Source organism: Chrysoperla carnea, chromosome 4, assembly GCF_905475395.1.
Source record: "Chrysoperla carnea chromosome 4, inChrCarn1.1, whole genome shotgun sequence".
NCBI lineage: Eukaryota > Metazoa > Arthropoda > Insecta > Neuroptera > Chrysopidae > Chrysoperla > Chrysoperla carnea.
The window spans coordinates 59,578,770-59,686,994 of NC_058340.1; the positions used below are offsets into that span (position 1 = coordinate 59,578,770).

The 108,225-nt window shown below is 28.2% G+C and overlaps 3 protein-coding genes and 1 long non-coding RNA gene across 4 annotated transcripts; 2 read left to right on the forward strand and 2 right to left on the reverse strand.

Annotated features, from left to right (window-relative positions):
• The first annotated feature begins 36,146 nt into the window (after positions 1-36,146).
• Positions 36,147-62,114, forward strand: LOC123298825 (paired box protein Pax-6-like). The gene is made up of 6 exons (XM_044880921.1): positions 36,147-36,321; positions 41,986-42,206; positions 58,213-58,531; positions 60,880-61,161; positions 61,543-61,873; positions 62,012-62,114. Exons 1-6 carry the CDS (start codon positions 36,147-36,149, stop codon positions 62,112-62,114), a joined length of 1,431 nt encoding a protein of 476 aa, XP_044736856.1.
• Positions 62,115-72,461: 10,347 nt separating this feature from the next.
• Positions 72,462-73,220, reverse strand: LOC123297936. The gene is made up of 2 exons (XR_006535254.1): positions 73,044-73,220; positions 72,462-72,538 (listed from the first exon to the last, which is right to left on the reverse strand). It is a non-coding gene; the product is annotated as an uncharacterized LOC123297936 (long non-coding RNA).
• Positions 73,221-75,694: 2,474 nt separating this feature from the next.
• LOC123297935 (LHFPL tetraspan subfamily member 3 protein) lies at positions 75,695-103,629 on the reverse strand. Its single transcript, XM_044879772.1, has 3 exons — positions 103,189-103,629; positions 81,095-81,352; positions 75,695-76,174 (listed from the first exon to the last, which is right to left on the reverse strand). The coding sequence occupies exons 1-3, from the start codon at positions 103,589-103,591 to the stop codon at positions 75,960-75,962; spliced, it is 876 nt and encodes a 291-aa protein (XP_044735707.1). The 5' UTR covers positions 103,592-103,629; the 3' UTR covers positions 75,695-75,959.
• Positions 103,630-106,491: 2,862 nt separating this feature from the next.
• On the forward strand, positions 106,492-107,574 carry LOC123298035 (pre-mRNA-splicing factor 38). The gene has a single exon (XM_044879905.1). The coding sequence runs from the start codon at positions 106,665-106,667 to the stop codon at positions 107,553-107,555; it is 891 nt and encodes a 296-aa protein (XP_044735840.1). The 5' UTR covers positions 106,492-106,664; the 3' UTR covers positions 107,556-107,574.
• Positions 107,575-108,225: the final 651 nt, after the last annotated feature.

Genomic DNA, 108,225 nt, shown 5'->3' on the forward strand with positions numbered 1-108,225 from the left:
GTTCAAATTTGATGGCAAAATGATGATTTCATATGCCTTCAATTAATACTTAATTTATACTGTTCTAAGTATCTATCAAATTGTGACGTGAACCAATCATCTTCGACCAGGTGACTAGCGCTTGACCTATAAGCAAGGTCCTTATAGATCAATGATAATCGAGCATTTTAAATTTACAAATCAACAAGTGAAAACAAACAATTAACTGAGTTAATTGCTGAAATGCCATGTAGAGACAGTGTTGATTGAGTTTCGCTCATCAAAACTTTACTGTACATTTCCTAAATGTGATTTTTTTCAACACATTTTTTATTGGAGTTTCATTGAATAAAATTTAATGGAACTTTTAATTGTATTCTTAGCCTTTATACATTACTCATCGAACATTTAATAAAAATACATTGTGGATAAACTGAACGAACGCATTTAATATGAAATAAATCTCAACACCCCGATCAGAGTGTGTGTAAGCTATAATTACCGTAACAATGCTACCGTTCAAATTATCTGATAATCTGAAAACAACATAAACAAAAGGTATATTATACAGGTAGCAGCATACATTCATATACATATTATACATTCGACTTGGGCTTAGTTTGTTTGTTCATTAGCTGTTGTTGTTCGTTTAGTGTTATGTGGAGAGTAATATAACTTTGATACATGAAAAGGAAAATATGGTTTAAAAACTCTTATATATAAAGCACCTGTCCATCGGTGGAAGACAAGAAAAGTGTCTGAATAATATTTATTTTAATGAGAGAAAACGAACGAACTATTCGAGAAAATAATGCCACTTTGCCACTGAGTGAATTTTTAATACCCCACCCGAGAAAAACTTCACTGTTTGAGTTGTGTTTAGGCAGTTTTGGCATGCATGAATTTTTAATCGAAGTTCTACAGAAAAAACGACAAAATTTGAGTCAAATTTACTAAAGTTATTTTACTTCAAAATGGTTTTACAGTGAAACCTCGATATAACAAATCAAATAGGAACAAGTAAATATTCATTAAATCAAGTAATTCGTTAAACTAAGGTTTGTTATATTGACGTTAGTTTACTTTAAAATTTATTATAAAGAGGTAATTAACGATATTTTGCTTTTCTACGATTTATAAGGAATATCTTTCACGTTCCTGAGTCATTGCAGTCTTAAATCTTTAACAATAGTGACGAGAAGTAGTATTTACATTACATTCCATCAAACAAAAATGATTAATTATTTTACACATGAGATATTTACACTTATTTTTTGTAGTTGAAAATATTTTCACTTTTTCTTTGGTAGTTGAAAAATAGTTATAAAGAATGTTGATCGAAAAATTTATCGCAATTTAAGGCAGATTTTACATTGATACTTATGCACGATTCAAGGAAATTACGAAGAATTTGTTGAATCGAGAAAGTCATTAAATTGAGGTACGTTATATTAACGTTGCACTGCATCTAGATTTCTTTCAAGAAAAGCAAAAGTAATATTATTCAAGAAAAATGTTAATAATAATTTTTCTTGAAGCCCTTAACAGAATGGAGCAATACGAGGGAAATTTTTCAAAATTCTAAAAAATGCTGATATTTAAACTTCAAAATATTGAAAACTATTAAAGTAAAGTAAAGCTCAATTTTTAACGAAAGTATTATAAGCCCATTCCACTTAAGCGACGAATTGTACAAAAAATTATAAATTCGTCATTAGAGGGGTGGGTAATAAGCATATAATGTCACAAAACTTGATTACCATAGAAAACATTACTTAAACATTCTTTTATGAATAATAATAATAGCTAGTATTCAAAGTTTCGTATATAAAGCTACAATACCCAACATATTTATAATGGAAATTTGTGACTACTAATTTTTTTGTTGAGCATTAATAAAAATTTGCATAATTTATTTATAAGCTTTTAAATTTGTACATATTATATAATACACACACAAAAATTGTATATAATTACTATGAAAAAGAACAATTAGTGAATATAATATACCTTACCATATGTGTGTGTGACCACAATCACATACCTAATAATTGTGTGGTGTGCCAACAGAGTATACTTTAATTTAAAAAAATTGCAACCTTTTCATGCACACTTAAATTCGTTAACTTCCACTTATAGTTTGAGTAACAAGTTCAAATTGGTGAAATATATCAATAATATTCTTAACAAGTGAAATTTACAAAATTTAAAAAACCCCTGACAAATGGGATTTATTTCTTGTAAATCGATTTTTGGAAACTTAGATTTAAAATGTTCTCAATCAAGTCGGTTGGACCGTTTAAGGGTTACGATGTCACTAAGAAACACACGGACGCACAGATAAAAACTTCAAACACTCCTTCTTTAATCAATCAATATCAAAGTGATGGTCAAGAACATCAGATGAGATGAAAAGGATACTTAGAGAGCTATCATTTTTTGGGACAATTTTTTGGAAATATTTTAATTGAAATTGAAATATTTGAGTTGACTTTGTACTTTTGAATTATTGTTTTGAATTACCTAATTATTTTACCATTTCACTTTTCAAAATGAAATGAGGCATGTTTATTTGACCATTCATTTCCATAGTAATTATCTATATGTTAAAATTATATGTCATGCCTTTTCCAAACTGAATCGATTTTGAAGATCATCGCCAATTTTTTAGTTTTTTCGGGTTCGAAACTCTAAGCTCACACATGAAGTATAGCTAACAGAACACTCTCCGTTAAATTACCTTTCAAATTAAACCAAAAAAATTCAAATCGGTTCATCCACTTAGGCGCTGAGATGCCCCAGACAGATACACATACATAACGGTTAAACTTATAAGACCCCTTTTTTTTAGTTCGGGGGTTAAAAATACATTGGATTTGGAATGATGTCTAAAACAATGTGCCAGAAAAATAAAGGTATTTCATTTCTCGCCAATATTTCATAAGATATTAATATTTAAGAAAATTTTTAAAAATTCTCTCGGGTGTCTATTTCATTTATTTATAACTTTAATTTAACGCTAAATATAGGTCTTATTGCGTCATTTTTATATTGTGATAATATCATCAAAAACGAGTATCACACACTAAATAATTTTTTTCAGGTATTAAATATTAATTGAAAACTTTTTTTTCATCTTTAATTGATCATAACTTTATCAATTTTTTATGTTTTTTATGTACTTTTTTAATGCATCTTACACATCTTTGTAAACATTATTCTGAATTCAACAAGCTATTGCACGTATTAAGACCATTATTTCAATATTTCACCAATTTGAACTTGTTAACCAGACTAAAAAAGTTTTTGAAATTGTACGTCAAGGGTTCTTAAATTTTATAAACTTGTATAATTACGATTTCAATGGGATAGGTGACAAATTCTTAAGCAGAGTGTACATGGATATTATATTAGTTGTAATGTAATATTATACACTTCAATATATTAGAATTAAGCATACAGTTTTTTTTTTTTTTTTTGGGCGATCAAATTTACATAATATTATTATAATATCCATATGGTTTTTATTTTGTTTTAGTATACATTATATATGTAAATGCAATGAGTATGTCGCATGCTAGACGACAGTTCAGATTTAGCACCGTATAGTTTTTTTTTTAGTTGTTCCATTCAGTAATCATAATAACTACTAATAATTTCTTATACTTTAATAAATATGTTAGCTGTGTGTGTGGAGATCAGAGAAGGAGAGAAAAATCTGTAAACATTTAAAATATTTAGGTATCAAAAAAACCATAAAGTTATGGTTTTGATTGCTTATATTATAATTATGATCACATTAGGTCAATAGTTCAATATACTTAGAAAAAAAGAAATACATGAATAAATTGATTTATTCAATTATTTTATCCTGATAAATACGGATTTCCAACTCCATCAACGAAATTAACAAAAAATGGACATTGCTTTGAATTATTGTTTTTTAATGGTGGGAGCGCATGGAATTATTGTATTATAAGATTATTAGAAATATATATCGTCAGCTCATGATAAAACCTCCATATATCAAATGTTAAAAAATACAAAGTTTACTGATAGAATACGAGGAATCTAAGCAAAAATTCAACGAAGAAATGTTTATGAAGGATACAGGGTTTTCATTCATCCGTTACTTAAACGTTACGATGTTTTCAATGTATTATTATTAAATAAAAATGTTATATTTATACCATGTATATATGTAATATATATGAAGGTGCACTTAGTCCCAAACGCTTGTAAATATTGATGCTACGAACAAAATTTTGGTATAGGTGTTCATAAAATCACCTAATAAGTTCACTTCCGGCAGTCCGTCTGTCTGTCTGTCTGTTCGTCTGTCATCACGATAACTCAAAAACGAAAAGAAATATTAAGTTGAAAATTTTAAATTCGAAATCTATTTGAAGACATTGTAAAAATTTTCCAAGAGACATACATTTTTTGTATTGGAAATAATATCCGTCATATTTTCGAAAGACCACCTTATATGCTTAAAATGAACTTGGATTGCCTTAAGCATAATTATGATTTATAATTTAATTATCTGTTATCTTTTAAAAAATAATATATATTTATTTATGGATAAATAAAAACTGACGGTTTGTATAATAATTGTGTGTATAAGTACCAAATGAATCATTACCTATTCATGACTATAAATTAATTTTTAATAATTGAAAATTTGATAACGGTGTATAGATATTAAAATAATTAAAATAATCATAATGGCGCCTTTTGCCGACGTTTTAAGTAGTAAAACATTTAAATATTATATGAGCTAAAAAAGTGAAATATCAAATATAGTATCTTTGATTTGTAGACTATAATTTTTTTAAGACGTTTAAATTTTTTTAAACCAACTAAACCGACTGATACTTTTGACTATCTCTGTATGCTAATTCTATATTTGAAGACTTATGCATATTATCGGATTATGGGTATTACGGGTATAACCAACAAACCAAGGAAGTCAATTGTAGAATATTATTTTTAAAACTATGGCTAGTCAAGTTCCAAAAAATTTTATTCGATTTGATAGCATTTTTTAAATATCGTATTGATTAGACATTTTGAAATTGTGATGACGAGATCATTAAACAACGAAATTAACGAAAAAGGTGATGTTTTAAATTTAAAGTGTCTTCGTACCCGTCGGTATTATCATAGCTTCCGAATAAATAAAATGGAGAAATGCTAAAATTAGAATGTTTTGTTAAAATATTTCCTCATATGTTAAAATCCATAAAGTTATTGAAGCTACCGCCAAAGATACAGAGATATATAAACATAAACATATATTATACGAAAACTTGAAAAGCATTCTCTTTCCTTCTTGGCCTGCGGAGTAAAAAGATTTAAATGAGTAACTAAATTCATTTTATGTGTTGAAATACGCGGTTTTGTTGAAATCAGGCTCGACTAAAGTTTTTTTGTTAACTTAAATTTCTTTCTACTAAAGTTGTAAAGGATCTTCATACTCTTCACACAATGAGGAACAATATCATATCAGTATGTTTACCAAATCTTAAATAAAAAAAACAGTTTGTTTTAATTTAAAATTATTTAAAAAACCCAAAAACTAACTAACAATGATTATAATCAGTAGATACTATAACTATATACCTTTAAAACATATACATATATCTTTTGACCTGTATAAATATATTTTCATTAAAAGCGTAATGTTTATGATTATATTATATAAATATAATATGAAATTTATTAAATATTCATCTAACTAACTTAACCATTATAATGGAACAAACAGATTGAATGAACGACATTGGCACAGCATGATATCATATTAATTTAAAAAAAAAAAAGTTAAATAATATTATGTATATGGGGCTACCTGAGATCAGATTTTTACTTCCCTGTACAATAAATAAAGGAAGTATTGTTTGTAATCATGTTTCTACGATTTGTGATACGTACATACTTTTCTACGAATGCATGTATTTATGATAAGTATAGTGGCGTAAGAGTGAACAGATTCGTACTCTTGCACAATCAGCGTGGACAAGAGTCGGGTTTGCAAGAGCGCATATAAAGACCGTGTCGCTAAAAAACGTCACATTTTCACTGACTAAGGCATGCACGGTAAGGAATTTTTTTGTGAATATCAATATGTCAGAATCGGTATGAACGCCATACTGTATCACCACTGCGGGAATAGTTACATTAGCAATAGTTATGGGGTATGAGTCAATGCCATACTGGTTGGCGATACCCACAATACTTCTGGTGGATAGCCCTATTCAATACTGTAAAATTACTTATGGTAAGATAGATACTATAGTATCTGTCTCTATACCATATCAGCATTTTAGTTCACGCCATGCATTTCTTACCATGTACATAGACTGTGCATTTTTCGTGCCAACAGCTTTTACAAGAAAACTCGTACAAGTCAGTCTTCTGCGATGGTTTCCAGATGGTATCTGGATAGCCAATAAGAAGTGTCTTGGTTTCTAAGCCTTCATCACTGCTTCTTCTTCAAGCAACCTTGTTGTTTTTAGCATTCCACTCGTTTACATGATTCTGATTCAACAACTTCACCAATTCCATCAATTAAAGTTCTACATTAAACCACTCTAACTACAAATTCTTCTTCATCAAAATATAAAAAGAAAAATTAAAAAAATCTTTAATATTACATCACAACGGTCGAAGACACTTTTCCACGGCATCGTAAAATTTTCAACTTTCAAATTATGATCGAAAAGTCGTTTTTCACTAGCTCTGCGTTCATTTCGACTAATTTATATACATATACAAGGAAGTTATATGGTTCTCATATCAGTTTTTTGTTTTTTTAGTTAAATTTGACTTGGCTACCAAATATTTTTTATGTTTCCTAATAATCATAGATTATTATCTTTCGTAATACCAATGACAATTTTTTTTAAAGGTATTCAGATTTAGTAATAGTTTATTATTTTACAAAATATAAATTATTAATATTCTTCAAGTAGTTCTATAATTACAAAATATAATTGTATTAATATGAACAATAACCGTAAAAATAAATCGAGACCCAATATTTGTTCATTTGGTATTTAATTAACTTCGATAAACTTTAGTAGATAGTTTTTGTTTGTCATAACTATGACAAACCACCTATTTGTTTGACCTATGTTATTCATTTAAGAATTCGACCTTATTTTTTACATCCTAAGCACACACAGATATCTTTACTCGTTTTTGAGTTCTCGTGTTGACAGCCGGACGATCAGTCATTTAAACGAACAACCGAAAACGAATTTTATGAACACCTATACTAAAATTTTGCTCGTAGCATCAATATTTTTAAGCGTTACATTCTTGGAACTAAACTTAGTATACCTTGATATACTTGATACTCATATGGTATAAAAACTAAATTATTTCAGTCGACTGACCTAGAGACAAGTTGGATAAATTTCCACTGTGACGCTTTCAGTTAAAAAAAAAATTTTAAAGCAGATAACATGAACTTTATAATTAAGATTATTTATAAAAAAAAATTAATAAATCTCTATTAATAATTTCTTCATAATCTTTTCAATGAATTTGTTCACCCAATATAAAAAAACATACGACACAAAAACTAAAATAATAAGGGTTTTTATTTAAAAAAAAAATGTATTATTTATTAGATTTTCATTTTTTAATAAAATCACGGTCTCATAACACAAAACATGCACACCACGAATCAAAGTCGTGTCGTAATAACAATTAAATGCAAATGAATCGCGATCGAATAAAAATGTATAATGAGTGGGCCTCACCATGGTTTCAGTTTTCATATTTTTTTTTTTTGTGATGATAAATGGGTTTGAAAATGAGTGGACACTTACATACATACATGTAAGTATTTGTATGTATGTATATATGTTGTATATATTTCGATCGGCGTCACCTAAGGCTCGTTGCACGGTCATTTGTGTTGACCACAATTTGCATCATAAAGTAGTTTCAGATAAGCTAATGATCGACCGTCACGCTCTTTACATTTCGGGCTTACACAAAATCATTGACTTCGTCAACATACATACATATATTTTTTTAACATACATTTTTTTTTTTTATAATATGCTATAAAAAGTAATCTCCATGTAATGTGAAGAATATGTATCGCCGTTAGTTCTTGTTTTACATATTTTTATTACATTAATAAAATAATGAATAATTTACTTAGTACGTAATTTAAAACAATAAAAATTTATTTTGTTTTTTGTGAATATTATATTTATTAAAATGTCATGTGATTGTATTTTCGTATTTATATGTTGAATTAAATTTTAAGAAATGTCCTTGGCAGTTCCAATGACACTTATACTACTTGTATCATTTAGACTAAAGACGTATTCTTGTTTTTTTATATGAAAAAACACTTCTGATGACTTATTTTCAGAAAATAGCTGTTAATGCGATTAACAGAAAATAGCTGTTATAATCGATCGAAAAATTAAATACTGTATCCTCAAAAGCTATAAATATTCAACTTCAATATGATCAGTACTTTTCCCTATTCCCTATTCAGTATCCAATCACCAATACGTAGTATAAAACAAAGTCGTTTCCGTTGGTCTGTCTCTAATCCCTATGTTTGCTTATATCTTTAAAACTACGCAACGGGTTTTGATGCGGTTTTTAGTAGATAGAGTGCTTCAAGAGAAAGGTTTATATGTATAATAATACTTCAATTTGTTCATAATCTTACGTATAGTTTTAAGGTGTAAGTTCAAAGAAGAATTGAGTAACTTCTGTTAAGTCTGTTGTTCGAACATAAGTCGTAGTAGACTAAATGAAAGAAGAGGACGTTCAGCAAGAAAGGAAGAATTGCCAACAGTGAGGCTTGCCTCAGCTAGCTTCGGGATAGATTTATAGCTGAGATAGAAAGAGAAACCTCCGTTGAGCGTGAGGTTCACCGCAGCCAGGATAGGGATACACATCGAATACAAAGAGCCAGAGAATCGGCTTAGATTTGAGCGTTGAGTGTTTTTCACATGACCAATTATATGTCGCTCTTTCAAGATTAACCTCTAGAAAAACCATGCTTGTATTGTCTAATGACAAAAGTATCTGTATCTGTGAGTGTTGTACATAAAGGCAATCGTATATATACCGTATGCACTTTAAGTAAATCTATAAATATACAAGTCTTTACTACATGGAATATTGGAGGGTAAATGAAGCAAAACGAAAAATCAGAACTGATAAATTTAAATTTTAATTTGTTTTTTTTCTTCTCTTATACCATTTCTATAACTTTTCTCTGTTATTTCTATCCCTTATAGGAGACTGATTTCCGTCGAGGTATATTGTTTGGGAATTGACATGAACGTCTCGTTAATTTGAAATAACCGATTCACTACTTTTGGGAAAGAAGTTATAATTTCCTGCTTTTCTGAGGATTTAAACGATGTTTTTATTGGTCCATGATCTGAATTCTGAAATAGATTAACTTTATTAGACATGAATAAATAGGTAATTAAAGAAAGTTTTCAAAGAGTTCTTTAAATTATTCCAAGAAAGCCAATTTGATAAATTTACAAGACACTCTTACTTTCTATAGTGTGCGTAAAAATAAAACAATTAAACGAATCAATTTTTTGTTTCAGATATTTCATCCAAGATGCCTCACACTGGTAAGTCGAAGCTATTATTTAGAAATTCATTCAAGATTCGTCGATGATTGAGTGGTATGTATTTATAATAAAAATTGAAATATAAAAAAATTTTTTCTCATTCATCATAATGTAGAAACACTTTCCATTATTCAATTTTAAACGTGAAATATCAGCTATATCAAATTACTGAAAGTGATAATAATATGCTTTTAACCAAACAGGAAAAAATCAACATACAAAAAAACACCTTCCGACATATTTCATTAACACTAAATAGTATTTATTCAATCACTCTTTGTATGTTAAATACTTTCATATATGTATGTAAAATAATAAAATATTTATTATTCATACAAATAAAATTCTTCAGATTGATAATGTATACAAAAAATGATAAACGTTATCTATAATTTCTTAATAGATGCAGAAGTGCTACTCAAAATATTTTTGGAGGGCTTAGATCACTTATGGGAATAATCTTTAAAAAGATTATAGAATTAATGTTCCCATCAATGAAGCAACCCTAAACATAAATTATTGTCGTGGTTTCTGAGTTTATTTAAAAGTTACCTATGACGGTTTTGCCTTGAAAAATTGAGTAATTTTTAATACGCTTTTATTAGCTTGGCATCAATGTATCTATGTAACGGAATCTTTGAACGTGATTTGCTCTCACGCGTAAAATGTAGGATTGAAACCTCGAACACTTATCAAGTACCCGTGACAATACAATAATTTAATAAGTTAATTTTCCTGATCAGGATCTTCACGATAAACGATTTCCATATCTGAAAATATGTACATTTATTTGCGCTTCCACCATATGTTTACTGAATTTTGGATAAATAAATTTTTTTTTCAAAACTAAAAAAAAAAAAAATTACTTAAATTCACAATTGGGCACATTTTTCATTTCTTAATTATTGGCTTATTATCATTAATTTGATTTCAATAGACCTTTTCATCATGTCATATGCGCAAGTGCAGAATTTATTTTTTCGTACTGACAGCAATAAGTAGGACTAAGATAGAAGATATTTGTTATGCATTTTATCACATTGGTTATAAATCATTTAGTACGAAACAAATGTGAATCGTGATTTTAAAATGAAAAGCCCTATTAACTATTGCCATTTTAAATATTTTTTTGGAACTACTATATTCATTATTCATATTATGCCGTTTATTTATAAATAATTAATTTTATGTTTGTTTTCATACTTTGACAAACAATCTATGCGAAAGGTTCGCTTTTTCCTAAGCGCTGGAGCTTAAGTAAGAGTATTCTTTAAGCTATGATCAAAGAAAATATTTTTAATTTGGAGGAAAAATGTCAAATGTTGTATGCTAATTTGTTTTGGAACTTTTTTCATATAGCATAATATCAGAAAATGCATTTTTAGAAGTAAGAAAACTAGCAAAAAATAACTATTTAATTAAATATTTAAAAAATACTTCTTTACGCTCCAAAATTACATCATTTTCATGTATTTTGTTGAAGATAAGTTTAAGATAAATGAATATAAAAAGAACAAACTTAATTCTTTTATTTATCCATAAAAAAACAATTCCGTAAAATAATATGTCAGCCAACATCACGGTAGCTGTTTTCTTTTACAGTTTTGTATCTCATGAATATAAATGAATTCAACACTTCGAGTGGTTGATAGTTGACGCTACCATACTACTTTAAATGTTACATATTAAATGCTATATATAACATTCTAAAGTTATATTTTTTGAAATACAATTTCATCTGATAAATAAATGTATCAAGAAACAATTAAATATATCAAGTCAATGTTATAATAACATTGTTTTAAAGTAGTTTAACATATAATTTACTAAATGTAGTAAACTCTTGATTTCAGCATGATACCATTATATTCACTCATCTCAATCAAAAATATGATTTATTTTAAATATTTATCATTGTAGGTTATTTTCTCGAGCTCATATTGTGACATCAATATCTCTAAATCAATCAAGCTTAAAATATACATTTAATTGTTCGACAAGTTCGATAAGTTACCTGCATATTTCAAATAAGGCAAGAGAGTAAAACATAGATCTCGTAAACTTTAAAGAGGAAAAATTATCCAAGCATGACTGATAATAAAACTAATGACAAGTTATGCTATATTTGGACAAATTGTTCGAATGTAATTGTTTTATAATCATCCATTTATATAGAGTGCTCGCAAAAACCGAATAGTTTAATTAATACAATAAAAATCCCTTTTGTGGATAAAAATTTTGATTATGAAAGCAATAATGTTTTAAGAAATTTTTATTAACTCGCTTCTTCATTACCTAATATATCTGTTTCGCGGCTAACAGCTTGCATTTGCTAATCAAGTTATTTTTCGATCAGAAAATCACCGTGCAGGTTATGTAAATCGAATAAAAATACTGAATAGTAAGATAAAAAACTTTGCAAAGCGTTGCAAAGTCAAATTGCATTTTTCTTCCTATCACTTGTATCAATTACATTATTTAGTTTTCAATTAAAAATTTCAGTGAAAATCGTTTATTACACTACTAGTTGAAATTACTGCATTGTGCGACCGGATCCCTGAGGCGAAGCCGATGGTTATTTAAACTTTTTTTTTCATTAGGAACTTCATCTTCATCAGCTTTAAAACTATTTATATTATTTCTCAAGGCAGTTTGTATATTTTTATAGATCTAATCTGCTCTCAAATATGTTGTATTTGTGGAATCAAAAATACTTTTCAATAGTTTTTATTGACTGAGTTTCAAATATAATAGGTGACATTTAAATAAATAAGTAAATAAATAAATAAATTACTTGCCTTACAAAATTTATTTGGAGTTAAGTTAAAAATCGAAAAACTGATACTTTGTTATAATTAGGTTTAGGATTGTTTCAAATGGTGAAGCAGCACAGTAATATATCAAACACATCAAAACAAAGTTAGATAAAATGATTGACAAAAAAATTTTACATTTTAAATTTAAAATGTTAAACATTCGATACAGTTTTTTTTTTTAAGGGTACCGTACCAAATGTAAAGCGTTTGAAATACAATTTTCTTCTCACAGCTGTATTTTTAAAAGACTCTTCTTGGGCATTGGCTTAAGACTAAAGTTTTAAACGCCACACCGGCTTTCTAGTGCCGAAAATGTATACAACAGATGATCAATCATTTTCTCTGTCTCATTTCGTTAACTGTCATACGTTAGAATTCAGTTGTAATACCCTTTTTTGAGGTTGATAGCCAATATATTGAGAGACAATAAAACTTTTTTGGAATAGAGATCAACGGGATGTTTCATTCGTTGCTTTCCATTTAGTTACTGTATTTCGAAGCAGTGGCTAGAACCAAGCGTATCAAATATTCTATACTATCATAAATTTACATCACCAATAAATTAAATAAATTCGAATGCTTTTCGTTAAATTAAACTCATACTTTACAAACTACAGCTTATTAACTCACCAGAATTATATATTATTTCTTGCGTGTTTTGTGTTCCGCGATATAATACAAGTTGTAAATATTTTCCTTTTTATGTTTTATGATATTTAATCTGTTTTATTTGATACAATACGCACACAAGATTTGAATCAAATGATACGAAAGTCGAATTTTGAATTAAATAAATAGAATTTTAATGTGTGTAAGTAGTGAGTGTATGTGTTTTTTTTTTAAGTTTTTTTTCTGTCAAAACAAAAAGTCAATACTACCAACCTCTCTGCTGTAAACCTGTAAAACAATTTATAGGTAGAAAGATACATTATTCATGGTTGGCAGTCGATACATAATATTAGCGGTGTAAAATTTTACCTTTGAATTGTGTTAACGTTTTTTTTTTTTTCAAAAATTGTATTTCATTTCATCTTATATTTCATATGATAAGTGTAGATGTGTAGAGTTGGTTGTTTATTTTATTTATATTTATAAAAATGTTATCAGCGTTTCAATCAAAACTGAATCGACTTTCATGATTGTTTTTTAAAATTTACTTTTTAAGTTGTGCATCGTTTTATTATTATTGTTTTAGACTTCTATTATACAAAAGTATAAAACAACTATAAGTTTCCGTTAAATCGAGACATTTTTTTTATATTAATCTTTTATATGGATTAAATATCAGTCAGTGTATATTAAATTTTAAATTCTCAAAAGTTGTACTTACATTTTGAGATATATATAAAAAAAAATATCAATTGTTCGATGAAATTTTGATTTTATGGTTGTATATTTTAATTCTGCTCCTTGATTTTAAGATATTACAAGTTTCAAACTCCTGATTTAAAAACGTTTTTTGCTGATTTGTGTGCGACGCTTATTACATGCCCTGTAGTGGGAAATACAATAACGTCATAGTTCATTGAATTATGAAAAAAATAATAAATTACTTTTGCGAGCACGATTTCAGAAAAGTATATTTCGTTCTTTAAATTGTTCTTTTTTAATTAAAGTGAATCGAAAAAAATACACTTGCACCGAGAACTCTTGGATTCATGCCAAGCGCCTTATCCAGTTTGGCCATACGATTTTTTTTTTTGTCAACATTAACTCACTTTAATTATTATTTATGTTTTGTTCACTAGTTTGCATACAATTTTAAACGTCAAAACCTTTTGGTTACACAATTGATATTTATTTGTGATACAGTGGCGTACACTATAAAGGCAAATAACTTTCCTATGTAATATTAATTAATTGATCTATTGAAAAACAGCTAAAAAAATTCTTAATAAATTAAAGATATCAATTAAAAAAATCACTACGTAACACTCTTTGCCTATAAGAAAATAAATATAAATTATAACAGTGATTTTAAAATATTTGGTTTATCAACATATCTTGTAGCACGATACACTCTTTGTGAAAGTAACAACTCACCAAATTATTCAGAGTCAGCAATGGCCCTATACTATACTTTTACTTGGCAAATGTGATTTTATTAATGATAAACAACCAACTTTACGGAACACTGACGATACAAGTAGTATTTGAATTTGAATGATTTTTTCTAACATAACGAACTGTAAGTCTTGTTTAGATCAGCTATGAATCTGCAACGCAAACTTTTACACTTTGTGTGACGTAATTATTAATATTCGTGAAAAAAAAAACATGTTTCCATTATTTCATGGAACGAAAACCTCTATATTTACAAATATTTTTACAGGAACATAACGACGAAATAAATAATAAAATTATTATAATTATGAATACCATTGTAGTATAAGTGAGTACCTTTACACGCAAATAGTGTTATTTTTGTTTATAGTCATATTCTCAACGAAAATATAGACCTATGTGCTAGATCGCAAGGTGAAACGGGGAAAATCGGGTATAAATCCGTTTCATGACCCCTGGAACACAATAAAGAACTTGCATTTTTTTTTTGTCACAAATTCATATATAAATGCAATAATTCATTCAACTGAAGTATGTTTAAGTAACTTTTTTTAAAATTAATAATTCCATTTTTTTTTATTAATTATTAATAAAAAAAATAGTAATATTTTTTAATTTAAAAAAACGGTAGTGGCGTATTTACACCCGCTGAAGCAGTGAGCCAATTGTTTACTTAATTGCTCTATCAAACAGAAACAGTAAAAATAAATTGAATGACACGGTAAACCGAAAGCGGCAACAATAATAACATGCATTTGTAAGTGCAGATAGATTGCGTCTTACAGAACAGGCGGGGCGAGGTTGAGGTCTGTTTGACCTCAACCTCGCGTTCTGAGGATCTGTTTGAGATGTAATCAAGTGATCTGTTTGAGATGAAAATAAAAAGCATATAATTTTTACAAGTATCTTAACGAGGGAAAAGATAACCTTAGTGATACATCTCTGCTGCTCATGATTATTTTTTTTAAAAAAAACATTATAAATTTGCTAACCCACATCAAACTGAAAGAACAAATAAATTATTATTATTTTTAAAAATCTTATACACCTAGATGTGTGTAGTTAAACTGTGTTGATTGTTTGCTTATGAATATTCATATACTGGTAGATTTATGTAATATTAAATATTTAATGATTTAGTTTTACGAAAACAGATGTTTCATCATCAAAAATTAATATTAAGAGAATTAGTTGAAATATCCAAAAAATCTTCTTTTTTAAAATTTCGGCAATATCTTATGGTTCTTCTTCTTTGATGATATATTAGGTTGATTTTATAATATACCAAGTAACGAAAGGAATATAGTTCCTACCGGGTGCCCCACGTCACTTCACGTTTTGTTTAGAAACATTTCTTCTTTGTTACTTAAGGATTAAATGGGAGGAGAAGAGGGAATCAGAGAAACTCCTGTATTCTGAAAATGTAGACTTCTGTACTCGTGGAATATATTATATTTGCCTTCAAGTTATATTTACTTAAACAAATAGCAGAATAAAGAAGATTCACGAATTTTCACAATTAATTATTATCTATAGTTAGCGATAAAAATCTTTCACAAAAGAAGACAACTCGACATTATTATTCTAGGCCTATTTCCTAGAATTCTTTCAACGTCGACAATATACATATTTTATGTTCTTATATATAACATTCCTTATATATGATTTCCAGAACTTGGAACAAATTCTACAATTAGTTTCAATATATTTATTACTAAAAATACCATAACCATTTTTTATGGTCAATTTCACATACATATGATCATTTATAGAGATTCAAATTAGTAGGTAAACAAATTTGTATTCTAAAATTAAAAATTAATTAAAATATTTTATTGCTGATAACAAATTAGGAAAAAAGGATAATGAAAAAACTTTATATAATGAAAAAAGTGAAATTGTGTTTATCGACCTCCTCAAAATGAAAAAACTATTCATTATGCAATTTTTTATTGCAACAAGTTTTTGCTTAGTTTTAAATATTTTATATTTTGTGATTATATACATTTTTCCCAGCTTTTCCACCAAATTTCTATTGGTATTCATATTAAACTATTCATATAAAACCCTCTTAAGAAATAAAAACCTTGTCAACCATAAATGTCAACTTTTTATGTTCATCTTTTATGAAATTGTCCAGAAAGTTTATGAATACTGTAAAACGTTTTCATACTAAATGACAATTTTCAGTTCTATGACCATGCACAATTATTTTTATAAATTTATATAAATTTTAATGTTTTTTAAATACCGATGAATAAATATAAATACAAATATTATGTCCATATTTGTGAACATGGTGATTCTTAAATGTAAGAACACGTAACATGATAGTATTGATGCTAAAACGAGAATATACCCTGTATTGTACCACTCATATGTCGATATGCTAAAATTATTTCATAAACGCGGTTGTTCTTGAAACTTTTAGTAATTTTCGAATCCCAAGTTAACTAAAATTATCTAAATCGACAACATATTCGACAAGACAGAAAAACCCCATATCATAAAATTATGATTGAAATTAATTTTCTGGCGAACCAAGCAAAAGGCACGAATAGTTTTACACAGTATACAAAATTATATAATAAGATTCGTAAACGCGTTTAGTATGCTGTTGATGTTTTTCTAACGAGTAATAACTATTTTGTGCCGAAAATGATTATTTTTGAAAAAGCGTGGATTCAAACGTCAAAATATAAATTTTTCCTAGCCTACAGGTAGGTAATTCAAAATGAATTAGATTTAAATTTATAAATTAAAAAAAAAAAAAATTTCGAAAAAAATTTCGTAATTATTCGCTAAGAAATAAAAAAAATCTACGAGAATGATAATTATTTTAATAATAATAACTTCGCGCATGTATATTAGCCATATATTAGCCACAATTGGACACAAAATTTTAATTACAAACAAATTATATCATCTATTTGAGGGCTTGGAGTTCGTATAAACTAAATCCAGACTAAAATCAGACAGATGAAGCAAGAGTTCATACATAAGTCTCAAATTAAAAAAATAAGCTATAGAAAATATATGTTTCTATTTAAAACAGACTTGACTTCGTTTGATTAATGTTAAAAATATAATATCCTTCTAATGGGTTGCCTGAAAAAATATGGTCAAGACTACTTTTAATAAAACTATCGAAAAATTGTAAATGTCATTTTTTATCGATATTTCACGGACATTCATATACCACCGTAATTGCAATAAACGATTCGAGATAATCAAATGTAGTAAGATAAACAAATCAGTAAAAAATTGCCAAAAAATTTTACTCTTGGCATTTTTAATAAAAGTAGTCGTGATCCCTTTTTAAGGCAACCCATACAAGGATATTTGTTTTTACATTTTACATTTCATGAGTAGATTCAGATGGATGAAAAGAGAGTCGACCCTAACTAGTATCGTAGACCATTAATTTTCTTCAAAAATAAGGAAATTCGTATTTTGAATGTATTGCTTTTTGAATTTTCATTCCGATTTCGAAATATTGCGGTGGAAACTTTTTTTAAAATCATTCTGTACATAAATATACCTATAACTATTTATTAAAATGATGTAAAAATGTCTATTATGTGCGGGTTTGTTATAACATCATCTGCAGTAACAACACAACACAACAAACAGGACTTCCCGTGTCACTTACATTTAGCTTAATAATCATTCATTCATTTTTTAAAAGTTTTATACTCTAATCATTCGTCTTATTCGTTATTGTGCATACTCATTAAAACGCTTATTTTATTTATTTTTATTAATTTCATAATTATTATCGAAGTTGAGAGAGTCGTATCGATTTAGAATCCGGTCGAAATATTTATAAGTCAATTACTATGTATCGTTTTATTGTACTTTTTGAAACTATGTTCCTTGTCGCACGTTATCGTTCTGATTTGTTTGCTGGTTGGAAGGCAAAACAAAAAAAAAGTGCAAAAAAAAAACGTTAACAAAAACCGACATGTAGGTTATCTAGCAGACTAAAACTTTTCAATCGGTTTAGCTTGCCATGAATTTTTAGAAAATGCAAAAATACTTTAATGACTGTGAATTTGTATTTTATGTCAAAATTTTAGGTTTAATCATTTAAAAAATGATTAAACCAGAAGTTAAAGATAACAGAGATAATTCAAAGTAATTACAATGAAATTTTCATGTTATGTCATAATAAATATCCTGATCAAACCAAAAGTAATGTACGCACATATTGGGTTGACTACTAAATCAGAAGTATGTTTTTTATAAACTGATACTACAATTAACTCATACAGTAAGAGCTAAAATTACATACAGTAAAACCAATAAAATAAAATTCTTTAAATAATCAAACAAGTATTTGACATGTTGGCAGGAAAATCTTAATATATATATTTCTTGTGTTCGTGTGTATGTGACTGAACTCCTCCTAGACGGCTGGACCGATTTTGATGAAATTTTTTGTGTGAGTTCAAGGGGATTCGAGGATGGTTTAGATTTACAATTTGGTCCAGTACAACTGTTTTTGAGGGCTCCGTACCAAAAAAATGAAATTTCATTAAATGGTGGGAGCGCATATAAATCATATCACATTATGTATACTATGTGTACTATGTATTTTTAATAGTATTCAGGTATTGTCAATAGGCATTTATTAGAGCCATATGCGAGCGCAGCGAGCTCTACTATCAAAGGTCAGGCCAAAGGTCGAAGGTCAGGCCACTCCAATAAATAGGAGTTAAATTGGGGTTTAGCGGGATGGGTTTAGCGGACAGGCTAAACGTAGTATAGGTATTCATGAATTGGAGTTACGTTTTTACGGGACAACGTCCGTCGGGGCCGCTAGTATCTTATAAATAAAAAAATTAAGCGCTACATTTATAATGTACCAAACTACGAAAGAAGTGTAGTGTCTATGGGGTCTCCCGCGACACTTCTCGTTCTGTTTATGTAATTGATATATGAAAACAGTATTGGCTGGAAATGTTTGAGAAAAATGGTTATCAAAGAATGAGCTGGAAAAATAGACTAATTTTTTTTTTGATACTTAATTGATAAATTTTTATACATACAAGTTCGCATCAAAATAGAAGCGGGGTTTTAAAAACAATTATCACACAATCATAACCGTCTTAAATATGCAAGAACACATAATAGTATTTCGTCTCGTATCTTGTGAAAAACACGAAATTTTAATAAAGAACCACAGAAAAACACCCTTATTTTTTATTTGAGGTCGTGTTAGAGACGTAAACTTCTTTTATTTGATTCTACTCATCAAACTCTAGATGTTATCAAAAGTTTCCCTTGTTTTCAAAAATCTTACAAGTCCAGGAAGACGATTTTATCATATCCTAATTTACCCCTTAAAATAACTATAGCCTACCAACTTTGAATTACTTCACTGTTTTACTTACTTATTCATAGTAATTATAATAATTATGACACAAGATGTAAAATAATAAATTATAAATAAATTTTTTTTAATGTTCATTTAGTTTACAAGCTGGTTTTATACTTTTTAATACTATTGATTACAAGCAGATAACATATAGTTTGTTTTTTAATGTTTTTAAAATTTGATATCTGAACATTAAAAAATGGGTACTTAATAATAAATTATTTTAATTAAAATTAATAATCAACAATAATTTGAGAAAATACAAACAAAAATATGTACTGACAGCGTATATGTTTTAGATTTAAATACAAGTTGGGTCATTTTAATCGTCACATCCAAAAAATCTCTTTAAATACACCAGATTCAGAAAACTATGAATTCAATCCTCTGGATTAGTTAATAGGTAACTCAAGGACATACACGATACGAGATAGAAGAATACTTTATATTAGTAAATTGTTCTTAAATAACATAATCAGTTTAGGTCGCTTATTCAACGAATATATTAGGTTTTCGAAAAATATCTATTTTTAATGAGGAACACCGTTCTAAATTTAAAATGTCTTATTCAAGAACATACATGTATAATGATGTGAAACTCGGGTAGACATGGTAGCAGGGAAATAGGCGCCTATCTCGGTGAGGTCTAGTCCTCGGTCGTTGCATACTTTGAACTACGCATCGGACTATCTTTTGTTTTCAATTTTTATCTTTTATTTTCATTCACTTATACAGCCTGATGTGCAGTACAAAGTACGCAACGACCGACGACTAGACTTCGCCCGGATTGGATACATAATTTTTTCCATGGGCTCTAATGGCTCGACATAGAAGTTTCACGTCCTTATTATTATATGTTCTTGTCTTATCTCTTATCGTTTATAAACTGGCTACAAGACGTCACTCTTCTAATCTCTCTTTCAACAATTTTTATTAAAACCACTCCTTCTGTAGTTGGTGTATTTTAGAAAATATATGAAATATCGCTTGAAATGACTCACCTTATACAATACATTTTAAAAGTATAATAACTTTATGTTTAATTAATGTTTTATTAATTTATGTACTTAATACTACTCTCATATTAAACGTGTTCTTTCTTTTTTTTGGTACATTCTCGTCTAACAATAATAAATTTAAATACTAGGTGTATAACTGGTACCCATGTTTAACGCCTCTGTTCACTCCGGTAGAGAGAAGTCAACTATATAGCGAAAATATTAAGCTATACACTTTAAGATCCTACATAGAAGGGTAAGCTACATCTACACAAAAAAAAAAAAATTATTCAATTGCAATAAACGAATTGAAATAAAAGATATAGTTACTTGCAACAAGAATGAGCTTGCTATACCAGGCTAAGAACATATTTTCTTGTAACTATTACTTTTTTCAGTGTGTACACTGTACAGTCTGAAAAAATTGACTTGAATATTAAATAAAATAAATCATTAGAAGATTATGTGTTCATGTAATTTTGTACCAAAGAACTTCAATAATGAACAAAAAAGAAGGATAATTTTGAAATAAATACATCTATCAATAATCGGTCCCGCTAAGAAAAATTGCATTTTCAAGAATTTCAATAAAAATTTTATAATGAATTTAAAATATTTCAGGTACGAATATTAATTTGTTTTATTTTTTAAATTATATCTGGTAGCCCCTAAGATTTTTTCTTTGGGGCTGAACCTTACTAAAAAATAAAAAAATAATTAAATAACTTCGATGTTTATGTGACAGTTTATAGAATTATATTTTACAGGAACAGTAAGTATTCTATGAAAATTCTGATCAAAAAAAATTATTTAATAAAAGCAAAAATGTTTTAAATTATAAATCTTTTAGAGTATAATTATTTTGGAGGAGTATATATAAGAGTAAATTGAAATTATAGTATAATTATTATTATTATTTATTTATTTATTTAAAGTCTAGAGTATAATTATTATTAGAAAGTTGAAAAATATTGAAACAGGAATATTTAAACTTAAGTTCTTAATGCAAATGATTTTTTTAGAATACAACATTTTTGTAGAATATACGAATTGAAACATAAAATTTCATTTTTTGAATAAATCAAACTATAATTCATAAATTCTGCCATTGAACCTACGAGCACAAAACTGGAAGCTGTTTGTTCCTCCTAACAAACAATACTTTTATCAGAATATACGAATTAACATTTCATTTTTTATGTAAAAAACTAAACCTTGAATAACAATTTGCTGAAATTATTGACCACATAAAAACCATAATACAATAAACTATTATAATCATGTACCAAAAAAATAACCAATAAAACAACCAAATTATTTAGTTCGGGTCATTCAAACATAATTTATAGTTACGCAAGTAACAATTTCCAAGTGAGAGACATGGACGACACATTCATGCACAAAATTACATACTAAAATCATTATAATATTAAAGTTCACTTATTTCAAAAAAAAAGTATCATAATAATTGTATCTCATGCAATATCAAAAGTATTTAACACTATAATTATAACAAATATATAATACATTTTTATTTTTTTTATTATAAATAAAAACTTATATCCGTTTGAGTCCTAATTCACGGGATCAATTTTCCTAAAAAACAAAAATCTTTAAATAGATTGAAATAACGTATGTATAAGAGTTGTTGTATATCCAAAAAATATTATTAAACAAAACACGCAAATCCTTGTATACACTTGCATGCAATCATTTTCTTATTGCAGTCATGTGCCTTCGCTTTGCTTCATTTAACTCATCCAATATTATTTTGACAAATAGTTGACCGTCACTCTTTTTGAAAAAAATAAAAAATTACTGTCGAAATAATACCTTCGTAACACATAATAATCGTAATTATAATATACATAATTATTTTTCAAAATATTATTTTTTTTGAAGTCCATTTGTCCATGTTAGTTACTTTTTTTTTTCTTAATATTTTTGTAAATAATGTGCGTCGTTGTTCTTGCTTTGATAAATATCTTAAGGCCATCGAACCAAAATTATAATTAAATATGTGGTTAGTAGTGCATTTGTTCAGAAATGAATTTGTGAATATTCAAAAGTTAGTATTGTGTTTATATTGTACTTTTTTTTGTCAATGTTAATAGTCCATAGTTATTCACTAAATTAATAGTCCCCCGTAAGTATCAGTAATAGCTAACTATACTTTTGGAGAAAAAGAATTTTATTTTTCAACGCCAAATTTTTTCTACTATTATTCTTCATTTCATTGATTTTCATAACAAGTATTAAGATCATTTTTCACCATAACTTTTCAAAAATAAAGTGTGAAAACATATTTTCTAGTGTCTTTTTTCCAAATTTTCCAAAAAATGCAGCACCATTTTATGATTATGATAATAGTTACAAAAAATGATTGTATAATAATGTTTACATCTGTAAACAAATAATTTGACAATAATGCATAAATTATAAAATCACTTTTTAACATTCGAATTCGAAAGGCGTGCTTAATTCTTAGTTTCGTATGACGGGCTTACGTATAACATATAAAATCTATTTATATAGAAAAAGCTCGATTAAATTTAAACATATTTACTATTTTTTGGATGAATACAATTTGGATTATATCTACCCTGATTTCCAAGACCAATTACCTCTTAAATTGTACAAATAACAATTTTAATGTAAATACACCTTGCTGGTGTATTTTGCATTTTTAATTAAACGGGGAGTCATACTAAAAAAACGTATATTTTACGAATTTTAAATAGCTGTGGTTTCCTTAAAGCTCCTTACTTTTTTAAACCATGTATTTTTGTAGTATGACCCCGTCAACCCTCTTACAATAATTTGAAGAAGCTAAAACATTTTTCATCCTCGATAATAGAGTGGCAAGGTACTCGGGTACCTTCACTTCATTACTAAATCATTAATAAACAGAATTAGATTATTTACAATACGTCAACTGTATGAAGGTTTATTTTGTCAACCACATAAGGGTTAATAAAATGTATAATTTGTTAAAAATTAAAATTTCTATGTTCTAGAACTATAATATATGTTTTCCAACGCTTCCAAAAAATTTAGAATATCTACATCGTATTAAGATATCAGTATCAAAACTTTTACGATTAACCGACACTGTTGTTAAAATTATGTGAAAGATGAATTGCAAGATTTGCATAAAATTAAGCCCAGACAATTTGGGATGCAACTTGGTTAGGTACAGTTCTATTTAGATAGATCTCAATGATATAGAACCCATCATATATAAATTTGCGTTATCTAATAACCTCCATAAACAGAAAATTGCACCACCGCTTGACCTCACGAGTTACAAAATTAATTAACATAAAGTTAAAATTCTATCTTTCAATTGGCATTTTATAAAATCCTAATAAAAAATAATATAATATGAACTTTCAGACTAAAACAACATCTAAAATTAAAAAATATTTGAATAAACCATCATACGAAAACATTTGACTTTATTTTTGATGACAAATGTACTTTTCAAAAAAAAGTCGTTGTTATTTGGGGTGTTCATCTTCAAGTGTAATCAAATAAGAATACAATTACATCAACCACTTTCAAAGAATACACAACTGTCTTAATGATCAACAACAAAAATTGCCCTTAGAGACTTCTACACAAAATAAATATTACAAAAAAATAGTTCCATAATTTAGTATAGCGATAAGTATCAAAACTACAAGAATAAAAAAAGGACTCCTGAAGTCAGTCATCGTATCGCTGTAGAGTCAAAATATAAGGTATGGTCATTTTATTTTATTTTACATGTGTCATTCTAATTCTTTAGTTTGTTATACTAATGGATCATACATTATACCTAGTATGGTCAAACTTTTTGCCAGATATATAGTTTCCGGGCCAGGCCATACTATCGGGGATCCGGAGTCCGAAAAAAATACGTTCGGACTCTAATCTAGATACAACATGCATCAATTGTTAGGATTCCTTTAAAATACATTCCTACCCTACTGCGGTAATTCTCATTAACGTTTACTTCTAAATATTAACGATTTAACTTTTTTATTTGAATTTTCGTAAATTGGATCATTTACACCACCGATAACAAGCAAAATTTACAAAATTTAAAAAACTCCCGATAAATTTTTTGAATACGGAACCCTAAGCTCGTACTTGAAATGTATCTAAAAAATCTCTCCATTAAATTAGCTTTCAAACGAAACAAAAAAATCGAAATCGGTTCATCCATTTAGGCGCTACGATGCCACAGACAGGCACTGAGATAGACACACATAGCGATCAAACTTATAACACCCCTTTTTTTGGTTCGGGGGTTAAAAAATACAATACTTGATAAATTGATGATATGCAACAAAATTGATAAATATGGCCTGAATTTTTATATATTTTATAGAGCGAGATTACAGAAAAGTGAGAAAAGTCTTTATAAAGAATAATTTCAGCACTTTTTAAAATACGTTCTTAATTTCGTTTCGTGCAGATCAGAGAACCGGTCCATATTTCGGGATAGTGATTGCTCTATTTCCAATGGAGCAAGAATTTGTTTAAAATATTTTTATATATATAATATAAAAACTAAAAAAGCTAAGAAACAAAGTCGGTGGAAATAAGAAAGTCTCGATGTTTACTTCTAAAATAGAATATGCGAATATATGAAAAACAACCATAAAACTAGGAAATTTGTTGCAAGAAGTTTTTCTGGATAATATAAATTAGTGAAAATCCTAAAAAAAAATTTAGATGACAGCCAGAAATTTCTACAAGCAGCATTCTAATTTCAATTTCAACCAATTTTTCCGATTATTCATTTTTGGAATATATCTGGTAAAGAAAGATAAAATTTGGTAAAACGATTGAATGGAAGGAGGAATTGAGATTGAAGAAAATCCTAGAGTGGTATTTTTCTAAAATTTAAAATTTATGTGGGTATTCTGGTCTAAAAGCGTCAATTGTAGGCCCTTTTCAAACTAAAATTATAAGAAAATTAAAAATACTTACGTAGCCATTTCTTAAGGGTCTTACTAATGAAAAAAACAAATTTCTAGACTAGAATACTGCCTTGAAGAAAATGGGTCTTGTTTCCACAAATTTCGTCCAGCATGTCGTGTTATCTCGATTCGTTGATGTCAAAATTGTTGCCCACGTTATAATATATGTAATATTAGCACGTATGGGTACATAAACTCTATTGTAACATGTGAATGTGTCGCGTGCCTCAGGATGTTTGTGTGAGATTCAGGTATAATAAGTTATAAGATGACACCGGACGAATTCATGCATCATTATTATATTTACAAAAGCTGTGTGTGTAGATGATATCCATTTTATTATGTTCGTACCATTCATTGTTTTTTTTAAGATCATAAAGGGTAATCACCATTTATCATTATTTTTTTCGTTTGCAAAGAGGTAGGTAAATTCACTTTGATGGTTTTAGGAAATAAAAAATTGGTTTTTTTCTAAAATTTGAAGTAACGTACAAAAGAACTCAAACTTTATCATGTTTAAACATAAACCGTCTTTTTAAGGCAGTTCACTCGTGAAATGAAATAAAGTAGTTATAAAACAACTGGAGCAAGAGCTGGCTGCAAAAAACCTGGCCTATCGAGTTACCGGATGAAGTATTTCTTAAATGATACTACTCACTGTAACTATTAAAAAAATCATTTAGTGCCAGGGCAAATATGGTGCATAACCTTGCTATACTTTTTCTAAGGTACATTTTTTGGACATAAACTGTACCAATCGAGTAACCGCTTGAAACTGATTTTAAAATGTAGTTTCGAGTGAGTAGAAAATAATTATGAACAACTGCCTCGATCAATCTGGTGCTAACCCCATGGCACGACACATTTTTTAATTTTTTTCTGGTTGTGTTACCGTACCTATCAAGTAACCGCTTCAAACTGTAATTAAATTGAAGTTTAAACATTTCTTATTAAGAAAATATATTAGTGCCACTTCTATTTTGGTGACAAATGCCCGGCACGATACTTTATATTCCTTCAAGTCCCATACTATTGCTCATATAATCTATAACAGATACATTGTTGAATAAATGAATAAACATCAAGTATCAACATAAAATACAATGAAAGTTCTCTCATATATTTTACTATAAAATTAATTATAAAACTTAAATATCAAAACTTGTCAAAAGCTGTCCAATCTTGATGCGAACATTGTGCGCGAATATAGACGAAATTGATAATTTAAGAAGTATGGAAATATTGCAAGAATATACTTGTAAAATTTATGGAATAAGTTGTAACAATGTAAATGATGCGAGATTATTAATGTTTCAAAATCGATTTACGTCAACGTCTGTAGCAGAATATTTTATGAAAAATGTAAAAAGATTTGATTCAACTCAACTTCCACCATGTTGGAAGTCACTGAAACAAAAAATTTTACGAACTATCTATGTAACTTCAATGTGGCAGAATGCTACTGAAGCTAACTGCATCAATTTCTCACCAGAACAATGCAGATGGACAGTAAATGACAATAAAATTGAACCGCTTTGGTTCGAAGGTGATCCAACACCTCTCTTAGTTGAAGACATTGTTATGGTAGAACTTGATGAAGTAGAGCTTAATGAAATTGATAATTGTGACGATGATTCTTAAAGGTGACCATGATGATAATTATGATAAAAGTGACGATGATCATGACGATAGTGATGATGATGATCATGATGACATTTAATAATAATTCTATATATATAGTTCAATGTATATTTTTAGATATTTAAGTTTTATACCATGTATATATGAAATATACATAGTATATTAAGTTTCGTCCCAAGTTTGTAACGCTTAAAAATATTGATGCTACGAACAAAATTTTGGTATAGGTGTTCATAGAATCACCTAATTAATCCATTTCCGGTTGTCCGTCCGTCCGTCTGTGGACACGATAACTCAAAAACGAAAAAAGATATCGATCTGAAATTTTTACAGCGTACTCAGGACGTAAAAAGACAGGTCAAGTTCGTAAATGAGCATCATAGGTCAATTGGGTCTTGTAAACCGTTAGAGATAGAACAAAAGTTTAAATGTAAAAAATGTTGCTTATAAAAAAATAAAAAATTTTTGTTTGAAACATTTTTTTGTAAACATCACTGTTTACCCACGAGGGCGTTAATTAGATGCAAATTTTATAGTATGTATTAATATAGGAATATCAAAGTGAATATCTTTTGTTATTTACGTGACGTCAAAAAAACAAACGACTGCGCATCAACACTTGCGCATTATATGAGAATATCAATTAAATATGTCAGATATGTATGTATGTAAAATGTGACAGAGTTATCAACACTGCCTATACATGGTATTTCAACAATTAACTCAGTCAATTGTTTGTTTTCACTTGTTTTAATTAATTTTATAGTAAAATATATGAGAGAACTTTCATTGTATTTTATGTTGATACTTTATAAAATACTCGTATAAATAAAAAAAATCACTTAAAAATTACTGTAATTGTTATCCATCAGATGTTTATTCATTTATTCAACAATGTATCTGTTATAGATTATATGAGCAATAGTATGGGACTTGAAGGAATATAAAGTATCGTGCCGGGCATTTGTCACCAAAATAGAAGTGGCACTAATATATTTTCTTAATAAGAAATGTTTAAACTTCAATTTAATTACAGTTTGAAGCGGTTACTTGATAGGTACGGTAACACAACCAGAAAAAAATTAAAAAATGTGTCGTGCCATGGGGTTAGCACCAGATTGATCGAGGCAGTTGTTCATAATTATTTTCTACTCACTCGAAACTACATTTTAAAATCAGTTTCAAGCGGTTACTCGATTGGTACAGTTTATGTCCAAAAAATGTACCTTAGAAAAAGTATAGCAAGGTTATGCACCATATTTGCCCTGGCACTAAATGATTTTTTTAATAGTTACAGTGAGTAGTATCATTTAAGAAATACTTCATCCGGTAACTCGATAGGCCAGGTTTTTTGCAGCGAGCTCTTGGACCAAACGGAAAATATTGAAACATTAATTTATGATGAATTTTTTAGTAAAGAAAACGGCTTTTGCCTGATTTGTTGAAAAGAAAAGCAAAAGAAAAAAAATAAATAAATAATTATATAATAAAATTATTATATAGAGAATTTTTAGGTAAACAATTTAAAATGATGAAATTTTTTAAAGAAAAATCTGATATATTTATTTATTTCCATTTTTAATAATTTTAAAATAGTACTTGCTATAAACAATCTTTCCATAGATAATTACACCAAATATTATACACTTACACTTGGCCAGAGAAGATATAGTAAATATATCCTTGAACAATATAGGTCTTCTAGAATTTATATCATGTCCGTCGGATAAAAGACTTTTGTAATATTCTCTGTATGATATAACCACTGAATTTATCGCAGCGTCCGATGTGGGAGATATGAGCAAAAAATATTAATATTATAGAAAATTTATTTATTAGTTACTGTTCATTTATAACCGATATGTAAAGGTCATAAAAATTTAAAAAATGCGAATTTATTTTAGTTGCGTTAAAAATTACATAAATCAAGAAAGAAGTGAAGTATTAGTTGGTTTCATACATAAGATTTCTTTTAACCCTAGCCACATAGTACGTACAAACATCTAGGGGTTTCACCTCCGAAAAAATATACAAGAACATAAAATTACGAAAATTAAAATTCAGTACCAAATATTTTGTCCTTAGCATTAAAAACAGTTTCCATTGTAAAAAAATCATAATATTTAATAAGTATTTTAAAAAACAATCAATTGTAGTTAATCGATAAATATTAGTTTTCAATAATTGGTAACTATTTGTTTCTGTAATGTAAAATCCACTTCTATAATAAAAGCATTTCCATTTGTTTTTTCTTTCTCAAGATATGAGCGTTTTTAAATCGAATAAGATAACAATCGTAGTCATTCAAAAACATGTGCAAATCTTCAATCAGGTTTTTACTCTGAGAAAAATATGAAAGTTAGTACCTTTTTCATATATAGTTTAATACTCTCTTAATTCATAACATAACTAATTTTGTAGCTTGAATATTTTTAGAGACATTTACAACAAAAGTTTATCTGAACAAAAAAGGCCCAAAATTTTTATGTACCACCTATCCCCAGATGTAAGCTTTTTATATTTGATTTTACTCATCAAACAGTATATGCTTCCACGAAGTTTCTTAAAGTTTGTTAAAAGTTTTTTTTTATTTTGTGATTTTTAGTGAATCTGAAGTACACTTACTAGTTTGTCACTAAGAAAAGAATCATCGAAATCGGTTGGCATGATACTGAGTTATTCGCCCTCTTATTGTGCTTAATGCCCTCTTAATGCAAATCTAAGACTTTCATGGTTTTTTCATGGATGCCGTTGTCAGAACTAGATGAAAATGAAATGGAACCACACGAGAAGCATCAGCTTTCAAATAGATAAAGAATCATCAAAATCGGTTCACCCAGTCGAAAGTTGATAACCTCTTCCTTTTTTGTTTGAAGCCGGTCAAAAAAAGAATATTCACACTAACATTGTAAAACCTAGTACTACTTGATGGTAAATTGTAAAAACTTAACATTTAAAGTAAAAATGAATATATGACCATGAAACAACCAGATTTGTTTATCAAACCATATTTATTATGTGCGGCGTCAAAAAAACTTCTGACATATATTTTAAAACTCAAATATATGAAGGAACAAATAATTACTTTTGACATAAATTCAAATCAAACATACAATTACACTAAATTAATGTTTATAAAGTTTAAATAATTTATCATATATAAAAACATAACGTAGATATTATAACAACATATTATTTATAAAGTCATTAATATCAACACATTTTACAGAAAAATGTAATGAAAGAAATATTTAAAAAAAATTAACATTCAGATATATAAAAATACAAATAAATATACATAATTGTTAACAAATAATTAATTGTGTAAGTTAATTATTTTTTATTACATTTATACAACAAATGGAATGCCTACTAACATTTGTAATGTATATAAAAATAATCATATTTAGTGTTAATAAAATCAACAAGAAAAAAAATGTGATGTGGAAAACTCACGTAACTTCTGTATAGACGTAGACTTATAAAATAAGCTATATAAAAATAATATAAATAATGGACCCAAAATTTTAAGATTATATCTCGTAGAACAATAAACGTCTTGAGTTGGATTTTAAAATCTATTTAAATTTAATTCTAAGCTCTGGCAAATAGTAGTAATTTATTTTTCTCTTCCTTTTACTTCCACAACATTATTTAAAACTATCATACGCAAAAGTTATTTCAATTTCTTGGTTTATCACTAATAAATCTGTAGGAATTAAATTTTACACGCATACACAATATACATTTTTAATTATTTTTATTGTTTGAAAGCAGAAGGAATCAGTAAATAAATAAATAATAAACTAGAAAACACGCTTTTGTAACTAGGTGAGCTAGAGATAAATAAATTCATTAATTTCAAAAAAATCATTTTCTCGTAAAAAGCGTGGGGCGCTAAATTTTACTTATTTCAAATACTTTTTAGACAGGTATTGGTAAAAGTAAAGCCATTATAAAATATTTTAAAAAGTATCCCAAGTTTTTTTACGATAAAATGATTTTTTTTTTGAAATTAAAGAAATTATTTTTTATCTTTTAGTTCAGCTAGTAACAAAGGCATGTTTGTTAGTATATTTAAACTATTATTTATTTTGTGGTTTTTAGTTTTTTAGACAATTTTATCAAAAATTCAGTATTTATTTAAAAAAATACAGTATAAATATGGTGGAAGCGCAAATAAATGTATGTATTTTTATATGGATTTCGTTAATCCTGAAAATCTTGATCAGCATTATCCAATAAACTATTACATTGTTATATTGTCAACTGTCCTTCATAAGTATGCCAAATTTCGAGTTAATTCGACGCTTTGAAGGGGGTCAAAATCATGTTCCAAGTTTCCGTTACATACTTCCGTACTAACATACTAACATACTTATGAAGCTAATTAAAGCGTGTTAAAATACAAAAATTTGTACAATATTGAGAAAATATACCCGGATCATTCAACAAAAGTGAAACGGATTTATGTTATCCTGCTAGCCGAGAACTGAATAAGCTTAATGTTTTTTGACAATATAAAAGAAGCGGCTAAAATATCGCAAAATATAGGTAATGTTGATACGCATTGAGACACATTGATAAACAAAGAATAATTTAAAATTATGGAAGTTTACAGTGGTTGCTGAAAAGCAAAATAAAACGAAGCGAAATATGTATTAATTATTTTACTAACATCAAAATTGAATTCTGTACATTACAAAATACATCGCACTCAATATATAGAGGTAAAAAACTTACATTATGTAAAAAATATTTACATAATCAAAATTGATGGGACTTAACAGATAAAATAATTACAACTGTAATTGAGCTAATATATCTAGTTAAATAATACGTGTAAAGACCGACCCAGAGGGGCTTTATTACAAACATGTTCATTGTACACACACAGGGAGATATGAATATTATGTACAGGTTAATAGCAGGTGCAACTTTCATTACTTACATTGGGATCAAGCGGGCTCAGCCGACTGATTCACAAATAATTGAAATAAACATACCTACAACAAAAAACTACTGCCTACTGCAGCTACAATCAGTTAAGCTTCAAATTATGAAGAAATGAACTGAGAAAAAGTAATTAGCGACTGTTTTATTTTTATTTTAGCACACGTTCTTCATATTTTTGATGTTTCATTTTTTATGTTTATAAAAAAAATTTCCTTTATTTTATTATCACGAAATGTGTATGAGGTGGGATTTTTTATATTATCTCTCAAGTTAGGCGTTTTAATGAGTAATGTTTTATTGTGTATGCATTGAAATTTTTATTTTTACTTCTATATCCAAAATCTATGTTCGTTTTCAATCCCCGAACTAAAAAAAAGGGGTGTTATAAGTTTGACCGCTATGTGTGTGTGTGTCTGTGTGTTTGTCTGTCTGTGGCATCTTAGCGCCTAAACCGATGAACCGATTTTAATTTTCTTGGTTTCATTTGAAAGGTTATTTAACGGAAAGTGTCCTTAGTTATGTTTCATATGCGGGCTTAGAGTTTTGTACCCGAAAAAAACTAAAAAAGGATGATGATCTTCAAATTCAGTTTGTGATACAGTCAATCTAGACGAAAAAAAGGCCGGACCTGGAAAAAATTTCAATGGTGGATCTGAGGTTATAGATCGTTAGGGGGGCATGTAAATAACTTTAAAAAAAATTAAGAGAATTTTTCGTTCCGCTGTTCTTGAGAAAATCCAAAAAAAATTTTGGAATGCGTTTTTCTCGGAATCTATTGGTTTAAGGGAAAATTTTTCAAATAAAAAATGTAGAGGACATTGTCAGCTACATTTTATGTCGGAGCAACGTCGTACGAGTTAAATTACAAAAAGTAGGTGGCACTAAAGTATTAAAAAAAGGGTTTTTCACGATTTTCATTAAGATGATGAAAATGATTTTTTTGTAAAAGTGTAAATGAAAAATTTTTTTGTAAAACTTACCATTTTTGAAATACAGCTTGCTGAAGAGTACACATCGGACATTTTATGCCGTGCTGTGTTTGAGATTGTTGTAGAATTTAAAATTGAATTGATTGTTCGAAAATACTTTCAACTGCAGTAAATTTGTTATTATAAAACTTGGCGTGTAAGACAAATAAATATATATTCAAAAAATAATCTTGCTTTAGCCTGAAGCTCTCGACGTCGCTCGTCGCAATTTTAAACCGCCGCGCTTCTTTTCTTTATCTTTAATAAAGAAAAGGAACTCTTTTTTCTTTTATTCATATAAATTTCAGGTAATGAAAATCGAACACCCCACTGATTTCTTAGATTCAATCTTACATTCTTTAGTATCTTTTAAGCTAAAATTCAATAAAAGCATCTTTTTTTAGTTTTTTAAACAATAGTTTGCTATAAAGTCTATTATCATTCAAAATTCAATACACGGAGGTGTTGTATATTTTGTAACCATGGTCTGGTGTGTTTTTAAGCGACCATGTTAATTGATTTTTATTTTATGTTAATTGTATTTTATTATGAAAAAAAATTTTATGTCAAAAACTATTATTGGTTATGGTTATTCTGTGCTTCCGAACCAAGAGCAATTTTTGTTTTTTTTGGTCTGTATGAAAAAAAAACTCGAGAAGAGTCTTTCATGCTACTACGTATTTATACGAATTCAAGTTTTATTAAATCAACTCATGCGTAACATCATTATTGACTTATATTCATATTTCAGTCAACAGTGGTATTGAATACTTTTATAAAGAATTGTCGTTAAGGTTTGTTTAATTCCAAATACTATCAATTGAAATACATTTTCAAGGAACTAGTTCTTCACTTTACGAACTTTTGAATAACAAACACGCTACTTCGAGTGTTGGACAAAATAATTTTTCTATGTGGCATTCATTATTCTTCTTATTAGGAATTTGAATTAAAAGTTTTCCGACTCTGTCAAAAATAAATTCAAGCCTCACACGAGCCTGAATTACTCCTTTTAATGAAATAATGTAACGTGTTGAAAAATCAATTCTTCCCGAACTCTTTTCGTCTCACATTGGGTCAGTTATTTTTTATTACTAGCCACTTTGCTTCTATAATAAGAAAATGATTACGCAACAAATTTTTATTGCCAGAGTTCATCACCCAGACAATTGATTTAGAAAATTATTGAAAATTTTTCTGCAAGCAAAATTCTTTAAAATGAATATTTCAGTGACTTTTGTTGTAACAATGGATAATGTTTGGTTGTAACTCCTTAGCACTATAAAAAAATTAAAATTTTCTTATTTATTACTTTTTAAGAAGCTTTACTTTTGAACTTACCTATAGAAAAGCGTTGGCGCCAATTCAAAACAGATCAGACAAAATCTATTAGTAGCTTTGTTTTATAACGTTTAAACTTTAAAGTCGATTCCAAAAATTTATTTACAGTTTAAGATATTTACCTACAATCTAAAGAATATGAAAATAAAGAATTTTATTTATTGCTTATAAATTTTACTTTCACGGTAAGAAAAGAATAATTGTATTGTATAGTTAAAAATTTCCTGCGGTTTTAGTGTACATCGTAATAAAAATCTCATCATGACTTTTATAGTAAGAAGAATACTAAAAAAAAGAACGAGTAACATCCATGTACAGGTGTTGCATTATCAAATACATAAACCCTAAAAATTATTTACATAATTTATACTTCAAAGTAAAAATCAAATTCGAACACGAAAAGCAAAAATGGATTTACTATGTACTGAAGAGGAAGTAAAATTTTGTGATCAATTTACCGCCGCATTATTTCCAATTATAATTGATCACACTGCCGCTGCCTGAATTCGAACCCACAACCTCCGAGGCAGTAGTCTAACGGGTCAAGTCCATTGTAACTTAGCTAGTACGGCTACTTAGCCGGTTTTATGGACGCTGAGCTGCTGAAAATGGTAATGGAAGCATCGATCTTGAATTTTATAAGACATATCAAATGTATAGGTTATAGAAGGAATGAAAACAAAGACCTTATCGTAAATAGCAACGTATTTTTTTTATGTGTTGTTTCATGAAGAAGATACTGGGGTCATGAAACAACTGTCGCAAATAAATAATTTTTGTGAAAAATTCAAAAATTATTTATTATTTTATATTAGAATTCATTGCAAACGTTAAGCATTTTTTTCCTTTTTGTAATTAAATAAACAACTGAAACCTCTTAGGTTAAGCCCCATTTGCCATTGGTAAATCTAGCTCTTTTCATTTGGGAGATATTTCTGAGTTGCCTCTCTTTTTTTCTGAATTTCTGTGCTCATATTCTTAATATCTTTACTATGATTAACGAAATAAATTTCGATTTTTGCCCCAATTTCCTAGATCAGTTTTTTGTATTTTTAAAATACGTATTTTCGACTATCAAGTAGTTATTATCAGTAAGAATTAGCTAGTGATTACTCTTATTATGAATGTTACTCTTTGCTAATTTGGTGGTGGACTGTACAAAAATCGAAATTTATTTCAATATATCCTAGAGTTCTCATTTATTATCTTCGATAATATTTATATGATTAACGAATGTTTTAAGTTAGATCTAAGTCTTTTCAATTGGGAGATTTTTGGTAGATATTTGGGAGACATTGCCTCTAAGTTTCTACGTACATAGAGGTATAAAAGTATAATAGAAGAGTCAATGTCGTTTTAATGACATTAAATTTGATGATGATCATCGTCATTGTAATAATGCGAAGAAACCTTGTCGACCTTGAAAATGGTACTGAAAGAAGAACTATGTCAACAGCACGTGCCATCTACACACATACTTCATATAATATCACGTTACCTTCTGGCTCTGGTAATGGATGGCTGTTGGCTATGGCTATACTGAAAATTATTTTAATGAATTATTTGTATATCAGTAAAAAATTCAGTAGTTAATAATATCGTAATTGAACTGCATACTGTCAAGTAGTTGTCCCATTCAGTTGAATGCAAGTTATACATTTTGTATTGCAACATTTTAGTTGTTACATGACAATTTAACATGATTTTGTAATTTTTATAATATTCTCCACAAAGACTTTTACTTTTTTCTGATCATTATTTATTAATAAGTAAATTGCTTTAGGGTTACTTCTGTTTATTTATAAATTACTATTATTTCTTCAATTGTAGATATATGCATACAGATACAAGTTTATAAATATATTTTTTGGTGATATTTTTTCTAGATTCTATCCATATAATTATAATGTTACTTTGAAAAAAAAATCTATTTTACATGCAATTTTTGGAATAATTTGGGGTATAATTTTAAATTTCGACCATCTTCAAATAAAAATGCCATAAACAAGTTTTTAGAATCTAAGACGTGCACACATCTTCATGTTTTACTAAAAAAATTGTATTTTAAGGATATCATTACTTATAATTTTCTAAAAGTGTAGCAATGTATATGCAAAAAATTGTATTCCTTTCGCAGTTTTTTACATTGCAAGTGTAGCGCTTACTTTTTTTTATTTACAAGATATTTTTCTGAAAATTTATGGTATTAGATAATTTTTGAAGTCAAATACTTGTTTGATTCTTTAAAGAATGTAATTTTATAGCTAATTTTAGTTTTTACTGTATGAATTAATTGTAATATAAGTTTTGAAAAGGCATACTTTTGATTAACATTATATTTGGTTTGATCAGGAAATTTATTAAGACATAACATAAGAATTTCATGGTCCTCACTTTAAAGCTCTTAAAATATACTGGATATAAAAGAGAAAAAAATATTTTTCTAACTTTACTTTTCTTGAATCATTAAAACAGAACATACAAATAAATCGAATAACTCTGTCTAAAACTTACAAATCGTTTTGTTAATGTCCAAATAAATATCAAAACGACTGTTGTAAATATATTAATTTATCATGTATTAGTTAATATTTCTTACAAATGAACAACTGCTGCCTTTAAAAATGATTAATAATTTGCAAATTTATATATACATGTTCGCATTGTCTGTATATTTCTAAATACACATTCAGGTTTAACATAAATTTAAGAGGTGTTAAAGATAATTATTACTTGTTGAAATCATTTTTAATCATACTTTTTTTATCATATTAATATAAAAGATATTACCGACCTAAAATCTAGATAATATAGTATTTTATTATTAATTTGTGATGTTGTAGGCACGTGTTATATTTATAATTAAGAACTGTCAAAATTTAAAACAATATATTAATTTTTTATTTTATTTATAAATTTTAATAAACGATTTACTAAATTATTGTTATTTAAAAAAAGGATTGGATGTGTTAAAAAGAGATTTAAGAATATTATATTATGATAGAATAAATTAACAACAGATGCACACTTTTAGTATTCATCGACTTCTTTTTATCAAATCTAAAAGTTTGCCTTTATATAATTAGTTTTTTTGATTCAATGATGATTACGGTGTTTAAAAGAATCTAGCATAAGAAATAATGAAAGGGTTGGGCTGGACATAAGTCACAAAACACGCGAATATATCAGAAAATTGTGTATGCCATATTTTTAAATCTACATTAAAGTGGTGAAAGATTTTTGTGTGATAATCTATCTTTCTCGACAATCAAAATATCTTTCATCAAATGGCTTTTCAATTCTTTTTTCATAATCGGAGAAAAAAGAACTAGGTACATGAAATATAATCGGTAGAAGTATTTATATTGAAATCAATACTTTAAAAATTCTTAATTTGAGCTTGTAATTGTATCAAATAAAATAAAATTCTTAACTAATTCTTCCAGTTAAATATTGCAGTTACCCAGTTACCCATGCAGTTATAAATATTGCAGTTACCCCGCCTCGATGGGTAACTGCAATTTTAAAAGCAAAGACCCTTGCATTATAAACTTAACTTCATTTGCCAACACTTAAGTAGTGTTTCAATTGATCTATTTTAATGTATTCAAAAACTTTCATCCTTGTACTTCAAAGAATATTATAAAAAAAGATTTAGCGAAATCGGTTTAGCTGCTCTCGTGATTTGCGCTTAGCAACACATTCAGCGATTCATTTTTATATTATAGATATCATGGTTAATTACTTTACAAATATTTTATTTGGTTACTACCTATTGAATTTTTTTAAATTAATATTTTAAAATTAGAGCAGACAATGGTGATTTGGAAGTTTGTATTAAATATGTTAATTGCTCGGCAGTTCCAAGATTTTTATAATCATTCTACATTCAATGCAGTTTATTAAGAAATTGTATTTTAAAAGGTTCAGTACACACTTGACCAAATTTAATTTTTAATACTTTGTACTGATTTATATTCGTATATTTATTTTTTATTTTTAAAAGTAAAATTAAAAGCATAAATGGTAAAAAATAAACGTTTTCCGTCGAAAATATTAGATAATGAAACATTTCAAAGTTGTCCGTATGTGACCTCACATCATCAGAAACATCATAAACTATCAAACATTCTGCGCAGGTAGTAATAAACTTTTAGCAACCACTTATGTTTGGTTTGTGGCTTCATAGCTCTTACACTGATGAACCGATTTTAATTTTTTTTTCATTTGAAAGTAAATTTAATCGAAAGCTATGTTTCTGCTCAGCCGTTTAAAGACCATCTTGCTATAGGATGCGGAATCCTAAAGACGAACTTGATACATATTGCTAAAGACAATGACCGATCAAATTACTTTTCAATAAAAAAAATCAAAACTGTTTAGGAGCTACGATACCACAGTCAGGCACACAGATTCACAGATTGGCTGGAAACAAACAAATGAAGCTTTCATTTAAGCCCACATCTGTGATATAAGCCTATATCTCATATAAGAGTACTTCTAGTATTTTTAAAGTATAAGGTTATTTGTTTGTTTGTTATGATTTCTCGCAAAAACTACTGAATGCATTTGAATGAAACTTTACAATAATGTAGCCCATACATCAGAATATCACATGAGCTATAATTTGTAAAGATGATATATCGCTATATTAGCTTTATACGGTTAACACATTATTTTATAAGCTAAAATATATGTTTAACAATTGTCCATACCCTTTATCATTATATAGCATTATATAGTATGGTGGACGTTAATCGGCAATCGCGATTCTTTTGTATGAACAAAAGACAAAAGACAAATCCATACAACGCTGTTATCCGTAATAATCTTTTGATACGGAATCATTAAAAGAAATTTTTATAGGGACATTATTATTTATAATTGAAATCATAAATAGAAATTAGTGATCTTCTTAAATATGAGCATATGACAATTTAATGAATTACAAAGCCATTAGCAACATATAGAAATATTTTTATTATAAATTGTGTACAATGTAAAAGCTACTCCAGTTATATAATAATATCGGCCGGTAATAGAGGTATTATTGTCGGTATTATAACAGGAATGTTGTAATCTTTATTAAATAATTTTTTTCTAAATATTTTTTTCCCTATATATATAACACACGCAATAAACATATAACAATTTTGTGTTTAGATTAAATGATTAAGTTTTTAAAACAGCATGTAAAACAAAAACGAAATATATGCGGCTGTCAGAATATGAAGAATGAAAACAATGTTTAACAAATAATTTTTAAATAGTGAATTTCTTTCGCTATGTTTTGTGAAGAGCAATTATAGACCGGATGCTCATCGACAGAAAAAAAAAAAATGGTCACATCGCAATCGCCTATAACCGTTTGACTACTGACTGGGAGATTGCAGGTTCGAATCCAGAAGGCGACAGTCTGTTCAATTATAATTAATGGTCCGGTAAATTGATCACATTGTCGTCGCTTGGATAAGAACGAAGTAACCGACTCCACCCATATCTTAAAAAATGTAATTGTATATTCGTATGTAATTTAAAATAAATAAAGATTAAAAATAATCATGTGGGTGGCCTCTGTTATAGATGGATGTCTAAAAGACGCAGGTTAAACCCCATTATTATTATTACTATTATCCTATGCAAAAGTAATCATGGTTCGCCATATTTTTACTTTTATTCTTCCAAACCCACATCGTCTCATTTATCCTAAGCAGGTTCGAAGGTATTTCTCATAATTGCCAACAATTTTATTCCTTAATTTTCTTTTAAAGAAGAATTTGAGCAAGTCAAGCTCATTGCTTCGAAGAACTAGAAAACAGGTGTATTTTGCTTTATATTGCAAATTGCAAATTGGTTACATAAAAAACAAGAGGTTATATGCATTTTATGTAAGAAATATAATGAAATAAAAATGCAAGTTAGTAGATATTTTGTTTTATTTCTCGGAACAGTTCGAATGAATGGAATTAGTTGCTGTGATATTCCCAAACTCTCACCAAATGAATACCGCAAAGTAGTGAACGTCGTCTTATTGTGGCTCTGACCGTACCTTTTAGAGACAACAACATTTGACAAATTTACGAAAAGTTGATCGTTCAGCCAACTTATTCCAAAATTTCACCAAAATATTCCAAATTTACATAAAATAAGTAAATAATGTATCAATCGTTGGCATGCACATACAAACCATTTTTTTGTCAATAAGCCGCCGGTCTGTTATAGAAAGAAAAAAATATGTACAACTTGTTAGTTACCTGCCAACTACTCTTTTTTGCGTTTTCATGACTTATGTACTACAGGTATTTTTATAAATTAAATCTTTTTTAGTTCTAATTTGCTGTCATATTCCTTTCTTTTTTATGATTTTATATATCAATCAAATTTCTTGTTAATATTATTTTGATCATCAGTTTTAAGTTATTATTTTCCGAAATATCAAATAAATTCGAAGAGGCACCGTTCTTTTTGTTGTGTTTTTGTTTTTTCTTGTGCTTATTCTGCAGGTTTTTTGTTAATAAAACGAAAATATTGCATACCAGAGCCTAATTAGTCCCGTGCTGTATAGTCTCGACATAAAATTGCATTTTTATAAGACGGTTGAGATAAAGGCAGTCAAAAAGTCAGATATATTTACAATAATATTTGGACATTTTTATTCTGGTGTTGGAGCACCACACTAAAATTTCTTAAACGTTTCTACATTTGTATAAAACTACGAGAATTTTACTATAAAATCAATTTCCTATCTTTTTTTTTAATTATTTATATATGTTATTTTGATTTCTTTTTAATTTTATCATGTTTCCTAAATGGCACCAATACAGACTTGCTGAAAACGAACATTTAAATTTCAAAATGTGGCTTTTTGATGCACTTTAAATTAATTAACAGATAAAATTAATCATAATTGTTTATAAATATTTTGCTCAAGAATAAATAGACAGATTCATACTCAAATGTTTAATAAAACAATTTTTAATTAAATCAGATTGATGTACTGGTATGGCTTTTAAAAGTACGATCATGGCTACTTTCCCCAACATTAATAAATTCTGAACTTTCCTAGTCAGAGATTAAAAGTGCATGTTATTTTTGAATCATCCTTGATCTATTTATCTCACAAAAATTTATCATTTTTCGAATTCTAAATGATTAATTTACTTAACAAGCTGAAATCATTTTTTAAAAATGTAATAAATTACAATATATTCAAATCAGTTTTTTTTTTTGCTTACAGGCCAAGCCGGTGTAAACCAACTTGGTGGTGTCTTTGTCAATGGTCGACCACTTCCAGACTGTGTTCGACGCCGTATTGTTGAATTAGCATTAATGGGTGTACGACCGTGTGATATATCACGTCAATTACTTGTATCACATGGTTGTGTTTCAAAAATTTTAACACGATTTTATGAGACTGGATCAATTCGACCAGGGTCAATTGGCGGCAGTAAAACAAAGGTAATAAATAATATCAATTTACACATTTTATTTTAAGTGTCTATGCATTTTTTTAAATATTATTTATATCTTGCTATATTAAAACTGCAAAATGATGTTGAAATGAACAAATCTGATTTAGAAATTTCAGTCGATTTAATAACCTAATATGAGTCATATAGTATATTTCAAATTATAAATTATCGTCACCAAATACAGTTATATTATTGTATCAAAAATACAATCAAAAAATACTTAGTTGATTTGTGGCAGTTTAGCCACTTTTTCACTTGGATTAAATGGTTAAAGACCCACTAGATACACTGATATCCTTTTGTCAGAGTTTGTTTAAAGTTCCAGTCCAAAAACTTTTGTCTAGATCTCAGAAAATGATTTTCTGCAAGTTTGTTACTTTTTATGTTAATGTTTAATCAGATCCCTCAACATATAGCAAATTTTATCAAGTAACGCCTTCGATCAAGAGTGTGACCAGGCGGACTTGACGTATCGGCATACTTTTTGATATAATAATTTGTTAATGAAATTTTCAAAATTTAAAAAATAATACTAATTTTCGTGAGACATATCTAAAAACACTCTCCATTAAATTTCCTTTAAAAAAAAAATCGGTTTATCCGTTTAGGAGCTACGATGCCAGACATACATGTAAACTTATAACACTCCCTTTTTCATGGTTCGAAGATAAAAAAAGAGAAAAAATTCTTGGATCGAAAAAAAAATTTCTTCTGGCAAGTAAAATTTCGTCGCGCAAGAAATTCTATTCATGTCTCAAGCAAATTTTCTATTTCCTACTAATAGTATTGAGCCAAGAAAACCATTTGTTCTTCTCTAATAGCTATACATTTTCTTACGCACCCCCCTGTATTTATATGTAGTAAGAGCGACCGCAACTGACTGGAGTCTAGGCTTAAGCAATTTGCAGCTTTTATTTTAATTTGAATGCAACACTGTTATAGAAGTGCTAATTTATATCTTGATACAAAAGTGCAAAATATCTGTTTAAAGAGCTATTTTCTGTTGATGGATTATTATTTTTATAAAAATAAATTGACAGCTGATTCTAATAAAAAATTTGGTTATTAACGACAACGCGGAGGTGGAATATTATATTATGAATATATAAAAGGTGGAGTAGGTATTATTTTTTGTTGATGGTGTATAATTTAAGATGTTATAAAAATTAATGTGTGAAAATTAACGTATATATGATAAGTATATGTTTGTAGTGTGCGCATCTATATCTAATAATCAAATCAACTAACCAAAAAAGAATATAAGACGATTAAGTGTGAATGAAATGAATCATTAAAACGATTCATATCGTCACACAATTTGTTTATGTTAAAATATATACAAGGTGTCCAGAATTGTAAACACTATTACTAAGTATCGAGATGGTTTCAAAACATATATAATACATGTTGTATATTATACTTCAAAGAAGCAACACTTTTATTATATACACTTGCCATAAAAAATTGTTTCTTTAAATAACATTAAATATTTGCAAAATTTCAAACAGTTGTAGGTATTTCCGCATAAAATGGCCTAATCTACTCCTAATCTAAAACTCATTCGAAAGTTTGTACTTTGTAGTTTTGAAATACAGGGTTAAACTTTTTTTTATCGTCATTACTACCGATTTGTTCCAAGATTTAATAGGATGAGAAAAGTTATCTTAAATTTTCTAAGAATTTAAAAGCCAACACTGGATGCAAAAATTATATGTATTCGAAGGCTTATTCAATTTCATTACTTGATTTCAAAACTTACAACATTAATTTTTAATCAGATGAAAAAGTACCCAATTTTAGGCAGTGCGTAACTTTGCCAAAAATGGTTCCAATACCATTTTTTTCTATTGTGAGATGGGGGGAGTAATATGTAACAATCTGGTGATTCTTATTTCCTGTTGATCGTCTGGAAGATCAATAAGATCCATGGATACCATCTCAGATATATTACTTTGGTTAGACTAACAACCCATTACTCTCAGAAAGTAGATTTCATGACGCCAATCAACTTTTTCAACTGCAACCTCTTACAAACTCTTATTATCATATTATCATACGAAGCTTGCAGTAATCACTTTTAGATAAGGCCTTATATTGCGACCTGTACGTGTTTTACTATAGATACTTTCATAAATAATATTGACTCATAAAACGTATCATGTTTTTTGGTATCAAAAAAGTTACCGAAAATTGATTGAAATCCTGTAGATTTGACGCAAGACTATTTATTAAATATATTTTATATTTTGACTTGAAAATAATTGTTATTTTACTCATTAAAACAAATAGTACCTATTTCACACTAATATGTTGTGAAAACTGGAATAAATCTAAGTATAATAAAGGTTTAATCTACGTAGGTGTATTCGGTAGATGTTTGAAGACGTAATAATTTTGACCTCCATGTAATGTACAGTAGATGGACATCATGGATATCATTTTGTTTTAACTTTCTTATTGATTTATGAAGATATTTCAAGAAAATAATAAAGCTAGAACATCAAAGTTCATACTAAGAATACATCTACTATCAAAGAAGGAAAACACCCCACTCTTTTACGCAAAAGAAATTTTCTAACGTAGTTCATTTGTTTTTGTTTTTCATTGGAGGGTATACATAATATGTACACCAAAAAAACAAATCACGGATATTCCTTTAAGACTATCCTAATTTTCAATGTTAATTGTTATATTTGAAAATAATTGTATGTCATTTTTGTACGGTTAACGCTTATACGCAAAATAAAATTCTTCAGTGAATACATTGGATTCGATGACATCAATGCCATTGTTTGGGTTTGCTTAGTTTCACTTCAAGTCTCGGTAAAGTTCGCGTTTTGTCTGTATGTTTACTAACCAAACTATGAAAGTCGGAACGAAAATCACATCAAATACGGTAAGTGGCTCGAACAGAGCACACAAGAAGAAAAAAATAATTTTTAAGATATTGTTAGGCCCTGGACAGCGTTATCCTTAAAAACGTGGCTATAGCACACTAAATCAATCAAATTATTATTATTAAGTAATGATATTTTAAATAACCTAATTTAAAATATTTATTCATTAAGCTAGTTACTTATGTTAGCAATCAAAATAATTGAATTGAGGTCTAAGTTTTAATCCAACGACATGGTTTTAATTATATTTTCTTGTCAGCAAAATTAACATTTAATATTTCCATTTTTACGTCAGAATATGTAATATACTGACCTAGAAATTTTGTATTTAAAGACATTGGAAATTAATTAGATTATACAGTGATTATACAACTTGAACATCAATTCGATTATACTGTGATTATTATAAACTAAGTTTTAAAAACTATTAACTTCAAACATCAAGTCAAACAATAAAGTGATATTATCAAACAATAAAAAAGTCGTATTCATTAATAAGGATTCATAAGGTCTCTCCTTACTAAATAAAAGACCTTTGGTGGCAGCATCTTCCCCTGGACCAACCAGGTACACGACAATATATCAAATACAACTTGTTTAAGACTAGCACCTACTTTTTTGCAAAATATTTTTAGTGAGTAACTTGATGTAAGATGTCTAATGGCAACGATTACTGCACTATATAGTAATCAACTTAACCAGTGTTCATTATATTTAGTTCACACTTAGACTGTCTACATAGAGGTTGTGATGAAGTTTTACTAAATTTTTTTCAGTTCAATTTGTTAAGCTCATAAAATTTATACAACCATCAGCGTTGGCATTGATGTTTTAATTAGATATTTTAAAATAAATTTAAATAAAATTAAATGTTATGTGTTATTATTTCATGACGAATTGAAGAAACTTACAATAAATCACACTATTAATCGGTCAAGAAAAACCAATTTACTATTACCATTGCCATTTTTAAAAAAAGATGGTCATAAAAATGTCAATATATAATCATGAATCATATTTTTGTTCAAATTTGCATATTATATTGTGTATGATATGCTCATAATTTATGTGAAAATTCAAAATTGGCATGAAATTAAAATAATATAATCAAGAATTAGGTAAAGAACAATGAAACTTAAAAGAAAGTAGTTATGAAATATTCGGTATTGTTTCTTTTGAAATAGAATGGTCTAATTGTTAAATATTGAATTATATGATACTACCAAAAGTAGCTGTTTGCATTATTCTGCATAGTAAATTTGTATGTTTTTAAATTAAAAAATTTACAGAAATAAAAAAAAAAAAATATTCTTATTGTGGTACTAAAACGCGCAGGCACAAATATTTATGTTTGTGATTCTAGTTTTTTGGTACATATGTCTCCTCAAAAATTTTCCTTATTCTCGTTCATACAATAAAATATATCAAGAAAGTATTGGTATATAAATAACTAGCTGTTACCCGCCCGCTTTGCTGGGCAACATCCCCACTTCCACCCCTCCCTCCACATTTCCTTGCGTTGGATAACAGTTTTGTAATGTACACGTCATGCTCTTTTATTTGATACCCCACTTAGGTATATTTGTAAATATTCGATATTTCCTTCCCACTTTCTCGCTACACCTTTCTACCCTCCGCAGGTTAAAAAAATTTTTTAATGTAATTTAAAACATTCTGACCAAGTTTTGAACTATTAAAAGCCATAATTGAAAAATATGAATTTTTTATTCATGTACACCCCCGCAACCCCCCCTTGTGGGTGGAATTTCGTAAAATCCGTTCTTAGCTGACCTCTACTTGGCAAAAGGAATATTCCTCCCAAATTTCAAGTCTCTAGGTCTTATAGTTCCAGAGATATCGTGATGAGTGACTATCTATCTATCTATCTATATCTATAGAAAGTCTCCTATATATTTATAGATTAATCAGTGATCCAATAAAAAAAATCATTTATAGAACTATTTTACTTGAGGCAGCACGAGCGCCATGACAAGTTCAGACTTGGGGAAGAATTTCATGAACGTAGACGAAAAATAATAATACAATTTTTCAATATCTGCCTTTTCAATTTTCGATATTTTGAAAATTACTCCAGATATCGAAAATTTTTTGTCATATTATAAATTTTTTGTTTTCAATAATATATTAAGATTTTCCACCAACTAGTTTTGGAGAAATCTATTAAAACATTATGCATCTACCGTTTCCCCATAAAACCAATGTTTAAATATGCCTATACTTTTGAAGTCATTTATTTATTTAAATAATCGGGAACCCCCTCCCCCCTAAAATTTTCAGAATTTATTTAGACTTAGTTCAACTTCATATAAAAAAAAAATCAAACCTTTTATCCAAAATTTTTGCTCGTATATCCTTAAAGTTGTTTGCGTGCTATGGGCTTAGTGTTAGAAAATGCTAAATTTTTGTATACTTCTTAAAAATATTATAATACCATTACCATTAAAATTTGAAGTACCTATTCTATTAGTGCTTCTTTTATCTAAAATTCGATCTCAATTATAAGAGAAAACTAACAATTAAATGGACGGTGAATTTTATCGACTAATAATAAATAATATGCTGTAAGGTGAACGCTTAAACACTCATCAACTGAGAACATCAAAATCAAGGGAAATGGTGTTAAGTAAATACTATATTAAAATTGATTCTTTTGAGTTCTGAGTTCAAGAAAACTTTCAACCCTTCCGTAAATTATTCTAATTACGCCGCCCTAGCATGTTATTACTTTTTACACTTTGTGATAATTTCAAATCATAATGTATAATATAATATTACATGTAATTAATTTCTGTAAAAAATATGTAATCCATCAAATATTTATTATGGATATATCAAATCACCACTTAAAAATAATAGTTAATATGCAAACCTAATTTCTATACGGGATTTAATCATAAAATGTGAATATTTGATTACTTTGCACTTGAAATTTGTGAACTAATCAGTTTTCACAATATTATTATGTACTTAAAATATTGTTGGTACTCTTTATTAAACAGTATATTAATCATATGTTTTCATATACTTTTTTATTTTATATGGTGCTTATTATATTTTATAGATAAATTCGAACACTTCATATATTAAAATGTGGACAAAGTGACAAACCTTAAACTTAACTGTAATACAGTTGAATTCAATTTTTGCACAAAAAATATTAATTTTTTTTTTAATGAGGAACAACGCTCTAATTTAAAATTTTCTTCTATCTGTAACGAAGTTGGAAGTACATTTAACTGATTTATTATTAGTGGTTGTTTACTATACACATGTATACGATTTTTATTTACTGTCGAAGTCTCTCGATTATAATTGACGTTTTATATAAGATACAAATGGCGTAAACTATATATAGACAAATATCTTGTCGAGTTAATCTGAATTAAAGAGAATTGGCAAAAAATATAATCGCACCAGGAGTCGATTCCGGACCTCTTAGATTCAGTCCAAGCGTAAACAAAATACATCCTTCGTTTATAATGAACTATCTATACTAATGAATATTATTAATTCATGTAGAAATTTGTTTATTAAATATTAATGTAAACAAAATGATTGATAATAAAAAGTAATTACCAATTTATAGAAATATTATACAGTAGCTATTGCATTTTTTTGTAATGTTTATCAATTATTATCAGTTATTTAATATGTAGGTGTACTCTTAAATTTATTTAAAATTTAATATTTCTACTAAACGTTGCATACTGTAACCACCAATATGTCTTTGCGCTTAAAGAAAACAAATCTTAATAAACTGTTTTATAGAGAGTAGGTCTATTTTTTTTTTTACGATTCCGTCAACATCATTTAACTACACATGATTTTGTTACCAACAAAGTTTTGACACCTTAAAAGTGCCTAATATTTGAGATGCTGAATACATTGACGCTTAAAAAATAAAATTAATCTGTTAAAAATTAATAATTTCATATACAATTTTTTATATAAAAAATGTTTCAGATTCATCCATAATGAAGCCAATTTCATGCGAATTTTCTGGAAGATAATTCATATTGATTTTGCAAAAGTTTTCAAATAGTTTATTGAAAATTGCCATAGCCAAAATTTACAATGTACATCATGGTCAAAGCTGAAATTTACAAAGTTTGCTCTTGTTTATCGTTGTTGTTATTTAACAAATAACAAATTTTATTATTGAAATATTTTCTGTAACTTTGGTGACCCTAATACTTGTACAAATATAAAGGTTAGGTACTACTAAATAATAACATGATGAGTTTATCATAGGATCAAATCTGTCCCCTATAATATATCCGGTCACTTGTTTCTGACACGGAGTAATATTTACATAAATAACACGCAATGTAATGAAATATTTATTGAATAATTATTATGAATATTAATTAGCGATACTAAAGCAAAAATAGTTTTAAAGATTAGTAAATTATAAAAACTTTAGTTTTTTCTATGTCTAACAATTTAGTTTTGGTGTTCTGGGTGGTATATACTACGCAAATTAACATGCGTCCTTTTACGAAGAGTGGGACGGGCGTGTTTTTAAACTAGATTAATAAATTAAAGTTAATAATTTTTGATAAAATTGGGGTAGAACTTATTTAATGATTTCGTAAAAATATTTCTCAAGTTTTGTGATAAGATACCTATTCCTAAAAAAGTGCATGTCTCGTTTGCACTACATTTCCGTCGCTCTTGAAAGTGGCAGATTTGGTGGTGATGACACACTATGCAAAATTTCAAATCGATAATCCTTTAAATAACGAAAATATTTTGAAATGCTGCTCCTAATCGCTAAGACCAATGCCTTCATCCACAATTGGCTCTTGATACAGCACAAACCTACTGTCTTAGAAACTATGCAGTAAAATATTAGTTTAAATGTTAGGAATGGTTTGTATGATAATTTATAAACCTAAATATTCCTTTGTTTGAAGTTTTTTTACAAAAAAAATTATTTTTGAAACAATAATCCACACGAGCTACTTTGAATTATATATTGAGCTATTTATAATTTTATTTTTTATCTAAATTCATGCATCAAAAACAATTGAATTACTGTATGGTATTTCATATAATTTTTTTTTTTTTAAATCAACACAGATCAGTATTGTCCACAATTTCTACAACGACTTTAATCGGATCACTTATCGATTAGAACTAAATATTAATGAAGTAGTGCTTAATATTTATACCTAAATTTTTGCAAAACAAATATGTGAATATTATACAATAATTATGTATGTCAATTTTCAGCGTATCTTCGTGATGCATGATATTTTCCAGTAATCCAAATATCTGATAAGAAATATTTCTTTTAAAAAATATTATAAATTCTTTCTGGTTTATAATGAAGTTATTAAAAACACATTTAATTTTTAGTGTAAACGTATCGATTTGTAATTAAGTTCGGTAATATATATACTATAAAGGAATTATGACTACCTACCTTTAATTATAAAGGCATTAAAAATTAAGAGAGTGTATGCATCATTTTTAGAGGATACATAAGTTATAGAACTTAAATCATTAATAAAAGAAGTTGTTAAATAAAAGATGTAAAATTCATTTTTACTGTTTATTAGGATTATACTATAATAAAGGAACTTTACTTAAATCTTAGGAAACTGGCTATACTGTGATTTTTCCCCCATTCCTGCAATTAATTCTGGATTCAATGCACAAAATACCTCGTTGAATTTTTGAATCCATCAAACATGCCAGTATAATAAATTTGGTGGAAGCGTTATATATAAAATTGGATCAAATTGGGTTTATACACTTTTAATCTGAAATAAAAGCAAAACGGTATGAGATACCAATATGATTCTTTTTTTAGTTTTAGACATTGGATCAAGGAATTTTTATTTAATAATTTCAATTTCAAAAAAAAACTAAGAACTGTTTTCTTTACTAAAAATACGGTTCATTTGCACTTCTAGATCAATAACCACACCAAACTGCCAATTTTTGTGGATGCAAATATCAACTGCAATCTTAACTCCAAATCGAAAAATGGACGATTTATATTTTCATGAATTAATGGATCTGCTTGAACTGTGTTAGCATATGTTTATGAATCGAACATTCTCAAAATTTAATTTTGTCTGTTATGGAGTATTAAAAGTATGCAATTCTACTGTAACAATAAAGCTATAGGATATATATTTATATAATCATAAATTCGTAATTCGAGAAAAAATGGAAGAAATTCTTAAAAGTTCTACAGTAGAAAGCTGTCCTTACAAATAACCTTTAAAAATTACGTAAAGAATATCACAAAAAAAATAATTACTGAATGTCCCTTTCTAGCTTAAAGAGGTGGTAGGGCTTTTGTGCTGTAGTTTTCTTTACCTAAACAAACCAACAACAAATGGGCAGGTTTTGAATAGGTCTCGAATATAATTATTAATTCTAGCTACCAAATAAGTTTCAATACGTACCCATAATCGGTACGAAAAAGTATTTTAAAATAAAACATATTGTCAGTTCCCATAACAAAACAATTTTCGTTTAGTGTGTAGCATGACTATGAAAAATTTCCGCTAGTATCTACATAGTGTACATGATGAGCAACGCCTACTAGCGCCATCATCGTCATTATCTATAAGCGTTCATCAGAAAATGGCCGACACATAACAAACATTGCACATAACTCGATATTTAAAGTATTAAAAAAAATGTCATATTTACATTTAGTTGACGTTATTAACATCAACTATGTATTGGGTGTATCAGGGTGTCTATCTATTCACAAATTATATCAGTGCTAGGTTTTATGTCCCCAATTTTTGTTTTACAGATTTTGAGCTAGCGCCAAAATATATCGGAATTTTTAAATAACTTGTGCATTAATTATTAATTTTCGATCAAAATTTTAGAATAACTGTACTATAATATAAAACAATGAAATAAAATTTGAAACCAACCAAACGTAGGTTTTGTTTCATCAAGTATTAGGCTTCAATTTCTTTAATTTTAGTACCATCAAACAATTCAAAACCACCGAAATTGGCAATGATTTAAAAAAATTAAATTTCATGTAATAATTTTTACTATAGAAAAAAAATCCAAAAAGGTCCATTTCAAAAGTCTTAAAATTTTTTAAAAACCGCTACAATACATTTAGTATAAGGCCCTTTACTTTTGTTTAAAGTGTTGATGTTTCTTTAAATATTTGCTAAATGTATTTTAACATTGTGTAATAATCAAAGTTTTATTTTTATTTAAAAATCAACGAAATTTGGTACTTTCTTTACAACATTAAAGCTACTCAAGCAACATACAAACAATATTAGTATAATTTGTTAGTTAAGATATCAAATAACTATAAGAATAAAGTAAAATTTTCCTATCTCTGTAAGGATTTAATTTAATTCATGTTAAAATGTGGCATATATTAATTATAACTTTAACTCCTTATATTAATAATTTCATAAATAAAAAATACAATAATTTTCTATTTCTGACTCAAAAAACTGATTTTTTATCAAGAATATTATTGATAAAAACTGAACTTTTTAAGACGTTAACGGGAAAGCCTGTTAGATGGGTGTCCTGAAGCACTTGATAGTTTAAATAGAATATATTCATAGACATACATTTAGTACTAGTTTTTTATTGCAAAATATCGTTAAAATGTTATCAATTTCAAATCAATTCTACATTTAATATATTACAATTTTACTTTATGTGACTTAAAATGTTATCCTAGATCATTAAAAATTGTTTTAAATTTATTACATTTTATTTCTTTTTATGTTTTCCAATTTAATTACCTTTTGAAACTATCATAGCTCAAGAATTTGTTGTATATTATCGTGGTTTTAGCTTATTCTATTATACCGAAAGTAATGTTTCTGGAAAATAAAAAAACTTTTAAAATCAGTAGTCAACAGTGAATAACAGTTATTTATTTTAATGAAAAATTTAAATTCTATAATTTTTATTTAAAACATTTTTTTTCACTTGCTTCAGTTGAGGTACTCTAAATTTTCGCCTATCTTCCACCATAATGTTGAGAACAGCTGGAAGTTTTGCGTAAAGTTTTTAATTCTAATTTTTAAATTAATTTAGGGTCTTCTTATCCTAATCCAAGCTAACCTTCGATTGGAATAGCAACGTAGAATTTCAAAATCTTATTTATCATTATAAACAAATTTTGTATAAATTAGATTGAATCTCTTGAGAATGAACGCAAGTTCGAAAAATTTTGAGATCAAATAAAAAAACTTGTAGTCATACACCAAAAATAAAATTATTTTTTATTATTTTAATTATTTATTATGATATAGTATGTACTGCCAAAAACCTAATATAAATTCAATTAATCTCATTTATCATTCTTTAAAAGTATCAATACTTAAACTTTAACTGGAATATTCCAACCAGATCAAATAAAGCTTCCATCTATCCTCATTCAAAATGAATGAAACATTTTGAACTGAAATTGAAGCCTTTAATAGGTTGTTAAAATATAAAGTCATGACAATGAAAAGTACTAATAATACTAAAAAATGCTTTGATTTGCTAAAGGGAGATGACCAACCTTTGAACGCAATCATTGATTGCTTATAACTTCTTCGTTTTTTAATCAATTTTAATTTCACTTTCAAATTTTGTCATAGTATCAAGTCTAGTTTTAATGGGTTATAATGGAAAATTCGACATTAGGCTTATCCTCTATTTTAGAACGAAAATTAAAAAAGATGTTTGTAATACAAGCGTGAGTTGGATATAATAACCATGTCTATGACCATAAAGTCACGTTAATAATAAGGGTGTCAAATTTTTCACGAATTCAACTTTATCATCTATTGCATAAATATAAAACAATATACATTGTCTATATATAATAACGCCCATTAAATAAAAAAAAAAATAGTATGTTTCTTTATTAAACAAACATTACTATTGCGCCAACACCAACACTTGTATTTCACACGTAAACTAATGTTTAACCTCTATATTATTCACCACAACGTGTGCATACATTAATACCTCCAGCTCTACCACCCATTTCTAAACATGAACATGATAGAATATTATGGTACAGAAAAAAGTTTTAAACACCTATTATATAATATTTGTTTAAAAAAAAGTATATAAATAAATAAAAAATTCTGGGCAACTTATGAATTAATGACTCGTTTTTTATTGCGTATTTTCAAACTACGTTATAGTAGCAGATATTCTACTGTCTTTTTTTTACGTTTGAACTCATCCCCATAAGATTAGCATCAACAAACAGTAATAAGGTATATTATAGTAATTTCTACCCGACATACTTAAGAATGATATATTAGTTTCGATGTATAATTTAAAGTTCTAATTACGTAGTAGTGCATTCAAGTCTCTCAATAGTTAACCATAATAAAGCAGATAAAAATTAAGAGCTTTGTTCGTTTAAGCATGTATGAGCATTACAACAGTCATTGATTTAAAAGCTCAAAATTTTTTTATAAGTAGACTACTTTTACTCAATGCAAATTTTTATGAAAAATATCATTGAAAATCGATACAAAATACATTTTTTTGATAATTTTCAATTGGAACGAATGAAAACAAATTAAAAATAAAAAATAAAAAAACTTTTTAATAGATATTAAACATATTAGCAATAACATAGAAAAGAAAAAAATACGAGTGTCTCCATTCATATAAAGGATGTATGAGCAGGGTAGATTTAAGGTTGAAATTATTTTTATTTTATTTTCAACTTTGATGATGAATTTTAGTATATCTTTATGAATGTGTACGAAAAATAAAAATAAATTTTTCAATACCTTGGTTTACTAAATATCGAAAGCTGAATAATTAAACAATATTTTCAATTTTCGATATTTTGAAAAATACGCCAGATATCGAAAAATTTTATTATTACTTTTCATCTTATATCGTCAAGTTATAACATAATTCACAATCAAAATATCAGTTTTTTAAATTTGTGCCCCCACTACCGTGCTCATACATCTTTAAGGCAATTTTAAATAAGCCTTGAGTTTTGATTGAGTTTTTGTATGAAGTTGGACTAAGCCTACACCAATTCTCAAAAGTTTAGGGTGGGGTACATAAGCTCAAAGCAAAGACTCACTTGGGCTTTTTTCCTCCACTTATTATTTATGCCAAGTTACTGCAGCTCGTCTTTATCTTTCTGTACTTCTTTGTTAAACTTAAAACAAGTCCCTATTTTTTCGCTGGACGCTGAATCCGATGTCAAAAAAACTCCTGAGAGTACCTGAGGACCTCGGCAACTTGATTTCAAAAGCAGACCTTTAAAAAAAATTTATTTTCAAATCATTATTTATACTATGTTATTTGTGCAAAAAATGTACGAAAATGCATTTTTTAAAACACAAACGAGCGAAATTATCTGCCGATAATCTGCAATGTTTATAAAGTTTATAAATATCTTCTAACATCTAGTTAACAAAACCGCATCTCGCTCCATCTTACTTTAGAAATTTTAGAGATAAAAAACTAAATTTCCTCGTCTAACAATGAGAAAACGCTAAAGAGTAATCAATTTTAAATTTCGCGGGTTAAAAACTTACATCATTAATAAATAGTAAAATATAAAAGTACGAGATCGTTTAGATCACCCCTTCTCGTTGACCATATACACAGGTCGAATCGAACTAAATGTTTAATGGTAGTTTATAGCTTGTAGTGGTGTATAGTAACACAACCAACTTGAGATTGTTACAATTGATAAGATAATATTTTTCCCGTTAATAGTGGCCGTGATGGATTTGTAATATTAGATATTATTACTTGATGCCTAATATATTTACTTAACCATCACTAATATTACTAACGATTCTAACATAACACGCAATTACATTTTGAAAAAAAAGAAATTATTATTATTATTTATTAATTTTTTTATTTTGTCTTTTTCCTTCTTTTTTTTTTGTCATTTTTATTTATTATGTTCAGTATATTAGGGTCAAAATTATATGTACTTTTTTTTGAATTTGATTCTTATCGCTCTGTAAGTATTTTCAATGCACACATTTTTTAATGTGTTATTGTCATCTATAAAATATGTATAATTGCTTCTGTTTTGTGGATAACATTATACATACATATACAGTGTGTCGCATTTAAGATGAAGACACCCTCATATATTCGTCATTTAAACGAGCAATTCTTATATATATATATCTATAAATATATATCAGCAATCTCGGAAATGGCTCCAATGATTTTCATGAAAATTGGTATGCAAGAGGTTTTTGGGGAGAATAATCGCTCTAGCTAGGTTTCATTTTTAGAAAATTTCGTTTTATCCGTGTTTTCAGGAAAAACTGAACCAAACTGTGTATATCGTAATTAACAAAACAAAGTACTTAACCGCGACATTCAAATTGGTATTTGTGTGGAGAAATTTTAAACGGTTCTTATTTGTGTGGAGACATTAGTTATAAAATTTGTATCTTTTTAATTCAAAAAATATAGAGCAAATCGATCATCCAGGTACTTCGTTACTTCAAGGAAGGTGGGTTTGAAATTTTGCATAGTAATATAGGGTTTTGGATCACATTTTTCAAATAGGGCCTATTCCTAATATTTTGCCTAGCATCATAGGTGGTTAGAGCTATTGAAATAAACTATGAGAAACGTTGCTAATATATTTTTTACACCTATATACCGATTTTCATGAAAAAATTCGCATTTTTAATTATTTCATTATTTTGGTCTTTACTCAAAATTATTTCAAGTTTATCAAAATATTTAAATTGAAAAATAAGCTTTTATAACTAGTGTGCAATGGAATGTAAAAACTGGACAAATTGATAATTTAATAGTGTTATGTATTCAAATATTTCAATAAATTTGAGTCAAGAACAAAATATGAAAAAATTAAAAATGCAAATTTTATCATGAAAATTGGTATACGGGTTTTTTTCGATATCTCTAACCATGCCTGACGCTAGAAAAAATAGTAAGAATCAGCTCTATTTGTTAATTTGTAGTAGACTGAGAATAAAGTTCTGATTCCGGTTAGGTATCTTAAAAAAGGTGACTCACCACCTTGTATGACTGCGCAAAATTGTAAACCGATATTCCTATAAATAACGAAAATATGAGGGTGGTTTCATTTTAAATGCGACACACTGTATATCATGTCATATAAAATCTATATGATTCTGGTTATTATATTTTACTGTCAGCTTCTTGGACATCATATTTTAAACGTTTTTATTAGGTTGGATTGAATGTCTGAAACTCCTACAATCCACTCTCAGATCTTATCATGATTTGCACCGTTTTATTACTACAATAATGCAAAAGTGCAAATCGAACCTTATGTTGAGTTGAAATTCCAGCATGTCATTTGTTGCAAGTAAGGCGATTGTTCATAGGTAACTTATGCAATTATTAAATACATGTCAATTCTAATTCTAAGCCTTGTTTCATGCCAATGTGACTACAGGACAGAGATACAAGGCTTTTAGTCAACATAAGACGCTTGATTAGAGTCTGCAGAGTAGGAGATGGTAGGTAGAGGCCAGCGTTGTAGTCGTAAAATTATAGCAGAAGGTATACGGTATTGAACCGTAAAATTTAGAAGATATGCGCTACAAATATACAGGGATTAATTTGCTCAATTTTCAATAAGTAGGTGGTAAACGCTAGCTTATCAAATTAAATCACAAGGTTATCGTATTAAACCACTGTATACGCTTCATTACCATACTGTACCTCCATTTCCGTACACAAGCAAGATGGTTAGGTTAGGTTAGAGTGGCTATCCTGGAGTGGGACACACTTAGACCATAGGGTCCGTTGTGAAACCGTAAATGGGTTGGCCCGCCCTCGGTCACTACTCTATGAACCATTTGGAGCTGTTCAAGAACAGAAGGAGAGCTTTGACGTAGCCTGACTTTAGGTCGGAGAGGTCGTCAAAGAGAGGCTGGCACCACTGTGACAGCTCCTGCAGTAGACAAGCAAGATACTTTCTACCTTCTTTTTTTCTAGGAGATAAATAATCAAAATTAATTACCTTAAACTTATAACCTTTCCCCTCATAAAGTAAAAAAATCAAGAAAAACTAATAACTAAAACAATAAATTTTCGTTTTGTTTACAGCAAGTTGCAACACCAACAGTTGTCAAGAAAATATTACGTTTCAAACAAGAGAATCCCGGTATGTTTGCATGGGAGATACGTGATCAATTATTAGCACAAAGAATATGTGATCCAAATAGTATACCATCCGTTAGTTCTGTTAATCGAATTTTAAGAAATAGTGGTGCATGGACTGAAGCTGATCTAATGCCGAGCAATCATCATTCACAATCATCAAATCATAATGGATTGCCAACATCACATCATTCGCATCATCATCACCACCATTTAAATAATTCATCACTTACAAATGGACATCATATTCACACATCTATGGCAGGTAAATTTAGATTTTTTAAATTTATATTGCTTATTTTAAGTAGCGGACTTGTATAAGGACACTCTTTCATCCAGGACAGAACACCCAGTACCCACACCAAACCTGCATGAAATTATATTAATCGCAAACCCCTTTGAAAAGTGTTATGAAATTGACAATTATTGGTCATTATGTTCGATTCAAAAAGCTCAATACTGAAGTAAAACATGCGTGTCTCCTACTATTATTACTCATGTTGGGCCACTCGTGTTCGTATATCACGCTGCCTCTTCTTCGAATATTTCTAAAGTTATAGATTTTAAAATAAGTCATTCACGCACAAAAATAGTATAAATAATATTCAGAGTCAAAATCAAATAGATAACTGTTCGATCAATTAGATTTTTATCGTTATTTAATAGATACATACATAAAAACTTTATAGCAAAACTATTCGAGGCGGGATAGATCCCTAACCAAAAAAAAAAAAAACTAGGAAATTAAGCAAGACTTAACGAGAGTTCATTTAAATAACATCGAATTCGTATTCAACAACAAAAAATATCTACTAGATGGCAATTTTAAGCCAAAATAAGCATTTCAAAAGAACTTGAACTACATATGCTCTCCGCTGAGATCCTACGCCTTTTTCTGAGTAGGTTAAGTTTGCTGAATGTTCCTTGGAGTTCTAGAAACCCTTCACAAAAAGTTTCCTTAAAATTGGTACTATTTGCCCACTTTTCCTATGCATTCCGGCTAAAGTATTTGACTACTAATAATTAAGATCAAAAATATTTCAAAGTAGTCATTGGTGGAAGATGCGCACACTTTATCTGTTACAAATGTCTATATTGTTTTTAAAACAACATATTAACATCAATTTATGTCTTTTCGTAACTAATTAACTCGTGGGTGCCTCACAAGGTGTATTAATTTGGAAACAAACAAAATTTTTTTGTATAAATAATAAATTATTCTGTTGCAAAAATATTTGTATTATAAATTAATTTATCGCTCCGTATAAAAATAAAATGTCAAAACCTTTTTTGTGTTTTTATTTACGAAATAGATATTTTTTATCTGTTTATCTAATTCTAACAAAACGGGTCATTCATTAGTTTTTTGGAGGGTTAAAATATATTATCTTTTGTTAATGAAATACTGTTTTGGCTACTTAACATTCTATTTAAAAAAAAAATTGTTGTAACTGATTACAAAGGGCTTTGTTATTCTTGTTTTTCAATAATTTTTTTTTTTCCAAAGACAAAATTAAATGAAAATTTTAATTAGAAAATCCAGCATAAAATTGAGACTCGAACTTTTTTATAAGAAAAACTTTATACTAATTTTAAATAGAAAATGAAGAAAAGTTTTTTTCCTTTCTCGTCGTATATTCTGAAGTAGTTTTTCTCGAAAGTCAATACTGAAAGCACAGAAAGAAAGACATACAAAATATACAAAAACCACATACCTATTACCATTTATAATATTAGCCTTCAAAACCCCTCCAAAGTATTTACAAAGTATTTAGAAAATGCGTTGCTTCGTAATTTTTCCTTTAGGGTGCTATACAGCCCTAAAGTTGCAAATTTGAAACCATATTGAATGCATGGAATGGATTTTCTAAATTCTTAAATCAAATACATACTTGTTTTATTCTTTCAAAAATTTAATTTTAGCTACTTTTACTTTTTCTGTATTAATTAATTGTAATGTACGTTTAAAAAATACATCCTTCTGATTTAGTAGTCAACCCAATATATGCGTACCTACATTTGGTTTGATCAGGATATTTATTATGACAACATAAAATTTTCTTGTACTAACTTTAAATTATCTCTATTATCTTTAACTTCTGATACCTCGCTTCCACTGATAACCAACTGATGATAACTCACTTCCACATTTTGTAAAATGAAAAAAATTTTGCTAAAATAAAAAATACAAATTGACAAATTGTAAAAATATTTTTGCATATTCTCAAAATTCATGGTTTTGGTATCGTTTTTTGCGGCAGTTTTTTGGGTTTTGTTACTCAACCAGCAAACAAATCCGGACGATAACGTGCGATAAGTAATATAGTTCTAGAAATACTTCAAAATTGCAACTGAAGATCCTTTTAGAGAAAACCTGCCTGTAAAATGTAGATAGACTAATATCTTTTAATTACACAATTAATATTTACATGACCTCTCAAATTGCAATATATTATCCCGTTCATATTTTAATAAACCGTTTTCTAATTTATTAATCCTGTCATCTTGTAAACAATAAATTTATTATTTTTATGGTTCATAATAAAACAAACACAGGTAACACAATCAATTTTATAAAATATTAACCATAACTTTGTTTTCTTTGTTCAACAGATTCGACCGCATATCCAATAAAGCCTTTATCTACATCGTTAACCAGTGGTGTAACAAGGATGAATACATTGTTTCCGGCACATATATCACCAATGCAGATACCACCAGTAACAACCATATCAGAACCATCACCTGCACATAGTTTTACAAGTAGTCGTATTGCTGCGTTACAACATCAATTACATATTGCTACATCCACACCAATTCCATCAAAATCATCACCATGGTCTGGACTTATATTACCGTGTCGACCACCACCAACTTATTTAGCATATCCTTCAGGTTAGTTAACATCGAAAAATTAATTACCAATAATTTCTCCTCAATTAGAATGCTTAAAGACGTTACTCGGCCAAGTGATGAAATTAACATGAACGTTTCAAATTTTTCGAGTGAATTCTATTAGAATTTGGGAAAATTATTTCTTATCGTGTTCTAATATTGAACCTGAGAAAGAAAATATTAGATTTCAAAAAGGAATCCCAGTTTTCTAACGTATTTTGATGTGTTGGAATCTAAATAACAATATTGGCTTGTATTTGTTTTCAAAACTGTAGAGTAACGTTAAGTATAACTTCTTTTATACACGCTCTAATTTTCCAAACCAAAATCAATAGTTCTGTTTTTAAAAGTTGTTTAAATTTGCTAAACTTTTTGTTATAGATTTAACAACACAACGCTTATCACTTATTGAATCATCACCATCATCAACATCATCAATCAGTAATCATCATCATCATCAACACAGTACCCCCACCACACAATCAGCAAATAGTATATTCGGTAAACATCATCAAACCTCTCTAACCTCCCTATCAATCAACAATAACAATGAGAATACATCAAGCATAACAAGTGATGATTCCAATTCCGAAAAAAGTGACATTGATGAAATTGTGATAAGTGATTCATCTGTGAAATCATCATCAGATGAACATCCACATCATCGTTCTCCAGCAGCTCAACAACAACAAGTTGAAAAGAAGAAGAATCCGTATTCAATTGAGGAATTATTAAAAAAACCTTATAAAAAGATCGATAAAACAAAATCAAATGTATTTATTCAACAACCGTGTGGTGTATTGATTGATAATCCATGTTCGTGTCAATTATTACCAAACGCTCCACGTAGTCATAACAGTTGTGAATCAACAACAACAATTGACAATTCAACAAACAATCTTGTCACTCGCCATATTTCAGAAAGTTCTAGTAGTACCGTGTCATCAGTATAAACTAATTTTGGTCTCAAATCTTTTGTTATTTATTTTTTAAGAATAATTTATTATACATTTTTTTTGACTGTACATATCTTAAATATTAAGCATTTTTATCTATTAAGGCCATTTAATTGATTTTAGATTGATTTTTTACATTGATTTAAACACCAGTCAATCTTAGGGTTAAACAAAAAATATAATTGTATCACCTAGATGTAAAATATTCTGTATTATTTTTTTACCACGGATTCTTAGATTTCTTTGGTAATTTTACTTAATAGTGTTTTACTCGCTTCCTTGGTGTGTATACTACTTTCTTGGTTGACAGAGACGGGACGCTCCGCTTAGCGCAGCGGGGCAAAGAAGAGGAAGCAGGAATCTCAAACTTTCCACCCTTGTAGTATAATATACTATTTTTCACCTCCGGGCAGAAAGTGACAACTTTCTGCCCACTGTGCAAAACGAAGTTGCCGCTTTCCGTGGTCGTCGGGAAGAAAAATAGTTTACACACCACGGGAGCAAGTAAAAAATGTCTCAGATTTCATGTTTATTGTCGCCCGAAGCGATAGGTCTGTAATATACTATTTCTTTATTTTCGGCCCAAAGTGCGTACTTGCTGCTTCTGTTGGGTGGCCGAAAGTCCTACATTTATGCTTTAGTACCAATGCATAAATGTCGGACTGAAAATAAAGATGAATGGTATACATCACACGAGCAGAAAGTTTGAGGCACCTGAACTGCACGCGATGATGTTCTCAGCTTCACCTCGGCAATCTTCTTCCCTTTGGTACCAAAGCATAAATGTCGGACTTTTTGCCTCCCAACAAAAGCAGCAACTACGTACTTTCGACCGAAAATAAAGAAAAATAATATACATGACACGAGCAGATAGTTTGGTAGGCCTGAACTGCGCGCCATGATGCGCATCCAATCGCGTAGTGCAGGAATCTCAAACTTTCTGCACTTGTAGTGTACTATATTAATTTATACCTTTTTTTTATTTATTTCTAATGAATACATATTTTGTGACATTGTATATTGACTGGCCTTTAAGAACCATTTTTATTTATTTCATATTGTGCCATAGTTTTAAACTGTATTTATTTTTAATTATAATTTATAAAATCTGTAAGAATTGATTTTGGTCGGGTCAGTAGAAATATCAGGGCGTCTAAAAAATAAATGCATTGAAATCGTCGTACGTTACTTATGATGCTCTTGGTTACCGGTTCTTAGCAATCTAAAAAACAAAGCAAAGGTACCTGTGCCATTTATCCCATTTTGTTTTATTTAAGAGTACCTAGCGATACACTCTTTTGAGTCATAAAACATGTTATAAATAAATACATCAGAGAAAATTTCATTTTCCTTCTTACCAAGCTAGAGAAATAAGAAAAGTCTGGAGGAATAAAGAAGTCTTTAAATTTTCTCTTTCATTTAACAAAAAAAATGTATATAGAAAATCATATAATAAAATTTTCATAATCACAAGATAGATTATACATTTTTTCCAAAATATTCTGTATTTTTTACCATTTGTTAATAACTCTTCTTGAAGAAAACAACCCTAAGATATAAGTTAGAAGGTTTATTAGAGATAAACAAATTTCAGATTAGTTTGGAGGTTAATGAACTTAGTAGTGCCATTTTAAGAAGAGTAGTTTCATAATAACGTCAATTTCTTGATAATTATGAAGTTTATCGAAAACAGTTGTTGCCATGAACTAAAAGCTATGTGCTTGTACAAAATTTCCATTGAACCGAATAGAGTGCCATTTTGATTCACTAACCTCCTAACTAAAATTAAAGTTAGAACAAATTATTGTTATACATAATAATTATGTGTTATTTTTAGATAATAGTTTAAATTATTTACCTGTTGACAAATTGTAAAATTTGAATCTGAAAATTGTAAAATAAATATTGATAATATTAAATTAGTTATTTTTTTATTTCATGTATTTCTCCTAACTGCGCTACCACATTGAGGACAAAGCTGAAAGCAATATTATGACATAGAAAAACATCTAAAATGAAGAGAATTTTCATCGTTTTTACGCTGATTGCAACAGTAATTCCCGTTCCGTGTGATTATCATAATATTGATGCAAACAAATATACCATGCTTATACGAAACCGCTAATCAATAAAATCGCTCATTTGAAGTAATCCTAACCAGGCCCTTGTCAGTCTAAAGCAAACCATTCGTACTTAATTGATAAATTATTACCATTGACTTATACTTTCTGTTCCAATAACAACAAAGCATCTCCTCTCATGCGACAAGTTTGAAGCCATAACAAATCAATTGCAAATTTTATTAGACATTCAAATTGTCCTAGAAAACGACCAAAAAGAACAAACTTTCAAGTGTCTATTAGAAGCATAATTACTACAGAAAATCTAAAATGTGTGTACTATTAATTTACACTGCGAAATGTAAAGATAATGACCTATAAACGTATATACCAGAAATTGATGTTTTAAAACTGCAATGTCAAAATTACTACCCAATGAATCTGTACCAAAACGCTGATCAAGTATCGAAATAGAAATTTACAAAGCGGTAAGGATCTGATGATGCCTTCGACTTCAAATTCAAAATTTTATGTGAACCAGCTATTGGTAACAGCTACATTTTACAGCAGTTTTTCTATCAAACAATCCGGATGATACTGGGTTTTAATAATGATGAACAAATTCGATTCAAACTTGCAAGTGAGAGTACAAAACCAAGCAAGCAGGTAGTCTTTGCTTATCATTAACCTTCAAGTTCTCATTAAAAAAGACTACGAAGCAGCAGACAGATAATCAGTAATTGTATTGAAGCTGTGAAAAATAATTTTGAGGAAAACACAAATAAAATTTCTAAAATTCAATCATATAATAAAAGAAATGATAACAAAAAAGTGATAAACTACACATTCTTCCACTTTTCTCATTATTTCAAAGTTTAAACCAAAACACAGGTGAAGAACATGTACTAAAAATTTTTAAATCAATAATGTAAATATTCAAGTAATAAATAATAATTTATCTTTATCTCAGTGTTACGGAACATTAATATAAAATAAATTTTAAAAGAAAAAAAAGTTTATGATACAAGAGCTGGCAATGTTTTCGAAAGTTTACTTTGAGACGGCTGAATTTCGGGTATTTCTTTCCTTATTTGAACTGAGAGGAAGGTGTCCCTTCTTTTGATTTGTTCAAATTTTAAGCACTAATCAATATTTCTCAAAAGGAATCGTTTTACCGACCTTGTAAAAATAGTTGGGTAAAATGATCCCATTTCATTGTTTACCAAACATTTCGCATAAAATATTAATTGTTATTTTACTCTTTGGTCTTAAAATGCATTTAAAAACAACAATTTTTGCAGCCTTTATCAGAAATTCACACTAAAGAACACAGTTAACGCAACTGTTCTCAGAACCAGATTAACTTCATCCTACCTAATTTCAATAAAAAAGGAAATATCCAAAATTAAGCCGACCTTAAATCAACTTTAGATGGTTGCCAGCTCTTATTCAAGTGGGTATTTGATTAAATGGATTTAATACAGCATAATCAAACACATCTGCTAATTAGCAACATTAATTCAAAAAACTATTAAAACTGATAATTTCAATAAAAAATTTTACATACCGCCAGTTTGTTTATTATGTCGTTATAATAATATTTATTGTATATAAAAATTTAGTATTCCGTAACAAATTCTCCCTCGTCAAATCCCATTAAAACCGCCAATTCAACGAAATTATATTCATTAACGAGGCATTTAAATGGATAAAACAGCAAAGACATAAGACTATCGATATTTTTTAAATGAGTTGTCAACAATGTCAACTGTTTAAACCTGATGTGAGTACAGGAGTCAAAGAGATTTACCGTTGAATTGTGAAAAACTGACTTACACAAGTATTCTGAGTATCCTGAACTACCTTTACCGAACTGCAAGCTACTCCATAAAGAAAACATCATAAAAAGAACCACTATTAAATGGAGGGAGTGACATACTAGTTGTAAAGTCAGGCAAATGAGTCAGTCACGCGAAGCCTTGAGAAGTTGCATTGAGTTGCACAGGGTGTAGGAAGGGGAAACAAAAACATACCTTTCCTGCTTGCCGCTACCTGCCTCTAATCAAGAAAATCCTTTGGAAATCTCTCCTATTTGAAATCTATTGCCGTCAATTATTATTTAAATTGCCACCCCCTGGCAGAATAGTGATTTATGACATATGTATAATTGACGTTATTTATAGCAAGAGGGCGGGTTATATAGATAATTTAAATTATAAAAAGAGTGGAAAATTTAAACATCAGGAACAATTCATTTAATTTAAAATTAAAAATATTAACAACACCAGGATACGAACCAGCGTACCTTGATTAAGGCAAGTGCTATATCCACACAGCTAACCGACTTTTTTATAACAATATAATTAACTTAATACTTACCTTTACTAAATAATGAATTAATGATAATTTTGCTCTGAAAGAAAAAATAGGGTAGATAGAATTTAAATAATAAAACAAAATTTAAAATATATAACGATTTTAACGAAAAATCATATTGTACATTTTCATAAAACAAATTAACAGAGATTCTTCTTTTCGTATTAAAGTTTTTATACAAAGTAAGTAAAATTCTATATCTTTTATATAATAATAATAAAAATAACTAATAATCTGCCCAACATTTAAAATTTTTCTTTGTGAGCGTTTCTTACGTTTGTCTTCGTTGATTACGAATCCATTTTAATGATACTTTTTCTATTAGATTAGATATGTTTTTAGGGTTGTCACATTAAAATATGCAGAAATAATATAGAGATTAATTTTTTTTAAATTATTTATTTTCAGTGTTTCCCGTAAAATAAAATAAAATATCGTCCACCCTGTGATCAAAACGGTTTGTTCATATTTTTAATGGAGTAGAGAACCTAAATTATATACGTCAATCTTGATTGTCAATTATATACGTTAGGCTTACCTTTTATGGTAAGTCAAGTATGGTAAGTCAGTTACGGGCCTGATGATTTTTTTTGCTACCCCCATCATAAAGTCTACCCTACGATTCATCGGTTAGCCAATCTTTAAAGAGGGTCCAGTTGGCACAGGTCTTCGGCTTTTTAAGCCTTTACGTTAACCCAAATCACCACCCTATTATCCACATGCCTTTAATTGATTCAAGCTATTACGGATCTGCGAATTTTTTTCCCCATTCGCCAACTCTCTGATTATTCTCTTGCCTTTGATGAGGTGTGCGGTTTTTTTCTCTTTACGTTGAATCTGTAATTACGTTCACACCGTCGAGGGTTATATTTTTTAGGATATTTGCTTATAGTACGGACTTTTGGGGCCCCTACATAGAATTTGACTGTGTATTGTAATTTTATAGGCGTGTATAAGGTAGTATATAAGGTAGCTGTCTCTCCAAAGTGTTGAAGATTTTATTGAAGAATAAAATGATAAAAAAATTCCCGTTTCGTGACTTAGAAATTTTATCATTCAACACATGTCATCGACATTTAAAGAATATTTCAAAAAAAAAAAGAAGAACCAAAAGATATAAACTTTATTTACACTTAATTGAGTAAGTATTGTTGCTTGCATAAAGTGCGTAAAATAAAATTACCAGTAAATAATAATACTTATTTTACAAAATAATTCATTTTATAGTTAGGTCAAAGCCGTTAATTAAGCAGACATTCGTTTAAAATAAATAAATAATATGATTATAAAGGTATGCACGAACTAACTTATCCATGTAAATAGATTTATTTATGTATTGTCATCAAAATATTTTATGATCAATCAAAAAAAGTTATGTTTTTATAACATCTGAAAAGACATAAATGATATTTATAAATATTTTTTATAGTTGTTCTTCGTATTATTTGATGATAGTGTTAAGTTCTTAGATTCTACCTGAAAGTTTTATAATACTGGGTTAAGTGTTAAGCTCTAGGCGAAATAAAAATTTTTGGAAAACTAAAAATGCAATATTTGATTTTTTTTTAAATGTGTGTGTTTTTTTTCAATCTCTAAGGAACTTCGCTTAGCTAACGCAGCTCCTGCGCTACGAATTTTTTTTCATGTGAATTTTGCGTAGGTTTAACATGATTTAGAATTTAGAGGAAATAAAGAAGTAAATCTTTTAGGGGATTTCAACGTTTCTATTTTATGCCTACTTTCTATGAAGGAACTATAAAGATTAAATATTCAAGGCCGTGCCTTTGAGTGCAATTAGAGAGGATAATTTTTCCCATTGGTGTGTGATAAACAGTACATTAGCATATTCAGAAATTCGTCTGATGAAAGGTTAAAATATTTCGAGAGAAGCTTAATTTTAGGATATGTGTTTCAAGGTTTATTATGTTCTAAATTTCAAATTCCGAAACTTATTTGCATGTATCATTAAAATGGAAAAATACCGCGTAATTAATCAGAAACTTACTGATCTGCGCTCATATAGTCCTATTCACCATTCACGGCTTGTTTATATATTTCCATTCTCGGTTTATTAATCACTAAATCGATGATATGCTTAATAAAAACTTTAATATCCACTTGTTCTCAGCAATAGAGAAATATTCGTCAAATTTCATTTGTTTATAGTATGGTGTAATAAATTTTTACAATCTTGTAAACATAATATAATGATTTTTTCTGTGTACCAGGCAATAATAATTACAAATTGTAATAAAAGTAATGCCAATTAATTTATTCAAAGTTTGTATGAGAAAAGTATAATAAAACTTGTTAAAAACAATTGGAAACATCATCAACAATACTTTTACAATGCAGAGGCTAGTGACATCTATGAATATTTCTGAATAGTATCTTTACCTACAATGTGGTTTGAGTCATTGCAGAAAGTTATTGAGTCGTTTATTGCATGAAGGGAAATGCGTGATGAGCGGAATTCTCATTAACTAAAATATATAAAAATTTGTTTCTGAATCAAAAATCCAGGGTCGAGAAAACAGAAGTACTAGAAAACTCTGAAACAAAAAGATCTACTTCAAATTGAACTACATTTTCATTTTTCTTCATAAATACGTCTAAACTGAGCCTCGAAAAACTATAATAGTTTATTATCATAAACATGATAAAATATTAAAAGAAAAAACATAAATAATATTTAATCGAATATATTTTTCAATTTTTATTCGTATATAACAAAACGGTAGTAGTGTCATCCGGACATTGGTATTTGAGAAAATTGTAAATATACACAACTGGATTAGAGATAGTTTCTTTTTTTGAATAGATAACCAGAAAGTTTTTAAAAAGATTTGTTTATCCATAATGCCATAAAACAGTCCCCATGTTTCTTACCATCACATACAGCTTTTTTGAAATTTTTGAATAACTTTAACAACTGAGCCAGATAGGTGTCTATTGCTTGCCCTTCTGACTACGGATACAAAGTACCCTAGTTCGTATCAAAAGCAGGGACTCTTGTAAATTTTAAAAAAAGTTCAAACAATAACTATACAAATTTTTTTTTCATAATTAAAAACCCAAATTGTAGTGCAATTTTAACGCTAATCTAAGTGAGCTTTAGACCAATTGAGCAAAAATCAAATTTAGATTATATTTTATTGTCGTCATTTCCAACGGTGGTGTGGTAGACTTGGTACAGTGTTGGACTTCTAATCCATAGCTTTAGAGTTCAAAGCTCATGCAAGTCGATCACTTGCAATTGTTCAATTAATACACAACGTGATCTGGAAGTGGTTATCTGAGGAACGCATTACTATGGGCACTGACAGTCTCGACGATAGTACAAGTACGCTAAGAATAACCCGTACCAGATCATTCTGTGGCCAGATTGAACGACTGAATTGAAGAACAATTGACGTGCCGTTTAGCGACTGTCTGATGTTGATAACCTCACCATCACATGCAGTTTTTTTGAAATTTTTTGAAAAAATTTAAGAACTGAGCCCCAGATAGGTGTCCGTCGTTTGCCCTTCTGACTACGGATACAAAGTACCCTAGTTCATATCAAAAGCAGGGACTCTGGTAAATTTTAAAAAAAGTTCAAACCATAACTATACAAATTTTTTGTCATAATTTAAAAAACCAACCCAATTGTAGTGCAATTTTAGCGCTAATCTAAGTGACAGTTCCGATTCGTCTCGACGGTAGTACAAGTACGCTAAGAATAACCCGCATCAGATCATTCTGTGGCCAGATTGAACAGCTGAATTGAAGAACAATTGATGTGCTGTTAAGTGACTGTCTTATACTTACCTTATTTTCTACGAATGAGATGTAATAAAATTGTTGATTCATTTTGGAAACTTTCTAAAGCAAACAATAAAAAGAAGCCCTAGCAACTTCGAAACAACAAGATATGCATTAATTTGTCCTTTATAAATTAATGCGTTTATCCCTTCACTTAGTAATATGAGTATGGATTAAATAAATAGCGGAAAAACTTACGTTATTAGTAGCAGACATACATTTTTGTTTTTCGTTAACAATGAGTAAATTACCCCGCATATTTTCTATATACATGCTTTAAGCTTTCTAGATTTTGTAAATCAATTTTTAATTTTTCACAAACATCGCGTGGCCACGTTTTATGCTTACCTTACTTACTTTAAACATACCATAAATCTACATTAAATAATTAATTTTACATAAAATAATTAATTTTAGCTTTTTTAGATCAAATAAATAAATAGTCAGAATATCCAAGAGATTGAGAAAATGTGAGTTTTATTATGCCAAAAAACCACTCTGTGTTTCACGCTTTCACGTTAATGTTGATAAATAAATTGAACACATAAAGAACGGTTTTTGCACATACACAAAAAATTCGATGAAAACTTCACACAATGAGAAAACCGCGATGCACGCCATTTATAAACTCGCAGGAAATCAGTTCGAGGCTCACATTGTAGTTTATAAAGATATAATGTTTCCGAAAAATTTTAAAACTGTAAAAATAGGTCCCCCGGAAAAGCCGCACGCGGTCGGTTATGAATCATCCTACGACAATTTAAAAAAAAACTATACAACATCTGCATGATTATAATTTATGAAACCGTGAAAACGCCCAGAAAAACTGGAATTTATACAAACTGTAACAGTTGATGGACACTTCGACATGCTATTTCCTTCTTTCTTTTGCAAAAAAAATCTGTTCTTCTAAAACTACTGTTTTCCTCCTAAATATCGCCCCGAGTTAAAAAGCGGACGAGTTAATATTTTACGCCGCACTTACTGTACTTTTTGAGAATATTATGAGAATATTTAGGCTGCAAATAGTAAAATAAAAGACTGCTTATAGAAATATAAAATAAGAATTTTAAACTTTATTCAAGAACTGTACAATAAAAAAAATCGTATGGCAATAATAATTTTATAAAATAAATTACAGTAGTTAGGAATTAGGAATTAAAGAAAAATTATTACAAATTGGAAGGCGTCATAGGTAGGTAAGGGATATTTTGATTAAAATGATCCTGTGCTTTCTAAATGAGAAATGGTTTTCGGTAGAGCTTTCTAAAATTATAGATTTTAGTAGCCCTCGACGAGTAAAACAAAAATCTCCATAGAGAGAAAGACCTGAAAACTTGGGTTTTTGATGTATGGGGTTAGCGATAAATATTAAGCTTTCGAAATTTTATATTTGGCATAATATTCGTCTAGAGTGCCTGGTAGACTTCTATTCTATTTTCATGTATGAGGGGTACAAAAATAAAAATTTTGATTTGCCAATTTTAGAGTTAGACTTTTTTGGCTAACTCTAGCCTGCGATGTATTTTAGGCTAATATTATGCTAGATGTTGGTTCCCGACGACCTGTTTTATTAGCTTTTCTTGATTTTTTTCCCGTTACAACCTTTCGCCCAAGTTTTTTAGATTTCTTGCTGTTAATGCTGTTGGAAACTTTTTAACTACTAGAGAATTTGGTATTACACCCATTTTTTAAAAGTTTTCAATAAGATTCCTTTAAATTTAACATTCACGAATTTCGCGCGTAATTTCATGAAAAAAAAAATTGTAACTTAAACTATTTAGTTTACACAGCCGAATGACGTACTAACATGGCAGCTACTATTTCATGGGGTTAAAAAAACATATTTAAAAAACTGAAAATTTTGAATTGAATTTTATAATTTTTTTTGTTATTTTATGGACTAAAACTAACATATTCTGATTGTTTTTTGTCTAAGCTATCTCAATAATATATTTCTAGATTTTTTCTTACATAGAGTAAAATACCCTATTCAAAATTTTAGTAATTGAAAACCATTTCGCATTTAAAAAAAACGGGAGTTTTTTTACAATAAACTTAACAATTACAGTTAAAATGGGTTGATTGTGTTTTATTTTTATACATATTTTGTAGTTTCTTCACAGATCTCCATATCCTACAGGATCTCTCCTTGGTATATCTTACAGTATCTTTGCTTAACTTAACGTAGTTCCAGCATGGTATTTGCAGTTTCTATGTTAAAGCAATGGTACAATTTTTTTTTCGACAGAATTTAACGAAAAATTAAATTTAAGAATTTAATAATGCTTACTATTAATTCCCAAAGTTTCAGAAATTTTGACCGTTTAAAATGGGAAATAATTATGCCAACGTCCCAATTTCGATCAATTTACGTCAAAATTAATATCTCGAAAGTGAAAATTAATTTCTAAATTTTTTTTTTTAGAATTTTATTGTATAAACATTTTTTTCTACTTTTTCTTCAATATATAATAATATCATAAAAAATAGTTGGAGAGACCGGACATTTTACATGCTTTAAATGGGACATGACCCTCAAAATCGCGAACTTTGTCTTTAAATATCTCGCGATCTAAACGGTCAAAAATTATGAAATTTTAGGAATTCATAAATAAAGCTATTATAAACCCGAGAAAAAAAATTCGGCCAAATCTGTCGAAAAGTGATTTCATGCTGGTACTACCTTAAAACAAAATCTGAAATCAACATTGCAAGACACCTATTATTCATTATTCTAGCCTAGAGAGAGATTCTAGTCTAGTTTTGTGGAAAAACAGCACTAGTTTTTCGTATTTGAAATGTTATAAAAAAATTAATTCGATTGTATGACAAATCGTACTTATAAAATTATTGGCAAATATTTTTATAATTACAAAAAATACATAAACAATAACAAAAATATTAAATAAATAATTAATATCCAAATCATAAAAATTACGTATACGAAAAATACGTATTGCTGGAAAGCGATACTGATTACAAACCGAGTAGATGAATTAACTGCAATTATTCGATTTCTAATCATTTTTTCATAAAATATTTAGGTACTTGTATCGAAAGAATAAAGCAAAAATTAAAATTCGATGAACAATAAGCCTTGAAATGCAAAAAAAATGATTATCTTTTTGAGATATTTTCCTCCGTATTCATTTAATCCGTAATGTGCCGACCACTTGTAAGGTATACACACTTACGGTACTCCAACGGTGATCTGAAAACTACTGCAAATATCTATTCTGTTGTTTTTGCATTCAATTTGTGATAAAAATATAAGAATGGAAGGGGTAATAATAAAGCTTTGAATTACAAAGTTGATTTCTATAAAAAATCTCAACAAATTGTTGAAAACTTTTTTTCAAAAGCCGACTAGGTTATGTAGAACAGGCTAAGGCGAGTTATTTTAAGTCGAAGTCACCATTGTTATTACTTTATTATACTTTATTGTGTGTCTCTTTATCCGAATTGCTCATAGAGTAGGAACCGAGACGGGTATACGACTCTTCTATCTCAGTTTCTCAATAGTAATGAAATAGGTAGAAAAAAAATGTTGTCGCTCAGAGGGACTTCTCTGAGCCGCGTTTGCCCACGCCTGATGTAGAATAAGGAACAGATAAATTTTTTCTCTTGATTTCTACCGATTTTATGGCTTGATTAAATATCTTTATGAAAACATTTAACACCTGCAGCAAGTAAATATTTTCTTGAACTAAAAATGGTTTTTTTTTTTGCTATCATGTTAAGAACATATTTTCTTGCAACTATAATCAACTAGTTCTTTTTTTACTCTATATCGGATCGGATCACGATTTACTGTTTATTTAAGCTATTTATCTAGGCTATTGTCAGTTTAATTAATCGAAAACATCAACTCAAATATTAAAATGCTTTTATCTCAAGGTAGGAAATTACGTCCTTCATGCAGCTAACTCCTCAATAGTCTGAGTTTGTGAAAGCTCATAAATCTCGTTTAATAATAAAAAAACATCATTTTTGAAGTCGAAATGAATTAAATGCGTGTCATTTAAATTTTAATATTTAAACTAAAAGTTTATCACTCTCTAAAAGTCGTTTAGTATCCGCGTATTTTCCATAATATACATTTCACAAAAATTAAGATCGTTTTAATTTCAATTAACTCGCAGCAATGTTCAAAAAAAACTTTGTGTAACAGATTATTTCCAATCCACCGCTTCTGGTGATCTCAGCCAAACTGAACAAACATTTCTTTTTAATGAACGACCAAAACCATATTTTCAACAGAAACCGAAATTTGTGCTTTGTTTAGGGTTGAGACCGACACCAAAACCTATTGATTTTTTAATTCATATTATATGTCTTGAAATTTTAATTAGTAAAAAATATTTTGATGCAATATTAATGGGGTTTTTAACCTCCGTTTCTCTAACATATACGTCTAAAACGAGGCAACCCATATCATAATTTTTTTAATCTTTATTTATTAAAATACATCCGTATACAATTATGATGTGGGTGGACAATTGAACAAAGACAGTGGGATCAATTTTACTGTCCCATTAATTATAATTGTTCACACTGCTGCTGCTTGGATTCGAACCCGCAACCTAAGTATAAGGAGACAAAGTCGATTGCGCCTCGGTTACTTAGCCTCCTTTGATTCATTATGTAAAATGTGTCATCGTTTTTAAGCTAAACTAGTCGAAAGCAAACCGAAACTGAACTTTTGGTCGGACACTAATTTCTTTATATCAAATTTAATCGAAAGAAATACTTCATTTATTCATTGCTTAATTAAGGTAGTTCCTCCGCGACCGTCCAGTCAAAAAGTTTTGGACTAATACTATCATTCAGTGCGTTAACTGTGCTATGACTATTATACATATACAATATATTATTTTCAACAGACTGTAGTTACACACAATTATATCTTCTATTCGTATACACACACATACTTTCATATATACCTTTAACATTAGTTTTTATATGCTTTCCACAAAAATCATCGCTAAAACGAGTTATTAATTTAAGTTTTTTATCGAAACTATATGGTAAATAATTTTTATTTTTATTTATATATTTTCTAAATATAGTATTCTACATTATATTAGTTTTTCATAGAGATGGTGGACGTCATTCATTGGTAAATAAATATAATATTTGTAAATTTGTGTATTTTTATACACTTCTCCCATGTACACGTACAAATTGCGTCACTTTTAATTGCTAATATCTCATGAATGGCATGGTAAATCATCTTCTAATTTTAACAGCAAGTGTATTATGAATTAAATATTTTATATTCTGAGTTTTGAGAAATTCTTGGAATATCACTTTCGTGTAGGTACTACCTTAATATAATAATAAGCATTACTTTGGAAGATAATTTTCAAACAATGAATAAATGGACATCAGTTCATAAAATATGGGATAATATCACAAGACCTAATGCCAAACTTAAGCCCGGATATTGTAACAAAAGTCAATTTTTCTGGACATTGCTACGCAACTTAAAACTTTTGTTAATGACTATATAATACAATGAATTTAAAAAAAGAAAAACAATAACATTAACAACATTTCAAAAAAAATTTCGTTTTTAACATTTTTAGTATGGTGATTTTTAAAGTTGAAAGTTATGAATACTTGTTGAATATTCAGGACGATGATAACTATGTTTAGAACGTGCTGTACGACTTGAAAATTGTGAATATGTATCGTCTGCTGAATGTCCTGGTGGTCCTGGATGCATTAATAATACTGGATGAAGATTTAATGATTTTCTTGAACCGCCAGCAACACTATGAGCATCAGTTATATATGCACTGTTGACTTCACCTAAAACAAAAAAACGATTGTTAGTATCTATAAATCACTTTTTATTAAAATTCGTATAATACAATAAATCTGCTAAGTTGGAAGCTGGGTTAATTATTGAAGTACCATGTATTGACAGTTATGTACATGTCACACATACATAATTGATAATCCCATATTAATACATACTATAAAATTTTCATTTAATGTGTGCCCTCGTCAGTAAGCAGTGATGTTTACAAAAAAATGTTTCAAACAAAAGTTATTTATTTTTTGATAAGGAACATTTTTTATATTTAAACTTCTGTTCTACCTCTAACGGTTAACAAGATGGGTCATACGGACCCAAGACCCAATTGACCTATGTTGTTCATTTACGAACTTGACGCTGTAAAAATTTTTGCTTGGTATCTTTTTTCGTTTTTGACCTATCGAGTTGACAGACGGACGGACAACCGAACATAGACTAATTAGGTGATTCTATGAACATCTATACCAAAATTTTTTTCGTCGCATCAATATTTTTAAGCGTTACAAACTTGGGACTAAACTTAATATACTATGTATATTTCATATATACATGGTATAAAAATTGGATAGCATGTTAGGAAGAGTAAATTTTATCTTATTAGGCTTCTTTTTTTAGTTTTTTTACACTTGTTAGTTGTTAGATGCACAAAGAAATGAAAAAAAGCATCTCATAATATGAGAATTAATTAGTCTTTTTTTTCTTTACAAAGTTCATGAATAAATTATTGTTTGCAACAATATCAGTGTACTGTTAATTTAACAATTGTTTATTATAACAATTGCATACATGAGAAAATTTTAAATTTTTTCATTATATATGATTTATGTGAGAAAATTCTTTCAAACAAAAAAAGCCTACACACATAGTTAATTAATTTTTTTAAATAATTATCTATCTAGGCAACAGTTTTGAGTTACAATGTTTTAAATTAACATATATTTTAATACAACTGTATAATAAATTGAATTTTGCAATGAAACTAAAGTGTGATTTTAAGTAATTCATGGTTATAAAACATGACAAAATACTTATGGAATCAGTTCACTTTTATTTTATTTCATTAGACTTAGTCTAAGTTTTTGTATAAAGCATTTTTCTAATCGGTAAAACACATTGCCAACAAAATTGGCAAAACGTTTGATAAATTATTAGAGACTATGTAATTTTCGTAAATATCGCTCTCAAAAATTGTACATTCAAATTGCAGATGTAATACATGATCATAATTTCAACACATTTTTAAGTTTATTTAAAAAAAAACCGTCAAACGATTTAGAGCTAAAATAAGTGAACATTGCTCCGAGAGAATCCTTTCAATAGAGCGAGGAGTAAAACAAACTAATTCAATATATGAATAAAAAACTGCTTTTGAGCTTATATCAATCAAGATGTTGCAGTCAAAGATAACGAAGATGTTCCAATTAAATTTAAAGGATGAAATTTGGAAGTACTATGTTTCTTGCTCAATAGGGGATCGGACAAAATTTTTTATCACTTCAGATGAAGAATTTTCACAACACAAATAGAAAAGTAAAGTTGGTTTTGAAAAATCTTTACTAGTATGCAAGATATGAACGTTTAAAATTCCTAATTAAACACAGAGAAAGATACCCACGTGTGACGTTATACGTGGGTATCGCCATAGAGATGACATACAAAACGATTTGCTCAAAGGAGATGGGAAACCTTTGAATGCTATCTTCGATTGCTTATAACTTCTTCATTTTTTAATCAATTTTATTTCCACTTCAAATTTAGTCAAGTCTAGTTTTACATTTTTATGAGTAATATGGCCAATTCGACGTCAGGATTATCCCCTATTAAAGTAATGATTAATCCATTGTCACTTCCACATCGCGAGAAGTATAAGGATGCCAGGATATTTAAGCAGTTGCTTTATTAGCAAAGCAACTGCTTATCACCCAATTAGATGAATAGTAGCTACTTGGGTCCTGTCGATCAACGTGCGTTTTGGCAGGTTTATTCATTTTCGCAATATGTTCGCAATAAGTGACTAGCTTTCAACAAAGTTACAACATTTTACCACAGAAACTTTATAATAAAATTTAAACAAAATTTTATAATGCAAGCTCCAATCTTAATTTGTATCCGATCTTCAATTACAAAGTCAGGCAAGAGGAGTAATGAATGACCATTTCTTCGCAATTCTTCTTAAATCGTACCAGTAAAAATTTTATAACAAAAAACCTGCGTGAGACCTTAGATACCTTCAGATTTTCAGAGAACAGGACGCAAAGGTTAATCATACCCAATTATTATTATATTATATTCCCGGATTGTCTCAATACAATGCCGAATTAGATAAATTATTATAAGCCACAATCATTTTTTTCTAATCTCACTGTGTTTTTGCAATGAAACTTGAATAATTTAATGAATGGATTACTTACTTTCCATCAGTTATAAGGATGGGCCAATGACATTTAAAATACGTTTTTTTAAAGCAATTGTTTCTTCTATTATTATTTCTATACCACTTCATAAGTTTATAAAATGTGAATAATTTTGAATGAGTAATTAAATTTCTATGTATATTCAACGTGGTAAAATGATAAATAAATCTTTAAGATAATCGTGAGTTAATGACTTTATCTGAAGAATAAATCGATCATTAAATATTGATTGAACTACAGTATTTTTATCTAATTCCATGAAATATTAACTTGAAACTGACGATTTAGTACATTCTTTTTAAAATACAATTATTAGATTTTCAAATACAATCTGATTATTTATGATGGATGAGAAATATTTTATGAAATAAAGTAATGAAGACTTTTTAAAAATATTTTTTAAATTAATTTTATACGAATGAAGATTACTTTAAACAACACTTTTTACCTTTGAAATGTTTTTAAAATTTTAACTCTTATTATAACGCAGTTATAATAATTAAATGTTATAATAATTTCGTCAAATTTTTTCAAAAAATATTTTTGTAAACAATTAATAACATATAAAAAATTCAGATTTTTATGTATTCATTGTCTTAGTGTCCGATCAACCTAAAACTGATTTAAACATTTTGTTACTTTTTGATTTGATAAGGTATACATTATGTCATTTTATATAATTTAACTTCAAAATAAATGATTTTAAAAATCTAAAAATCCAAAAAAATTCTAAAAATCCAAAAAAAAAATTAAAATGATAAAATAACTTCTCTTGGACGAAATCCTAGATCCGCCACTGGTAAGGATATCATATCTAACGGGTAAAATCGGGTAAAATCGTTTAAGGGAACGGGTAAATCGGAGTCTACGCATTGGCAGCACTACTATGGTATCACAATGGGCTCTAAAGAACAAGTGGATCCTTCGTGGACAGCCAATATAACCTAACATAACCTAATGGGACTCATCGTGGTGGATCGAAATGATAAAAATTAAAAAAAGGATGTTTTTGTGATTTTTCAAAGTTGAAATTTAGATCGTTTCAATTCAAGTTAGTTATCAAGTTTAGTAAGCTTCGAAATAGTTCTCATTGAGCACTATTTCGAAAAACAAAACCAATATTCATATAATACTTAACCACCAATGGCATTAAATTATCTATCAAATAAAGTCAATAATACTTAAGGCATCAGTTTTATAAGTATGTATTTAATTTGGTTTTAAAGTTTTGCAACTACTACAGCTTGTCAGCTTGTTAACCATTTTGATAAGATAATTTGAAAGTTTAAACGATGCCAATTAATTACCAGATTTAATATTCAATTATTTAATATTAATTAAAATCGAAATAAAATCCTTGGAACATAAAAATTTGATGGTTTAATTCATATGCTTTTTTCAGGCCAATATATTCAATAATAATTAATTTTTTAATAAAATATTATGCAATAATCGATGAATCATTTATTGTATTTAATTCTATACACATAATAAACTAAAATATATACTGGTAGTGGTCTGACTACTTTTACTCGCCATATTGATATTTTTGGATAGATTAAAGTATGTTTTAGTAACCATAGTTATTCAAATTTTATAGCTTTTAATTTAATTTCCCTAAAATTTCTAAAATCAATTTTGGTGTGAACTCATGTTTCAAAAACAGTGTAGCCTTAAATGCAAACCAAACTGGGCTGTATGTTCAGGACGCGCCTTTTTTTTTAGTAAAAATATTTACGGTTTTGAAATAAGTCTTTATTAGCGCAATATTATTAATTGCTCACGATTACCGAATATGTATGGCATTATTAAAAGAATCGAGCGCATTTAAGGAATTGATACATACTCAGACTATGGCACTTGGTACAACCTCAATAATCTGTTTTCTTCCACTGATTACATTAACAGTATTATTCTTAACCCCCAAACTAAAAACAGGGTGTTATAAGTTTGATCGCTATGTGTGTCTGTCTGTGGCATCGTCGCGCCTAAACAGATGAACCGATTTGGATTTTTTTGCTTCGTTTGAAAGGTAATTTAATGGAGAGTGTTCTTAGATTCGTTTCAAGTGCAAATTTAGGATTCCGTACCAGAAAAATTTCTCGGGAGATTTTTAAATTTTGTACATTTCACTTGTTACAGCTCTTTACACAAGACAAAAAGTGAGAGTTAATCGGAAGACGTGTGTACGTAAATTAGCTAATAAGGGTCAAGCATTTCACCTTCACAACATTCAAAACGTTAGACGTAAAACAAATAATTGGTCTTCCACTCACGTCTTACGTTTTTTTATGTGTAATAGCCATTACAGATTTTTAAATTTCTATTGTATGATAACAAAAACTCATCTCGTAAGTGGTAGTTCATCGATCGAACAAACTTTCAAGGGCTGTTTCACTAGCAATTCTTTCTCTTCATCATTCTTTTGCCCAAAGCGGCCATTACTGGACACCTGGACACTACGGGAGAAGTAAAAAGATATACATTCCAAATTACCTTTATATAATGAACCATTCGTTAATGCTGAGCCATATGTTGGTTCAGCTTGTAATTTAACATGTCGTGTAGCTAAAATAAATGCTAAAATTGCCAGAATAATTGCATCTAAACACCCAATTGCGGCAAGTAAATATGCCCATCTTAATCCACATTGTCCAAGTTCAAACCGACCAGCTGAAGCACCACATGTGCGTCGTACATCAGGTGCATCCCATCCCAATGGATATACACATACGCCGCCTAACATACATAGAGCTGTAACATAAAATAAAAAAAATTATATGAGAAAATCATTCACATTATTTAAAAATTGCTTCTAAAAAGTGTTATGTGAATCGAGCTAGAGTTAGATACTGTCGGAGTGTAACTAGCCTTTACGGTGGTAAAAATCTCTTATGCACGCTAACTACCTCCAAAATGGTTTTTCCAAATATAATTTAAATTTATCTTTTTTAATATATACGATGTATTCCAAGCAGCAAAGCTGAATACTTTTCATACAAGTGGGAAGCTGCAAATTGTAAGATGATGAGTACTTAAAGCACCTTATTTTCTCGCTTTTGTCTCGTAGTCCAGAAAAATAGTTCTTTTCGAAAAAAAAAAAAGTTACCATTTTTCACACTTTTGATTTACAGAAATGCTTCTTTACAAAATCGCGTCCTTATTTCCACCTTTTTGTCACTTTCAACTCTTCTAAAGTCTAGATTTGCCTATTGTTATGTATACGAACACACTCTTTTTTTAATTCCTCAACAAAAATAAAAGGGGGGATATAAGCTTAACCGCTAGAGTGTTTCTGTCTGCCTGTCTACCTGTGGCATCGTATCGCCTAAACGGATGAACTAATTTGGATTTTTTTGTTTCGTTTGCAACGTTATTTAATGTAAAGTGTTCTTAGCTATGTTTCAAGTTCGAATTCAGGATTCCGTACCCGGAACAACCAAAAACTACGTCATGATTCTCAAAATCGATTCAGTTTGGAGAAGGCTCTAAGGAAAAAGGTAATTTAATAAAGAGTGTTCTTAGATATGCTTAGGGTGCCGTACCCGAAAAATTTGTCAAGGGCTTTTTAAAATTGTAAATTGCACTTGGTTAACATTAATTTAATCACATAATTAGTTTGTAACATGTAATTGTCAATCATTGTAATAGTCAGTGCTGTTGACTTCCAATAATTTATCTATTGTATCTATTGTATTCTTATAAAATATGTCTATCTATAGGTTTGTGAGCATGCATAACTTGCTGCTAAATTGCGATTCAAGAATAACTCTGATTTAGATTTATTCGATATTTCTTATAATGACATACCCTAGAAAGGTGATTTTATAAACACCTATACCAAAATTTTGTTCATAGCATCAATATTTTTAAGCGTTACAAACTTGGGACTAAACTTAGTTTACCTTGCATATTACATATATGCATGGTATAATAATAAGAAAAGTAATGAGACATGTGCACAGAATCTTGTGTTTCAAGAGTTATTAAGGTACAAAAATTAAAATGGTTTGGTCATTCATATACAGAGGCGTAGCTACCGCCGTATCAGCCGTATCAATGATACGGGGCCCCCGGGCTACAGAGGCCATTAATTGTAAGCAAAAATTAGAAAAATGCTATCAGACTTGTCACAATTGTCTATAGATGCAGAAATTTTGGAACTGAAGTTTTCAGCTATAGATGATTTAATAAATTAATTTGCCGAAAAAAGGCTAGAAAAGTGTATATCTAATTTGAATTGTTTGGCTAGTTCCATTTCTAGGAGGAAGTGATAATCAATAAATATTTATTTTAATTTAATGTAAGCCTTTTTGTTTCTTTTGTGAGAAATCTTTACCCATCATTTAGGCCCCACAACTAATTTTGTTACAGGGCCCCTCCAAGGCGAGCTACGCCTCTGTTCATATACTTAGATTTGACAGGAATAGAAAGGATGACAAGACATTTGCTCACAAAGCAAGGGTCTTGGAAATCTCAAGTGTTGATGCATAAATACCTACATACAGTCGAACTGAATTGAGATTGTTTAACATTCGTTTCAGATTTTTAAACATGATTATGATTGTTGTTTATTTGTTATAAATAAGTGATAATTTAATGCTTATTGTATTATTGAGATCTAATAATAGATAATGTAATTATTGTACGCAATGTTATCTCATTACAGTAATTATTATCATACGTAGAAATCTTCAAACAACAACAAAAAATAAAAGTAATTTATTAATTTCTATTCTTAAAACACAATAACTTTCCTCTTTCACTGCACTTGAAAATTTTCAAATTAGAAATGTAATTATACTTTCCTAGATTGCCTTAATAAATACTTTTAATTATAATTTCAAATACGTTGAAAAGTTTTATTATTTATTTATTTTTGAATTGACACATTTAGCGGAAGCGAGAAGTAGTGTGCTACCTAAGAGAGTCAGAAAATGCAAGTTCAATTCCTGCAAATAAACTTCGAATTCAAAAAGTAATTTTCATTCATTATTAATAAAAAATTTATTATTTTTCAATTTTAAGTGGTGTAAGTAAATTTAAGTAATAGAATCCTATCAATTATTTTGGATGAGAATATTTTCTTTTAACAATTTTTATAAATGAATCAACTCAAAATATAAATTTTTATTAATTGTATTAAGCCTTAATTTGTGGAACTCCATAATGATTAATTTTTATTTTATTTGCATTAATTCCGCTTTTTTTATTATTTATTTATTGAAAATAATTTTTAACGATCGTTTCATCTTCTTATTAAGATATTATAAGCACACTCTGCATTAAATTGTCTTCTTCATTAAACCCTTTTCCAAACTGATTCGATTTGGAAGATCATCGCCAATTTTTAGTTTTTCCGGATACGGAACCCTAAATTCGCAATTGCAACATAGTTGAGAACACTCTCCATTAAATTATCTTTCAAACAAAACCAAAAAAACAAAACCGGTTCATCCGTTGAGGCGCTACGATGCCACAGACAGACAAACACACATAGCGGTTAAATTTAAAGCACCCCTTTTTTTAGTTCGGGGTTTAAAACGAAAGCTTGTATCAAATTAATGGAGGATTTTTACATAATTTTACAGTCGTCGCTTGGATAAGAACGAAGTAAATGACTCCACCCACATCTTAAAATTAATTGTATTTTCGAATGTAGTTTATGAAATAAAAAGATTAAATATATTGTTGTAGGCCTATGTTATAGACGTGGTCTGAGAATCGGAGGTTAAACCTAAATTTTTTTTAATTAAATTAAGCTCAAATAAATATTTGGATTAACATGTAGACAAAACTCGATTTCTTTCAAACACAATTATTATATATTACCAAATCTAAATTAATTTATTATGTGGTTTTCAAAATTTAAAAAAAAAAAGTTAAAAATGTTTTTAATATCTGGATATTTATGAAATTTTTTTTTATTTTTAATTTAACTCAAATGGGTGTGTGAGTATCTAATCTACTACACACGACAAATTTTGTGGTAATATTAGATTTTTTTTTTCATTTTTTCATTTATTCAAAAATTTTAATGAATTGTTCAAGTTACCTTGAGTTTTATAATTGACATTTTAATATTTTATTTTGAATTCTTTATTTTATACAGAATGTCCACAAAAAATTAAATTAAACTTATTTTTAATGTACTGGTTTTTAAAACGGACTAAAAGGTATAAAACATTTTTTTTTAATATGATGTAAAAAGCGTGGGATGCTCTTCATGCATTCTTATTATCAGTTCCCTTAAAAGTTATCGAGTGTCGTCATCCTTTTTAACATTTAGTTCTACATCATCACCGACAAATTAATGTAAAGGTAATATTTTTGCGAACATGACGAAAAATTCACAACCAAACGTATAATTTTTGAATCCTCATTGATACGTTTCCTGAAATGACGAATTCTTAACCATATAGCATCGAGAAAAAAATTTTACGTGGAATTCTTCTCTTCATTTTAAATTGTTTAAATATTTTATTGTATCAAAACTAGCTGAAGAAACCTAGGCCAGCATTTTTTGTAATTTCCCAAGGGCGGTGCCATATTCGTCCCTGTTGATAGTCGAGTGAATTTCTCAACCAGAGTGAAAAATGTCGGACCGAAATTAGATTAGGTTTCGCGTTAGTTTGTAGAACAAGCTAATTATATAGTGTGTTCCCCGATAGAGGTAACTATACTTGTAAATTTTCTTATTTTTCATTTTAAGAAAAAAAATCATTCTTTATAAAAAAATTTTGCTTATTCTGAAAAGTATATAGGTATATTTAAAACTTCTAAATAATTTACAAGGAAGCCAAAAAATTGAAATCACTTTTTTTCTGTTTGGTAAACTACCCTTCCTTTTTATAAGTTGGCAAAATCTTATTCAGAAAAGTTGCTCGAAATTAACAATTATGACTCCATACAAAATACCAAGAAGATCCGTGTATGTATTTATCTCGAAGTTTGATTTAACGCAACCCTTAATATATGAACCCTCGATAAATTTTGAATATTAATTCTGAATTGCTGAAGATTTTCCTCCATATCCCATCTCTTGCCCAGCACTATCTACATGAATTCTGTGTGGTCTTAGCCATGTGTATAAAAATACCACAATTACTCATTTAACATTACTTCCTAGAATTTCGTAGAAAACACGATACTTACGATTCTTTAAAAAAAAAAAGTTTTTTTTTTATGTTTATTTTCTTAAATTATAAATAAATAAAAATAAAATATGAATTGCTGAAGATTTTCCTCCATATCCCATATCTTGCCCAGCACTATCTACATGAATTCTGTGTGGTCTTAGCCATGTGTATAAAAATACCACAATTACTCATTTAACATTACTTCCTAGAATTTCGTAGAAAACACGATACTTACGATTCTTTAAAAAAAAAAAGTTTTTTTTTTATGTTTATTTTCTTAAATTATAAATAAATAAAAATAAAATATGAATGTAATAATTGTTAAAGAATTTTTATAAATATTAAGATAGGAAGGCACGTACAAAAGAATGTTATTTATCTTCAAGGTCAAAATAACGGTATATTATTGTATTTATTATAAATATTGCTATGTAAATGAGAATTTGGTCTACTTATTCAAAAAAAAAATTATGTATATAATTATGGCAGTAGGTTTTTGAGATGTACTTATTTTAATATCTTTTTTTAAATTTCTTATTGATACATCATCATACAACACATTTGTTTGCATGATTCATTTGATCTAAATGAGAAAAAGGCCAGTCTCTTGAATAGCTTTATGGCTTGTACCTTATAACGCATGACGATTAAGATTACCTCCATAAACGTCTTCAAACAGACTAAAATATATTTTTCAAATATATTGTTAATCAGATTAACATGAAATCATTATACCCGTCAAGAAACATATAGAAAATTAGCCACATCTCGAGTGCAGATTTTTAAAGCCAGCAGAACTATTTAAAAACTACAATAAATATATAAAAAAAAACATGCAATTAATATCAAGCGATGGAGATGCCGGTACATGGCGAGTTAAATATACATAGAAATTCTATAAATAATAAATTCAAAATTTCACATTTTTACCAATAATGTATTTTATTTTATTATAGAAAAAAATTTCAAAAAATGCAAAAAAATAAATATAGCACACGCAACATCTGTGTAAAGATATTTTTGCCGGAAATTTCGTATTCATTGTTTTATTTTTCTTCATTTTATCTGTTTAAAGTTGAAAGAAGGATACACTCATTTCAGACCAAATATTTTCTCTGTAAATTGGATTAATTTCAAATTCATAACATATGGAAAATTCTTAATTAATTTCCAATTGGTCGATTGACTGCACCAAGAAAATCTTAAATAAAAAAGTTTGATTCTTTATTATGAAGTATGACTAATTCTAAATCAATTCTGAAATTCGGGGGTTATCCGATTATTGAAATAAATAAATGACTTCAAAAGTAGGTATATTTAGCATTGATTTTATGGTAAAACGGTAGATGGATGATATGTTTTCATAGATTTCTCCAAAACTAGTTGATGGAAATTTTAAAAAACTATTAAAGTTAAAATTTTAATAAATCATTGAAACAAAAAAAAAACTTCTTTGTGGCCGACTAACTGAGAATGTGTGAGGTAGTGGGGGCACAAATTTAAAAAATATATGTTTTCAATTTTGATGGTGAATTGTGTTATAACTTGGCAATATAAGACGCAAAGTTAAAATACATTTTTTCGATATCTGGAATAATTTTCAAAATATATAAAATTGAAAATTTTGTTCACATATTTAGCTTTCGATATTTTGAAAACCAAAGCAGATAACGAAAATTTTTTTTCTTATTTTTCGTTTACATTCATGAAGTTATAACAAAATTCATCATCAAAGTTGAAACTAAGGACAAATAATTTGTACCCCAAATCTAAAATTGCTTTGGCGCTAGTACTACCTTAAATACTTAAATGTTTAAATTTACATCTAAACGTAAAATCAACAACATTTAATTTTTGTTGTAAAAACATGCAATTTTTCATGACTATCAATTTAATAAAAAAACAATTAAATATTTTTAAAAAAAATAAATCAGTGAAACATTAAATTAACTATAATTGAATTAAACATAAGTAAATAAATAATCATAAAAAAATGTCAAAATTAATTGAACCATAATTACTTTCACTCATTGTAATAAAATACATGTTATAATAATCATTTTTCACGGTATTAGATCATCAAAATTACATAAAAATCGTAAGTAAAAATATTCTAATAAATAATAATTACTATACGTAGATAAATATAGAAAATGTAAAACGTTACTACACATTCTATTAATAATTACATAAATTAGAAAAGTTAGGAGCGATGCGCGCACAGTTAGATATCACACTTTATCACATGCAATTTTTTTTACCTAGAAAATGAAATTTTGTAATAAAAACAAAAATATGTGTAATAATAATTATGACTAACAATTAGAGATGTTCGAAGCGTAAATAATTACTGAAATTACCTAAAAATATAATTATATTATATGAGTATTATGAAAAGATGAGTAACAAACGTCGTATACCTTTAGTTGTTGGGTTTTGAAGGAGGTCATTCGATCACTCATTATACAGTGTGTCGCATTTAAGATGAAGACACTCGCATATTTTCGTTATTTTTAGGAATATCGATGTGAAATTTTGCACAGTCTTCCAGAGTGATGGATCACAATTTTTAAGATACTTAACCGAAATCAGAACTTTAAACTCAGCCTACTACAAATTGACAAATAGAGCCGATTCTTAATATTTTGCCAAGCGTCAGAGATGGTTAAAGTTATCGAAAAAAAAAAACTATTTAAAAAAGTTGCTTAAAATATTTTTTTTGTACCTATATATACCTATTTTTATGACAAAATTCACATTTTTAATTTATTCATTATTGGGGTCTTTACATTATTACAGTTTATTGAATTATTTTGTAATAAGTTTATTAAGTTTATTGAATTATTTGAATACATAACACCATTAAATTATCAATTTGTCCAGTTGTAACATTCCATAGCATACTATTGACAAAATTAAAAAATAAACTCGTAACTAGTATGCTATGAAATGTAAAAACTGAACAAATTGATAATTTAATAGTGTTATGTGTTCAAGTTTTTCAATAAACTTCTAATAATTATGAGTGTAGACCAAAATATTGAAAAAATTAAAAATGCGCATGTTTTCATAAAAATCGATGTATGGGTATTATAAAAATATTCTAAGCAACTAAACATCTCTGACGCTAGGTCTAATATTAAGAATCGGTCCTATTTGCCATTTTGCAGTAGGCTGAGTTTCAAGTTATGGTTTCGGTTAAGTATTTTTAAAAATGTGACTCTCACCCTGTATAATTGTCCAAAATTTCAAATCGATATTTCTATACATAACAAAAATATATGGGTGTCTTCATCTTAAATGCGACACACTGTATATATTTTGTAACGATAATAATCGCAATATTGTACATGTTGAATATTAAGAGTGAGAAATATGAAGTATGCCACAAGCTGTGGTGTACCTATGACTTTTTAATTAAGTAATAATTAAGGTAAATAAATAATTGTATTTTTGATAGAGATATGCTCTCGATGATTACTATGTAGTACGTTTTCGAAATTATTCATTGATCAAATTATATAGTAAAATCAGTTTTATAAAACTTTACTTATGATAAATATTTCCATTTTTTTTTTTACTAATCGAAAAATATCTTTATCAATATTAGACATACAGAAAACATTTTCAGGTAATTTTTATGTGCTGAAAAACACTTCTGGCACAATTTTGTAGACATTCTGAATCCAACGAGCTATCATACGAATTTATACGACCATGTTTTTCTATATTTTACCACTTGTAGACTAGACTATAGGGTGGTTTAAGGAAGTTCCTTAAATCCGTTATACTATCACAACGCCCAATCAATAAGTTAACAGTTTTACAAATTTGATATGTAATTTTGAAAGAAACCATAAATTGTTTGTCTTCGATTGTGGAAATATTATACATTTATATAACTTTATTTTTACTATAACGTTCAGACTTTAGTGGAACACCTGCCCTTTTAACATTATAAACAAAGTAATAAAAACTTATACAATTCCTATAATACATTTATATATTTAATACATATAAGAAATTATAAACGTGTTTTTTTTTCTCTCTATTAAATAATTTATAAATATAACAACTAATTTCCTATTTTGTTAATAAAAAAAAATACTATAAAACATTAAATAACTTGAATAACAGGGCCGGTTATAATCAATAATTTGGTATCATTTATTTGAAATTATCACATCAATCTTATCTAATTCAAATGTTTCAAGCTATGTTTCTAGCTATGAAAACATAAACATCCATATTTAATTTAAAACTGAGATTGTATTTTCCATATTTAAATCTAAGCACTATGTAGAAAATTTTTTTTTCACAAACTGATGAACGAAAAAAATAAAAATTTGTTTTTTAGAACTATGAATGTATATATTGACTTTCAGACAGATAATAAATTGTGCTGAAATTTGTTTTTTAGACCATTACTTATTGTAAAATTTTCAATTTTCTTAATATTATCATTGGAGATATTTTCAAAATTATAATTAGCGAAAGCGTATCACGTTAAAGATAATCGAACAACTAAAAACTTGTTTGCTTAGAAATTTATTTTCTATATCACCTAGTGCGTTCATATATTTCGATGATTTAGAGAAATCATATTATGTATATTTGGACTTGAGCTACTTATATCGTTATAATTTGAGTTAACACTGATTTAGCATACGTTGTGGCTGTGGCTTATCAAGAACCATACAAATTGTTGATATAAAACTGAGTCTGTTAATTTTAGCGTGAAATTGACGATATTTTAATGGCGACTAGATCCCATAATATTTAGAGAATGAAAAAGGGAGCTAAAAAATCCTCCTTTATGTTATTATCTGAAATACAATCAAATATGATCTATTTATCTGACTGAGTCTAATATCTTACAAGACGTTAAGAATCATTATTTAAAAATTTACGAGATTTTCAAAACCCATATACGAATTTTTGTTATTTTTTCATATGGTAATTAAATTAGGAATGGTTCTTAATTTATGCGTTCTGTAATACTTGACAATAAATTATACAATCTTTCCATTGCCTAATTAGTTGATTACACGAAAATCGTTTAAAAATTACCCATTTTTTAGTCGCCCTATTACAAGTCGCCCCGCGGTATGCTTATGGTAGCTGGTTCGATTTCCGCCATCGCAACAAATTTAATTTAATTAATAGTTGTGATGGGCTGGTGTAATACATGGTATATGCATGAAGGAGGTGCATTCAGCCTCTGAAATTGAGGAGCTAATAAATGAAATTATCAGTGGAAAGGTGGTAAAACACATATATGGTATCACAATTTCTCGGATAATTACTCATTGGCACTGAATTATCATGTGAAATTTTATGTATGGGATTGTTTCACAAAAATATGAAAGCCTGCACTGTCCCAATCTTTTTTTCTTCTATTTAGCAATATTTAGTTTTTTTCTAAATGCATGTTAGCTTAGTACACATTTATATGATAACAACAATTAACACTAGTATGTTACTTTGATAATTGATAATCTGGTATTGCTATTAATAGTTTTTATATTTTTTGCTTAGAATACACAAATGGTTCTACAGAGCGATTAGTCAAGAATGATTCAAATAAAACTTGCTTTGATTATATTTATATCTAACATTTTTACACAATGTAGCTTTAGCAAAAGTGAACCCGAATCCTTACAATTTTTCTGATTTTAACAAATATTTTAATATTTAAAAACAAAATTATGGTAAAATTATCAACAGTAAATTTCTTATTAAAAAAAAGGACGTCGTATATTTTTTGCTATGTTCTTTATTTTTAAGATCTGATTATAAACACTTTGTTGTAAGGTTTTGTAAGATTTTGTCAAAAACATCTCCTCAGAGCAAGCTAAGAATGAGCTAAGTCACTCCTCAGAATAAGATAAGTTTCATTCACAAGATAGGTTTATTGTGTTTACATCACCTTGTATTTTAAAATATAACAGAGTACTTTCTTATTAATAAAAACCTCACGTTTTCATAGCAAAACTCCCGTTTAAAAATCATACAACAAAACAATTTGTAATCTTTTCGATAACATTTTTTTTTCACAATACTTTTGGCTTGACCTTTTGTGAGAATATTCAAATAAAATTATAACATTAAATAAATTAAAGTGTGTCATTTTTTGCAAGATTTTGGTTTGTTGGTAAATCACATAACAGTTGTTGGTTAAATGTAATCTTATATTCAAATTTCAACTAGACTGTCTTAGGAGATTCGCCGCGTAAAATCATAATTTTTTACTGAATATACCCCTTTAATAAGCAGAGGCTTTTTTGAGCTTTAAGAATTAGTTTTTCAATTCCTAATTGTATATATAACATTTCAACTTTAAATAAAAACTTCATCATTAGTCTGTTAGGTTCAAAAATATGTTTTAAATTGTTTAACACCTTCCGGTTATCATACCGGATGTATATTATTTACTTATATATTGTGTATCATACAATAATACATTAAAATTCTTTCAAAACCCCGGCAAATTCCAAATTATTGCAGAATGATTTATACATTATTGACAGCATTGATTAATAAGGAATATGCTTTTTTTTGAATTAAGCATGTAATTTTGTACAAAATCTAAGGAAATATTTTGTATCTGAAAGATTACCAAAGTTTGTGAAAAGATATTGGTAAAATTATGGTGGAAGAACTGGACAAATTAAAATTATTTTATATGTCAATTTTTTAGAAATTTAAAATAATTCTTTCTTTAAAATAAAAATCGAGTTTTGATGTGAACGAATTTTAAAGAAAGGAAGATTTCATCAAGTTTAATAAGTAAAACCAGTAACTATTTTTAGAGTTTTTTTAAGAATACGACAGAAAGTCTTATCTAATGTTTTATTTTGCACCAAATCTAATAAGATTTGTCCCGAACACAAGTCTCAAGGTCCTCACTCTGTTATTTTATTAATGGACATTACTACGAAACTTCGAAATTATTCGCATCAAAAAAGATCAATAAATTTTCCAAAAGGAATAAGTCAATATTCATAATTTATTATTAAATTTACTTTTGCTAATTTATTAATGGCAATTAACTTGCTTACATGTCTGCCACAACTGTTATTAAACACCTAAAATTTTATTTCGAAATACATCTAGCTCCAAATATTATTTTTTTGTTAATAATTTCTATTAACATAATATTTGAATATATTTACAATTAGTAACCAAATGATACAGGTGATTCCTTTTCGATGTCCTGCATTACAAATACAAGGTATCTGACTATAATATAGTTGCATTGAGTCATATAAAATGTCACTCAGACAGTTGTCATTGAGTCAGAGTGGATGTTTGTTATTTCATTTGATTATATAGAAAGAAATATAAGTTAGTTCATTCATCCGTTATAGTGAAATTCAATTAACTGTAAACATAAAAAATACAATGTTTTAATATCAACTAAATATCGGTGTATTCTTTGACTTTACTATTTAACAAAAAAACACAATACCTACTTTTATTATAGTTTACAAATTAACTTTATACAAATTACTATAATAAATCGTGTATACACCTATATCATACAGGTCTAATGTATTAGTACGTCATCCAGAAAACCTTTCGGCGTAGGATGTGCGCTCTGATGCGAGTTGGTTTTTTCAGTTATTCTTACTGATTCCGTAAATTACTTATTTTCGATCTACCAGCTGGATATTTCCATAGGTAGGAATTTTCGATTCCAGAATGTGACGACCTTCGCTAAAACTTAGGCTTTTTATTAGGAAGATCGAGAGGTATCGTGGTACATCCAATAGGAACTATATTCCTTTCGTACCTTGGTACATTATAAATGTAGCGCTTACTTTTTTTATTTACAAGATATTTTTCTGAAAAGTTAAGGTATTAATTTTAGAAGTAAAATACTTATTTGATTCTTAAATTTAATTTTATAGCTTCTTTTAGTTTTTACTGTATGAAATAATTGTAGTTTAAAAAAGACAAACTCCTGATTTAGTAGTCAACCCAATATGTGCATACTTCTAGTTTTTTTTTTTTTTTTATCAGTTGCAATATTCATATGCCTGTAGCGTATACCATCATCAAAACACGATTCATAATCGTGAAAGCGGTTGAATTAATTATTTAATAACTTGTATTTGCATATTTTATTAAAATGTAGCCATTTAACATAAAAACCGGAACTATGTTATATTCATTCATTCACCAATGATGAACATTTTTATATCATCGCATCGTAGTATTTTTATTTTATGACTATAATGTAAACTATTTACTATCTAGGCCCGAATTAATTACAAAATATAAAAATTTAAGCTACAATTACAAAAATTTATAAAAACTGCCGGCGAAAAACTATGAATATTTTTTCTATTAAGGTAGTACGAGCGCTAAAACAAGTTTAAACTTGTGATTGAAATTATTTGTACCTTATTTTCAACTTTGATGATAAATTTTGTTATAACTGCATGTTTTAAAAATTACTCCAGATATCGAAAAATTTTATTCTTAGTTTTTGTCTACATTCATGTTAACAAAAATCAACTTGCCTTGGCGCTTGCACTACCTTAAAAATGTATTTTTTACTAGCTGTACCCTTTCACGCTTCGCTGTGGCACATTCTGATTGCGTGAAAATAGATAGAAGTTAAACAGCTTGTAAATTTTATACAATTTGACAACCTCCCGATAAAAGAGTTCAGATTGTTCATCCCCACTTCCATTCCACTCCCATATCCCCTTGCGTCGGGGGTTACAGTAATGTAGGTAATGTACATGCTCTTTTCTTCGATACCTTACTTGGGTATATTTGAAAATAATTGATTGCTCACCCCCCCCCCCACTTCCCCCCCGTAACCCGCGATGAGGGTAAAAATAGATAAAAACCATCCTCTAAGCGGGTTGTATATCGTGTAAAAATTGGAGCTGAATCGATGCAGAACTTTTTGAGTTTTTGAAGCGTACACAAACCAACATAACATTTTTATATATATAGATTGATGCAGCCAAAAACACCTACTTATATGAACTTTTTTATTTTTAAGACCCTTAATTTCGTTATTTAGTTGCCTAAGGTACCGAGTTCAATTTTATAATTTTGTTCATAGTTGCCCTTAAGTTGCCAGACTCAATTTTCAAAAACTTTTACTACATTCTTCCATAGTTATCTAAGATATCAGAATCATTTTTTTGGTAATCAAACTTCAATATACTTCAGACATTGTCATTAAATCGAGCTCAGACTGTAATTATTAACATAGATATAAGTTTTATTAAAATAATGAGGCTTTCAATTCAGTAATTATACTTCTAATAAAGTAGGTATACTTACAACTATAATTAAATACACAATTATGTAAGCAAAAGAAGGACGCATATGTTTTTAATTAGAATCATAATAATAAGTACATCAATAATCAAACATTATAAACATTAATATATAGGTAATATAAAATCGTGATGATCTAAAATTCATATTACCACACCTTTTAATTTAATCAATTGATTTACTTATGGGAATACAATTTTTCATCGTTTAATAATAATTTACTAAATAACTTCTTTCACTTTAAAAGTTAAAACAATCATGGGGCATGCATCATAACATTGAGATGCATAATATCCATATTTTTAAAATACTTTAATACCTACGAGCTAGCAAAATTCTATTGTTTGGATATGTATTATTTGTGATGATTTTCGAGGCTATGACTGGATCATATAATTTAATTGTTTTACGTTACTTAAAGAAACGGAAATTTTAATAGCAAAAAGATTTCAACATAAAAACCATATCTATTTTTCAATTCTTAATGTAAAATTTAATTTCCTTGGGTTAGTTTTGTGCCTTCATTTAAATTCATTTCTTTTCTATTTGTCTGTTTATTTCTAATCTCGTTATTTTCTCAAATATTATGACAAAAAAAGTACTATTGTAAAGATGCTTTGAAATTTAAGAAGATGTGAATATAAGTTTTTTATTAAAATAACAGTTAACATAAATATAGGCTTTTATTGCACTAAAAAGTAAAAAATAATTTTATGTTGACGTAACCAAAATATAAATATATGGAAAAGTTGGAGATGCTTACGATATAGGGACCAAATTAAATACAAAAAATAACTGAGACTGACGATGTACATTTTCTGCATTCTTTTAACAATCTAAACTTTTTAGACAAAATTTATTTAAAAAGTATTTTTTACTTGTTTGAGGTTATCTCTATTTGCTTGCAAAATTCTGTGATACATGTCTTAAGTCTATGTTATAAGTGTAGTCATTTAAAAAATAACATTTGATATATCAAATCAATGGAGACTTCAATGCTCAATATTTTTTATAACCTGCAGTGGTTGAGATAACTTCTGTTCAATCTAAATGGTATATTAACATCAATTGAGCTAAAGAGTTAAAGAATTAATAGGAATAATGCCTGCATGTTTTTTTTTAAAGTATTTTAAATTTTTAGTATCTAACAACTATAATAAGGGACAAATAAGCGAGATTTAAAGTAAAAAAATAAACATAAGAGGGATATCAATTCAAAAGGTGGGTATATATAAAGTCAAAATACTTCAATAAATTTTAATTAATTAAAAATTTTTTTTAATGATTATTTTTTTTGGATCTCTATTTATTATGTAAAACTAGTTTTTACTAGTTCACATATTTTACCCAAAATTAAAAATTATAATTAATCTAAAGGTCCCTCAAAAATTATATCTACAATAACTATTATATCCGTCAAATAGAAAATAGAGCTAAAAAATTACCTACTTAGTTTTTATTATTACTTTTTGTTTTTGTTTACTTTTAATCATGCATACGATACATGCATTATTTATTTACATCATGGTCTCTTCGATTATAATTGATGTTTTAATATGATGCATACAGTGTAAACTAAATATTGACAAATATCTTGTCTAGTAATCTTCACTAAAACAATTGAAAAAATACACTCGAATCAGGACTCGAACCCGGACTTCTTGGATTCATGTCAAGCGCCCTACTATTGCCTACTAATTGGTAGATATGAATCCAAGAAGTCCAGGTTCGAGTGTATTTTTTCAATTCTCTTTAATTACTAATTTTTTCTTTGAATGGCACTAAATTTTTTAAAGGATTAGGAAGGATAGTGGGTTTGTTTTTGAAATGTATATAACTTTCAAATCTGTAAATCTGTAAAATATATTTAATTAGAAGTGTGACTATTTCATCACCGAATAACAAAATTAAATTAGAAAAAATTTATATTTCCAGCTTGTTAGTTTTATGAAAAATTATTCGGTTAATTTAAAGTAAAATGATGAATATTAATTTGTAATGGTTATTTCTGTAATTATAATAAGTCCGGAACATTTAAATACAATTTCCTGTTTCCTAATATTTTGGCGTGGTACATTACTTACAAAAAAATTTATAAGCAATGTTAAAAACATTATTTTTACTTCCGTGGAGAATAAATGTAGAGGATATTTTCAAAAGTTTAATAACTATGAGATCGCAAGAAGAGATCAAATTTTATATTAGCTTAAAAAATTATTTTGTCCATATAAGAATAGCCCTTTTTAGTCCACATTTGAATAAAAGCACGTTACCTTAGTGTTTTTAAACTAATTTTAAAACTAATATCTGTTTTTGTTTATTAGAGCACAGATTTTAACTTAGTTTTCCCGCCGCTTCCACCAAATTGTAAACTATTCCCTTATATTTTTTTTATTAAATCTATAAATATGCTGAATTTCTAAAACTATTCCAACTTGAAAAAGTTTTTCTTTACAAGAAGATAGAGAACAGGAAATCATTAAATGATATATAACATTAAAATAGTGACAATTTCTCAATACACTATTATCTGGGAAAGCATTATTTTCATGAGCTAAGGATCTTTCATTATTTATGCCTTATAGTGATAAATTAGGAAAACCAGCGGTAGATGTATGTGCATCGGCCGATTTCAAGAAGAAAATCTCCAGCCACACTGACTTGTCAAATTTCCAATTTTTCTAATCAGTCGTTTGGCAATAATATCTATTTTATCTCAAATTTCAACACCCTGTGTTCATAGGAAACGACGTTTCTTTTGTTAGAAGTCTAAGAAATTGCCGTTATTTTAATGTTATCTACCATTCAATTAACATTTCGTGGAATCCTGTTGTTAATTACTCAGACCACCCTGTATATTCTACTTAAAAAATTACAGTTTAACATTTAAATAATTTTAATTACTTTTCTAAAACTGATGTAATTTTTAAAAAAAATTAATTCAATTACTGTTTTATATTTAAACCACACACGAATTCATTCATTTCAAAATTGATATCAAAATTTACATTTTCAAATAATATTTTTCAAAATATATTTTTAATTTCATATATTTTTTCATTATGAATATTTTATCATAGTTCGTGAATGTTAATGCTTTTATAAATATTTCATTTATTTACTAACTTCAAAATCTTATTTACTCAATTATACCTCCATATACAGACTAGAATAATATAAAATACAAAGATTATTGTTCCTGGTTCATGGCTGAAATAATTCTTGTTGATTGTTCCGAAAAGCGTTACAAATGAATACTTGAGTATATTTTAGAAAATCTTAAAAAAATTGTATGTGTTGTGTGTTTAAAAAAAAAAATATGTTGTTTGTATATAGAGGTGACTGGTTCACATCAGATTTATTTGTAACTGGCTCACTTAACACAGCAGACGAATACAGTGATGCGAATCTGTCTACACAAAGACGTATTGAATAAAGGTGGCACTGTGGCATATAACTGTACATTGTTTCATAATAATGAAAAATAAATTTATAATACTCGTTTAAATCTCTCATTTCCAATAGGTTAGCTATAATAATAGCTTTTAGGTGAGTAATTATTATTTGTACACCTTTAATCAGAAAAACTTAAAGTCTATAATATAAATGAAAAACCAAAAAGTCTATACCTGTAAGAAAAGATACAACAAACATGTTCTTAGATTAAATGTTTTTGCTTAAAAGTGACATGAGGACAAATAAAACCTTTGAAGGAACGACATTTTCTTTAAACATGTGTAATCATTATGTGTTACCAATGATTAGAAACTAACAACAGCTTTTTGCAGTATAAAATATTTCTGGCAAAAAATAACATATTTTTGGTTAGTAAACATTGAAAATATCTTTAAACAATACAAACGAACTAAACTTTTTTTTTATCACTTCAGGTGTAGGTGGGAATTATTCACGAATAGAAAAGTGAAGTTTTTTTTTAAAAACCTTTACTAATATGCAAGACATGAAAGTTTAAAATTCCTAAGTAAACAAAGAGGAGGATTTCCACTAGTGACGTCATACGTGGGTATCGCCATAGAGATTATATACATATAAAATTTTTGTTTTGCTAAAAGGTGATGAGCAACCTTTGAATGCAATCTTTGATTGTTTATAACTTCTTCGTTTTTTAATCAATTTTAATTTCACTTTCAAATTTTGTCATGATATCTCGGGTCTAGTTTTACATTTTTATCAGGTTGGATACCTTATGTTGCAAATATAATATCTTAGGACTTATTTTTTGTATCCCTTGTAATATATTGGTTGCTTTAGGGTAAATCAGCTAATTGAGCGATCGCCTAATTTATTGAATAATCTCCTTTCACACAACTCGCAAGTATCTCAAAGAATGAATAGCAGAATGTATGGCACCACCATCAAAACGTATAGCTTTGATGCACTTTAACCAAAATGCACCGCCTTGCCTGCGGGTTGGTCTCCCTGTTTAAAGCATCGTTGTAGATTATAGATTTAAAAAAAGTTCAACGTTAGATTTTATTCTGTTTAGTGTTAGTGGCAAGAAGATAAAATATAATCATCATTAAAGAAATATTTAAAATTAAACATTTTTTCTGCCTTGATTGACGATTATCGTTATCGCTTACTCATTTCAAAATATTCACTAAAATTTGGATTAAGAATATATCCTTGCATGAACAACAAACAGTACATGAATAAATGGTGGAAATGCAGTAAACTTTTTTTGTATATCAATTCTAACTATGTAATACACATTTATTTGCGCTCCCACCATATTTAACATTTATTGAATCCTTTAAGCCAGATTTTTAACACTATTATGAGTAGTTGTCTTTATTTTCTATATTCTAGGCTGCATAAATGTAGGAAAAATGTAGAATTAAATTAAAATCTATCGGCGTGTATAACTATTGTATTTGCAATAAATTTAGTAGGACTGGAGATTTTCTTCTCGAAACGAATTGTTGCATATACATATATCCACAGCTGGTTTTCGTAATTTATCACCATAAGGCTTAAATCATAAAGAATCCTTAGCTCATACTTTGAAAGATAATTAAAAGATACTTCGACTATTAAGATTTACCGATGGTGAAATTTTGGAAACAAATTTTCAATTGTCAAAATGATTCTCAATACAAATAATTTCATTTCGATTGAGTGTTTCACATTTGAGTGTACTTTATTATTTATTTAATGTAAATGTTGTGTTAGTATTTTAGTAGTGAAAATTCGTGTCTTTTATTTATAAGCATGTAATGATTATTTTTTAAATCGTGAACTAATAAAATCAGATTATTGTTCTCTTTTTAAATAGATTTAGAATTTTATGTCAAACCGGTGATATTCCCAAGAATGTTTAATATTTATACCAAGTTATTTTTTTTTATTTTATTATTTGAGAAGTACCCTCCGAAGCTAAGAAACACGAGAAGTTGGAGTATAAATATGAAATGCAGTGGCTGAGAAAGCCTCACATCAAGAGATTGAAAAAACTTGAATGTCCTTGGTACTAAGACTAGAGTCTGTAAGAAATTAGAGGGACTTTTTTGAGAAAGATATTTCGTGAATCAGAGGGACTTTTTTGAAGTTTTAAACAAAGTCAATGTCAAGAAAGAAACCATTTTTTCTAATTTGGAAGCTTTCGATGCTCATATCAAAAATTCGTTAAAAATCGTATAAACCCAATCTTCAATTTACTGTGGAATATTTTATTTCTCAAAATTATTAACAATCCTTGTAAAGCTTATTATATAAACTTAAATTTCACATTTTTTTGTATTTAGTAACAACATTCACTGAGGTCGTTTAATAATTATTTTAATTCAAGTTTAATTTACTTATATACCAAAATTATGTTTATTTTTATGTAAACATTTTTTTATATTTTGTATGTACAGAAAGACATGCATATAAGGCCTACATCGTAAAAGATGGTTACAGTATTCAACAACTCAAAACCAGAGTGTTGAGTTTCTTCAACAAAATATTTTACTAAAATTTATAAACGAGAGTCTGATACAGAAGCAGATATTAGTAAATTTAGTTTTGTTAAAACTTCCTTTACTCCTAAGCTATCGATACATGTATTCATAAAGATTTCTCACGAAATGTATCTGAAAACGAGTAAATCATGTAATTTTTTATACTCGACGTTGCAAATTATATTTATTTACTATAAAGTGTATAATTTAACCGAATCAAATTTATTTTAATTATTTAAATTAAACGGCTATTAAATGGCATAAAAAGGAAATTAGCAATTATTTTCTTATAATAATTTTTCGTATTTATTAGATACGATCAATTTTATTTTGCATATCTAGCTTTGAACTATATTTTCTTTAACTTTAACGCCAAATCGTTTATTACGCGCCCTTAGTTTTTAGCCACACCATGTATCAATTGTATTTCAGTTTTGTGAAATATGAAAATCAGATACAATTTATGAATCCTAAAAATAACAATCGTTAAATCGTTATATTTTGAAGTAAACGTGAATAAGAAGGCCGCCCTATTTTTCGGACTGAAGACCGGTCTATTACTACATTTATTTTTAAGTGGTCACACAAATTTCGGTAATACTAGGTACTTTTATGTTTAAATAAAGTAATTTTAAAAACATTTAATGCGAACACTTTGATAATTAGATTTATACATGCAACTGTATTACCTAACTATAGTCAATGAAATAATACAAAATATAAAAATAATAATAATACAAAAAATATGAGTTACATACTTAGCGTGTATTTGATTACAAATCATAAGCGAAAATAATTCATAAATTGTAAATTATTTGTAATTTACAAATAAATATTACTATAAACAAACTAAGGCAAATTAAATTTTATTTGCTTTTAAATGTCAAACTCTGTGTTTTTCTAATTCTAATTTTTCTAATTTAAAACTCAAGTTAAACCAATCACTATAATCTGAAAAATGAGTCTGAAATCTGGACATCAGCAAAATGTTTATTTTCCTAATAAAATGCCACAAAAATATATTCGGCAAAATAAACACGATTTCTTGTCATAAAATTTAATTAAATTTTAAACCTTTTTATTCTCGCAAAAACGCTGTGAACCATTTTTTGGTGACGTAATATTGGTAAAAACGATAGTCAATTACTCAACGAAAGCTATCAACAAATTAGTAATTAATGCATATTATTTTTGCCTACATGATGTCACATCATGGCGACCGGTGTTTTAGGTCATGTGATATACAGATTAAAAATTACTACTTTTAATTTTAGTATAATAAAACAATAATGTCCTTTTAAGACTCAAATTCAGAATATTTAAGTATATTTCTACATAAATTTGAATTTTTATCAAATTTCAATATTTATTTTTCACTATACCGAAAGAATCTGTTTTAGAATTCCTCCAAACAACATTCATAGCCTACTCTGATAATTCCAATCGCGTTTACTTCGATAAATTACTATTTATGGATTTGTTTTCTAAGCAAAGTGGATCTAGTGTCCGACAAATTCTCCGCTGCAATTCGAAAACGGCAACTCAAATAAGACGTAATCATGATAATTTGAAAACGCCGCTTTCTCGAAAAAAATTTTGGAGGCAAGTTTGGTAGACTCGTCAAAAGGAAGCCACTCACGAAGTTTCAAGAATGTATTCATCATTTTAAAAAAACCGTGTTGTACCACGATCTAAACCAAGAATCATCTTACCATTAAAACATGAAATTTTGCGAAAGATATTAAAAAATCTATTAAAAGTAGCATGAATATGAGGAGCAGAAGAAGGCCAACAAATTTTTTAGAATATCCTTGTTACTAGACATTTGGCTATTTATTTTTACTTCATATTTTGGGAATCCATAAATTCATTTTGACTGGTATTGGTGTGCTCAAAAATGGTCACTTGTAGGTATATAAACTTTTTATGTATAAAAAATTTTGGACTTGAGTCTACTTTAACATGTATTTGCACACCTTCTTTTTTATATACTTAATTTTCTGCTATTTGCATACAAGATGACCCTGCCGTATTTTTTTAATGTATTATCAGAAAGTTGAAATTGGTTTTTTTTTAAATTTTGACGATTATCCAAAAATTTGGGCAAACCCGTCTACTTAATAACTCTAGCTCTGATACTTTACGAAAGAAATAAATAAACCATATATTGCAAACAACTTACCAGAAAGTAACTGTAGCCACCCACATATATGAAACACTTTTGTTGATTTACAAAAGAAAAACAAAAGCATTGCACAAATAGTAAACAATGATGTTAAACATGATATCCCAACAAGTATTGTAGCAACTTGAAATGCTACACTAGGAAGATTACCTAAATCATAGATTTGCCCTTGACAATGTTCACTTTTTTCATCCGTTTGGCATGCTTCCCATAAACCAAAACGTCCTGGATATTCCGAATCTAAATCACCAATCCATTCTGGTGTTAAAAATGTCACAACACCAATAATTGCATAACATATAGTAAATATTGCCCACAAAACACCAATCGCTTTTGAATTTCGTACATAATTTGATGCGTACATATGTGTTGAATCAACATATTCAACTTTTGAAACCATTTTTAAAACACTTAAAACTTAAACACAATTAATTAATAAACTTTTAAAAAAAACTTAATATTATTTATTTTAATTTATAAAACATGGCGTTGAATTAATTATTATTATAAAAATTAAATAATAATAATTGAAGACAACATACTACTGGTTTGGTTTGGCCTGTTACGATCAAACCTCACAACAGATACATAATAACATCATCAGGTAGGTAATAATAATTGTAAATATCTGCACAGGTAAATACGTTGATAGGCAAGGTAAGTGGTAAGAATGTGTTTGTATATGTGTACTCGACTGTTATGTTATTATACTCAACCACAATATAACTACTATAGTCTATTCTGGCAGTACCCTACTAGCTTAAGCCACTTTGTTGAGCTGTATTTTTACCTCTGTATACATACAAAAAATTATTAAAAATCAAAAAAACCCAACTGAGTTAAATATAAACTGGAGAGAAAAACAATTGTATGAGTTTACATAGCGACTTTAACAATCGGAGCCCATTATTGTGAAGATTCGAGTCGGTGTAAATTTTAATGGATCCCGACTTTTTTAATATTGCTTATTTATTTTACCTTTTTTAGTTAGGATTTTCAAATACCTATTCAACGATACCTTACTTACCATAGTTTGTTACATTTGGTCTTTTGAGGCACTCTGAGGGTTAAACATGCGAACTGATTTAAATGATTATTACGTTAATCGATTTTTCTATTTAACAGCTATTCAATGATACCCCACTTGACTTAGTTCGCCGACTTTAATTTTTTTTCTTTTTTATAATATGGGGTCTGGTGGTCGCCATATTATATTTTCATTACTACCATATCATCAGTAGCACTCGCAAGGTTAAAACAAACCGATTGGCGTAAGGACCACATAGGAACAGACATATATAGACAGATAAACACATTACCACTCCATTGCGTTGCTCAATCGGGTAATAAAATAAAATAATCATTCATCGGTGAATATCAACGCAAACTTGGTATATTTGCCAGGGCACATAAGCGGTACAACGGATTTCTAAACCGATAAGAACACCGGTGGCACAAGAAGGTTCGAGGCCTAAACATCATTTGCATTGCGATTTACCCTTTGCAAACTGCAAACTCCTCTTGAACAAAATCATCCTAAGGAAGATCTACATTAAGTATAGACGTAAAGGTACTTGTGGCTCTGTGAGAAAAATAAAGAATCAGATGCGTTCCAAAAATATTATCTGGCTCCTTTGGGCCAGGAACTTTATAAACAGTATATAGCAGATTGATTACTGAGAAGCAAACATGCTGCATGCTTGGGCAAAGACTGATGCACTTAGATCATTCGTTGAGGACTTCGACATTTGAAATCTGTCGATGTTAAATACCTTCCGTTGTTTGATGTTGTTCGAGTTTTCACCAAAATCTTGATTTTAAAACCAAATGCCCTGATGCCAAAAATATTATTGTATACTGTTGAGCGTTGCAGATTAATGTCTATGAAAATAATGCAGATTAATGTCTATCAAAAACAAAACTAGTTTACAGATTCTAGAAAATACCTTTTCTAAATATTTAGATACATTTTTGTTTTGATTCGGTAGATGCCTTATAGGTGTTCATGTTTTTGAAGTAAAAAAGGAAGTTTATTTTGTTGTATTGTGTAGAGACTTATACCTGTTTTATTTGTGAAATATGCTTTTCCATATTTAAATTGCATTCAAACATATGTATGGACGTGATGTGGAGCGCACAACAGATTTTTTAGCTTTACTTTCAAAATGAATTTTGTTGATTCAACTTATTTCAACCGTGTTGAGTTATTAATCATTTTATGCAACATTGAAAATTTAATGTTCTGTAAGTAGTATTCCAAGGAACATTTTAGTAAGTTTTATTTTCGAAATCCAAAAATGCTTTTTAATTATTATTTTAGACAAAAAATTTCTTTTTTTAAATATAAATAATACAAATAACATTAACACAATCAAGGTAATACGATTGTATACAATAAAATGAGATAGATTATGACCCATACTTTTTGATTGATTGGCCTTATCTTGATTACAGAGAATATGGTAAAATAATTAGGGGATTTAATTTCTATTCCCAATTTATATATAGATCAATAAATTTATATTAATTGTGGGTGTGGGTATATTCATCACAAAGTAGTCATTTCCAATATTTTTTTATTTATATTTATTATCCTTGAAAAACTTATTACTGGCTCCTAATTTTGATAAGTGTCCAAATTCACTTCAAATTAGAGTTTGTATCGTAAAACCTTTACAAGTAAACAATTCTTGTTAGTAAGGAGTGCTTATTTAATATCTTTTTTTTTTTAATATAATGTCGATTTGCACATTTCTTTACGCATATTTAATTTTCTCTTCGATTTTCTTTATACTAATTACAAAACAGGTCAAAACCCTTTTCGAATTGAAATGAAAATAAAGTAGCCTCATTTAAAAAGAACCTTTATAAAAATCTGATAAGCCACCAAAACAAAAAAATTTTTATTAATTATATCATATATATTTATTATCTTAACAATAATAAACTAAAAAAGTGCAACAATAATAAAAAAGTGTGAATGTATTATTGAAACTATTTTTGTATTTCAAATCTCAATTACCGCTTTAAAGTGGTTTGTATATATTTCTATAGGTGACACTTTAATGCAATAGCAAACAGAGTATAGCAAATAATTGCTGATTTACTTATTTCGATAATACTTTATTTCGAATTTTGCTCGAGCGTTTTTATTGTTATAGATAGAATTTAATAAAAACATAATTTAAATAAATAAGTTTAATAAAACAAGGAACTTTTTAAACTTATTTAAACGAAGGTTTTATAAAATCTTTAAAAATAAGATTAAGCTTACGATGTTTTGCTACTACAAATGTTCGATTTTAATGAACTGACAGTTTATTACTAATTATTATTTTGAGTGTAAATAGCTAAAATAATTTGGCTCCCCAATAATTTAATTATATATAACTAAGTAATTCTGAATTATAATTATGTTTATTTAATAAACGTGATAAATATTAATGTTTCTCAAGAAGTTTTAAGGATTAAAAATGGCCAATCGTACGGTAAAAGATGCAAAATGTGTACACGGTACGAATCCGCAATATTTAATTGAAAAAATTATCAGATCAAGAATATACGATTCCAAATATTGGAAAGAAGAATGTTTTGCCCTTACAGCCGAATTATTAGTCGACAAGGCTATGGAAATACGATATATTGGTGGAGTTAGTGGCGGTAACATTAAACCTTGCCCATTTTTGTGTTTAACATTAAAAATGTTACAAATTCAACCAGAAAAAGATATCGTTGTAGAATTTATAAAAAATGAAGAATTCAAATATGTTCGAGCATTAGGAGCGTTTTATATGAGACTAACTGGTACATCTTTAGATTGTTATAAATATTTAGAACCATTATTCAATGATAATCGTAAACTTCGAAGGCAAAATCGAAATGCACAATTTGAATTAATACATATGGACGAATTTATCGATGAATTGTTACGGGAGGAACGAGTGTGTGATGTAATATTACCGCGAATTCAAAAACGACATGTACTTGAAGAGAATAATGAAATAGAACCAAAAATTTCGGCTTTAGATGATGATTTAGACGAAGAAATGGTTAGTGATGATGATGATGCTAAAGTCGAACAAAAATACTCTTTAGATGAAGTACATCATTCTAAAAATAAAGAAGAGAGAAGTAATCACAGAGAAGAAAAACGTGAAAAAGAACGAGATCGTGAGCGTGAAAGAAGGCATAAGGAGAGAGAACATCGTTCAGAAAAGAAACATAGGGAGAAAGAAAAAGAAAGAGATCGTAGCCGAGAACGTCGTCGAGAAAAACGAGAAAGAGAGAATCGTGGCCACAGAGATACTCGGGAAGATGACAGAGAACGAAGAAGAGATAGGGAGAACAGAGATCGTAGATATTAATTTAATGTACCGTGTGGAATTATTCAAATAAATTTTTTATAAAACTAATTATTTATTGTTAATTTTTTACAGTCGTTCTCATAATCTATAAAATTAACAGATAATGAAATGAATTTTTAAAGTAAATCTAATTGAATTATTATTAGGGAATCTTTAAAGAGGGACTTTATAGACAAACCCTGTTACTTGGAAAAGTACTTTTAAGAGACCTTCAAAATCATTTACAAGTATCGAAAGGATTGAAATATATTCTTTTCATATCTCGTTTAGGGTTGCCATCTCTCCAGATTTGATCTGGAGACTCCCGAAATCGTGCAGTCTCTCCCGACTTTCGATATCAATATAAATTATTCTTAAATTTTAAATTATAGAAAAAATAAATTCACAAAATGTCGAACAGTTTCAAAAAGGCGAACTCCCAATTTCGTGGTTTATCTCCCGACTTCACGGAACTTTGAAGTGTCCATTCTTGAATTTCAAGTCACGCGATATTTGCACAAACCTCCTTCTGTTTTTTGCACATTTTGTTTTCGGTTGCTTTAGCGCTAGATTCACCGGTAGATCGGTAGATTATAGGAGTGGCAAAATTTTAGAATTATGGAGAAAAAATAAATGCCGACGACCAAATTCTCAGTGTAGGGGGTCAATAAATGACAGAAAAACTATAATA

Bases quoted from the DNA above. Each gene is read 5' to 3' on its own strand.
- LOC123298825 (XM_044880921.1), top strand. From the start codon at position 36,147: ATGCGAAGAAACCTTGTCGACCTTGAAAATGGTACTGAAAGAAGAACT. The intron at 42,207-58,212 runs GTAATAAATAAT...TTTTGTTTACAG, and splicing joins TTGGCGGCAGTAAAACAAAG to CAAGTTGCAACACCAACAGT. The intron at 61,874-62,011 runs GTATTCAATTGA...CGCTCCACGTAG, and splicing joins GTTGAAAAGAAGAAGAATCC to TCATAACAGTTGTGAATCAA.
- LOC123297935 (XM_044879772.1), bottom strand. From the start codon at position 103,591: ATGGTTTCAAAAGTTGAATATGTTGATTCAACACATATGTACGCATCA. The intron at 81,353-103,188 runs GTAAGTTGTTTG...TTTATGTTACAG, and splicing joins GTGGCTACAGTTACTTTCTG to CTCTATGTATGTTAGGCGGC. The intron at 76,175-81,094 runs GTAATTTGGAAT...TTTTTGTTTTAG, and splicing joins GAATGGTTCATTATATAAAG to GTGAAGTCAACAGTGCATAT.
- LOC123298035 (XM_044879905.1), top strand. From the start codon at position 106,665: ATGGCCAATCGTACGGTAAAAGATGCAAAATGTGTACACGGTACGAAT.